The 117388-nt window shown below is 32.6% G+C and overlaps 5 protein-coding genes across 6 annotated transcripts; all 5 read left to right on the top strand.

Moving 5' to 3' along the window:
* The first annotated feature begins 2072 nt into the window (after nucleotides 1-2072).
* LOC139523202 (uncharacterized) lies at nucleotides 2073-19094 on the top strand. The gene is made up of 6 exons (XM_071317022.1): nucleotides 2073-2119; nucleotides 5684-6369; nucleotides 9829-9925; nucleotides 10395-10502; nucleotides 14788-15093; nucleotides 16540-19094. Exons 2-6 carry the CDS (start codon nucleotides 5686-5688, stop codon nucleotides 18099-18101), a joined length of 2757 nt encoding a protein of 918 aa, XP_071173123.1. The 5' UTR covers nucleotides 2073-2119; nucleotides 5684-5685; the 3' UTR covers nucleotides 18102-19094.
* Nucleotides 19095-20482: 1388 nt separating this feature from the next.
* Nucleotides 20483-44599, top strand: LOC139522331 (macrophage mannose receptor 1-like). Its single transcript, XM_071315866.1, has 9 exons — nucleotides 20483-20637; nucleotides 29846-29913; nucleotides 32322-32406; nucleotides 33188-33400; nucleotides 36787-36825; nucleotides 39283-39356; nucleotides 40150-40234; nucleotides 43449-43670; nucleotides 44531-44599. Exons 1-9 carry the CDS (start codon nucleotides 20556-20558, stop codon nucleotides 44545-44547), a joined length of 885 nt encoding a protein of 294 aa, XP_071171967.1. The 5' UTR covers nucleotides 20483-20555; the 3' UTR covers nucleotides 44548-44599.
* A 10254-nt stretch (nucleotides 44600-54853) lies between these two features.
* On the top strand, nucleotides 54854-61936 carry LOC139523201 (uncharacterized). 2 transcript variants are annotated; one of them, XM_071317020.1, is made up of 4 exons: nucleotides 54854-55012; nucleotides 58996-59081; nucleotides 60253-60507; nucleotides 61312-61936. In XM_071317020.1, exons 2-4 carry the CDS (start codon nucleotides 58997-58999, stop codon nucleotides 61575-61577), a joined length of 606 nt encoding a protein of 201 aa, XP_071173121.1. In that variant the 5' UTR covers nucleotides 54854-55012; nucleotide 58996; the 3' UTR covers nucleotides 61578-61936. The 2 variants fall into 2 exon arrangements, with proteins under 2 accessions (XP_071173121.1, XP_071173122.1); XM_071317021.1 differs by lacking the exon at nucleotides 54854-55012 and adding an exon at nucleotides 55194-55213.
* A 15725-nt stretch (nucleotides 61937-77661) lies between these two features.
* Nucleotides 77662-80764, top strand: LOC139522330 (uncharacterized). The gene is made up of 6 exons (XM_071315865.1): nucleotides 77662-77698; nucleotides 78249-78327; nucleotides 78640-78777; nucleotides 79413-79535; nucleotides 80009-80126; nucleotides 80383-80764. The coding sequence occupies exons 2-6, from the start codon at nucleotides 78264-78266 to the stop codon at nucleotides 80606-80608; spliced, it is 669 nt and encodes a 222-aa protein (XP_071171966.1). The 5' UTR covers nucleotides 77662-77698; nucleotides 78249-78263; the 3' UTR covers nucleotides 80609-80764.
* A 17700-nt stretch (nucleotides 80765-98464) lies between these two features.
* Nucleotides 98465-104218, top strand: LOC139522329 (uncharacterized). Its single transcript, XM_071315864.1, has 6 exons — nucleotides 98465-98485; nucleotides 100025-100103; nucleotides 100430-100567; nucleotides 101576-101698; nucleotides 103272-103389; nucleotides 103878-104218. Exons 1-6 carry the CDS (start codon nucleotides 98480-98482, stop codon nucleotides 104098-104100), a joined length of 687 nt encoding a protein of 228 aa, XP_071171965.1. The 5' UTR covers nucleotides 98465-98479; the 3' UTR covers nucleotides 104101-104218.
* The last annotated feature ends 13170 nt before the right edge of the window (nucleotides 104219-117388 follow it).

Raw genomic sequence — 117388 nt, 5'->3', positions numbered from 1 at the left:
ATGAAATTATACATGAACCTATGACAAAAGTGATGATTTCAAAATTCAAATTATAAACTTAAGTCTTTAGATTTCAATGTTGTGTTTTGTGTACTGTTGTTTTTATGTTGGTCTTTTTCTTTTCACGCCATAGGCTTGTCAGCTTTTGATTAAGATTTATGATTTTAATTTGCTCATTGGTATCTTTCGCCTTTCTTTCCCTTTTCTCAACAGGATCATGTTTTCTGTCTAATTGTATGACGTTTACCAATCTCAATATCTAATATGTTAAGTTTGTACATATTACACACAATACGGATACCACAACAAGATGTGCAGTCCTTCTACACAACTACTCCAACATAGTAATCAGGAAGGATGACAGAAATCGATAAAATTTTAGTTTTACGGTCATTATTATGAATTGGCTAACTGATTTGGTGTGCCTATGTATTAAATCAACTGAGATATGTGTTTTACTGTAACAGATCTATAGTTACCAGAAAAGTCGTTTTTTTTCTGTAAAATCGATTATGTCCTATTCCCGATTGTGAAAGGAGTAGGTTCAGTAAGACCCCTTTTTGGCCCCAAAATATAGCAGTTTTACAAAATTGTTAAAATGTAAACCTTTAGTTATTTATTGGACAGTAGAATGCTTCTGCTACATAAATATGGGCTGTTTTTGACAATACAATGCACATATATCCGGTACTAGCACCATTAAGTCATGCTAAATTACTGACATCCTCATAATTCTAGCATTTTAGTTAAATTTTAGACGATTTTCGTGTTAAACGAAAGTGGCCGCATTCGTGTTCATCCTTAATATTGAAATGTAAGTTGTATTTTATGATAATACATAACATATATAAAGGTTGCGGCCACTTTCATTTTTACCAAAAACCATCTGAAAAGTGACATTTTTCGGCATATTAGGTAGATTTTTCATATTTGAGCTTGAATCGGATCGTTTTTAATGACTAAATCTGTTAAAATCTTTCACATAAACTAATTAATTCAAATAAAATAGACACTTAAGTGTTTAAAAAGTGGTCAAATCTTTCGTCAGATGAACCTGAAATTTGAGGCAAAAATCGGTCCTTACCGGACCTACTCCTTTAGACTGCTTGTGTATTAGAGTGGCGGTAAATGCATCTATAGAACGAGATTCTTACGATATGTTTCGCTCCTCGAGTCGCTCTTTTTCTGAGATTGTGCGATTCTCTCAGTTGTCTTTGCTACTTTGTTATCTTGATTCTTTTTTATCGATTTATTAACATTTGAACTTCAGTTAACTTATGTCTCACAACAAGACAGTTGAATCATGACATAATCGTTAATTTTGTTCTCAACAGGTCGAACGAATATAATAATAAAAAAAAAAGAAATAAGTGCTAGTTAAAGGTCAATAAGATAGAGATCTATGTTGTGTATTAATTTGTTAAGCATCTAAAAAAATTTACAGATTTGAATTTTTAAAGGAAAAGAAGATATCAAATTCAAATTTGACGATTTGCTTCAATTTTTTATAACTAATATATGACATACCCAAATTATCAATATTTTAAAAAACCATGCATAATATATTGAATGCACCAGCATTACGTGCGTTCTTATATCACGACCCAATGGTTACAGTTCGGCTGTTATCTGCTCTTCGTCGGGTTTTTGTTGCTTTGGTTATTTCTTATTTCCATTGTTAATTTTATATCATATAATTAATCATCTAGATGACCTCCGGAAACTACATACTGTCATTTATCTATATATGAATAAATAGCGTGCAGTTTGTGTTGTTTGGGTCTGTTTGATGTTATACCGTATATTGAAGGTATGCTAATCTAAATAACAGAAACTTTGAATTTGATTTATGTATTAACTTACACTTGACTAATTAAAGATTGGAGCAAATTTCCCAATTCAAAGCAAAAGCAGTTCTTACTGATGAAATGCATTGTGTTGCAAAAAGTGTGGTTTAACTAAACCCTGTATAAAAATGTTTAATTCCGTTACGAAATGAAATATTTTACTTCGGATTAAATAACTTGCAAAGCACACCCTTAGATAGCAATCTTACATATAGATTTAATTAATCAACCGTTAAGTCATGTGACGCAGAAACCAGTAATAGAAGATTCGGGTATGTTATTTTTAATATGAAACTAGTTGAAAATATATTGTTTAATAATTCATATGCAAGTGTTTTGGTATCATAACTGATTTTAATACACACAAAAAATGTTCGATATTTTTGAAGCAGAAATTAATTATATAAAAATCAAATACTATTTCTTTGAACATTGAAAGCGTTCATCATACCAGTGCAACACATATACTTTTTAACAGAAAAACGTGAAAATGATTGTCCTAGCCCCAAATACAAACAGTCCTAACGTGTGTTTTGTGTTCGACGTAAAAGTACATACGATTACGGAAACAATACACGGACGCATTTTTTTTCGATTTTTTCCTAAAACACGGATGAATCATAAGCAAGGATGGCAAATAAGATTATGCACGACACTTATGTCAAAAAGACACCAATACGACAAAAAATTAGAAAACAGCCAAAAGTAATACCCTTCCTAAATGTCATTTAGTAGCTTTAATAAATCATTAGTTGTGTGTCCTGTATATTTAAAGCATTTGTACTAACATAACCTAGTAGGCAAAAACGTCCCCAAAAGTTTATTATGTATAAGCATAACCTTAAAGTATCAAATTTAAAATTTGACGTCGTGAACAAAAGTTTTCAAACTACTGAGCTGTAAAAAGGTTAGAAATTGTCTATGTCAACCATTTTTAGGATCACTACTTTTGAATCAGACTGTTTCGTGAGTTTAAATCAAAACAGTATTTTGAAATATAACATTTATATTATTCATTAAAACCTCCACAACTACACTGTATACCATATGCTCATAGGATTCTTGTATATGTTACAGTAAATAGGTGAAATTAGGAATGACATATTATTTCTGATGCACTCAGTAAATACAAGTTATCCCTAAAACTGCCAAGTTATTACTAATAATAACTTACTTTTTAATGAATTTTTACACCTATTTACTAACTATTAAAATAATGTTGAAATATGATCAAAAAGTTTAGTAAAAAGTAGTGTAAAACTGATTAGAAAATTATTGAATATTATTAAAAAGTGATCATCCTAAAATAAACTATTTTTTAAAGGAGCATAGCTATAAAATACAAAAAAAAAAATCATAATTCGTTTTCTGCATCCAATTTTGTTTAAAAAAAATCAAAATAAGCTAAGAAACATAGCTGACTTGCAAATGAATAATTTAACCTCATTGAATCCGTATTAGTGCGACCCTAAATTAAATGTAACTTTTTAGCAGGAAATGGGTTTTAAAAAGAAAATAATGCGAACATTGAAAGTAAAACAAAAGGGATGAACCATTTGGTTGACTAGTTCAATACACAAAAAAGATCATTCTACATGTACAGTTAAGCACGACGATAAACATACTTTTTAACTTTATATTTAAAATCAAACATACCTAGAAAAATCATATTGCATGTGAATGCTGTCTTTTTATATCAATATGTTTGTTTATAACTGTTTACTGGGATATAATCGTTGACAGTTTTCAGAGGTCGTATCGATGGTTAGTTATATGACGTTAAGACAAAATACACACACATTTTATACTCATTATTGCGTTTAATTGCGATTGTATATCGATTAATTTAGACGATTTGTAATTTAGTATATTATAAATCAAATATTAGAATTAGATTTCAATCAGTTAACGTGAATTTGACAACTAATGTCCCTTTAAACTGTCGTAAACATGTTTTTTTTTAAATGCACGAAGAGAAAGAAAAGATATCTACATATCAGTTGTTCAAATTGTACCATTAAGAAATATGACTGAGTCTTAATGCAAAGGGAAAAGCTAAACACTATAATTAGCAGATAACATTTCTCCTGTTCGAAGGGCTAATGCAGTAGTAAAAGTGGGGAAGGGTTTAATGGATACATGTGCACCCTTTGCTTTGCCAGCTCCTATCAGGCCCCTTTCATTGACCCAATTAAGGCCTTATATTAAACTTGGAACAGGCACCTGCATTATGTGGTGGAGTAAACTAGTTTTGTCGAATACATATACCCCCTCCGCATAATCTGTATTTGTGGTAAATGATGAATAAAATGCAGTTGTAAAAACAATGTAAAAATCCATCAAAAAAGCACCAAACCTATGCAAAAATATTAATGTCTGTCTGTGTCTGTCTGTTTGCAAATCAAGAACAGGTGCTTGTAAGGATAGGTGTTCTAGGATTTTTGGCGACACTATCATTATGTCAATAGCCAGTTAACATCGAATAAACTTGTACATGTATTTTAATTCTAAATGGGATATCTATTTTTGCTATCAAAAAGGTGGGGGAAACAGCAATATGAAATTTTGTTGCAGGTGTATAAGCTTTAGTTGGGAGGTCTTGAGAAATTCATCAAAAAGAGACACAAAAATATGGAGAAGTGACTCTTAACGCCATCATTTCGTATGTATTTTTTTGTATGAAGAATGTCAGCTTCATCGAAAAGTCTGACAGTAGAAGTCGTAGTTAAACCTATTTTGTCAAAGGAATTTAATCATTTCATATGTCAAGTTGATCTGATTGATATGCAAAGTATGCCTAATTGAGATTTTAATTCTATTATGAATTATCGAGGTCATTTAACCAAATTTAGCATGATCGAATGTCTATTAGCAAAAAGAACTGGTGAAGTTGAATATAAACTTTTCACCAATGTATTTCGCATACAGTATATGGATTTAAATCATTGTCTTGCATGTTCTAAATGATTTTTAGCGAGTTTCATTAATGATAAAAAAAACATTTGCTAGTTTCAATTCCAAACAAAACCAAAGAACATGCAGCCTAAAGGATTTTCGATTCCTTAACCCTTAAATACTCGCTTCAATCTCCTACAATCCCTACCTTGTTACTTTCTAATTTGGTATCTTGAATTATACATCAAATTTAATACAAAATATCAAGTTAGTAAATAGCTGTAAAAATGACTAAACAAATCGCCCAAGATGAACATTATGTTCTAAACGTACAGTACCCAGTATTTTTGTTTTATTTCTTGACGCAATATCTTTGATTCGTGTATATTTTTTTTTATACATGTCTGTTTTTCAGTTAGTTTCGTTCGTTCGATCAATGTGCTATCTACTTACCTTTATTTGCGAGTTTGGAATGCTCCCAATTTTACATTGCCTCTATTAATAATATCGAAATATTTCCTGGTTTAAGCTAATTGATAGCGAATTACTTATTAATAATTACATTAGATGTATGTTTCATTATAATACGATATTCTGATTGGCTACACTGCAATCTCACGTTATTCCTTAATCAATTGCATTACACAATAACACTTATCCTTCATGATGACACGAGGTCTCACAATAAATTACGCAGGTACTAGTATATCATTTAAAAATTTGGTAAAAATCGGGGTTTTTTTTCATGATCATAAAAAAAAAGTAATTATAAGTATAATGTGCTTCTTTTTTGTAACTTCATAGGGTTATAAAAGCGTTTTCCCGCTTCATACAACATGTACTTCGGTCAACACTTTTACACCCCAATAAAGTTACAAAAAAAGCATTCAATGATTAACTGAAATTTATATTTACCTTTAGTTATTTAAATTTCGTTAAAGATATGGCAGATACTGATGAAAAAGAAAAGGTATATTACATGAGGCTGTTGACCTTTTTACTTGGACCAGCTACAAAAACACTGCATCTTTATTTTAAAATGAAAGTGTTGGACTCTCTAGAATTTTACATGTTTTTGGACAAACATAAACACATTTTGTTTCATGAGTTATATCCAACTGTACCGTGCTGCTACTGCATAAAAAATTTCTCTGGATCTTCACAGAAACGAGGGCATCTTAATTTTACTCAATTCTGTTTATTATTTGAATTCATCGACGGACAAGAAATACAAGAACATAAAAAAAACCAAGGAGACCGTATAACACAGTACTGCCTTTGCAATGTGTCAGCAAGGCGATCGGTTAAAGAGGATGACATGGATATAACACTTTTGTATTCAGTTGTGAAATCGTGTTGTCAGCCTGGTACTGTTTCTGGAAATCCAAAATGGATTAAAAATATTAAAAAAGCAAGAAATCATATTGCTCATTGTTCTAATCCAAAAGTCTCAGAGTCTGATTTCGAGAAAATATTCGAAAACATTGAACAAAATGTCCTAAATATTGCTAGTGTAGTGGGTCGTCAAGTCTTGAAGATGATAAAAGATCAAATATCTTTTTTTAAAAGAAGTGATATATCAACTGTTCAAGAGTTTGTCACAAGCAGCAACGATACCTTCATACAGGTAATTTAGTTTGAATGAAAATATAAAAAAAATAAATTCAATAGTCATCAAAATACAAAATTAAAAGATTGATTATCGTAAACACAAAACCAAAATGTATACTTATTGGTTTCGGAAGGGTAAGAAGATATTGTTTCGCAGGTAATATTCGACGAGTTCTATTTTTGTTTTTGTACACTTAAATTGATACCTCAATTGGTCATTTGAATTGTTTTCAGTCGTGCCATGTTTCGAGTTTACGTAAGGAAAGAAAAAAGTTTCAGATAAAAGAAATGTGATCTATGTTAACTATGAAGTTAAAGAGAAGTTTTGAATTCCGAAATTACACCCTGTGTGTACTCTTTATGGAAAACAATCCTAAATGAATTTCCTCACTATTGGTGTTCATTTTTAAATGTATTGTTTTAAATCCGCATGTATTTTTTTCAGTGTAAGTCATGATTCTATTAGTTTGAAAAGTTACATATTAGTTGGCAATATCCTTCCTCTAGTAAAGGACACAGTACTACATTATTCGAGCGTCACTGATTTGCCATTTGTAGACGAAATGCGTGTCTGGCGTAAATACAAAACGTTATCCTGGTATCTATGATGAGTTTATTTATGTAAACATTTATTCCTTTGATTAAGCTTTATTGGTGGGTTTTGGTTTTTTTGCATCTTTTTCACAACGAGTGTGCAATCTGTTTGAAGCATTTAGTGGAATAGCAGAAAGTATTTTATTTCACAATTCAATATTATGACTTTATTCAATTTATCTTTCTTTTTTAAAATAAAATTATTTGAATGTCTGTTTTAGTTATTTTTAAGGACATAGTGTTTTTGAAAATGCCACTTTTATATGTTTGATAACAGCGCAAGTGTTATTTATATAATCCGGTACTATAGTATATTTATCACTGTTTCCCTGCCCTTGCGTTCATCATCGTGAAAATCTGGGGCCGTGTCAATAAAAGTACTCTAAGATATGTCCTAAGATAGGTCTTTGGATATGTTCTAAGATAGGTCTTAGAACATTATTTACGATGGTCTTAGGACGTGTCTGAGACATTTCTTAGGATGTAAAATAAAACTATCTTAGGACAGTCCTAACTACGATGGTCTTAAGGATGTACTTAGGTGAGGTTTTGGAATTTGTGTCAAATGTTCGGACTCCTTGGTGTTTTCCATACAATACAATGTAAAATATTTTGCCCCATAACACCCATTTATTTTTCCATATAAGACTTTATAGCTCATGAAAGGTTATTTACCAAAATTTTAGAAGATTCTTGATTTTCTTTCCTTTGTTTTGAGACCCAAATAATACCAATGCAAATATAAGGTAAAGGTCCGAGTCAGCCTTTTCCCGCCATATTTTAAATCTCAAATATCTTCAAAAGGAGGTTCATGACCTATCAATATTTTAAGCTTATCTTTATCCTTATTTGATGATCTACCAGCTTATAGTATCAATTTTAATTTATTAATGTTTACCTAACCTCACATAAGTACATCCTTAAGACCATCCAAACACATCAATTTAATTGAAAAATCTATGTTGAGAATTCAATGAAATATATTTTATTGTATTTCACTTTATGTGTAAAGAGAGGGAGAATGACTCTCTTGTGGAAAAGAAATACGTAAAATAAAACTTTTAATGGGATACTAGCAGATACGTTATTATATTTATACATGATAAAATAATATTAAATGAATTTTATACGACAACAAAACTGAATAGTCACACAACTTTGTTAAATGCAATATTCGTGATGCAATTGAATGTTATTATGTAAATTAGTTTTGTCTTTGGGTCCACTCGATTTCATTAGATGTATTGAATAAGGATTAATTATTGTCAACTTTTTCCACATTTAAATCAACATATCACCATTTCGTTAGGTTCAACAAATGTCACTCATGTTGATAGTATTGTGTAAGCAAATTAAAAGGACAGCACCACTTATTCTATATATACATGTAACTGTAACACTGACTTCGTCAATTATAAATTTTACGGACGCCATCACTAGTTGGTTGACCGTTGTGGAATAACCGTTTTACAAATGATATCGGATATGTTCCTTACGTCGTAACTACAATCCCCTTCCCTTTCATGAATATGACCTACCTAATTAGACTATTTACCGGATTTGTAATCACATAAGCAACACGACGGGTGCCACATGTGGAGCAGGATCTGCTTACCCTTCCGGAGCACCTGAGATCACCCCTAGTTTTTGGTGGGGTTCGTGTTGTTTATTCTTTAGTTTTCTATGTTGTGTCGTGTGTACTATTGTTTTTCTGTTTGTCTTTTTCATTTTTAGCCATGGCGTTGTCAGTTTGTTTTGGATTTATGAGTTTGACTGTCCCTTTGGTATCTTTCGTCCCTCTTTTTTATACTTTTTGGAGAGTAAATTTTGATGTCCATTTTATTTAAACTAATTATTTGTATATAGAAAATCAATTTTAGTTTATAGTAAAGCTATTCACCAAATGACTCCGCAATAGCTCAAGGTATTTAGATATGTGCTTCAAGTTAGTTCTAGCACACCAACACAAAGTTCTTGAAATATGTTTATAATTAGGATAACTTAACCTGAATATCAAAAACGCTTTTTGTTGATATCTGGAAGTATTTTGAAGATCAAATTTGTCAACGAATTGAAAGTAATATAACACAATCAAATTTTTAACATATATTGAAAAATGCTTTGTTTAATTGGGTTTATTTTTTATAACATTATAATAGTTTAATATTGTATTAGTATTTTCATCATTGAGTTTATGCCATATTTGTTGTTTTTATTTCGTTTTAGGATATCATAACTTTTAGGACTATCCTAAGACACCTATTTATATATCCTAACTTTAAGACCAAATTTAAGACATATCTTATTTTATGAGACTTTCGTTAGCCTGACTTAGGACTAAGACGTGTCCTAAGACCATCCTAAGACATGTCCAAGTCCTAGGACAGCTTCGATTACACGGCCTCTGATTTATCAAAGTTTCGAACTTAACAGATTTCATGATAATGTATTCGTGCTGAACTATGAAACATTAGTGGAATGAATTTTACTAAACTTGACCTGAAACAAATATTATAGTATTAGGTTTGATTAGCTGTAAAATCAGGTTAAATCCACCATTTTCAAAATAGGAAAATGCCATTCACAAATCAGGAATATAACAGTTGATATCCATTCGTTTAATGTGTTTGAGCTTTTGATTTTGCACTTTCATAATGAGCTTTCCGATTTAAAGTTCACTCAGAGTTCGGTATTTTTGTTCTTTTACTTTATACTAGTACATTTATGTTTTCTCTTTCCGTACCTAGGAGCCTTGATGAAATTGATTGAACAAATCATGGGACCGGAAAGATCATGAAGACTTGACATTTTTTAACCAGTTCACTCTTTGATCCACATTTTTGTTTTACCAAGCAAACTGATAATTTAATGTTTTTTGCAGATTCTTCAAAATATCACGAAGGATCAAACAAAAAAATTGACAGAAAATACCGACACAATAAAAAGTGAAATAACAGATCGGCTGGAAAAACATAAAGGTAAATCTGAAAAAAAAAATCTGTAAACAGGTCAATAAGACACAACCAAATGTCAAATTACAAATGATTTAAACAAAATTCACCATAAATCAGGCTTCAACAAAATTTCCTCACCATGAACTATCCGCAAAGTTCCTGAATTAACATAAGCACATTTCACTACCATAAACAGTATAACTAGACTGGTAAAATTGATATTTATACTGTCATTAAACATACTTGGCAGTTATCTGTATTTGATAATGATCATTTTTTTTTAAATGAACTGATTATCTAAATTTGAGGTGAATGATCAGCCTGGTATCTTTGACTTTCGACTTCTGTAAAAAAATACTTTGGATCTGATATATGCGTTTGAATATGGAGTTTTCGTCTTTAGCTTTAAATTTGTGCACTAGGAGGTGTTTTATAAAGATACTATTTCATTCAGATATTCATATAATTATCTTGAATTGCATTTGTCTTTTAGAAGAATTTTGTTTAGACATAAGGAATATCATATTTGAGGTCAAGACGGTAGTAAAGGGTGAATTAGCATCGGCTACAACATTGTCGTCTGAAATACAATCACCTCAAGGTAAGTTTAAATCTTTAAAGCTAAGTCATACCAATTTATCCACTAAATAAAACAAAGAAATAAAAATAGACATAATGGCAAGAGCGATTACTGGAAGTGAGCTTTGGTAGCTTTGACTATTAGTTTGATACTGTCGTACAAAACAAAAACACCAGAAACAATACTTCTGGCTAACTTCATGAAGTCTCTTATGGCAGTATGTGTAATAATTGTATATATCTAAAATCGTCAAGGAGTCAAGAGAAACAAATATTTATGGAGTGTCTATAGTTTAAAAAAATGTAAAACGCCCTAGAGATGTATTACTATGGATGCCTCTTAGCTTTAATATCAGCCCAAGAGCCGCATGGCTCGAGGGCTGATACTAACCGAGGGCTGATAACAAATGCGATATTGAAAATGGCATGTTATGATCTTTTTACCAAATGCTCCAACAAAAATAAAAGATTATTTCATTGATCCTTTACGTTGTTTTCAAATAGAAGTTCAAATTTAAGAGTGATAAGTTTACAAACATCGGACCCCAAATGTAGTAATTTCAATATGAAATCTTTCTAGCATATGCCAGAACAGAGAAGAAAAAACGGCACTATGATATATTTTGATATGGAAGATAAAAACAATAATTCAACAAATAACATAATGAACGCTGTTTTGAAAAGTCAACATTTTCTAAGTTCCTAAATTATATTTGATACTTTTAAAAATGCATTTTATTTTTTTTATTTTACACAATATACTTTCCAGTATCCAATTTTTTTTTGTACCCTACTTTGTAAAGTTTTTCACTGAAACGTAACATTGATGTGTATTTTTTTCCGGATTTGTCGAGTTTCGCCGGAATGCCATGTGCTAACGGTACGGAAATGCATGTGATAATAATCGAAGCTTGTGATAAAATTTCTTATCATATACTTCGACTAAATAACATTTGATTTTTACCGTATGATAATAACATTAAATGAAAGTATTTTCCATATTTTTCGAATTGGTGCTTAGCGGGCTGATATGAAAAGTTTATCACATGCTTCGATTGTTATCACATGCCTTTCCGTAACGTTATCACATGGCATTCCGGTGATACTCGGCAAATTCCGGAAAATACACCTCAATGCTACGTTTTCAGTGAAAAAACATTACAAAGTAGTGTACAAAACAATTATTTGAATACTGGAAAGTATATTGTGTATAAACAATTAAATTAAATTAATAAAAAAAAATATTAAATAAATGCATTTTTTGAGTTTTTCTGAAACATAATTTAGAAAGTTACCTTAAAAAAGTCGACTTTTCCAAACAATTTTCATTATGTATATTGTTGAATTATTTTTTTGTCGATTCGTCCATGTTAAAATGTTTTTTTTTTCTCTGTTGAGGCATATGATAGAATGATTTCATATTGAATGTATCAAATTTTGGGTCCGACGTCCGTGAACTTTTTACTCTTTCAACATCTTTTCGGGAACCACGTAGAAGGATCAATATATGAATCTATTATTTTTCTCTACTGTTGAAGCATATGATAAAAAGATCATAACATGTCATTTTTCATATCGCATGTATTATCAGCCCTCGGTCAATATCAGCCCTCGAGCCATGCGGCTCTTGGGCTGATATTGAACCTAGGGCTAATAATACATGCGATATGAAAAATGCCATGTAATAATCTGATAATATCAGCCCGCTCAACACCATATAGGGAAAATATGGAATTCACGTTAATTTAATGCTATTATCATACTGTTACAATTATATTTTATTTTCTCTAAGTGTATGATAAGATATAATCTCCTGCGTGTCGACACTATACGGACTTCATATACAGGAGTGTGTTTCTCGTGCAGGAACTGCTTCAACAGAGTTACATGGAAGATTAAAATGACACTCCATCACTTGGTTCATACATACGATATGTCTGTGTATAAACTAACTAAGGACATGTTTTCCACGTCTTACATTTTGTTTACCATTTACGTCTGGTCTTTTAAGTACCAAACATGACCTATTCCCGAATACGACCGTTTCACTGAGTGTAAATTCGCACTTCTATAAGAGGTGTCTGGTTATTTTTTTTTTTATCGTGCATGTATTTAGTTACGAAGTTTTATTTCTTATTCTGATCGGATATCATTTTTTGTCTTATCGCTTGTAGTTGTAATTCTATTTAAGAAAAAAATCATGGGGGCTTGAATATATCATGATTTTACCACGGGTTGGCCCTTTTTGCAAAATATTTTACCCTGAGCGATAGCGAGGGGTAAAATATCGGCATAAAGGGCCAACCCGTGGTAAAATCTAGATATATTCAAGCCCCCATGAATTATTTCGATTCTAATATGACTAAAACGGCAATTCTTTTGTATCGTATCGCTCTAGCTGGAGGTAATTATTTGCCGTTCCCATAAATAAATGCACTATTAAATTTGCGTAAAAAGAACGGAGCAAACAAAATCAGTGACATGCTCAAACTATTTACAATAAGCTTGTATTTTCCCTTAAAATGCTTACATTATAGATTACGTAAATGTTCAATGACGTCGGGTAACTCATTCATTAAAAAGCATATGACGTTGGAGTACGATCGGAACAGCACAGGCAATATATGCATATTTTACCACGGGTATGTACTCAAAGCGTTTGAAGGACTTCATGTTAGAATTTTTATTTTCTATTCGTATGTAAAAGTAAAAGTAAAGATAATTATTTATCCAGTGCATTTGTATGATTTTAGCTTATAGCAACTACTTGTACGTTCAGTCACAGGATTTATTTGTTTTACACAGTTTGATTTGGAAGAAAGGCCGACATGATTAGTTTCAATATCATTACACAATTCTATATTCATATTATTGTCATTATTATAAAAAATATCAAATAACATTATTAAAAACCTATCTTGATTTATGTCCAATTTTTTTAAAATTTACCTGTGACTTTACTTTTTGTGGCGTTGATCCATTCGTGCAACAGACAAACAGTTCGTAATTCTATTAAGCTGTTTTTGTGTTCTGTCCTAAATTATCTTTATTCATTCGTTGTTATTCTTTGACTAACATGTCAAAATGTACTATTATATTATTATTAATGTATTTTTCCGTCTTTGGTGTTTATCTTATTTTTTATGTTGGTTTTTTTTATTTATTCAAAGAGGCTTTCGCTAATCTACCCTAGGCCCTCACTAAGAAAAAACTGTATAAATATTACAAAGCTTACAATTTTGAACATATCATGCAGATGCAATATTTAAGCTAACTATACATTGTCTGTAGAACAAGAGAAAAACAAATTCATATATATTTATATATTGCATTTATATGTACCTTATTACTGGAAAAAAAATAAGGTTCAACCCACCATTTTTTTCTTAAAATGTCCTGTATCAAGTAAAGAATATCGCAGTTGTTATCTTTTAGTTCGTTTCTATGTATGTTACATTGCTGTTTGTTATTTTGTTGCACTTCAATGTTCTGTTGTTTCGTTGTTTTCCTCTTATGGTGTTTTCCTCGATTTTGGTTTGTTTTTGCCCCGGATTTTTTTCTCCCAAACGATTTGTGATTTTGCACAGCGGTATGCTTCAGTTGACTAACTTTTACGCGCGCACATCTATCAAAAGTTTTATTATAAATGACGATGAACTACTTGTCTTACTTCTTATATAAATACAAGTAACAGAAATTGGTTTGTATAATATAATTGATATAACAAAAAATAGAGAACAATGATTTTTTTTATTAAATTTATAGACCTGAGAAATAAATTATTATTTGTTTTGCTCATATAATTATTGTGAAAGAGTTCAATAGCTGTGCATTATAAATATTTGAAGGCTGATATGTAAATAATGTAATCAAATAAATTGAACTATTATGTAATATCAGGTTTCACAATAAAATAATGTATTTTCACAGGACTAATATGGGACTATGGGGTTGATTAAAAATTACACCACATTATCAATATTACAATAATAAATAGTCGAATTCCAAACCCATACCAATAGCTTGTGGTACATGTAGTTTCCAGTTGTAGTAAGATTTTTAAAGCAGAGGAACTGTGTACCTTATGATCAACATCATTGTATCAGATGATAATACGAATAATAAGAATAAGGTGTAGGTTCTTTAATTCAGTGACGGTCTCACGGACCTACAATATCGTGGTGCGTTCCAGTATAAAATTAATAAAAAGAAATATTATAAATAGACAACATATAACTGTATATTTACTTACAAAACAAGCTCTGTATCTAAAAATTAAAAAGTTTTGAATTTAATCTTATTTTCAGATGATGATGTATGTTATGTTGAATGGAAACTATCAACTCCAAGCAATTGGAACGTTGACGACATCAAAAAGACATTGGAAAATGTCTCGTCACTGATAGGACAGTGGTTTCGTATAGTGTTCGTCTATAAAGGATCATTGGTAATACAGACGTCAGCTTCAAAACAAATCATGCAAAATGATAAAGATTTCCGTTTAGCTGTAAAATCTTTCTTGAAAGATGTAGTTAAAAAATGTCAGCTCGAAACAGTGACCAACACAACAGTTAAGGTGGCACTTGTTGTAACCAATGAGATCTTCATCCGGCGTAAGTATAAATATTTGCAAAAGTATTAAATGCCTAAGTTTATACAAATTCCAAATGAATATAAGAAAGTACTCCGGGTAGTGCATCTTTTAGTCGGAATACACAAAAAAACGAGAATGAATATGAAAACATAACCTCGTCAACCAAATAAGATTAAAATTTACTCATGCCGTTTATTGATATTAATTCTAGTAATTGCATCACTTGGCTATCACGTCTTCAATGAACGGAACTTTTGATCTATTTATTCGAATGACCAATGTTGACGCCGTGTCATCTGTGACGTAACGCTCGAGACAATGACAATACGTTTGATTCATTCTAGTTTTTCTGTACCTTAATTAATAACGTCCTTATATACAGGGTTCTCCAAAAGTAGTACCCTACATATTCCCGTGACAAATTATTTAAAGGTTACGAAATTTGCATAGAGTGAGTGACCCATATTTGCCGCATAATTCGTTCATTTCCACTTACATCCGATCTACATTCGAATATTTGGAACTTTTTATGTAGGTTTCAGAAATTTTACTATATGAAAAAAATGTTTGATAAAAGAATTATTTTCAAAAACATTGGTTAATTATTCTCAAAATGAAGCGAACTCGAGAGTAAAACAAGTTGTTCGTGTACCATTGTAACGATATGACCATCCTCATTATCCTGGTATATTATAAAAATAAAAAAAGGAACGTTTGCTATTACATTGATAAGCTTGAGAGATCATTCCTATACGATTTTTCTCAGGAACTTTTACGTTAAGACTGCGTATGGCTCCCTTATAAATCTTACATAATAGTCAAAACTTGTTTAAAAACATCTGCATATTTCTTTATATGTGAGAATAACCTTGGAAATTGGGTAAAGAGTAAAATCAACTATCCAAACATTACGAACAGCCTTTACCATCTATTTAGGTAAGTACTGGGTAAAAGCAAAAACATTTCACAGGGAGAGAAAAAACGGCGAAAATATGTCCATGGCTACCCACTCTACATTTTTTGTAAAAAAATAAAACAAACGTTGTTCTTACGTTATAGATTTATTGTCCAAATTTCCGTAAATATTTCCCGATCCGGACTAAGACCGCGGATAAATTCTTTGAGCACGGATATGAACGTAGATGACTAATAAAAAGCACCTTTTCGAACTTTTAGTGTGCAAATTGAAGCAAAATGTATTCAATGCTCTTTAAAAATAGTCAATTTTTAAGCTTTTCCTTAGAATTTCACAACTGCGGCATTTCAGGAAATTAGGAATCATAGATCGGTGTCGTGTTCTCAGGTATTGTTTTCTTTATTTTGTACGCCGAACGCGCGTTTCGTCTACAAAATACTCATTAGTGGTGCTTGTTTCAAAACAGTTGGAAAGACAAAACCAAATACGAGGCTGACAAGGTTAATGACAATAAGTATTTCATAAACATTATTTTTTCATTAATTTTAGAGTTAAAAGATGAAGCAACAATTCTATGCGACGTCTGTACCAGTAGAAATATCAATACAGGAGCTGTTCTTTTCTGCAGTGAGTGTAAGGAAAATCTCTGCCAGCGATGTATTAGAGATCATAATTTGAAGAGGCTGTTTTCCGACCATTCCTTAAAAGCTTCACGAATATCAGATGTAGATACTTTCCAAACTACTTGTTCCATACACATTGACTGTGCCTTCGAATTGTTTTGTGTCGATCATGATTGTGTCATGTGTCGTTATTGCAAACTAGAGGAACATGTATCTTGTCTTAAATCTATTCCATTGAAAGTTGCAGCAAAAGACGTTATACAGTCACAAATGTTTCAAGACTTTTCCGATGCTTTATCCAACATTAAAACCACGTTAGGTGAAGCCATTACGGTTCAAAATGAAAATATCAAAAATATTGACGATGATGCCGAGATTATATTGACGCAGGTAACAAAACACAAAGCTAGAATCATTAAAAGATTGGATGGTCTCCAAAACGAAATTAGAGATAACATACATACCATTAGAAAAAAAGAAAAAACAGATTCAGAAACAAAGAAGAGCCAATTATTACAGATAGCAAGTCGGATACAAAACTTGTCAGTACAATGGAACCGAAACTCCAGGCATGGTTCAGATAAGCAAATATTTGTCTGGATGAATATATGCAAATGGAAGTTTATAGACTATGAATCCAACCTACACTACATCATGCCAATACTGGAAAAAAGGCGAATTACATATCGAACACCCGAGGATGTAAAAGTTCCATTAAGATATATAGGAAAGATTGATATTCAATCTACACAGTATCATCTGGATTATAAGCCACTAAAGATGCTTCAAGTGCAAGCCCCAGTACTAGATTCTCAAATGCCAACAAAATTTACGTTAGACCGTATAATAGTACTCGAAGGTTCAGATAACGTATTGAGTATTGGTATAACAGATGATAACCGTCTTCTTATTTGTAAAAAGAACACTAACTTCTTACTAGTTTACGATGAGTGTGGTGATTACTTACAGCGTAGTAAGTTGTTTGGTCAACCGAGATATGTAGCTGTTGTTCCTGGTGAACACAAAGCTATCGTAACTTTACCATATCACAATTCTATACAATTTATCAATATCAAAACAATGAAACCTGGTTCTATACATTCTTTACCCGATCATTGTTATAGTGTGACTATTGTCGACCAAAAAATTTGTCTGTGTGGTATTGATAGTAGGTGTCTTTATATTCTTGATAAGAAGGGGAACCACATAAGGACAGTGAAGATACCAGGGACTGGGTATATACATTATCTGCATCCCGGTCCTGCTAATAGTGTCTACTATATTGACTTCACTTATAATGTTATAGGTTGTGTAACCTTGGAAGGAAAAGAACGCTTTAGGTACACTTCAGACGATCTCATAGAGCCTCGGGATGTGATAACCGACAAGAAAGGTAACCTGTACGTGGCTTGTAAAGGTGCAAATAATATTCAACGAATTTCGTCAAACGCAGAGTTCATTGACGTCATCCTGGATGTGGGTAATTGAATAAATCATCCGTGTGGATTGGCATTCAGAAATGATCATCGAAAGCTTTTTGTACTCAATGAATTGGAAAACATATATTCTGTACTTGTGTTTTCATGTTCATCAAGAAAAAATGAAAAGTGCAAAATATAAATAACCTTCCTTTATAAAATCAAAGTGATCTAAAATCACTAATGGAAAGATTAAAAGACTCGTGTTTAAGAGACGACTTTAGCATAAATTGAGATGATGTAAAAACACCTAAAGAATTTGAAAAAAACAGACTTTTATTTGCAAGTAATTTCAAGTTGGGTGAAACAGTGGGAGGTGAACAAAGATCAGAAAACAAATTATTTGGGGAGATACACACATTAACCATGGCAACAAATATTGTTCTTTAATAACTGGGTAGCAAGTGGATTGATATATATCAATGACATACTTGATTGTGAAGGAAAGTTATCAGAGGTTTTTCGTTTAGAAAAAATAAGCAATAAGTTTATTTGGATTGCAGTAGAGTTTGATATATCAAAATCTGCCATCCCGAAAGGATGGCAGAAAGTTCTGATTAAAGAAAACTCTATAAAAAGAAAAATCAATATAAGTAAGGATAATTTGAGATGGGGAAAGAAACAAATAAATTATAAATATATCTATAATAAACAGTTTATGACGTCTTTACACTAAATCCATTGGATGTTGGATGTGTACGGGTTGATAGTTTAGTTTAGATTATGATATTTTTATTAGTTGTTTAGTGGCTTTAAACTAGCGTTCAGATAATTGCGAGTACTCTCAGATCTGTTCCTAGTGTCTTTTTATTGTCGGGATGTACAATTACCCGGCCACGTCCACTTGTATTTTTGTCCATCTTTGGTTTACATGGCTGTGATTAAACGAGAAAATTATCTCGAGAACAGACACACTATTTCAACTGATAACATGTCATGCCCTCGATATATAAAATCAACTGTATTTATGTTTCAGAAGTTACAAATTAAATGCAAAATCCAATTACGTTTTTTTATTCTTAAAACTTAAAATACATTTAAATTTTACATATCTAGGACATGCTATGCCTTATTCTTCTTGATGCACAGGTATGGCTTTACTCAGAGTACATTTTGTTAAGACAAAGAGTCCACGTGAACCTTAAAAAGACCAAAATATATTTTCTTTCTTGGAATTTGAATTTTTGATTTTGATATGAAGCCATAATGTATTAAAAGTTTAATAATTTGTGAACTGATGTTTCCCCTTAGTTTCAGTTCGTAACCCGGATTTTTTTTGTCAATCGATTTATAAAGTTCGATCAGCAGTATACTACTGTTGCCTTTATTTTTAATTCACCAAACATAATCCCTCCCCCCTGGAAAAAACCCAACAAATAAGCAGTCATTAAGATTATCTTGCGAGCTGTATTTGGCAAAACGTTCGGAAATTTTGACTCTCAATGATCGCCCACGTCGTAACTTTACATGGCGTTATTGAACATTTTTTATTCGAGCGTCAATTAATTCCAGTCTAGGTGATGAGTACTACCTTTATTGATACGGCCAATTCCCCAAAATTTATTTCAAACGAGGATTATTTTCCATTAGTATTTCATTCTTTACTCGAATTATTGTAAAATATAAAATGTATCGATGTATGAAATTGTAGGTTTAAACAACATCATTGATTGTTTCTGATTACACCAAATAATATATACTATTACAGCAACATTATATTATATTATATGCTTCTGATTTTAGTATTTATTTTGAAAATGTACTAAAGAACAAACTTAACAACGATCAAAATGGAACTGGAATACCTTATCTTATTTATTGTATTTCATTTGATTTATAGACGTCCTCCGATACACAATTTTACAAAAACATATGCTTTTGTTATTTCTGTATCAAAGTACAAGTATCTTCAACAGGAACCTTATGAAAATATCTAAATGGTAAAAAACTAGTAATGATTTTTCTTCTATCATGTTTTGATATTTCAATCGAACTTTAAACGTACAATAGAATGAAACAAATCCATTGAAGGCTGACACTATCAAACAAAGGCCTTACAAACAAACTTAATGTATGCCTTAAACATAATTTGGTGCAATCTGTTAATATGGCATTACAATAACTTTGTTATCAGAATTATCATCGAATCACAATAAATATAAAAAAGAATGGTATGATTGCTAATGGGACAACTCTCCACAAGAAACCAACTGACACAGAAACTAACAACTATAGTATGTTTTATTAAAACATGGTATTTATTTGGTTTCAAATAAGTGGACTGTACTTCACCGACAGTTGTTGAAAAGTAAATTCTACGTGTAATTTTAAAATTGTACAATCTAGGTATCAATCCAAAATGGAGAACAATCTAAGATAAGATTTACGTACATGTAAATACACATAATAGTTCTGTTGATACTATTTGGCTATTAAGTGTACATTTGGTACTGTTTTGGTCGATATGTTTGCACTTACTATTGCTTTATTAATTGTTTTTACGGCCGATGCGTCCAATGTGAAAAGCAGAAGTACAGCTGACGACGGTGAGTAATATTGTGATTTTAAAGAAAAATACAAAGCACAAGTCTCAAATATAATCATATCATATGTATATTGAAATCTGTATTTCAAGTGTCCATTTCTTCAACCAAATACTTTACAACAAATTCATTTGCGTCTTTACAATTCCAGTCATGCATACAACGGTGACAACATTAAATTTCAAAAGCTCAGAAAGATCCTGAAACAGACAAGCTTTAAAGTATTATTATCACAAGCATTTCATATTCCTTACTAAAAAAATACTGAAAAAGAAACGAGTTTAATTAATGATTATTTGTGGAATAAGGTTATATTATTCAAAATGGATGATTGGTGAGTAGATTAGAATATGGTTAAACAAATATAATAATAATTTTTGGATTTTAAACCTTTTGGTCTCGCGCGTCCCTTAATAGACATAATTTGTCAAAATGTGCATCTTGTGCCGTTAAATTGATACTGTTAATGTTATTTCTTCCACATGGATCTTGAGTGAATCATCAACCCAGTAGCCAGTACTTTGGGACTGACCTGAAAATTTGGATATTGATTTACCTAAATGTGCTGTTATACAATTTCAAAACCATTTTGAATTAAGGAACGTAGCACCCTCGTGCATAGTTTTGATTCTTTTTTCCAGATAAGTTGTACTTTCGGTCCAGGATGTGTTTATCAGCTCTTTAACGTTTGTATTAGGTTTTGGAATTTAGAAAAATATGCCTATGGCTTTACTAAAGAAATATCACTGGTTGAGATGCACATGTAGTGCAGAAAAATTGGTACTATTAATGTTATTACTAATAATTGGTCTGTACCTCTACTGTTGGATTATACGTCTCTGAGGGATTCCATAAGCATAGCAGTCAGTTAGTCGGTACTGGCTTGAAAAAAAGTAAATTGTTTCATACACATTTGCTGTTATAACATTTCAAAATCATTTTGATAAAAGAATGTATCTCCCTCGTTCATTACTTTGATGCCTTGTCCATGTAAGTAGTAATATTAATATTTTTGTGTTTTATCTACTCTTCTACGTTTGTAATTGTATAAGCTATTTGGGTATTTTCAAATTTATGCCATGATCGTCACTGAAGAGATATTATCTGTTAAAAAAAGAATATTGTACCGTTGATTTTATTAAAGACATTATTTGACCTATACTTTTACAAATTGTGACTTGGATGAAGAGTTGTCTCATTAGCACTTATGCAATATCTTCTTATATCTGTATATTGTAAAAGTTGATATCACTTAATTGTATGGTTGAATTATCCAACGAAAAACAATTTGATTTGATATTTCTCTACCGGTTTTAAGTTTTACCATGCACATTTACTCCCTTCGTATCGAAATTTTATCATTTCAACAAATATTAAAGTAGAACAACATAGTTGAGTTAATATATTCCAAAGCCCCATAAAAACACCCATCAAAGATAAACAATTCAAAATCTAGAACACCTGTACCAAAAACAGAATTATGGCAATTATTTTTCTTTTGTTCTGTTAATTAATACCGTTTGAATATGCCATGAAATAAACTCATCATAGATACCAGGATTTAAATTTTGTTTTTACGCCAGACGTCTACAAAAGACTCATCAGTGACGCTGGAATCCAAAAAAGTTGAAAAGGCCAAATAAAGTACGAAGCTGAAGAGCATTGGGGCCCAACTTCCTAAACGTTTTGCCAAATACAGCTTAGGTAATCTATTTCCGAGGAAGAAAAGCCTTAGTTTTTCAAACAATCAAAAGTTTTGTAAACAGTTAATTTATAAATATGACCATATCAATGATAATTTATGTCAGCACAGAAGTGCTGACTACTGGGAATTCCTCTTTTTGAATTTGTCTTGAAGTCAGGCATAAAGTAATCGTAATAAGTAATAATCATGAGCAGCAAAATCGGGATTACTGTTTTGTCACATTAAGATTACATTGATATAATATTAATAATTTGCTTACAAATTACAAATATTGTGTATGGAAATATTTTTTAAACTATTATCGACTTTATCACTTTTCAATATGATTGACCCTATCATCTATATAACAAATTTAGTTAAAAAAAGCTTTTGCATGTGGAGTGAAAATTTTAGATGTATTTTTCACTTTGCTGATTGACATATATAAGATCAAATAAGCCCGCTTAAATAATAATGGAATTTAGAACCGTATTCGATTTTTTTATAATTCAATTCAATTTAAAGTAATCTAATGTTATCGATAACCTTTGGATATAGACACGGTAGGTATAGTGTCCGGCTAGGATCATGGTTTCTCAAGTGATTTGATCGGGCTTTTTCGAGTGTGACCAGTTTTTTTCGAGTGATTATGATAAAAAATGTAAATAAACAGACTTCTTTTCTGACAAGGCGTGAGATAGACGCTTGAGTTTAACATACAAAGATATACAAGTTGTGTTGGAATTCAAGATAAAAATATATTATCAATCCAATTTAATTTTGGTTAAAAAAGTTGAATTTAGCCTAACAATGCTTCTTCTGATACATTTTATGATAGTATGATACTAAACCCCTAACGGGAGGGATTGTGCCTAATATTCATATGATGAAGATATAATCTTTCAATTAGTTTAATTGAGGTCTGAAGCTGGCATGTCAGTTTACTGCTAGTAGTCTGTTGTTATCTATGTATTATTGTCATTTTGTTTATTTTCTTTTGTTACATCTTCTGACATCGGACTCGGACTTCTCTTGAACTGAATTTTAATGTGCGTATTGTTATGCGTTTACTTTTTCTACATTGGCTAGAGGTATAGGGGGAGGGTTGAGATCTCATAAACATGTTTAACCCCGCCGCAATTTTGCGCCTGTCCCAAGTCAGGAGCCTCTGGCCTTTGTTAGTCTTGTATGATTTTTAATTTTAGTTTCTTGTGTATAATTCGGCGTATGACGTCCATTATCACTGAACTAGTATACATATTTTTAAGGGGCCAGCTGAAGGACGCCTCTGGGTGCGGGAGTTTCTCGCTACATTTAAGACCCATTGGTGGCCTTCGGCTGTTGTCTGCTCTTTGGTCGGGTTGTTGTCTCTTTAACAGATTCCTCATTTCCTTTCTCAATTCTATTTTATTCCAAAAAACAGAATAAAGCCAATTTTATACAAATACCAATGCAAATGTCGATGGAAATGCATACACGGAATCGTAATATCCCTTGATATGCATACACTTTACAAAAACTCTTGCTATTACATTTAAAACGGCATTTTGAGACTAAATTTATTTCTACGTGTTCGGGTTTTTTCGAGAGCAGTCCAAGCTTTTTCGAGAGCGTCCTTGTTTTATCGAGTGATTATACAAATTTCCGAAGCTTAAAATGTTTAATAAGCTGCATTAGAATTGAGATAACTGTTTTGTATTTTAAGCTTGGCCGTCGTTAAACTTAATTTTACTGTAGCAAATATCCGTTTACCTAGCGACACGTAGGTAAACTCAATTTGCGACAATAAAATCAACGTTTTACGAAGGCCAAGCTCAAAATACAATATAGTTATCTCCTAATTTTTATGGTTCTTCTCTGCTGTTCATTAGGTTTCTTACTGCGTTTTTGATAAAAAGCTGCGCCATGAGCGCTACGCCCGAAGCATTTTTCAAAGAATAAAGTTTGTTCTCTTATCATGCATATGGTTGTGGCTTATTATCTATATCTTGCATGAATAGACATTTCTCGTATCACACTGCACAGAGTGTGCTGCGAAAAAGTGATACGAAAATCTGCGTTACTTTGATTTGCATATCCAGAATCATAAGCATGATATAACGGCATCTCATTGGCTATTAGTTAGGTCATTGATGACATTCAAAGGTAACGACGCTGTACATTTCGTATGAAAAGTACTACACCAAGGATTTGCGTAATTATTGATTTAACATAATAGAGTATTGACCATATGAAGACAAATAGGTTTAAAAACTTGGGAAAATGGGATACCGTTTGATAATTAGTTAATTTGAATCATCTAAAGCTGTGACTTGATCTATTTGAAAAAGAAAAAAAAAAGAAAATGCATATTTGGACAGTGAAGATCATAATTATTAATTAGTCTGTATTTCTAATTAAAATCCTAAAAAAATAATACTAATACTAGTATGTGCCTAAAATAAGCATGCACAAGCCACATTTAAATCAGAACCTTTTCTAACTTGAAATATTTAAAAGACAACATACATGATGTATGCAACTAAAGGAGATACACTGTTGTTCAGTTGCATAGATTTCAACAAAATTAATTCATTTTTATGTCTTCTTCATAAATTTTTTTAAAGAAATAAACATACATGCATCAAATGTAAAATCATTACCATATATACTGTATATAATACAAACCTTATTTACATTAAGAAGTTTTAAATGTTGCACTGCTTTGTTTTGGCAATCTAGTAACCTTTGTCTACAGTCTCTGCAAACACATGTACCTGGAATTATAAAAGAATCATTAACTGTTTTACATAAACATTTTTATGGTCATATGTTTTTATAATTATTGTTTAATAATGATTTATTCAAAAAGCATATACAGTACTAGTATATAATTTAGCATGTCACTTAAATGTATGTGGTCACAACTTGACCTGGTCAGCACAGCATCTTAATTCAAATACACAAAAAGGAAGCATAACCTATTTGTGTCATTTTGGTCTCTTGTGGACAGTTGTCTCATTGGCAATCATACCACATCCTCTTTTTTTTTATTCAAACATGTACATATATTATTAAATGTGCTACATTTGTACATAGGTAGACAATTTTTTATATTTGCATTCTCAAAGAAAGTGACATAAAACCCATTATAAAGGTCCTTATCATGCTTATAGAATTTTAAACTTGTGGTTGTTAGATATTTTATATTTAATGAAGATAAAAATGTACTTCCCTGGCAAGGAACTGTATACAAAGCAAACATACACTTTGAATACAATAAATTTGGTCATCATGGTCATGGAAATAGATTGAAAAAGTCACTGAAAAAGTTGATCAGCATTTCCACCTGGAAAACAAGCTTTTTGCAACTTTCCTAGATCATGAGCAAGGCCTATACAATTTGGACAAAGAAATAACATGCACAGAAATGGGACAGCCCCTCTTAATGGCTTACGCCTAATGGAACACATGTCTTTGCAAAAAATAGAAATTTATAATTTAGTTAAAACTATGCTTACCTGTTTCAAGTTGAAGGACTAATCCATGAAGTATATTTATAGTTTCCACATTAGACAGTGACAGTTCTCTGTCACATCATTTTTTTAGCATCAGACGGTTCATGTCACAGGAGTTGATAAAAACGGAACTTCACTTAGTTTCCCCCTTTTTCTCTTTTTTATTATTTCCAAGAACATTGAACAATGGCTTGAACATATTTGTATATTTCATGCAGTGACGGGAGCAAATCACATGCTGTACAAACAGCATCTTGTTCATCATGGTCATCATCCAAATTTTCACATGTTCTCTCAAGTTTGTTATGACTTTCATGTCCTCTGAACATACATTGACATACCAAAGGCTTATCATTGTTATAAAACTGACCAGCCATTATGAAGCATGTATACAGATATATTTTAGAATTAGATGTAAAGTTTAAAATATGTTGATTTTTAAAAAAGAAGCACAACATGTTGCAGACGTCTGTCTCCATTTTTTGTGTAGATAAACAAATGACTTTTTCTATTTTAAAACTTTGGTGAGTTCTAAAAAGGGAAATAACTCTTGTAGATTTCAGGCAATTTTTGGCATTTTTATCCAATTTTTATAAAAAAAATCTAATGAGCTCCAAAATGTTTTTGCAGAAATGAGAACTATCAATCTTTTGGAATAAAAGCTATTTTTTTAGTTTATTCAGGAATGGATGCGTTTTTTCATAAATTAGGAAAAAAGTTGGTTCATAATTGCATTAGAATATGCTAAAATTCATACTACTTACCTACACTAAAAATGTCCATTTGAGTTTAATATCAGAAAAAGTGAAAAAAAGTCACTGAACAAGTATTTGAAGAAATTGATATGATATAAACTGCACCAAACATATTATTCTGTATATAAGTGACTGTAAGCCGATAATAGCAAAAATCAGCTATTTTCAACATTTTAAAGCCTGTTGCCATGGTAAGCATACATAATTCAGGGTGACATGTACAGATTTTTTTCATATTTTATATCAATGTTTGTTGTCAGAAAGTTTCAACAAAATCGGTGACCACCCGTGCCCAACTTTGGTTGACGGTTACAGAGAATGGGTGCTAAATATTTAATTCAAATAGAATAAACTCGCCGTATTCTATTGAAAATGAATAACTAGAGTTGATATAAAGCGTAATTACACCATATATAAGAATGCCAGATTTTGAATGGTTGATAGCCAGTGTATGTTTAGCAAATTCTAATATTTTTTCCTCATTTCAAACGAATTTGCCTGTTTTTCACCACTGCCGGTGAATTTGCCTCAAATACTATGGTATTAGCCATTTTGGATATGCCTTTTTTACACTCTCGAGCATCTTCCCACTAATTTTTTTCTTCCCGGTTATGATGTTACATAAAAAAGAGAGCTAACACGTATTAGTACATGTATTATTCCCGAGGTTCTATGATAATATCCTTTTATCCTCAAAATTATGCATAAACATATTAATGAATTACAGATTTCAAGTACAAAAAAAATATCTTTACCTGTACAGAAAGTTTCAATCCAAATCTATTCGGTGTAATTAAACAGATAAATCATGTTATGGCGGGGTATTTGCGAATAAATACCCGCGAGTCTAGGGACTGAATTTCCCTCGACTAGCGGATCGCAAATACCCCTCCATTACATAAAATATCTGTTCAATATCCGTTCTCACTTCTTATGAAACTTAAAAATAATTTCTCAATGTCATATAAAAAATTAATAAAAAAACTAAAAGGAGTTTACCTTAATCTATGTTAAGCAGTCACCAAAGTTTCGTGTAAACTTCTAAAAGCACTATACAAATATTGTCTGAAAACTGTAAAATCACCCCTTTTAAGCTCATCTGGCCCATAAAGGTCAAGTGAGAATATTCCCATCATTTGGCGTTCGTCGCTGTCCACTTTTGTCGTTCGTTAACTTTTACAATAATCATTTCCTCTGAAGATACTTGAACAAAGTTCATTACAGATAGAGATAAATGTAAACAGCAAAAATGTTCAGTAAAGTGAGAATTACAAGCAAGTCACCATCACCAATAACAGAGAATTTTGTCATGAATTATATTCTTATCTTCAATGTTGAAGAGTGTCCTTTGTTTTATATATACACTGCAGCACATAGACCAAGGTGAGCGACACATGTTAGCTCTTTAGGGGCTCTAGTTTGTTTTAAAAAAGCCAATTACTCATAAACATCAAATCTAAAATTTATAAAATCCGAAAGGGAGGATACCTCAATAGATATGAACAATTTCCCGAAGTTTCATGTACATTGGTTACAACGCTTTTGAAGTAATTTTCCGACTTGCTGACGACGGACGGACAACGGTATACTATACTGTCGGTATACTGTCGGTATACTATACTAGAGGTATAGGGGGAGGGTTGAGATCTCACAAACATGTTTAACCCCGCCGCATTTTTGCGCCTGTCCCAAGTCAGGAGCCTCTGGCCTTTGTTAGTCTTGTATTATTTTAATTTTAGTTTCTTGTGTACAATTTGGAAATTAGTTTGGCGTTCATTATCACTGGACTTGTATATATTTGTTTAGGGGGCCAGCTGAAGGACGCCTCCGGGTGCGGGAATTTCTCGCTACATTGAAGACCTGTTGGTGACCCTCTGCTGTTGTTTTTTATTTGGGCGGGTTGTTGTCTCTTTGACACATTCCCCATTTCCATTCTCAATTTGAATTTTATACTTAATAGTTATACGTCCCGTTTGAAAACTCTGGGGTTCACCACGAAAAGTATTAAAAGAACTCTGAAATGAAGTTGAATAGATTATGAGTCCCCTGCACTATGTTCTAAAGACCTCTTTATACAGGATCCAATTATTTCTCATTTAATTCTAGAAAGTTGTGGTAGAATTTTTTCGAACAGAATTAAATGAAAAAGGTTAATTTAGATCACCGTAGTAATATGATTTAGTGATTTGTTTGGAAGATGTGATATTGCCCTTACCTTGATTACAGTAATTAAATTGAAAAAGTTATTTTCTTTAGTTGAGAATACTTTTTTTTTTTATCACAATGTTGTTTGAAAAAACCCGGACCATTTGTTAAAAAACCCGGACGACAGATGCTCTCGAAAAAGCCCGGACCATAATAAACACTCATTTTTTTGGTTAGAAACTAGGAAAAAATATTCTTTGTTGATCAAATAATGTATAGTAATCAGTTGTGTAGTCATGAAATGAACCTATTATAATTACGAATTAGCAGTTAATTGACCTTATCTCATGTTTCGTCACTCGAAAAAGCCCGAACTACACTCGAAAAAAAAACCCCGGATGAATCACTCGAAAAACCACGATCCTAGCCGGACACTATATCTACCGTACCTACCGAACCTACCGTGATAGTTGTAATTGTAATGTATTCGTTGCATTAAATTATCATTTTGTTTTTAAACTTTTTTGCAAAACCGACTTTGTCTATATTTACTCACTTTATTCAAAACAAAACAAACATGTAACGGGTAATTAAAATCTGGTCTGAGTCTAGTTAATAACCACAGGAAAAAGGTTGTCGTAGACGAATAATTATCAAAAGTACCAGGATTATAATTTAGTACGCCAGACGCGCGTTTCGTCTACATAAGACTCATCAGTGATGCTCAAATCGAAATATTGATAAAGCCAAACATGTACAAAGTTGAAGAGCATTGAGGATCCAAAATTCCAAAAAGTTGTGCCAAATACGGCTAAGGTAATCTATGCCTGGAATAAGAAAATCCTTAGTTTTTCGAAAAATTCAAAGTTTTGTAAACAGGAAATTTATAAAAATTACCACATTATTGATATTCATGTCAACACCAAAATGTTGACTACTGGGCTGGTGATACCCTCGGGGACGAAACGAAAATAAGGCACAAATTCAAGATTTTTAGGCGTTTAATGTCTTACAGTCATTGATAAGGCTTATGAACGTTGGCTTCCGTTATCATCTGAGAAATGTTATTGTCGATATGTGGTCCAAACGTATCAATTTTGAATGTAAGAAATGTGATTTTAATACTGCAGGTTGGTTGCAATATGGAAACCAATGTTATTTCTTTGGGCTAAATGGAGCAACATGGTTTGACGCGGATGTAAGTAAAACAATACTTTGCTCTAATAGAATATCACTGAAATATATGCTGACATAAAGAGAAAACACGAACAAAAAGAGGTGACATAGTTTGTGTGGCTTACAATATGTCTTTTTAAAACACAAGTGATATCTGTATGAATTCTGTATCTTTTATATTATATCACAAGCATGTGCTGTCTTTACCACGGAACTAAATGGACTAGTCTTTGGCTTGTTCAAAATGTATGGTAAATGCTAACACCGATTAATTGTTATAAAAGTATAAGGAGATGTCTTTTGATGTCGATGAGACTAATATGTAGCAAGTACCAATAATGTGAACAACTCCAAATCCTTCATATATCGTTTTATTTGTTTATGCGTTCATGAACGTTTTATAAACGGCAAAGAGCTCATTAGAGCTGTCATGTTCACAAAGTTTGTAGAAGGTAAATTCAAACATGATTTCAATCTCTGCGTCTATGGTTATTCAAAAGGGATCATGCACATACTGAAATGTTTTACCAATTGCAGGAAAAAAAATTTGAATGTTTACCTTGTACAACACATGATGATACATAAACTCATCATAGAAACCAGGATTGAATTATTCGTATTTACGTCAGACCCATCAGTGACGCTCGCATAAAAGAATGTTAAAAAAAACCAAATGTCAGGTGACTATAATGTTCTTTAACATGCCTAACTCATGTTTAATAAAACAAATATATTATTCAATTTTGTATATTTCACGCTTTTTGTCTTCTTTTTTTTTTTCTTTTATATTTTTGACAACTTTGTGTTGTATATTCTGATGTTGTGTATAATCATGTTTACTTGAGTAGTTAGTATATTTTAGTCAAAACCACAGGCACCTATCTTAGAAAAAAAATATTACTATATACCTTAATATAACACTAAGGTATATAGATTTTGTTTTCTGAGACAAGTGCCTGTGGTCAAACTACACAAAATACCTCAATGTTCAAATAAGTACAAACTTTGCTTATGATTAAAAAATAAAGAAAATTATGGTCAACTTACCTTTAAAATAGACAAGTTGTCTTAATATTATATTCCGCCGATATTCAAATTCTAAATTAAATATATCCAAAACAAAGATGATGATGGCAAACACGATGCACATTTTACTAATATTAAAAACCATTATCGGATGAAAGTGAAATTCTCCGGTAAACATGCAATCATTTAAAATATTGTAATGTAATATCAATTTACTTTTATTAGAATTACCCAATAACTAATATATCAGGGATACTTAGTGCAATACTGTACACTAAGTAAATTGTTAACAGCAATAGTGTGCAAAAAAAAATATATTAGTCATTTAAAAAAAACAAAAAACAACAACAAATAAAGTACGAAATTGAAGAGCATTGGACCAAAAATTCCTAAACGTTATTTCAATTACAGCTCATGTGAAAGAGGGACGAAAGATACCGAAGAGACAGTCAAACTCATAAATCAAAATTAAACCGACAACGTCATGGCTATAAATGAAAAAGACAAACAGACAAACAATAGTACACATGACACAACATAGAAAACTAAAGAATAAACAACACGAACCCCACCAAAAAAAGGGGTGATCTCAGGTGCTAAGGAATGGTAAGAAGATCCTGCTCCAAATATGGCACCCGTCGTGCTGCTTATGTGATATCAACTCCGGTAAATAGTCTAATTCGGTAGGTCACATTCATGAAAGGGAAGGGGATTGTAGTTACGACGTAAGGAACATATCAGATACCATTTGTGAAATGGTTATTCCATAACGGTCAACCAACCCGTGATGGCGTCCGTAAAATTACGAAGGGATGATTTCAACTTCACCATTTGGAACTCTTGGATTAATAGCTTCCTTGTGAGCAGCATTCCTCTATCAAGAAAATCATGATAGGAAATGCATGCACGGGAATATCGTGTAAAATTGGGAGATATATACCCCGTATGCAGGTGCTGCTGGAATGTTGCTACTTAGAAATGGAAAGTTCACAATTGGAAAGCTGAAATCATGTCTTTTGTCGTAAAGTTTTGTTTTCAACCGACCGTTATTGTCAATTTCTAGATGTAAGTCAAGATATGAGGCCGACCTAACTGTACATGTAGTATCCTTTATCTTTAGTTCGTATGTAATCTATTCATGAGGTACAAAAGCCTTCGTATTTCTAAAATTCGTTTTTTTACAGTCAATTTATAATTACGAACATATCAATGATAATGCAAGTCAACACAGAAGTGCATCACGCATTATGAATTTAAAAAAAATGCTTTTACATTGAATGTGTGTATAAATTGAACAAACAAGGAAGATAATATAATATCTTTGTGTTACTATTTCTAGTAAGTAAATCATGGATCTTCAAATTAACAAACTGTTTAGATTATCAGAACTATTTGACTATTTAGGCAGCTTGCATGGGAATGGAAAGCCATTTAGTAAAAATCGAAAACAAATGGATAGACAATTGGTTATGGACGAAACGTCCATCAGGTAAACAATACATGTATTTCTTTTAACAAGGGTGTTTCCCCCTTCAATGTTAAATGACGATAGAAAGGTCTGTCCATGGCAAATCAACGAATGCGTTTTGTGATTTGTTACATATATGTGATCCCAAAACGATTTATGTATAGATACTCAAATATGACCAACACTTGTTACACAAGACAAATCTGTCTTTTAAAGACTATATTGTATCGATGTGTCATAAAGTATAACATCTAAGATATTGTTTTACGTACATCAGTAATAAACGTTTTTTTTCTCACTTTTGAAGCTAATCAATAATCTTTTCCAGAGGGTACCATTCGTGTTCCAAGAATAACAGAACAAAAAAAAACAAAATTAAAAAAATCTGACAAAAATTAATTAAAAAATCATTAATATAAAAACCAAAACTAAACAACAGATATGCTTCGAAGCATTTTACATTATTACATTTAATGAAAAAAAGAATGGAGTGATTTGTTTTTTTGCAACTATAGTCATGTATATCATGAAGGTTTAATAGGTAAATTATACATAAGCAAAACAAAAACAACACCCAAAACACGCAATGCGAAATACACAGAAACAATAGAACCCAGCACATTGTGTCTTGTTTGTGTAGCGCAATCGATAATTTGGTATACTATACATTATTAATTAGTATATTGTCACTCTGGTCATTCCGATACACTTTAATACTCGAGGTATCGAAGACAGTGTTCCAACATGTGCAAATACAGTCATACATATATACATGTTACCGGCCAAATACTTTTTTTTTCAGCACAAAGTTATTACTGGATAGGTTTGACAGATATAGAGAATGAAGGAAACTTTACATGGAACATCGACAATACTGTTGCCAGTTACACACAGTGGGCCTCCGGATATGGCAAAGTTGCAGAGACTTATGATGTGGTAGCTTGGGGATGGAAAGATGGATGGTTTGATTACCCCCCTTCGTATAAATATGGATATATATGTCAAAGAGATTTTTGTATGCTTTTCATATTTGATAAAATGCAGATATGAATTGAAATGTTAGAATTAGATTAATTGTTTTATCAATTTCAACCAAATTTTTCAAATCATTTATCACACAAATCCTGCGTAATAACATTATCTATATATGTAACACTCCCAAACGTGTCCTGTCCCCCAAACGTGTCCGATTCCCCCAAACGTGTCCGATTCCCCCAAACGTGTCTATTCTCCCGAAACGTGTCCGTAATATCCAATATTCCCCAAACGTGTCCGATTTTATAACCCCCAAACGTGTCCGATAATTGTTATTCGCCAAAACGTGTCCACTATTAAACGCCAGGACGTCTCACGTCTTTTAGCGCTAATACATGAATAAAATCAATAACGTTTACGGCAATTCTATAATGGGGGCACAGTTGATAAAGTGGTCATTTATTAGTTTTAGTTGGTTCAATGCCGGTTGTTATTGCAAATTTAACCTGTAACATCTAGATCAACTTTTGACTGAAATTGCTTATTGATATTCCAGTTGCAAGTATTATGCTCGTTTAGAGCGCACATACATGTACAAACAATTCTAGTTCAGTTGAATAAATCGTTTACTATTTAATTATTCTGTACTAATAAACTCCGATGATGCCTTTTATATTACAGCTAATTTCCTAATGCATGTAGAACAAAACTTTGGTTAGCTTGCTTGCTTGTATTTTATATTGTACAATCCATAGGATAACACCCAATTAAATTCAAATACAATATATTCAGATTGAACAATGCCTATATATATTGTTTAAAGATTCCAATCTTATTTACAAAGCTTGTATTATCAATTATACAAACAATGCAAGCAAGCCTAACAACGTTTTACTTTGCAAGCATTAGGAAATCAGCTGTAATCCGCGAATGCTGCACGGCGGGCTTTTAAAAGGATTGACTTCCTTTTTTTTTCAACAGTTCTGATATTTTATTATCATACCGGGGATTTAGGATTGGGCCTAAATTTGTTTACGATTATTCGGGATTAACATTAGTTAAACTTAAAAATCTTAAGAGCCAGTAAAGACCGAAATTTTATAACTTCACTAAGAAACTATTTGATTCTCTAATAAAATAGAAAAAAAACCTCTTAAAATTATAAACTGGTAGTAAGGTTTCACATTATGAACTTTTGGTTTCGAGCATCACTTAAATACACGCAAACAAGAGACATTACGTCCAGTGGCAAATATTTCATGCATGGACAGGACGACAACATACTTTGGATAAGTTATATTATGACATGTGGACGAATATTTGCCGGAATTTGGAATTAGGCCTGGATGTGTACAGTTATAAGAATTTACGCTTTACGGTTATTAGGAATTTACACTAATCGTAACTAGGAATTAAATTATATTTTTTTGGAGCGGAAAAGGACAGTTTTATTTTTACGGAATATCAGTACAACAATCTTTTATTTCCCTTTATATTATAGGACAAGTTTGGGGAATTGAGTACGTTTGAAGGATTGGGCACGTTTGGGTGTTATTAAAAAAAATGGACACGTTTAGGCGTTTGCATAATACAAATGACACGCTTTGGCGCCCTTTTTACAACTAGACATGTTTTGCATTTCAGTGACGTCGATGTGGACACGTTTGGGAGTATCGGACACGTTTCGGGGGAAGGACACGTTTCTGAGTGTTACATATATATTGTGAACAAATGATAATTCGCACATCGTTTTTGTACACGTTACAAGTATTTTGCTAGCTCCTTATCATACTTGGATATAGCAATCATAGCGATTTTAATTTGGCTAATATCATCACTGTAATATTTTCATTACAACATCAAACTGATTTCAATTTTATATGAACATTCAATTGATATTATTTATAAGATACTTTTGGAACCGGAAATCTGGTGCTAGCATATATACTACATTTAAGAAGATAGACACTAAAATCTTGTGTTGTTTTGATGCTTTCTGTCATATAGGAAAACGTTTAATATTTTATAAACATGTGTAATTAATACATCAAGCTGGTTAAGTATTTTAAGATGAATTAGTATAACCTGGGTCAATGAAGGTATGTTAAAGTGTTGACAACTTGAATAGAATTGTAAAAAACAACAAATTGTACACACCATATTCATCCATTCTTTCTTACGACCAGACGAACTTTTGAAAAATTGCCTCTGTGATTGTACATAATGAATGTAATTGGTATTAATATATTCAAGTTAAGTTGTCAGTTCAGTTGACTTGAAGTATCTTAAAAAGAACCTTTCTCCATTAATTCTAAATCTGGAAAGCTCAAATGAAACCTAGAAATTAAGTTCTGAAATGTCGTCTAATGAACTTACCCATTAACAACATTCTTTATTATTCCATATTCAATAGTTTCTCTCGCAAAATAGTGCAATACATTCTATTTTTATTGTTTCAATATTTACGTTTAAGCATACTCTTCTAAACGAGAATTGTATATACGATATTTACAAAATTGGTGGTAATTCGGGTCGTTATAAAAAGCTCTAATCTAAAACTTATACAACGATACAAATTGATGCTTATATAGACAATAACTGTTTAGTGTCTTTAAATATCAGCTGTATTTGTACGAGGCTAGGAAACAAGGTGTATGCGAGCTTTTAGCGAGCTACTACACCTGTTTTGAGCCGAGTACAAATACAGCTGATATTTAAAGACCCTAAACAGTTATTGTCTTTATCCTGCAATTAGTTCTGTATATTGTTTGTGTTTTGAAAGACACAAAAACTAGCATATTTAGAATTTATTTTCGATTTGTAATCCCTTGAGGCCCGCGTAGTAATATCAAAATCACACATTACGCTGAAGACGGGTTCGCAAAAAAGAATCTTGAATGGTCAACAATAATTTATCGCTCAAGGTGAATAATTGTCTATTTTAACATAACAACTAATTTCAACAGTAAAAACAAATAATAAAACATTGTCAAATTTGAAACAGAAGTGTACGAGTTGTCCTACGCTTCAGACTTGACATTCACTAAACATGCATGCTGAAATTGACATGGTTAATTTTGTAACACAATCATACACATTCAAGTTTTGAAATCGACAATTGTCATCGTCATTGGAATGCAACTGGAATACACATTCTGAGGTCACACAGGTTCAAACAATACTCAGTCCGGCAGTGGGCGGAGCTTTATAGCGATATCTGTATAGTATACAGATACAGCATAGCGATATCTGTAGGGCTGTATCTGTATAGTAGGACACCCAACTGCAGGATAAAAACAAATATTTGCTTTCATGGATGCTTTGGATTACATTTGTTGGTCCAGTGAACTTTTCAAAACAACACATTATTGGTGTTCATCATTCATCTATTAAACAGTAGCTATACTAAAATCATATTCTTTACAGGTCAGAGAAAAAATCAAGACAACATCGTCACGACAAACAGTATGTAGTAAATACTGATACATGTATTAATTGTAATTTTAATTTTATCAAACATCTACAATTTAATATTTGCTGTCAAAAATGTAGAAGATTTTAACTTTAAAACTTTGTTTAGAAATTCATGTGAATGATATCTACATGTAAGTTTATAAAGAACCCTTTCTATCATTTTCTATAAGTAAATGAAAATAAAACTTTATAAATCTCGAAGAACTATTTTGAATATTCCTTCACAAAGATTTTTTTCTGTTGTTTCAATCATACATCATGCTAAATAATATGTAATTCTTGAAATGCAATATTTTCCATCGAATATTTAGTTGCAAGGTATTTCATTTTCTAAGATTATTTGTAAAAAAAAGTAAAATCGCAAAAATACTGAGCTCCGAGGAAAATTAAAAATAGAAAGTCCCTTATCAAATGATCAAAAGCTCAAACACATCAAACGAATGGACAACAACTGTCATATTCCTGACTTGGTAGAGGCATTTTATTATGTAGAAAATGGTAGATTAAACCGATTAAACCTGATTTTATAGCTAGTTTAACTTCTCACTTGTGTGACAGTCGTATAAAATTCCATTACATTGACAACGATGTGTGGACAAAACAAGTAGACATAATAGGTGAAAGTTTCAAAAAAAAAGGTCACAGCAATATCGATGTATTGATTTCATCATGTTAGGCTATTTGAATTTAGATAAATACAAGATTGTATACCGAAATAAGAATTTTATTGTATTCAAAGATATTCGTTTTTCCTGATTTTATTTTTTGAGCTTTAAAAAAGACATTTCTATTTCCATTTGTCTGTGCAAGAAATGATTCATTGGTTTTTGCTTACCAAGGCAAGTACTGTGGATACATTATTATTTGTTGAGTACAGAAGAGCCACACATTTAAATGTTCAACGAATAACAGGCTTGCATAAAACACCGAAAGCAAATGTCGAAGAAAATACAAGTTTTCGTCAGTCCACGAAAACGAATGAATCCACAATATTACATGCATATCCAGTACGAAAAAACATTTACAATTTCAATCAGTACAATATATAGGTTCTGGATAGTAGGTCAACTTTGAGTAATGACAGGGAATTTGGATTGCAATTGGAAATATGGCTATATTACATACCTTAGCTGTATTTAGCAAAACTTTTAGGAATTTTGGTCCGTACTGCTCTTCAACTTCGTACTTTATTTTGCCCTTTTAACTTTTTGGATTCTAGCGTCACTGATGAGTCTTTTGTAGACGAAACGCGCGTCTGGCGTATATACAAAATTTAGTCCTGGTATCTATGATGAGTTTATTTAGATAGGGCAAACATTTTTATTGCTACATGTCACATTTTAGATGAGTCCTCAGAGAGTTGTTACAATGTTTCTTAAACGTGCATCGAGCGTAATAATCAACCTATAGATGTATGTGGTTGTGTACATGTGTTTATATGTCATGCACTTTTAATCAGATACTCAACATTACCATTTGATTACGGACTTTCCGTTTTTGATTTTCCTCGGAGTTCTGTATTTTTGTTATTTTACTCTTTATGTATAAGTATGGTTTAAATGCAACACTTGAGAAGTCAATGAATGACCCTATTTCTATATCACAATCAACCTTTTGAAATTCCATGGAGAGGAATTTTGCCTTTGATTTGATTGTGTATCTGTCGTTTTAATGCATCTAAGACGTTTTTTTGTTATATTGTACAGTCATTACGGTTTAGATATTATTGCAAAATTGGAAATGATTATGATTAAAGTACATTACAATTGATATGAATTCATATTTGATTGACACCACTGGTGGAAGTACCTCTATTTGAATCTTGCTCGGAGTTCAGTATTTTTGAGATTTTAATTTTTCATCACCATATTTTTTTAGGCCATCTTTTAGTGTAACAAGAATGGAAGTAACAAGTTTGGAAAGATGTTAAGTCGAACATAAAGACGACCGATCAGTTTATATTTGATTCATGATAATGATTTCAAGTTTGTTTAAGTGGTTCCAAATATTGATTCTTTTGTCCCCCCCCCCCCCCCCCAAAAAAAAAAAAAAAAAACAACACCAAAACAAACTGTAATGATTAAGTTTTTTTTTCTGCTAAAAACGTGCATATTTGTAGTATAGAGAGAATACAGATTCGAGAAGGTTATTAAAATATGATAACCATACAGATAACCGTAATTCTTTCACGTTACAACTACATTGTAGTAGGTTGGATATTATTTGAATCGAGGATTTGTATAGTTGCTAATGTTCTTTATTAAATCCTTAATCATAACATTTTTTAATTCTTTTACAATTATGTCTGGCGCTTTTTTTTATACGCAAATCTTCCTAGTCGTATTGATTAGTGTCAGAACGTCAGAACATATATTTACACTAACATTCATATGAAGGCATCTGATTTTAGTTTTGAGCGTCAAAAAGCTTCTCGATTCATTATTGCAGGAACCGGATGGTTGAGATTTGGCAATGACTGTTATTTCTTTGGAACCAATGGGGTAGACTGGTTTACGGCAAACGTAAGTTAAGTAGATATTTGATTGATATTCGTAAGTTCATATAATACTACATAGAACAATAAAAACCAGAACAACACGAACCCTGCCAAAACCTGTGATGGCCTTGGATACTCAATAAGTGTGAGAAGACACTTCATTATTAGTGGTATCCATGGTACAAGTGTTATATATGGTAAGCTCAACTTTTACGACGAGTCTCATTCAGAACCATTCTAAAATCATCTCCCAATCATGACTATGTGCTGTTCTGAGAATCATATCACAATGCGAAAGAAATTTTAACTCTGAATCTAAAGCGTCTCTTATACTGACAAAAGAATGTCCAGATTAAATAGTATTTTCCGTGAAAAAGAAATAAAGATTGTACCCTGCTTTTTAAAAATCTCTGTAACTCTGCATTTTTCGTATAGCTCCATAACGAAGGAGGTGTATGCCTGCTTAAGGTTTGAAAATTCTTTTGCATTCATTCGCTAAATTTATGACTTTGTCTAGGATTATATACCTTGTAATGATTTTGAACATTAAGTCCTTCTCCTGTGTCGGAATTTTATAAAAAAGCAGGAAAAATACTTCTACAGTTTCACAAAGTATTGCACCGATACAAATTCGTTATATACACCCAATGAAAGCTTTGGCGAAAAAGATATTCCGCGACAATATATGAAAAGAAACTGCTTGATTTGCAAACGGAATGTGCGTTAATCAATAAACATTGTTTACTCTATGTCATTCCTCTAGAAATAATTTGTCTTTAAGCATAACAGAAAGTTGATTCCGGTATTTTCTTCGACAGGATGATTGCAAACAAAGAGGAAGTCATTTAGCAAAGATGTACAACAATACCTTAGATGAATGGCTGATGACGAAAAAACCAACAGGTAAAACGGAAATTATATAAATATTTTTTTTTAATTAACTTCTTAAAAGTTATAAAAATTAAACGAAAAGTGATTAGAAAAAAGATCGATATGAAATAAAAAGAAGATGAAAATCAATATACACTATTTATATTTAGACTAAAATTCTTATAAACATAAAAGAAGGACGAAAGATACCAAAGGGACAGTCAAACTCATATATCCAAAACAAACTGACAACACCATGGCCAAAAATAAAAAGACAAACAGAAAAACAATAGTACACATGACACAACATAGAAAACTAAAGAATAAACAACACGAACCCCTCCAAAAACTAGGGGTGATCTCAGGTGCTCCGGAAGGGTAAGCAGATCCTGCTCCACATGTGGCACCCGTCGTGTTGCTTATGTGATTACAAATCCGGTAAATAGTCTAATTCGGTAGGTCACATTCATGAAAGGGAAGGGGATTGTAGTTACGACGTAAGGAACATATCCGATATCATTTGTGAAACGGTTATTCCATAACGGTCAACCAACTCGTGATGGCGTCCGTAAAATTTACGAAGGGATGATTTCAACTTCACCATTTAAAACTCTTGGTTTAATAGCTTCCTTGTGAGCAGTAACCCTCTATCATGAAAATCATGATAGGAAATGCAAGCACGGGAATATCGTATCAATTGGGAGATATATATCCCGTATGCAGGTGCTGCTGGAATGTTGCTACTTAAAAATGGAAAGTTCACAATTGGAAAGCTGAAATCATCTCTTTTGTCGTAAAGTTTTGTTTTCAACCGACACTCATTGTCAATTTCTAGATGTAAGTCAAGATATGAATAAAATTGAGAAAGGAAATGGTGAATATGTCAAAGCGACAACCACCCGACCATAGAGCAAACAACAGCCGAAGGCAACCAATGGGTCTTCAATGTAGCGAGAATTCCCGCACCCGTAGGTGTCCTTCAGCTGGCCCCTAAAATATGCATAATAGTACAGTGATAATGGACGTCATACTTAACTTCGAATTATACACAAGAAACTAAAATTTAAAATCATACAAGACTAACAAAGGCCAGAGGCTCCTGACTTGGGACAGGCGCAAAATTGCGGCGGGGTTAAACATGTTTATGAGATCTCAACCCTCCCCCTATACCTCTAGCCAATGTAGAAAAGTAAAAGAATAACAATACGCACATTAAAATTCAGTTCAAGAGAAGTCCGAGTCTGATGTCAAAAGATGTAACAAAAGAAAATAAATAAAATGACAATAATACATAAATAACAACAGACTACTAGCAGTTAACTGACATGCCAGCTCCAGACCTCAATTAAACTGATTGAAAGATTATGTCTTCATCATATGAATATCAGGTACAATCCCTCCCGTTAGGGGTTTAGTATCATACTATCATAAAATATATGAGAAGAACATAACCCGTGTCATGCCAACAACTGTTTTTTTTTAGAAATAAATGTGTTTAGTTCCGATGCAAAGACCCTATCAGTGAATCAATGTTAAAGCCAAAATATGCAATCTTTAATGACCTGACAACAGTATCGTAACTATATCCCCTTTTAATAAGTCTATTTAAAGGTTTTGTTAGTTTCTGAGGAGAATACTGACATTTTTGTGCTTTATAAAGAATATTTCCATAAAATTTTTGATGTGAAATACCTGAACGTATAAGATGTCTGCATGTTGAGTTATATTTACGAATTATTTCCTTATACCGGTGATAAAATTTAGTAAATGTTTTGACCAGTTTGTGATATCGAAAACCCTGGTGTAATAATTTTTCAGTAATACATAAATTTCTCTCGCTAAAATCTAATACATTGTTACATACACGAGCGAATCGTACAAGTTGAGATATATAAACACCATAAGATGGTCACAAGGGAACGTCACCATCTAAAAATGGATAATTAACAATAGGAAATGAAAAATCATCTCTTTTATCATAAATTTTTGTATTAAGCTTCCCGTTTATGATATAGATATCAAGATCGAGGAAAGGGCAGTGGTCATTGTTATCATTAGCTTTATTTAAAGTAAGTTCTACAGGATAAATTTCTTTAGTATACATACTGAAGTCGTCATTATTTAGAGCCAATATATCATCCATGAAGCCGACTTAACTGTATCTGTAGTATCCTTTATCTCCAATTCGATGGGATAGATGCGTTCCACATAGTCACCAAATTTTGAATTGTTTAGTGAAAGAACGTCATCTATATAGCGGAAAGTAGAGTTAAAGGATATTGCTAACTTCTTATCTTTCTTCCGAAGAAGTTCCTGCATGAAGTCAGCCTCATAATAATAAAGAAACAAGTCGGCAAGTAGAGTGGCACAGTTTGTTCCCATTGGGATGCCGACAGTCTGTTGAAAAACACGTCCTCCGAACGATACAAATATGTTGTCAATCAAAAAATCAAGCATCTTGATAATATCGGTTTCAGAGAATTTTTTGTTTGAATCAGAGTGATTCTTTACAAAGTATGATTTATCCCTCCCTAAGACAAGATACTTGTATCTACGTTGGCCATTCTTTTCTATGAAGCAAAGTAATACCAACTCTTTCAATTTGTCTTTAGATACCTATTTTAGTGCGCATGAAATGTTTTTTCCAAAAAAGATACATTATCGGGTGCGCATGTCGAAAAAAAAAAGAGAAAGCCAAAACCTAAGCTTATTTGTCTTCTTAAATTTAGCCCCGTAAATGTGTATGTTTCACTCAGGATTCGGCAAACTGCTTCTTTGATATTGCGACAACACCGTATATACAGTGTCTAACTTACATGTAGCTTTATAAAAATACAGTTTAGATAAAGGCAACAGTAGTATACCGCTGTTCAAAACTCATAAATCCAGGGACAAAAAACAAAATCGGGGTAACAAACTAAAACCGAGGGAAACGCATTAAATATAAGAGGAGAACAACGACATATCACCGAAACGTAACACACACAGAAACGGACCAAGCATCAGACAAAACACCACGAGAATAACAAATATAACATGAAAACCAAATACATGAATTTGGGATAGACAAGTACCGTGCCACGTCTGATCTCAATATCTCAAAAATAAGAGAAAACACAAACGACTCAACGTCAAAATGCAACACACACAGGTTACTCGAGTTATGCCTTCCTTGTCGGCTTTATCTTGAGCTGTAACAAAGCAATAACTGTTATGTAAACCGTTTTCAACTTCAATTTATTTACAGCTCAATCATATTACTGGATTGGACTAACAGACATGACAAATGAAGGACAATTTAGATGGACTATCGATAATACTACCCTTACATTTTCAAACTGGGCGTCAACTTATGGCACAGCAAAGGGATCTCCAGACAGATCTGACGTTGTAGCATGGGGTTGGAGTTCTGGTTGGTTCGATTATCCAGCTACAGATAAATATGGATATGTTTGCCAAAGCAGGTCATGTAAGTAATTTAATCTCTCATATATACCAGTACTGACACAAGGGTCCATTCTTCAGATGTTTTATTTCCTGTTGATCAACAACACTATCAATTAGAATTCATGCATTTCTTATGTAATTTCCTTTAAACGGGCATACCATCAGCAAAGCTTTGGTATGTTAACAATTCTTTTTTTTTCTGCTGGGTGAAGTTAATGACAGAACTATGTTAAAATTGATAAATTTTGATGTCAGTGGTCTTTCCAGTTCAAAATGATCCTTCACTCATGAAAGCTTCACATGTCGATGATATCACGATTAGACACATTGATCAAACTTCTGCAGAAAGCTATGACGTTTGAAATAATACAAAGTACACAATCTGGAAAAAAGTTAAACAGAAAGCATTCAAACCAGTTTATGTACTTTGATGTACGGTTATTGGGACTTCAATGTGTTCTGATGCAGTTATTAAATGTGATAAAAGGACAGATTACTCACATTTTTAACTACTCTGATCTGATAGAATTATATTCAAAAGATTAAACAACTCACAACCAAAAAGGAGATTTTTAAACACCAAGTACTTTATGTTAATAAACCAATTAATGAAAATACTATTAAGATTTCGTATTTATTAGGCTGTACATGTCATGATTTTTATCAACCATAGTTTCTTCATTTTGTTAAGTTGAATACACATTTTGATTTCTTATAACACATCATTTCGTTTCACAGTAGGAATTATAACAATCACGTCGTCAATTCATTTCTGAACATTTATTTTGTGCCGCCTTGTATCTACTTATTTCATTTATTTAAGATCCACATACTTAAGTTTAACCACTGTATTTTTTTATTTTTTTATTTTCATGTTTTCAGGTAATGGAGCAATCTGACAAAGATCGAATAAGATAACCGAATTACAATAATTACAATTGTGTTGTTGAGTATAGTTGGTTGAAAATAGTACATGTTTTTACCAGGTGCACAATATAATACAAACAAATCGCAGAAAAGCAAATGCCGAAACATCAAATCAAGTAGGACCTAAGTAGAACCACCTTAACCGTTTAATGTTATCGTTTTCTACGTTTTATCACATCTTTTTGTCATGGCTATTACCAACTTTGGTTGGTGGACTCCCAAGTTTTTTTTCTCGTACACAAAAGATTTTTCTGGATACTATAGTAACAAAAACAGAAATGCGAATAACACGCAACCCATAGGACAAAGAAAACAAATACAAATGTAAAGTCACAATCAAAATTAAGTCTTCAACAAAACAGCAAAACAAGCACTTAATCAGCACGGGTCGAACGAAAAATGTGAATGTATTAGACAGACTTAAAAAAGAGGGACACAAGATACCAAAGGGACAGCCAAACTCATAAATCGAAAATAAACTGACAACGCTATGGCTAAAAATGAAAAGACAAACAGACAAACAATAGTACACATGACACAACATAGAAAACTAAAGAATAAACAATACGAACCCCACCAAAAACTAGGGGTGATCTCAGGTGCTCCGGAAGGGTAAGCAGATCCTGCTCCACTTGTGGCGCCCGTCGTGTTGCTTATGTGATAAAAAATCCGGTAAATAGTCTAATTCGGTAGGTCACATTCATGAAAGGGAAGGGGATTGTACTTACGACGTAAGGAACATATCCGATATCATTTGTGAAACGGTTATTCCATGACGGTCAACCAACTCGTGATGGCGTCCGTAAAACTTACGAATGGATGATTTTAACTTCACCATTTGGAACTCTTGGTTTAATAGCTTCCTTGTGAGCAGCAGCCCTCTATCAAGAAAATCATGATAGGAAATGCAAGCACGGGAATATCGTATCAAATGGGAGATATATACCCCGTATGCAGGTGCTGCTGGAATGTTGCTACTTAGAAATGGAAAGTTCACAATTGGAAAGCTGAAATCATCTCTTTTGTCGTAAAGTTTTGTTTTCAACCGACCTTCATTGTCAATTTCTAGATGTAAGTCAAGATATGAGGCCAACTTAACTGTATCTGCAGTACCCTTTATCTCTAGTAACATAATCTGTCATCAGAACCTGATTATTTGAGTGACGATCATATTAAGAAATGCCATGATACATCAAATGAAGTGAAATTTTTGACTCGGCCAGGTACATACATATTAGGCGGACTAAACTAGTTTCTTATGATCACACACCTATTCAATTTAGTCTCGATCAGAAAACTAACTAAATGTACGCAAAAAAAAAGGTGTAAAAGACATGATAGAACAACTGTTGTGATCCGAGCATATAATTAATAATATAAAACAATATAAATGAAACTCACCAGGGTTTATTCAGGTGATACAACAATAATACATAAAATACAGTAATAATGGAAATAAGCAATATGTCAATACATGTGGTAAGGTGAAGAGTTCAGAATCGTGTGTTCTGTGTACTACGTCACGGATACCTGATGAGGAATATGTAAAACATGGACTGGTTCAGTACTATATATTGGTGTTCAGCACCACAATCGACCCATTTCAGTAGAACCAGACCAGGGGTAAATAAAACGACTGTGAAAAGTAATCCATATACATGAAGTAATGTCGGAATAAACGAGGTTTCATATTACACACATTTTCACGCATAATTAGATATAGGAAGATGTGGTGTGAGTGCCAATGAGACAACTCTCCATACAAATAACAATTTAAAAAGTAAACCATTATAGGTTAAAGTACGGCCTTCAACACGGAGCCTTAGCTCACACCGAACAACAAGCTATAAAGGGCCCCAAAATTACTAGTGTAAAACCATTCAAACGGGAAAACCAACGGTCTAATCTATATAAACAAAACGAGAAACGAGAAACACGTATATATTACATAAACAAACGACAACTACTGTACATCAGATTCCTGACTTAGGACAGGTGCAAACATTTGCAGCGGGATTAAACGTTTTAATGGATCCAAACCTTCTCCCTTTTTCTGAAACAATAGCATAACATCACAACAAAGAAAAACATACGATAAAATATCAATTGGCAGACTTAACTCAATCAAAAAACGTATGATTAAACAATGAACGAATAAACTTGATCTGCGATATCTGAATACAAATGCACAGTTAATTAAATATTAGAGACAAACATTCATGACCAAAAAGCTAACAAACAAATTCAAAAACAGGACATGACTGAGAAATATTTAACCAATCAATGTTAAATCCACTTAAAAGTTCTATATTCCTTCTAAATACAATTTAAGTAATTGAGTTCATGAAATACGCAAACTTAACAGTCTCATTCATAATCCAATACGATAGGATATATACAGTGAAAATACGCAAAATAAACGGTCATAAGAATAAAACATGTCTCTTCCTCTTCGGAAACATAATCCAATTCGAAATAATAGATAGTTTCTATTCGACACTATTCTCTTTGATTAGGCGATTGGACGATTTTCAAAGCATTGTCATTTACGGTCCACATAGAATACAGTTCACGGTATAATCTTAAAACTCGCACTTCAAACCACGGATAGTTTACTGGACAGCATTCGAACGGAAGTTCTTGATGCTACAATTGGTTTAAAACCAAAGTGTAAAGTTTTTCCTACAAAATGTACATTGTAATCCATTGTAATTCCCATTGTATGTCGGTGCGCCAAAGAACCTACCAAAGCCTCTTGAACTTCACAGCTCCCGCAGGTCGTTTCCAAATACGCTTGCAAATGCTTCTTTAAGTCATGGCGCTTCATCTTGACCTGTGTTACTAATCCACACACAAATCTCTGATGTGGTCGACTTCTATATGAAGTGATGAATTAAAGGTCAATTGCTGCTGAAAAAATACAGTAACAGAGGATTCTGTGGGACCTGGGGTCCCTGAAGATCTCTGTTGGAAGACTTCCTTTCCATGTATCTTACGGTTATCAGATGTGTGCACCAAGTCCAATACTGCAGTGCACGCTTTCAAAATATTAAGTCTAGTTTCGGTCATAGATATCATACACACATCTAAATGCGTAGTGATATGTCCTATTCGAATGGTAGTGTTTGTGACAAAGTTGCAACTAACTGGTTGAGGTCGAATTCCCTTGAAAGGTACATGTTCACGGTTTACAGGAGTGTTTAAAATACATGATCTGCTTAGTAAAGATATAGCAACAGTGTCAATTATATTCTGGGATATATAATTTACTGCAAATATCAGACCACATATACCTACAGTCTTAACAACGAGCTCTTGTAGGCTCTCTTTCTCGAGGGTCAGAAGTGAGCCTAATGACCTGACCCTGTCTTGTTTAAATATTGATCTTCTGGTGTATGCGAGGACGAGGTCCTCTGGAAAGATGGTGATATGTTGGGCTGCTCTTCATAAGGATTAGGTCTTCTTTGTGGTGACGGAAAATTCCGACGGTGATTTCTGAGGACTCCGGAAATTTGATTGTGACAATGGTTGGGTTGTAGATATGTTACTCCTTCTATCTTTTAATAGCTGACCAATTATAGACACTAAGTCTTCAATATTAGATTTTAAAGATCCATCTTCTTTATCAAACCTCTGATTGTATTGCAAGGCCGAGGGCCTCTGCGGAGAATGATCAGAATTACCAACATCAGAAAAGGTAACTTGTCGTTGGGTATATAACTGAGAATAAGACTTCCGGGCCCCATAAATGGCTTTCTGATTAGCTAATGAAGACTTGATCCATTTTAGTGATTCGTTTATAGTCCTTGGATTTTTCTCTATAACGATCCGGGCTGCCTCCTTCTCCTGACATCCACGCAGGAATGCTTCAGTACCTATTTGATCAATGATGTCATTGTCGCTTCGGTAATACCCATCCATTGTCAAGAAATGAACTCGCTCTGCATATTCCTCTATTGTCTCTCCGTCCAACTGCCTGATGTACTGTAGCTGTCTTCTTGCTGCAGACGCTTCCTCCTTCTTACTAAATCGCCTTTTCATATATTTCCGCAAATCGTCATATCTTGATATATGCGATCGTCGGGCATATTCAAGTGCAACTTCAGACAAACAATCTAGAAAACGGCACGTTTTCTTTGTGTCATCCCAGTTACGGCGATTTGCAGTTCTTTCAAACTGGTAGACAAAAGCTTCCCAAGATAGATTACCAGAACCAGTAAAGACTGGCATCTTCGGCAGTTGTGGACTTTTGCTTCGTTCTCTAGCATGAAACTCCTTCCAACGGGATGATTCCCTGTCTATCGATTCATCACTTGATGAAGAGGATTCCCTCTGGCAGCGCTTTCTGCCCCTGCCTCTGTGCCTTTCATGTGTAGCTTCACTTTTGGTCTGATCAGAAGTGTTGTTCACAGACTGTACATGGGAAGGCATAACTACTGGAGTATTCCAATGTACTGGGATTAAGGAAATGTTTGAAGTGTCTTTATTTGATCCTGGATGGAAAACTGCAGTAGACGGTATAGTCGATCCATTATTTTGTTGTACTCCCGGTGGTGGAACATTGTAAGACCAAAATGGTGGATTGTTAGGTATCGCGGAACCTTGAACCATGATTGGGTTATAAAATGACGATAGGGCCAAAGTCCCTTGTCCAAAGTAACCCTGCGATACATTTGTATGTATTTCATTAGGTGAAGTATTCGAAGTGGAGACCAAAGGCCCCTGTCCATCTTTAGACTGATTGTCCAATTGTCCATGCTGAATGAAGCTTGGTTCAGACTTCACTTCCAAAGTTGACTGAACGGGCACCATGTTAGAAGTAACAAAAGGGGGAGCCGAGGGCCCCTGTTCAACATTGATTTCAGTGTTGGGTTTCACATGGTTTTGGTAAGCCGCTTCAGTTGCAGTACTTACTTTCAGAGTGGACGCTGCAGATGCATACATATCGTCCTGTAGACTTGTGTTGGTAGTGAATGACTCACCTAAACTGGAAAGTCCAGTTGGTTTACTAATTGGTGACACCTTGGAAAAGTCTGGATATGTTGCTGAACTAGCTGGGGTACTAAATGTTTTGGGTTTAGTTCCAAATTTTTTCTCAGCCTGCTGGTTTTTCTGGGCCATCAAAGTATCAATTGTCGCGCCAAAAACACCAAATTTCTTCTCTGATCGTTCAGCCTGTTCATGATGATCATCCTGCAATAATGGCAGTGGGTTTTTAAACTGAATGGTTGACCCCATTAATTGAGTTTGCTCCATTTTAGTCATGCGAGCACATAAATCATCAAACTTCTCCGTCATGTTGTCAATTTGGGAGGCTTTCTTGTCTACCTCATGGAGTCCTGATGTGACATTAGCAATATCCTGCTTGAGTTCCTGTCTACTTTCTGCTATCTCATTGTGCAGTTTCTGGTATAAGAATAACATGCCAGGTTCAATAAAATATTTCTTTAAAGTTGATTTTGGCACACCAGTAATGCCGGACACTGCATTAAAGTCTATCAAATGTGAGGCATCTCTAACCTCAAGTATCTGTATGGCCATTTCATTGTCTATACCCTCAACTGATTGAAGTTGATCCAAGGTGGCATCCATAAGTAAAATAAGTTTTGACATTCTAAAAATTTGGTTAAATTGTGTGGTTTGTTATGGTTGTTATTTCAAACTACTAGTAAACTGTTTCGTGAGTATTTTGTCTATGCCTGTACTTTATTTGTGCACGAAACGGTGCTTGTCATCAACCACGATGCCTGTACTGTATTTGTGCACGAAACGGAGTTTGTTACCAACCACGATGCCTGTACTGTAGTTGTGCACGAAACGGTGTTTGTAGTAAATCACGATGTCAGTACTGTAGTTGTGCACGAAACGGTGTTTGTAGTAAACCACGATGCCTGTACTGAAGTTCTGTCAGAGCATGCGCAGAAGTCCAACTTCCAATGGCTATTCAAAATGGCGACTCACTAAAACGAGAAACTAGACAAGCATAAATTTCAAACAGTGAATATGATGTGTAGTACTGCCTGAAAAAGTACTAAAACTTCCCAAAATTGATGGAAGTTTTAATTTAAAATATAGCCTTGCTATAATTTGCAATAATTGAAAGCAAATGGTGTGAAACGTACCGTGCAGAGCGGTAGTTTCAAATCAACAGATTCGAGATGTCGACGACGCCAATGTTGTGATCCGAGCATATAATCAATAATATAAAACAATATAAATGAAACTCACCAGGGTTTATTCAGGTGATACAACAATAATACATAAAATACAGTAATAATGGAAATAAGCAATATGTAAATACTTGTGGTAAGGTGAAGAGTTCGGAATCGTGTGTTCTGTGTACTACGTCACGGATACCTGATGAGGAATATGTAAAACATGGACTGGTTCAGTACTATATATTGGTGTTCAGCACCACACAACTATACTGCAATGATCGTTTTTTTTTTAATTCTTTCATGATGAACGCTAATGTCAGTAAAAATGGGAAGTCGTAGCAGGTTGAATACTTGACATGAAGATAACCCACCAAGGATCTCTACGGGATACTCAAACTATCTTTCTTCCTTAGCTTAACTTGTACCCGACGTATAGTAATAGTGTAATAGTGTTTCAAACATGACAATACGGTGGGCGTGGACTTAAATATTTTACCGTTACCATAAGAAACACTTTGTTTCAATAGCTTCCATTTAAGCAGCAACCCTCTTTCAAGGAAATTGTGACCGAATACGCAAGCCTTCATTCATATATTGGGCATCGATACGCCATAAACAGATCACGATGGTATATTGCTTCAAAGAAACGGAAACTTCACAATAAGAAATGAGAATCAATCCAATTTTTTTTACTTAAATTAGAATTCAGCGCGTTTGATGAATACAAAAAGAATATGACGAATTAAAAATATAAATAGTCATCAATTGTGGCACCGTTAAAGTCCAAAATTCCTCTAAAGTCCACAACACCGCTAAAGTTCACAACAAATCTCCGCTAAAGTCCAGAACGCCGCTAAAGTCCACAACTACGCTAAAGTCCACAAAAAGACCTCCGCTAAAGTCCACAAGAAAATTTCCACTTTGGTTTCCGGAAGAATGGTGTAAATATGTATTACATTTATTGCTGAGTTGCTGTCTCATTGAAATTTACTAAATCAGGTTGTATCATGACATTTTGGTAGACACCCATTTAACGCATCGATATCCGATACTAATCGATACAAATGTAATTTAAAGTATAGAATATTTTCTTTTTCATTTAGAATTTATCATAGATATAGGAAGATGTGGTGTGAGTTCATTTTTCAGTTCTGAAAATCATAACACATCATTTTTCGTTGTTTTCTGTGACCAACACCGAATTAATAACGTCGTAAAACGTCATATAAAAGTTTTGTGACAGGACCCCTTTGAGGATTCATAAACTTAGTGTTTTTTTGTTTAATAATATAATCAAGATTGTCCGAATGAATGCCGTTCAAATGTTTCAGATTAGGAGGCATGTTTGCTTTGTACATTAGTTACGTCAAAAAGTGATTATTTGCAAAGAATAAGAAAAAAAAACCCAGAACTTGAAGAATGCAGTTATAATGTAACAAGTTTTATAAATAAAATAACCAACGAATTTACGAACTTTTTAGGAAATGATGTCCAAATTGTCCACCATCATCATAATACAAAGATCAAAATTATTTTCATTTATCAAACTGATAAACAAATAACTACCGAGAAGAAAGGCCCATGGTTTGTATTATTCTAACAAGATAAAAAAAACACCTAATCGATTTGATGTTTTTAATAATAAAAAAATATGTGTGGACTTTAACGGTGCTTTTTTTGTGGACTTTGGCGGAACTTGTTATTTTGGACTTTAACGGCGTTTTCTTGTGGACTTTAGAGGAGGTCATTTTGTGGACTTTAGAGGAGGTCATTTTGTGGACTTTAGCGGAAAGTTTGTGGACTTTAGCGGCGTTGTGGACTTTAGCGGAGATTTGTTGTGGACTTTAGCGGTGTTGTGGACTTTAGAGGAATTTTGGACTTTAACGGTGCCACAATCAATCATTGATAGTTCATTGGCTTGCTATACGTCTGTTTGATTTTGACAAACCCTCACATGACATATATTACAAATTCGAGTTTCATGTAAGAAAAAAAAATCAAAAAAAAAAATCATATAAGTGATACTGTATATAGTAGGTAATTCTGTATCTTTTCTTTTTCTTTGAATTAATACAATAATACAAACTCTGATATTTTTCGTAAGATTGCTTTGTCAATCGTTAAAAAGATTCAAATTGGGCCTATAATAATACACTGGTATACACATTGTTATACAAAATCAATTCTATACAAGAGATGGGTCATACTATTCTATTATATCGTCCCTTTCTGTACCCAACGATCAAGATAAACTACTCTGTCATTTAATTTTTATTTGTGTAGAATTGGGAAGAGAACACCAGAGGCTGTTACGGTCAATTTATTCACTCCATTACCTTTTATTAACATTGTTGATAAATCGTTATGTTTAATGTCCGACATGGTGGCCATGGACAACACTTAAATAACTTAGAAAACATTCACAAATAGATTGCAATTCTCTAACATACACACAGACTCACTCCAAAATAAACCATGTATCAGTAGTTCCTTCATAATATAAGATCCAAAAGAAAAAAAAAAATCCTGGAATATTATTTCACAGGAATAAATATTACAGTATATGTTCCTAACGAAATAAATGGTATGGAATATTTGTTCCAAGATGAATAGATAATATGACAATGTTTATAACAAAGTTTTCATTGGAACTTCTGTTAGTCGGAACAAATATACGTTGACAGTTCCAATTAAATTTAAAAATGAATAGATATCTATGGAATTTTTAAAGTCTCAATCTTGTAACAGTATCCCCCTTTTTTGCAAAAGGTAGTAAAAGTAAAACACATAGTAACAAACTTGCAACTGCTATATTTGATTTTTATCTTCACGAAGAAAATAAAAGGCAGCTAAGGGATTTACAAATTTAAACCATTGCCGTAAACCTTTAAAAAAAGCAAGCATATGATAACAACCGTATAGTCCTTGCTACTGATAGATGCAAGAATAAAATATATCGTTTCTCAATTTTTAGTTTTAGTTACATAACAATCGAAGGTACATGTAGTCTCATTGCGGTCTAATATCATATTTTTAAGAGAAAAATTTATAATTCACAGACAAGATGTTCATTTTGTTGACCTAACATATTTAGATAGATATAGTGGCTTGTTAATTGTATCAAACTACTGCCGAAATTCAAAATAACCGGACAATATAAAAAAGAAGATTTTGTAGGATTGGCAATGAGACAACTCTTCATGAGTGACCAAATGACACAGAAATTAACAATTATTGGTCATCGTACGGACCTCAACAATGAGCAAAGCCCATATCACTTAATTAATCAGCTATAAAAAGACCCGAAATGACAAATGTAAAACCATATCTGCTATTTTGATTCCATGCAAACTGACGAAGAAATATCAGAGAAGTGGTTTATTAAATTATGTGAAGGTAAAGTAAAAGAATATTCATCTAATATCACATCCTCACATTCAAGCTGGATATCGTGGTGTACAATTCCCGTAATGGTTAATGGTTCAACGGAAATTACAGGAGACGTTTTTCTGTCTCCGCTTGTGTAAAAAAATGATGGTATAGAATAGAGAATGGAAACGAGAGATGTGTCAATGAGACTACAACCTGACCAAATAGCAAACAATGCTACCGATGGGTCTTCGAGCGGAGGCTGGCTCCACCTAAGGATCGACATTTCAACTTTAGAATGGGGGTTGCGTATGTTTTTCTGCACATTTTGTTTTGTTATTCTGATCCCATATTTGATGAATAGAAATATTGTGGTCAAGCTGATGACACAATAAAAAATCTGAATCCAGATTTTCATTATTCCGCTTTATCTAAAAAAAATATTTGATTAATAGCGTCGACAAAAAAAAATCAAAAAATCTGACTCCGACAAAAAATCATAACCCCCTTTGAAGTTAAATGTTCAGAGAAACCAACCGATGTCTTGTTACATGCAGCAAGTGACACTTGCAAGTGAAAACGTAATGTTGCTGAAAAATAAATTGAAACTTTTTAATCCTCGATTTACTATGTAACTGTGTCATGAGTTACTGCAATTTAAAGTGTTGTATATGAGAATATTCGTGTTATGCAAATGGATATCTCTGACTCGTATTCCTTTAAAAGAAAATCTCTTGGCCAATTAATCTTTCGATCAACAGTATATGAATACCCAGGTAAATACCTTTTGTTTGGTTTGAATCATGCGCTTTTGACGAAAATAAACACCACGGATCACGTCATAGTAGTTAAAACCTCGATAGAAGTCAAAGGGTACGGTACTAACCCGATATTACAGACGAAGCGACGGGTAAGTTTTTTTTTTATCTTACAGGGTGGTGTTGAATTTATTTATTCATATATATATATACAAATTCTTACAAATATTTTTTATCAATGTTATCTTTGTATTAAATTCTAATTTTCATTTCTTTAAGAAAGTTGAGTTACGATACAGCATTAAAATTTGAAGTAGCAATTAGGTATATGTACATTCATAGTCAACTTCAAGGTAAGTAGAAGGAAAGAGATTTTATATTTGATCTAACCTATCTTACAAAAAATTTTCCTTGTCGAGTCGAAATAAAGTCCGTTTAAACTGGTTGTAATTTGATTTGTACATTAATTACTAAAGGGGGGGGGGGGGGGGGGGGGGGGGGGGGGCACTTCCTCTCCCTGTTCTTATATTTTGAATATTACAAAACAAAAAAAAATCATACTCATTCATATCATATTTTAACAAATATAAACAGTCGCTATTTCATGGAAAGTAAACATGATAGATTAGTAAAACATCTGATACATTTATTTTAAATAGCATCTATAATTATTATAATAAATACTTAAACATTTCAGATACGTATTCTATGTATAATCATCAACCTTATCATATATTTAATCAAAATTTCTTGAAACCTTGTCATGTACTATATATATAGCATTTGGAATTATTTACCTATTTCAGCGTTTTATAACATATTATCGTTAGACTTGTTTATGAACTTAACACAATTATGATGACATGAGGGTCAAGGCAATCCCTCTAGCTGTATTTTTAACAGCTATTTTTATAAGCTAGTTAATTGTAAGTCCCTCGCTCTGTATTTTTAACACTTAAAAGTTAAGTTCCTCTGTACAAGGAGGTTACATATTATGAGTATCTCGTATAACCTCCCTGCTCCATATTTTTATCAGTTTATCTACAAAAAAACTTTGTAAATGTTAAGTGCTAAATCAAGAAATCAAAATAAAGACAAATTCAGAAAGGCAAATGCTCTTAAAGTACAGCAAATATCAAATATACTATATGTCTTGATAAGCTCTATTGTTTCGCCTAAATTAGTCTCTTTATTGCCATATTGCATACAAGTATGACATAATAATAGTTTATAAACGATCACCACTGCTGTATATATGCAGACGGAAATCCTTTCAGTCTATTGAATCTATATATATTAAGAGAAGTCCTACAAGTTTAAAACCTGCACAAGGATACATGTTTGTACACAGGTGATTATTTAGAACTTTCTTTGACCATGTGTAAACAGTTGTTCATATTTATCAATATAAATATTTCCGATTAAACTTTCAAATACCGGCAGTGACTGGCCCTAAATCTTGACAGATAAACAAATATATTACATCATATTCTGAAAATAATCAGGTTTATTCTTAGTCACCTGACTAATTTATGATAAGGGAAAATTATATAATCGAAAATCGTTTAACAATGTTTAAAAATAAGTGCAAAACAATGGTACAAGATTAATTTAAGTTAATAAGAAGATTAGAGTCTTTGTATTTGTTTTATTTTTTTACAATTTGTTGACTTATTTAATATATTAAATACACACTCCTTGAAAGGTCAAGCTTTCACAATAGAATAGTGTGACCTTTGTTCGTGTGCATATGGAACTTGTTATTGTCCGTTTGGGTTCCATAAACAAATATTGATGGCCTTGAAGCTATTATCTGCTCTTTGGTCGGGTTATTGTCTCTTTGTTAAAATTGAAAATTGAAATGGGGAATGTGTCAAAGAGACAACTACCCGACCATAGAAAAAACAACAGCAGAAGGTCACCAACAGGTCTTCAATTTAGCGAGAAATTCCCGCACCCGGAGGCGTCCTTCAGCTGGCCCCTAAACAAATATATACTAGTTCAGTGATAATGAACGCCATACTAATTTCCAAAATGTACACAAGAAACTAAAATTAAAATAATGCAAGACTAACAAAGGCCAGAGGCTCCTGACTTGGGACAGGCGCAAAAATGCGGCGGGGTGCATGCATGTTTATGAGATCTCAACCCTCCCCCTTTACCTTTAGCCAATGTAGAAAAGTAAACGCATAACAATACGCACATTTAAAATTCAGTTCAAGAGAAGTCCGAGTCTGATGTCAGAAGATATAACCAAAGAAAATAAACAAAATGACAATAGTACATACATAACAACAGACTACTAGCAGTTAACTGACATGTTACATTTCTTATTTACATTCTCAATCTTATTAAATTCTCCAAATTATCTATTGGGTATTTGAATTTTTCTACCATTTTCTACTATAGTTATGCCAACCCTGACATATCTTGCAGGAATTTATTATATATATTATCAATCAATAATAAAGTTTTCCATTAGATAGATCAACTTAAGTATACATATTTTTCATTATTTTAATTTTCAGTCGACTTTTATATATATATATCTACACACTCATTGAAAAGTAGAACTATCACACAATTGGATCTTTGGCTGTGTACCATGCACCTTGTTTTTATAGTCCGTTTGGGTGTTAAAAATTTTCAATGATACGAATTTTATACTTGAATCTTCTCTATCTTGTCTCTTTTCTTATCATTTGACGAGTTCTGACATTTCTTGCTAGAATTTTTTATCAATGAATAATAAAGTTTTCCATTCAGTATCTTCAATAAACATATATTTAACAATGAAGCCTATACAAAGAGCAGTACATTTTATGACTATGACAACAATAGTAATTTAATGGTCACTACCAGTTACCATTCAATCCACTACAAATAAATGACCCTGACCATATTCATATTTAAATTATGTTGTTTACTACAGAACATCTGACCTGTTGCTATCACGGTCATTTCATCCCTCTACCTTGTTTGAAATATGTATCAACCTTGAATATTTACAAATGTTTAACTGCTAGTAATAAAGCATACGATCTGAAATAAATAAATAATATAGTACACTGCAAAACAAGCAACATAACATAAACGTTGGATTTTTAATGATTTAGTTTTACGGAAGCCCTGGAGTGCCATGCAAAAAAAATATTTCAACTTGCGCGCACAAGTTACTATCTTGCGCGCACAAGTTACACAACTTGTGCGCACGAGTTATACAACTTGTGCGCACGAGTTATTAACTTGTGCGCACAAGTTGTACAACTCGTGCGCACAAATTAATAACTCGTGCGCACAAGTTGTATAACTCGTGCGCACAAGTTGTATAACTCGTGCGCACAAGTTGTGTAACTTGTGCGCGCAAGATAGTAACTTGTGCGCGCAAGTTGGTAACTTGTGCGCACAAGTTGAAATATTTTTTTTGCATGGCACTCCAGGGCTTCCGTAAGTTTTGAAGAAAAAGATCTTGACGTATATAAAATCTATGAAGCTATAATCTTTCAAGGGACAACACAATTCAAAATCTGTTTGGTTGTTAAGTTGATACAATCAAATTACTCTAATGCAGTAATATAAAAACCATAAAAACTTTTCCACCAAAGTAAACGAGTATACACCTTTCTAACCTATAATGATGTCCTTTCGATGAATTAGTTAAAGTTAGATAATTATGAAGGATTATTTTGTTAAATATTTGCACATTAAGATGCAACGTCATGGATCATAAATAATTGCTAGACTATAATAAAAAAAAAATATATCGTGTTTTCGGTGCATTGGTATCGAAGTATATTAGCTGAAAGCCATCATGTGAACCTTTTTGGCGTTCTACATGTATATAAAAGTAAGAAGACGTTGTATAATAACCTATAAGACAACTCTCCACCAAAGACATAATGACAATTACAACTATAGGTCACCGTGCGGCCTTCAACAATGAAAAAACCCCACACCGCATAGTCAGCCTTTTAAAGGCACAGAAAGAACAAATTTAAAACAATTTTAGATAAAACGAAAAAACCCATGGCCAGATCATGTTAATATTAATTACACATTTTACCTTTTAAAAAGACAGCACTTAGTGTTTACGTAATTTTTAATTTGATTAATAAGCTGGTTTTATTACTTGCAGGATGAAGCTACAGATTGCTGTGTTATGTTTGGTCTTCCTAGCGCTTGCCTCCGCTAAAAGACATAGGAGGGGCAAAGACAAGATGAGTAAGTAAACCAATTATCACACACTCTACATTAATTTGGAGATGTCATGCTTTCAAAAAATTGAGAATGGAAATGGGGAATGTGTCAAAGAGACAACAAATCGACCATAGAGCAGACAGCAGCCGAAGGCCAACAATTGGTCGAGAAATTTCCGCACCCGAACCCGGAGGAGTCCTTCAGCTGGCTAGTGATAATGGATGTCATACTAAACTCCGAATTATACACAAGAAACTAAAATTAAGAATCATACAAGACTAACAAAGGCCAGAGGCTTCTGACTTGGAGAGGCGCAAACATGCGACGGGGTTAAACATGTTTTTTTTTAGATCTCAACCCTACCCCTATACCTCTAGCCAATGTAGAAAAAATAAACGCTCAACAATACGTATAGTAAAACTCAGTTTAAGAGAAATCCGAGTCTAATGTCAGAAAAGGTAACAAAAGAAACTTAACAAAATGACAATAATACATATATACATTGGTTGAAACAGTACATTTGATATTATTTCCTCTTTCTTGTTTCGTATTTTTTTCATATCCGGTGTCTTTTAAACCCGTCTATATGGTATCTATTTTGTTCATTGTTGAAGGCCGTATGGTAACTTATAAGGATTAACTTACATATCATTTGATTTTTGACGGAGAGTTGTATCATTATCAATATTACAACACCTTATTTTTAGATATTCATTGAGCAATGACTAAAATAAATGGTGGTATTTGCCAAGGGCGAATTTAAAAGCATACATTCCAGAATGACCGTTTAGACATTTCTCTAAATTAAATGCTCCCTCATGCAAAGATCTAATACATCTTTTTAATAAGCTTTTGATTTTCAAATATTTTGGCCCGAGCATCACTGAAGAGACCTTTATTGTCGAAATGCGCATCTATAAAAGAAACATTGTTACCGTAAATATGTATCAATATAAGACTTTATCTTGCAGAATTTTTGTAATAAATTATGCCGTTAGTTTTTTTCTGAATTGAGGAGTTGCATATTTTTCATCTCGGGACTTTTTTTAACCGACCATATAATATGTTTTTTTCATTGTTGAAGACCGTACGGTTGCCTATAATTGCTTACACCCACTTCATTTGAACTTTGGTGGAAAGTTGTTTCCTTGGAAATTATACCACATCTCCTTATTTTCTTAAATTTATTTTGTAGGATGCCGATACGAGCGTGGAGATTGGGGAGATTGTGATTTAACATCAAACACTGTATCTATGACATTGAACCTGAAACAGGGGTCACCTTCAGACTGTGTTCCTACTCAAACAAAGTCTATCCCATGTGAACATTTGGAACAAATCAAAGCATGGAAAGCAAAGAAGTTTGAACGAAAAGCAAAGTTTGCTGAACACAGGGAACATAAAAACAGACTGAAGAAACACAAGAAAGGCTTGAAGGAGAAATTCGGAAGTAAGTGAACATCTTTTTATCACATTAATTTTACAACATATAAAAGAAAGGATGAAATAAATGCCAAAAGAAAGGTTGACATTATTATAGTCTAGTAAATATAGTTAAGACACTGTGTTTATTCAAAGCTAACGTTATAAAATGAAAAGTAATCTCCTTAAAAATAAAATCTGTACAACTTGCATATGCATATCAATACTTTCTAGTATTTAAAACAAGGTATTGCATGTTTTTAAAGGTTTTGTCTGATGCTTCGAGTTACCCCAAGAGGTTAATAATGGTTATTCGACCTATATTATCGAAAGTGTTATATCCCGTAATAGAAATGTAATGTTAAACGGTAAAATATTGAAGAAAGAGTAGTTGCGCTTTAATTGTGATAAAAAAGTATCAACATAACAATGTTCGCAATGGATATAAAAATTGTAGTAAGAGTTGTTTTTCTTTCATTAGTTTCAGAAAAGCTACATATATCTTTTTCTGTATGAATGAATGACTGCGTTTTAACAGAAAAAAACAGTTATCACGCTCTAGCTTCAGAAATAGAAAATAACCACTACATTACTGACGTTTCAATTAAATCAAAAACAAAAACAAAACTATTTACCGATTTTAAGATTGCATTTTTTTAATACTGAAATATTTGGGTTCACGCAATGCATTCCAACATACATGTCTTAATGTACTACATAGTGGCTACATTTATTGGATGCCATATGCAAGTGCACTATCAAATATTTGTTTCATGAAGAACATACTATTATTACCTGGAAATATCTTTATTGGTATTTTGTATGTTTACAGTGGGCTGCAGATTCGATGTGTCTGTTAGTGAATGCAACCAGGAAACAAATATGGTGACCAAGACATTTACCGTTACTGGAGGAGATCCAGCGACATGTCAACCAGAATCTATCGCTTATTCATGTGAACTTCACGAGAAACTCATGAGATGGAAACAGAAAAGACAAGACAAAAGGAAAAATAAGAACCATAAAAGGAAGGAATGGAAAAATAAGAGACACGAAAGACGACAGAACAGACGTGAAAGACTATCAAATTCAAATTAACCAATTAACAAATAGGCTATAATTACTATCATTAAGAGTGAAAAAACAAATTATCACAAATTTAGTTAGATTTTACCTTTTTTTTTTTTTTTTTTACCGAAAACCATTTTTTTTTCTCATATTTTTTGTAAATGTTTTGTTCTATATTACATTATAGGTTATACTTGAGACAACGAAAATGTAAACTGCTAAAAAGTTTAATCCTGCTTTTAATCTAAATTAAATGTCAAAGATGTATTTGTCTGTGCATCATAATCACGTTACGTATTTTGTCAAGTTTTTATTGTCTGTGACATTTATGTTTTAACATTGACTGTAAATGTTTTAAAGTGTATTTCCAATAAAATATTTTTTAACTTCTTGACATTATGAAAATACCCTAAACAGCGACTTAGTTATTAAATCACGAGTCTGAGTGATATTGTGGGATTAATGGAAGTAAATATTGTCGGAACCTTACACTTTGTCAAACTACTTAGACGAAAGGAACTATTACAGTGCATTCTTATTTTCAATCTTCTATGTTTTTTACTAAATATAAGTACATATTGCTTCATGAAATAAGTAAAAAGTACATGAAACATTATCAAAACAATAATGTATACCTTGATTTCATTATCATTACACGTTAAAAAAAGTTACAGTCAATTTCTCCTGTATTTGTACTTCTACTTCTAAGAGGGTCAGTATCTTAAACCCCCAAAAGTAAGTTCACCACAGGTCCACAGACCACGTGAGGTCAGAATCGGAACGTTAAATCCGATGCCTGATTTAGAGAGATTACCATGCTCCATCCACGTTAAAAACCCTTGCAACTAGAATAAGAGAGTAGCGAAGATAGCCTATCCAATTTAGCCTCATTTTCCAGTGGCAGTCCAAATTTCCCCGTCATTCATCCCGTTTGGCATCCACTAATGGACCTACCGGTTGTATGTATTGATTTGTTATCGCCATGAACATGCATGAAATATTAGCCATTGAACTTTATGTCAGAGACACTCAATATCTATAAAAAAAATATGTACATTAAAGTTGATGCATCGTTCTTAACCAAAATAAAATAATCTTTCACAAACATTGTTTGGATACTTGCTCAAAACTTGCAAACGTTTGTAATATTTTCATGCATTAAAAGCATGATACTCTGATTGAAGTAAATATAAATAAGAAGATCTGGTATGAGAGGTATAATGTGTAAAAAAACCCCAATTATAGGCCGAAGAACGACCTTCAGCAATTAGCCTTAGTTCCACCTAGCAACAAGATATAATAGACCCCAAATGGTTAGTGTAAAACAATTCAAACAGGAAACCCAACAATGTAGAAACGAAGATTGAAAGACTTTTCGAAAATGGCCTATTGCGATATCATAACTTCAGAGGAAGTCGGTCCTACCTTTCTGATGTTGCCGTAAGTAATCACCAGAGAATGGAATATGGAAGTCCTCTATTCATCCAGAATTTATCGGTACACGAGCGTTAGAGAGGCGAAAAATACAATGCTTAACCATGTTAAAGTGAGCATAAAACACGACATGAAATTGTTATTTTGATTATAACAGGAAAATATAGGAATGTTTTAGACGTATAGAATACGCTCGAAAGGTATTCATTTTGATTTGATAACGCAAAAACTGACGGGAATGCAAACAATAGAGAATAAAAAAAATGCATGAAGCCATTCAGCTTGCAATTAAAGTCCGTTAGCTTAAATTTAGCATATTTTATTAGTGCTGTAATATTGGCAGCTGTACTTTTTGATAAGATTATTTGTTTATGTATATATTGATAAATACAATCATATGCGATTTGAAAGTAAACTTCTACACAGGCTGTACTATAGTTGTTTTATAAAATTTCTGTGTCATTTGATCTCTTGTGGAGAGTTGTCTCATTGGCAATCATACCACATCATTTTAATACTGTACAAGAAGATCAATTTATTAGCGATTTAATACTCTTCAGTAAAATTAATCTACAAAATGTACTGTGATAATACATATCGTACAGTATCATATCGTATTAAATTAGACTCTGGCGAATATAGTTAACAAGTCTATTTACAGAATGTCCGAAAATATATTTCTCATACTAATCTAAAGTGTGTCCCAGTAATATTGAACTCAGAAATCAATTTATTTGGTTTCAAAAGGCCACATCATCATTATTAGTCGAAGAAAATCACAGTCCAGCTGGTAATTGATAGAAAATTACATCATTTATGGATATAAATATCTTAAATATTTTAGGTAGACCGCCATTCTAATCACAGGATCCTATTCATATTAATCACAATAAAATAAAATGTCATTTTCTTGTGAATATTAGAGTTTAGAGTCTAGTCGTGCTATTTTTGTACCAAATGTCTGTGATATCCCTCTCATGCGCTTGCACAGTATGAATTTATTAAATTATCAAAATCATCTTTGTATTGATTCCTAAATATTAAAGAATCTTGGCTCATAAATCCTTTTCCTCTTTTCTCTATGTTGTTTCGGGATCTCTTTTTATCTTAGTACATGTACTTTCTTTGGTTCAAGCAAATAAAGTGGAGGCACACATTTTGCTACCGCTACTCAAATCAACCAATTACCAACAAATTAATATTTTTGTGTTACGATGTCGAGTTATCACGCTTTTCCTACCAACAAATATTCATCTTAGTACGTACATATAATTGTTTTGGGGTAAAAAAAAATCATTAATTTTAGCCAATCGAAATAAGGCGTTTTTGATAACAAACATATCCATATCTAACGTAATAACCTTCGTACTTTGTAAATGTACCTTGATGAGGAGTGATTGAATCATTTTTTTTCTTTCAATTGATTATTCATCCTTGTTTATTGAGGCATTTAAATCTTATATATGAGATAGAAAAAGCCAGAAAGATTAGAGTTTAACATTCAGACAAATTGTACTTTCCATAAACATCTACGTTAATTGTAACACTTAAGTAAAGGTACTATGGCGAATTAAAGTTACGGAAAACCAATTAAATTAAAACATTTATAATTATTAAAGCATTCAGGTCTATGTTGTATTTTATTTGCCTATTTTTAACTTTTTGATAAGAGCAACACAATATTAAACCTTGTATCTCAGATAAGGTTGATACCTATTTTAAAATGGTCAAAAACCGCTGCATTTGTTTACACCTGTCCTTAGTCAGGAACCAAATGTTCAGTGGTTATCGTTTGATGATGTGGTTCATCAACATTTGTCGTTTTTCTTATTGCTTATGGAATAGACCGTTGGTTTTCCCGTTTGAATGGTTTTACACTAGTCTCTTTTGGGCCCTTTTTAGCTTGCTGTTCGGTGAGAACTAAGGCTCCGTGTTGAAGACCGTACTCTGACCTATAATTGTTAATTTTTACAAACAACGACTTGTATGGAGGGTTGTCTCATTGGCATTCGTACCACGTCCTCTTACAATGTATATCTATCTATGATGTTTTTATATCTAAAAGACCATATTTGAAATCTATGCATGCGAATTAGAAATAATACCCACCCAATTGTGTCAACATTTAAGTAATTGTTTGGCGTTAAATGCATTTCCATTTATTATGGCGGGAACATCGACTCATACTGTTAAAGATAATGCACCCTTCTGATGTTTCAATACTAAACATATGGAAAATCCACAGTATTAACCATTTTACCCGGGACTGTCCTTTAAACATGGTGATGAGCCACCATACCTGAGGATATTTACATGACATTGGGGGTCTTTATGTCATATTTGGTATCCCTGAAGAAACAAATAAACCATAAGTCATCTGACGAAAAGATGCCAGGTCCTACTGACGAAGCCATCCGAACATGTACCACACGTACTGCTTGTGAAAAGTAATGGCGTCGTAATTGGAGAGGAAACAACTAATAAGGAACTTGGTTGGATTCCTAACTAAAGGAATCACTGGGCTTGATGTCACATCTGCGGGATAACACACACAGAGGAAGTCACTGTCAATGCCTGGTGTAAATGAACCACTTCTATATCGAAATCACTCTCTGGCAATGTAATGACAAATTTGTGATGCTTCCTTTTCTTGTGTCTCCTCAGGTATATTTTCAAAAGTGTCTGTATATGTACTTGTGCAAGTTGGCTTTTTGCACATAAACGAGGTTAAAACCCTCTTCTCCTCACAACATTTCACTATTGGGTAACTCCACTCATCACCTTTCTTTATGAATTTCTGGTTCTAACTCACCTGTTTTCTAAGGACTTTGTTTGTTAACAAGATTTTCAACCATTAGTATCTGTTTTGGACAAAGGCGCATTTTTGACTTGATTGTTATCTGGTCTCTGGTCGGGTTGTTGACTCCTTGACATATTCCCTATTTCCATTCTAAATTTTATTTTATACACTTGATTGTAACAGGGTTGGTGGTAACGCCCGATTCCGATATATTATGTATAGCATAGGTAACCTCCTTGGAAAGGAAATAGCAACATTGGATTTGAGGTTTAGCTCTGCATTTATACAAAAACAAAAACCTTGTGTAAAGGATATATCTTTTCATAAAAAGTCTTAAGTCTTAACTATGCTATTGTTTAAATATATGAGAGAAATGTCCAATTGGAGCGCAGCCATAACATGTCCCATTAATCGCTAAATGTTGCTTGGGATTTGCAAGATCTAATAACATATAGAGAAACTGATAAAGACCATCATTGTCGCAAAGCCCGTTTACGCGCGAGCAATATGATTGCTCCACTTCAGCCTGCCAATATCTAGAACATAAAAGCAAGGGGAAAATTGCTTGTTCCATGACAACCATTCTAGATATTCACCAATTATGGGTAAATACACTCAATATAGATATCATGATTTTAATTTTATACGTCAAATGCGCGTTAAGTCTACAAAAATTCACCAATGAAGCTCGAATCAAAAGAGTTTAAAAGGCAAATGAACTACGAAGCTGAGAGCACGGAGGACCCAAGATTTGGAAAGGTTTTGTCATCAACAGCTAAGGTTATCTTTTCCTTGGGTAACAAATCCACAATTTTCAGAAAAATAAAACGTTTTGTTGATAGTTAATTTATAATTATGACCAAATCAAAAATAATTCATGTCAGTATAGAAACGCAGAATCATGCTGGAAGAAACCTCCACCAGCAAATTTATATATGCCATCGACAAAGGATCAGCATCTTTGATAGTACATCAGTTAAATGTCTATAGTCGACACATGATATAATGGTTACATCATTCTGTCTTTTCAACATATTAGTATTACGTTGATCGTCTTCGTATTGGAGTGTGCTAGGGTGGGTGATTTATCGGCATTGTAGCGCCACAATATTTGTCAACGATCTGAATTCGAAACTGCATAGATATCTTTACGCATACTTGCAAATTGGTCATTAAAATACATCAAAATGCTCTTGATTTAATTTGACAACCTACCATGAGACGCAGACTCTCTGAACCCCTAGTCAATGCTGGCAACAATTCTCAAATGGGATTCTCCTACTTTAAATACTGCTAAACAAATTGCTGAAGAAAGTTCAGGAGGCTGTGATTGTTTGGTTTTTATCAACATTTCGGTGGAAATAAATGGTTCTATGAAGTGTTCTCTCGCCAACGTTAATCTTACTTTTCATGGAAAAGAAGGACACACCTTATTCAGCAGCCGACGTATTGTTTGTCGTAACTCAGGTAGCGATTAGAAACCATAGGTTTTCTTTCTTTTAACAATATCCTATACATTGATAACTGATTCTATGGAGCAAACATCACTTCTAGATATCAAACTGACCGGTAAAAATGCCTTTTATTGTCATGTCATAAATCACTAGAAACACATTCAGCCTAACCCCTCAATGAGTCGCTTTGTTTTAACCTTTTTGTTTATTATCCCAACTGTTTACAGTCTTTAGTTGTGTCTTCTGTACTATTATTTGTCTATCTTTATATTTTTAGCTATGGCGTTGTCAGTTAATTTTCGATCTATGAGTTTAACTGTTCCTTTGGTATCTTTCGTCCCTCTTTTATACAGTAACGTGCCTCATAATGTGACTTGAAGTATTTCCAAACCCCTGACCCATCGTACGATTTCTTATCGGAGGAGCTGTCGGGTATTTCCTTAACAAATTCAAAATCCAAGGGTTTCAAATGATTCGAGGCTTCTACATCAGGAATAATCAGGAAAGACTGCATCAATACCTATATAATGTGAACCAAATTGGGTACTAAGGGATATATTTTAACAGTTAACAGAGCGCTAATAATTACTGAGTCACTTTCAAACTCAGAAACGGTTGTCGATTGTTAGTAGCGTCTCCTTGACAGGGTGCTCTGAAGTACCATTTTCAAGACTTGATATTGGCATAAAATTGCTCGCGTATGTATATTTCTGTTTAAAAGTCTGATCCGGTAGGTCATATTCTGGGAAAGATGAAGGGGATCGTAGTTACGACTGTAGAAACATATTATTCGTAATCTGTGACACAAATTTTCCTCACGGCTAAAAATCGTGATGGGTCCATCGAATTTACAAAGGGACCGTCACCACTTAGAACTATGGGTTTTATTACTTCTTTGTAATCAGCAACCCTCTATCAAGGATATCAAGATAGAAGTGAACGAATAATGTTGACTTCTTTCTGTCTTCGTAAGAAGCTAATATGCACTAAGTTTTCAACTGAATTTAAGTTTTTTTGTGTAAAAGCAATGATTAGAAATCACGCAATGAGTATTGCTCTAAATATAGCTTTGGAGTTACTCGATCACTAAAACATGTCTGCCTGTTTCATCTATATATAATAAAATAAATTGCTACAACTGACAGAAACCTTTGGGGGGGGGGGGGTGTAAATATGGAATTTTACTATTGTACCAAAGAACAACAAACACCATCCGGAACTCAAAGTTGACCTAACGGAAATTCTAAGCCAAGGGCTATCCTGTCCATCAAGTATTTATATATTATCCAAAAAAATACTCTGTAAAGTAAAATAGATACAAAGAAACATGTTCTATATTGGCAATATGATAATGGCATTTTTAATTTCAAATTTTCTGTTCAAACAGCTCATAATCGAAAATTCACCTCTATATGTTTTATACTACTTCTATTTATGTCGATTATATTTGAATCTCCGAAACTTTTAATATTGTGAAAAGTATATTTTGCCACACATGTTCTTCCCCTTTTATCCTGTCATGTGAAATACGACATGCAATCAATGGATTGGGCGAGACATAATCATTACACGATGTGCCAATTCAAGACATAGTATTCATATGATAATAGTGTCGAGGTTATAATAATTACAATTGCAGATGATGGTTATTACTTTTACTAGGTTTCGAGACCAGAAGTATTTACTGGGATGATGAATATGATAAAAACGAAAACACACCAGACGGCGTACTTCCAAGTGGAATATATGGTGACAACACGTTTATAGACTATTGTTGCAGGTATTAATTTTGAAAATCAAAAAAGCAATCACTAATTAGGTTTAACTTTACATGGAAGCGATAAACGGTAAAGTAAGGACGGACAATTTATCTGCACACTGTCTTACGACACTCAATAGACGAAAAGGGCTTGTCATTTAAGCTTTTTTCCATCCATTTCGTAAATAAATCCAACATAGATGGCTTGAGATTAATATCATCAGCACATTATTTTATCATCTATATAAAATAGATAAAACAAAAATAATGAATACTTGCGAGAGATGCAGAGAATTATTTAAATGTTGAATTTTTTTAATTTACAAATGTTCAAATCTCATAGATGCATTGTTTCATTATTTACAGATCTGACGGGGATTATTCTTCCAACAAGTCAGTCATTTATTTTTTACGCTACACATCACAATGTCAACAGGTACAGGGTATGTTTGTTAGAGAGGAGTTCGTAGAGACAGATGACGAGGACACAAAAAACGAAAACAGTGTAAGCGGAAGTCACCCTCTGAATGATGGTGGCACTAGCAATACGCTCATCTACTGTTATTATTATACATAACTTAAACATAAAATATAAAACACGAAACATATAATGACACGAAACACAAAGCGTTATAGTATTTAGTTGTTGTATACTTTTTATTCTGCCTATAATTTTTGTTTCATTGTACTTAGTTTTATTACGCTGGGCTGTGTGTTCATGTTATTTTATTTTGTTATTTTATCTAATAACTGCAGGGCAAAACAACGTAAAGACTGGCAGTTTCGGTGGTCTTATACTGGTTTCAGATTTTCCATCGCCTTGACAAATTGGACGCATATGCAATATGAAATATTATCATGTTAATTTCCAATAATGTTAGAAAAACAAATAAAATCGCAAAATGATAACCCCAACAGTAAAGAGACACTTAGAAAAAAAATCATTCTGCCACTGAGAATCCGTCATAATGTACATACTGAATTATTCCTAAATTTCCTCAAAATTAGCTTCATAGCGTTTCATGTTTTGAATAAGAAATATATAACAATATCTACAACGTTTAAATCTTAAAAGTTACCGATTTGCACATATAACGATGGAAAATTAATAATTTACAATATAACTTTATCGTAATATCCAGAATTTATGAGAACCTCTCCTTTAGTTATTATAACTTTTATGTCATCTTTAACATCCTTAATGAACATCAACCGACTTTTCTAATACATATAATATTTTGTTTCTTCGACATATCTGAGGTTAATTTTGTTTTATCTCTCATATGCAAATTATAAAGGAATTAATAACAGCTTAGCAAAAATACAATGGTAAGAATCAGTTTGAAAAAGGTAGTTTTATGCAACTTTCATACAAGAGAGAGGTTTAGTTAGCTATAAAATAGGGTTCAATCCACCATTTTCTACATAAGAAAATGCCTGTATCAAGTCAGGAATATGACAGTTGCTATCCATTCGTATGATGTATTTGAGCTTTCGATTTTGCCATTTGGTTAGGAACATTCCTTTTTCGATTTTCCTCGGAGTTCAGTATTTGTGTAAAAAATATCAATAAGGGCTTATTTGCACCTAAAAATAAACACTTCTATGTCTGTTTTACCCTCCACCTTTTCCACATACACACACATTAGCTCGTTTGAAATGTTTTACATTTGTGATTTCGATATGGGTTTTACTCATTGACGAAGTCCTCATTGAGACATTGTTTAGTTGTTGACGTCTATGTTATATAGTCTCTGGTGGAAAGTTATCTATTTGGCAATCGTGCTACATATTCGTTTTTTTTTTGTATACATTAAAAAATTTGGGATTTAATCAACATAAGTTTTTGTTTCAGTGTGTTGTCATATGGACGAAGCGATAGATACATAAATATGGTATCACAACTATAATAAGGTTATTAGCCTTTAAAAATTACAAGGTTGTAGTCCTTTACATCACATTACTTAGATAATACTGAAAAGTACTACATGAAAATAAACTCATCATAGGAACGAGGATTGAATTTTATATTTACGCTAGACGCGCGTTTCTTCTTAAAAAGACTCATCAGTGACGCTCGAATTAAAAAAAGTTAAAAAGGGCCAATTAAGTACAAAGTTGAAGAGCATTGAGGACTAAAAGTACTAAAAGCTTTACCAAATACAGCGAAGTTAATGAAAACAATAGATAAGACCACAATTTCTTTCAATTTCAGAAAAGAAATGTCATCATTTCTGTGTTGACAAGAATATTATTGATAATTTTCAGTCAGATTCCAACATGCTAGTTCGTTCAAAAGGCAACAGTCAATAGGAAGACGTGCTACCTTACTACGACACAATATTCTGATTCCCGAGCAGACCAGTCTTTGCTCGTATTCCTTTATGCTACGTGAAAGGCTAGAAATATAGTACAGTATAGTCCCCTTTCGTCAATGAACCATATACAAGTTTTGTTATTTTAAGACATGCACCCCGATTTGTTTAAAGAAACATGTATCATAATGAATTGTGGGTCATGCGTTTTATTGAGATTCGGAGCCATTGGTATCCTTGTGATTTAACATTTACATAATAAGATAATAAGATGTAGCAAGATTAAATCAAATAAGCACACTTAAGTCAATAATGATGTCAACAAATTTCATTTTTGTGCTTTTATCAAATTTTCATCAATTTTACAAATGGATTTCGTGACTAAAATAAAAAATTGTTGAAACTTGTACAAAAGAAACATGTTTGAACTTCAGCATAAGTATGTTTTTGTTTACGTTAACATAATAACATAAGTCAGTTGTACTCTAAGGTATTTACAAAAGAATGTAGCAATTGGCTGTACTATTATTCCGTTCTGTCCTATTTGTCATTGTAAAATTGTATATTTGTTGTATTTGCCGCTTGCTATAACGTTTTGTGGTTTTCAGATTATTTAATAAAATATTGAAATCATCAACTGAAAGTGTAAAACTAAAAGAAAATAATGATTTCAAATGATATATACCGTTTCGATCCCTAACATCACTGAAGAGACATTAATTGTAGAAATCCGGATATGGTGTACCAATATTTGCACCTCATGTTTGTGGTATTCCAACTTTGCTGCAAGATTATTGTTTTTTGTTGGGTATTAATATATATGTAAAGATCCATTTGGTTCCATCTTGTGATCAATTTATTTGTCAATCAGCAGGGTTTAGAACATCAGTATTTCGATCTGTTAATCAAATGCATTTTGTTAAAATATACTTTTTACTTTTTTGGTCTTTTCGAAAATGTTGTTTGTGCTGTATTTAGACCACTCTACCACGAAATTTGTTTTCACATGCACATGTTTAAAAATTGCGGTTTTTATCCAACGCAATCATATCGAGTATGGTTCAGACTAGGTCGAGTATGGTTCAGACTAGGTCGATCATGGTTCAGACTTAGTCAAGAATGGTTAAAACTATGTCGAGTACGATTCAGACTTATATAAGATGGTTAAGTACTGGTCAAGTAAAGAAAGAGTACAAATTCAGACTGTTTATTATGGTTCAGACTACAGTCGAGTAGTATCAAGTAAATTTCAGACCAATTGAGACCGGTCGAGAAAAAAAAAATACTTCAGTCGAGTACAGATGTAGGCCATTTTAGACTTTTACTGGTGTTTAGTGTATATTTATATGAAAACGTTTTTAGTCTTTTAAATTCATTAATTCAAGTCTTTGGTCTAATCCAGACGATTTTGATTGTAAATTGTCGATTATACATTTACGATTCCATAGATGTCTATTTGAGACATATGGATGGAGTTGAAAGAATTGTATAATAGTAATTCGAAAACGGTTCGCTGGCAAAATAAGGTAATTTGTAGGTATTACTATTTAAAATCTAAAAACTAGTAATTGATATGTCAATGAGGATACTGTTACAAATTCTGTTTTGTTACGGGGATACATAAAGGACATGATGAACTGCTCTTTTGATACATATCTATTTACTATTGTTTCGCTTTTTTACCTTGTATTTCTGACAATGCGCACATCGATTTAATCATAAAATGTTGAGATGCACGGGAAATGCAAATGAGACAAATGAAAAAAGATACGTAGATTTGACAAGACTATAACAAAAGAGAAACATACCAACTAAACCATAAAAAGACTAATATAAAAGGACACAACATGTTATTTAAGAAAAAGGCGATTAAATTTACGAAAAAAAACCAACTAAATTATTTAAAGAAAAGCAAAAGTATCATGACCCCATTTTGTTGAATAAAACACAGGTTATTTAGAGGAGTAAGCTGTAGAGTCTCACTGATTATCAGTCATGAGATCATTCACAGTCATTTGGGTTGATAGCAATGCATGTAGTAATTAAATTTGATATTTCCTTTTTTGTGCTTCTTTGTTATATATTTGTTTGTTTTTGTTGTGACACGGTGATAATATGGCTGTATCCCTATTTGGACAATTTTACATGTTATTTAAGTTTTGTTCACGCATCGTTATAAATATAATGGAATTTGATGCGACTGTCATACAAGTGAGAGGTTCATCGCTATAAAACCAGGTTCAATCCACCCTTTCTACATTTCAGAATGCCTGTACCAAGTCAGGAATATGACAGTTTTTGTCCATTCGTTTCATGTGTTTTGTTGTTTGATTTTGTCATTTGATTAGGAAAATTTCCGTTTTGAATGAGTTCTGTATTTTTGTGATTTTACTTTTTGCAAGTTAAATATCGATAAAAAAACACAGTCGTTGATTTTATAATTATGAAATGAAAGTTTTACATCGATAAATTACTGTTAATTTTTCTTTAGTCCACTGTATATGAAACATATTGTTCCAAGTAAAAATCCGGTTAAGTTGTTGTCTTGTGTCATTAAGTGGCGAATTAAATTCTTGCGGCAAATAATTGAAAGTCTATATTTCATTGATTCATTGAATTATAATTGATACATTGAATTATAATTGATACATTGAATTATAATTGATATCGCGGTACATTAATGATTGTGTAGTCATCTTTTCCCCTGGGTGGTAGCTATATTTAGATCAGTACTGCATTATTATACAAAATTAATTTGTAAAAACGTATTTTTTGACGATGCAATCTCTATTCCTTTGGATAACTAATTACAAAATAAATTGTCTCCATAGAAAGTGAAGAAACGTATTGATTTTCTTTGTACTAACTCATTCGAATACATTATACGTAGATTACTGCGTACAATTTGTTTTTAAAATATCAAGGTAATGGAAAATATGTTTAATATGATGTTAAAATATGTAAAAGATAAATTTGAAGGACGATTCTATTTTGAGAGAGTCTTGTTTATGCTAGTTGTGAAAGCCACATTCAAATAATTTAGAATTAATATCTTAAATCTAACATTTTCAATTAGCTACTCCTTTTATGTATATAACATGTCCCGCTTCATACGCTTATTATTTTAGAGTGATATTGTAATGGTGGTTAAAGATGCTATCACGTAATATATATATATTAAAAGGGGTACTTTATTGAAAAAAGTAGAGACAATTTCAATTCAAAACGATGAAAATGGTACTTAAATATCAAAGTAAACATGTCCTCCTGAATATAGGGTCTTCTGTAGCACACCTTAAACCGCTTTTATTTTAGTATAATATCCATTGCCATGATAATCACTAACAATTGTCTAAACGCTTTTCATATTACTTTGTAAAACAATTTCTGCATTATTCTAAATATAGTAACTATATTGGTCAAGTGACGAGTTTATTTCTTGGAATAATTACTGGAACATGCATTAGCCTTGTATGAGATGCGAAGCAACTCATGTGAACTGATACCCAAATCTTATAAATCTAAGTACATACTAATTAAGTTAACAAAAACAAAAAAAGTCAGGAAATCGCATTATTCCAAAAACATCGAGACTGGATTTCTTTTGTACTTAAGGTGGTACCCAACTCCTTGACTAATATTAATTTGGCTCGTTTAATTTTATCAAATTTAGAAAAAGTGTTCACTTTGACGCTTTGACTAAAATATGAGAATTTCAAAAAATTTTAACCAACTAAATTTGATCATTGAGAAGCTTAATATTTTCTTAACAATACACCATGATTAAAACATTCAACTGATATTAACAGAGTTGTATCCCTGTCATGTCATACCTGTAGTGTTAGGTACCTTAATGCATCAACCGTCGTACAAATACACATGTAGTCAAAATGTAACATTTGGGAATAAGAATACGAGTATAGTGTGTCGGGAAACAGAAGTCACGTTTTTGGTAAACTTATTTGTGATAGTGACTGCAACACTCATATTGGCTCGCTTTAAGTAGTCTACCCTCACCATTTGTTTTTGGAGCGTAGCTGTTTAGTTTTTTTTATCTTGGATATTGCAGATGTAAACACTCATTGAAATATGGTTTATTGAGGGACAGAACATAATCAATATATCTTAAAATGAAATTAATGAACTTTGCGAATGCTTTTTTCTTTTTGTTACTGAGAAAGTTGTGCGGGAGTTGTACCTCACATGGCTTCAACGGTCGTTCAGTATGTGACACTATTTGTACACATGAGAATACAAAAGGCTGTTGAAATATCAACCGATCAAGCTCAACAAAAACAAATATGTTATCGATCTAAAAGTCATGTCCTTTTTGGTTTACCTTTTGTTTGAATCAGTGTAAATGTTCTTAACGGATTTTTTTTTCATGACAGATATCTAAGATTCTCCTTTATTTAGAATATACTTTTACGAGACAACTAAGTAATGTAGCATCAAAAATATCGTATAACGGATTTATTTTTTGCGGTTGTCAAATCTTTAGGACAACAATGTAAACGAAACATTTTAGGCGGTTCTAATTTTGGCAGATAATTAAATCGCAATAAAATATTTTAGGTGACACTGAAATACTGTAAAATATTTATAGAATCATGGCGATTCGTAATAAATGAAATTAAGTTATGTATCGCTATTAGGCTTAGGTCTTATTCTTTACGTAAGGTCTTTTTGTTTGTCTGCTCTTTTCTATAGGTGCATTTCCGCAACGATAAAAAAAGTATAACTGTACAGTCTTTATGAATAAGGATGATGAATTAGAGCAATGAGGAGATTTAGATTTTTAGATCATTCAAAGTGAAGTCTTTCAACTAAGTCCTTGGATTGTAAACCATCACCTGTTGATCATGACCATTAAACCTGAAAACTACCAATTTAAAGTGAAATTCCAAAAATGTAAAATAAAAAAAAAAAAAAAAAAAAACTACGAGGAAAATTCAAAACGGAAATTTCTTATTCAAATTGGATAAATCAAAAGCTCAAAACCTTCAAACAAATGGGTAACAACTCTCATATTTCTGACTTGGTACAGACATATTCTTAGGTATTAACTGGTGGATTAAACCTGGTTTTATAGCTAGTCACACATTTCACCTGTGTGAAAGAGGGACGAAAGATACCAAAGGGACAGTCAAACTCATAAATCGAAAATAAACTGACAACGCCATGGCTAAAAATGAAAAAGACAAACAGACAAACAATAGTACACATGACACAACATAGAAAACTAGAGAATAAACAACACGAACCCCACCAAAAACTAGGGGTGATATCAGGTGCTCCGGAAGGGTAAGCAGATCCTGCTCCACATGTGACATCCGTCGTGTTGCTTATGAGATAACAAATCCGGTAAATAGTCTAATTCGGTAGGTCACATTCATAAAAGGGTCAAAATTGTGTTAAAATCTAAATCTCAATAAAAATATACAAATATGTTAAAAGAAAAACAAAAAGGCATATAAACAAACCACATTACCAAACATGAAAAACAAGAATACAAAAATGAACCATAATACAATAACACAATGAAGGGATGTATAAGTACCGAGCCACATGATATGAATACCAAAAAGAGTAAACAGTAAAAGTATTATTCACAAAAACAAATAAAAGAATCCAATAACACATTATTAAGATGATTATAGCAAGTCGAAAAATAGAAAATTCACGAAAAGAAAACAAATTAATAGTACAAAAAGCTAAATACAGACGTTTAAAGAATAATAAACAGGACCCTCACCCCCCGAACAATGAATTGGGAGTGATCTCAGGTTTTTGCGAAAAAAAAAACGTCGTTTTGCTCGTGTAAGTATAAAGCCGATGATAACTCCAATTCCATTCGGGAGAAAGAAGACTGGAATTGTGGTTTAATAAAAGAACGCACAATAACACCAGAACAAGACACACTTTTCTGTTAAAAAAATGGGAACATAATAAGTGTAAAATGTTCACAAATATCTAAAGCAATCAGAGTTCATAAACAGCTAATCTGACATCGTATTGACGTTAGCTGTCCTTCATATGATCTATTTAACTATATTACTATATCAGATTACACCTGCAAACCAATGCTATAGAAAGACACGGTCATGTGCAATTTCAAAAATAAAATCGTGAATTTCAGCACATAAACAAAATAATGAATTTTTTGTTACGCTTCATGCAATGGATATTTATAATTTATGTATTTCAATTCATTTAAGCACTCTTCTTCTTTTTAAGGCTTGTTATTTTGCATATACTTAATAATAAAAATCGTGATATGCCCTAAGCCATGGGATGCTTAAATTCTATTGGATAAAGCTCTTATATTTCTCGTATATATTTCAGCAATTATAATAATCCCATCACAGTCGACAGATTGATATCCAAAAGTAAGTAAGACCTTTATTACTTTTTAACTTCATGGCTTTTAGATAAATATTATATTTTCTTCATAATAGTATTTTTTTAAGAAGTTTATCGAAATATTTAAAAAAGAAATCTAGGATGATTTGATTATTTCATATACGTATCGAAATCACAATAATCATTTTCTTTTGAATATTTTGCATAATCAATTAACCTTTTATGAACGAATTGTAACTAAATGATAGCTGAGAGGAATATTCGATGTAAGCTGATGCCAGATAATATCATATCAGACGAATATAAAAAAAATGTTTTAGTATTCGTAGAGGAAGACAAAAATCGAAACTTTGAGATTGGAAACGGGGAATGTGGAAAAGAGTCAATAACAACATTACATTGCAAATTACAGCCATATGCCTTTAAAGATCTTAAACACAGCAAGAAATGGAAGCTGTTGCAAATATGTGGTAAAGTTGCTATGAACCATTTATGCATTTTATTAAGTTTCAGAGCTTAAGCTGTAGATATATTTTGAAATACCAGAGATATTTAATGTGTATTCAATTATTACAGCTCCTTGATACTGACATGCATTTCGTAAACATGCTGGCCATATTGACAACGATCCTCATGGTTTCTTCTGCATATGCTGGTAACTAACATTAAACTGAACATACTTTTGCAAATTATTATCATTTTCGGCGATTGTGAACACGTTTTTAAATTTTATAATAATGAATTTAAAACGTATTATATAATTCATTAAATCGTTTTGTATTAAATGGAAAATATCAGGGAAAATATTCTAAACATTTTTTTTTATTCCTAAACTTAAAAAACAATAGCAATAAAGACAGACAGATATAGTCAAGCTATCTCAAACTTGTTTGTTTTTATTTTAATCTTGTAAGGAATCCAATGAATTATCAACGCTTACTTAGTTTAAAAAAAAATAATTATTCAGTGCAATGGCCAGCAGGAAGCTATACACTAGTGAAAGCAAAAACCGGATGTCCTACTGGTTGGCATGAAGGATGGAGAAAACAAGATAATGAAGACAACAACAATAAAAACGAACTTACAACTGGACATCATTTCTACGGTATTAGTTATTACAAATTTTTATTGTTGTCAAGTTACATTTAGATCACTGTTTTAGTGTTTAAAAATAAGATATTTATGAATAATTGTTATATGATGAGTATACTAGTATTTATAAATGCATGAAGTGGATTGGTCAATTAGACCTTTTTATCTTAGTTTACACTTAGATAAACCATGTTTCCGAAACTATTGCGAGGTTTTTATTATTGCGAATAATACGACTGAGTTGTAAACGCAATAATTAAAACTCGCATTTTGTAATATTTTAACTGAATTAAGCATGACTTTTCTCAAAATCGTAAAAATTAGAATCGCATTCAAGTGTAAAATGAGAAAATCGCAATAATAAATGCACGCAATAATTTCTGAATTTACAGTAAACCATGTTTCCAAACTATTTTCGTAATTTTCAATGTGGTCTGTTCATGCCCGATACACATGCATGCAGGGATTTAGGGATTTTCAGCAAATTGAGATTGAAAAACCTATTTACAACAGTTGTGTCTTTTCAAATGCATATTTAACAAAAAAGAAATAATACATTAATGCTTCAAATATGACTCGAGAATTACCATTTAATAACTGCAACATGTGACATGTTTAATTTATGTCTAGCAAAACAATAACTTACAGGTACCTTTGGATCGAACATGAAGTTTTATTATTGTACCAAAGACCAACAAACAACCTCTGGAACTCAAAGTTGGCCAAACGGAAATTACTGTATTCTAAGACAAGGGATATCATGTCCACCAGGTATATATGAACCTTAAGAATACCTAGTAAAAATGTATACAAATGAACAAAAGTCAATCTTTTGATTTAAATGTGAAACATTTTAATATTCTCTTTTGATTGCAAATTATCAATAAGATACCAAAATTAAAAAAAAATAACACAATATTGTAATTAATTAGAGAAAAAACCATAACTATTTCAGAGAAGAACTGAGCTGTTTTAGAATATTCAAACGTATTTTTATTCTGAATGTCCAAAAAGTAAAATCACAAAAATACTAAACTCCGAAACATTCTATGTAATTGAATTAAAAAATGTGAATATCCCATCAAGGTAAATTTTTTTTTTATTTGACTCAAATATAAAATCAATGAATTTTTCTACAACCTATTGTTAAATTAATTTTTTAACATATGACTACAATGGTTACTTTATATAAGATCTAAAGATCAGTTGATTATTAGAATATGATGTGTCGTTTTATTTGTTAGGTTTCCAGACCGGTAGTATCTATTGGGATGACGAAGATAAGAATAATAGCAATGATAAGGACGGGATACTACCTAGTGGCGAATTCGACAAAAATACGCTCATAAACTACTGTTGCAGGTAATAAATTTTGAAATTAAATCAATTTGGTTGGATAAAAATGTCAATTAACATGCAAGATGCATATACAACTATTATAAATGACCAAATGTATGATATCAACACAAATGCATCATGTGCTTAATATTTTTTTAGAGAAGATAACAGATGAAAAGTCTCAGGAGAGGGAGGGAGGTGTGATTAATTATTCTTCATATGTCATTCCAATATCTGTATATTGCATATAATCATAATTAATTATTCCATTCTTTAATAGATCTGATGGATCCTATAGCACTAAGATTCTCCTTCCAACAGAGAAACCATTCTATCTGCTACGCTTTACATCATCACCATGCCAACAGATAAAAGGGATGATTGCTAGTGAGGAGATCATCAAAACAGATGACGAGGACAATAACAACAACAACAGCAACAGTGGAAGTCACCCATTAAATGATGGAGGCAGAAATAACAGGCTCTTTTACTGCTATTATCACTGATCTATTTCACTAAACATAGTATAGAATTTGTAGAATTTAGTCTTGTTTTTCCTTGATATCTTGTATATGTTTTAAGTACAAAAGATTTCATTTCTGTAAAGAAAATTATATTAATTTCTACATAAATAATACTCTTATAAAATACAAATGCTGTTATTGTTTTTTTGTCTCTTTATATATTATGACAGTGTAAAAGAGTATGGATCCAAGACTGTTAATGAAGTCTTGACGCCGTTTTTGTGCATTGATGGATATTTTATCGGAGGGGATGTTTCATCATGTAGTTGAAATTGACTTTCAGAATAGTTTTTATTTACTGTGAGTTCTCGAAGATTTGTTATTTTCGTCTTTTGCTTTTGTTGTTAGTTATATTTGTGTTTTTGTTAATTAACAATTGACAGTATTTCTTCTTTGTGATGCTTTACTTATTGCCTGATTTTTATGAACGGATGAAGATCTAAAAACGTGTTAACAAAGAAACATTCTACCTGTGCTGTTGGTTTTAAAGTTTGTGTTGGTTGGTGTCATTTTGAGGCTTTTTATATCCTTTAACTTCACTTCATTGATGGTGTCTGTCCTCTCAATAAATTATTTAAAGTTTGGAGACTATGTTTTTTCCATCTATTCAATCAAACGGTAAGATGTAAAGGATAAGGATAATAAATATATAGTTAAACATATCTCATTTCTTGATTTACATCAAAACATTGTATTTGGAGTCGATTGAGAACATAATATCCCACAGAAGAGATGATTGATAGAAGGGGTTCGTGTTGTGTATTCTTTAGTTTTCTATGTTGTGTCATGTGTGCTGTTGTTTGTTTGTCTTTTTCATTTTTAGCCATGGCGTTGTCAGTTTGTTTTAGATTTGTGAGTTTGACTGTCCCTTTGGTATCTTTCGTCCCTCTTTTGCAGCTCACACAGAAACTATCAAATTAAGTGTTTAAAGTTCGGAAGTGGAAATCATCTTTTCGAAAAATTTAACGGACGCCATCTGGACTAGGTTGACTGTCATGGAAGATCTGTCCCACAGATGACGACGAATATGTTCCAATCGTAATTACCGGAACCTGTCCCCCTTTTCCTAAATCTACCGAATTAGACTTATCATCGGGTTGTGATTTTTTATTTGTTTGCATTGGCGTTGTGAGTAAACTTTGACTCATGAGTTTGAATGTTCCATTGGTATCTTTCACCTCTGATTTATAGATAATTTTTTGATATAGATTTTAGTTCATTGCTCTAGCCGCACAGTTACCAGTATACAGATAAAAGAATATGTGGTATGAGTGCCACCTATATAACTTTCTATCTAAGTCACAATTTTGTAAAAGTAAAACATTATAGGTCAATGTACGGCTTCAACACAGGTCTACTCTCACACTGACCAGCATCGGGTGATACTTTGTCTCATTGAAAGTTATAATCTCATCTCTATTTATACTTTGTCGCATTGAAAGTTATAATCTCATCTCTATTTTTAAGAAAAGAAAATGATTAATCAAGTAATAACTAAAAAAAAAACACCACCTAAATTCCGAGAAAGTTGAAACTGAAAGTATCTAATCAAATGGCAAAATCAAAAGATCAAACACGTCAAACGAATGGATAACAATAGTCATATTCCTGTCTTGGTAAAGACATTTTCCTATGTAACAAATGGTGGATTGAACATGGTCTTATAGCTAGCTAAACCTCTCACTTGTATGACAGTCGCATCAAATATTGATATTTGATTTTATTGCCTTCAAAACAAAGCAGAAAATAAACAAAATTAAGTTGAAGAAAAAATGAAACCAAAAAAGTACCCAGGAATGTTTCTGGCTTGGTACAGGCATGTCCTTACATAGAAAATTAAAGATTGTACATGATTTATTGCTAGCTCAGCCTCTCACTTGTCATTGGCATGAAATTGCATCGTACCGACAACAATGTTTGTAAAAAAAATCAATAATGGGTAAAAATATAAAAAAATTAGAGTGCAGCAGAAAGAAACATCATTTGCATAAGAATAGAAGAATTGCTTAACTTGTGTTTATAGCCACTTTCAGCCCTATTGGCTATTCCGGTCTGCTTATTATGTTTGAAAAAGCTGCAATGCTCGTAGAGAACAACATACATTTGATAGAATTCACCTACCATGTGCGGGGTTAAAACTCACAACCTCAGAGTTAAAATACTAGTGATATATTAGTTGAATTACTTATACCAAATGGCCACCTTGGTCCAATCATAAGAAAAACCCAAACAAACAACGAACGAAAAGACTCCCCCCTAAAAAAAAACACCAAAATATTTAACAAAATAATGTACAGCAATTAGAATGAAGTTTAGCAAACCTTTCCAAAATACAGGTTTATCTAAGGCTTCATGAAATGATGAGCAGTTCATTTTTCAAAAGGGACACATTGGTACACACTTGTCCGTTTATCTATACTACTAAAGGAAGAGACTGATTTCATTCAGCCGTAAATCCTCTGAAATCATACAAAGTCGAAAACATTTGTGAAATGACATATAAAGGTAGTGATTCTTACATCCTAAATTTGTCTTTGGGAACAATCTTTGTTCAATCGAATTTTTTTGAGAATATATCTCAATTCGGAGACCAATATTGATCCGTTTCACATATGCTCTCACGCATGTTCAAAATGACGGTCCAGGTCATATAGGTATAGATATCTAAAGAATTATATCACGGTATTGTTTATAATTATAAATTATATAATATATAACTATAAATTATATAATATTATAAATTATAATCCTGGTACCTTTGATAACTATTTACACCACTGGGACACTGCCACTGCTGGTGGACGTTTCGTCCCCGAAGGTATCACCTGCCCTGTAGTCAACACTTCGGTATTTTGTTGCGGTTTTGTTGTGGAGAAAGCCGAAATGCTCATAGAGAAACATCGACCTTCGGTTGGAAAGCATAAATACAAATCAGAGTAAATTAAGAAGGTAGTCAAAAGCATTTGCCGCTAGCGGAATAGGAATTCACAATCCTAAAGTTTGACTACTTAGCCTCAAGGCCACTGAGACCCAATTAGTCAACGAACCAGAGACAAATTTTGTTATTTTAAGACATGCACCAGATTTTTTTATTGAAATATGTATCGTTATGAATGGAGGGTCATGCGTTTTATTGAAATTTTGAGTCATTGGTATCATTGCACTTTAGTATCTAAAATATATGATAGAAAGATGGAGTATGATCAAACCAAACAAGCATACTTAAGAGAAGAGACATGTATTGTCGAAATGCTCATCTGGTGCAAGAAAAGTGGTAACGCTAATTTTTTTTTAAGAATGTTTGCTTGTCATGTTTTGGAATTTTTGGCAGATTTTCGAAATCTTCTGGTTTTTTCCATTTTAATGCCTTGAAAAAATGCCCATGAACCCCCATTTTTCTTTTTATAAATCTTTTACATGTATATTTATAAGCCATTTGTAAAAATCTTATACAATCTTATTTATTTCTTAATAGTTTTTGAAAAGTTTAACTGTTCAATGATAAAGCTATGAAAAATCAAGAGAGAACATTTTCCCGCCAAAATTCCAATGGCTTATATTTCGAAAACAAGCACATTGGCCCCTATATTTTTTTTGCTTTTTTTTTATTCCTCAATTTATCTCCTATCAATATATTCTAGTGTTATAAAAAACTTCTTATTTTGAAACTGAGTAGCGAACCTCCTTAAGTCAATAATGATGTCAAGGAATTTTATTTTTGTAACAGATGACGCTTTTAACAAATTTTCATCAAATTTACAAATGGATATCGTGACTGAAATAGAAAATTGATAAAAATTGTTAAAACGAATGTTTTCATTTCATTTTTATTATGTTTTTGTTTACGTTTACATAATTATATAAGTCAGATGTACTTTCAGGTATGAAAAAAAGTAAATGTAAATTAACTGAACTATTATTCAATTAACTCCTGTTTGTCAATGGAATATTGAATATATATTGCCTTAATTTGTCGATTGGTACAGCGAATCTTGGCTGTCAGATTGATTTATACAATATTGAAATCTTGAAGTGAACAGTTTAATGAATAAATGATTTCAAATTTTATATATAAATAAATAAAAGACAAAAGATACAACAATTTAAGAAAAAGATAAAACAAAAAATTCTTAAATTTAAATGCAAAACGCACCAAATTAGCATAATAAAGGGCAAAGAAAAGATTAAAAAATAAGAACAGAGAAAATTAGTCATAAAAAAATAAAAAAACATAATAATAGGATGTAGAACTATACAAAAATTGAGAAAAATGCCAAAAAATATAAATAATAGTAAAAGTGGCAAACAGTAACAATAATGTAGTAAATTATCTACAGGAATGCAGAAATTCATGGCCCCATGGTAAAACTTCATACAGAATAAGCGTTAATTGAAAGATTGTTATGACCATATGGATCATCGAATATGGCTAACAAACAAACACAAACATCAAATAGAAAATATGTATAAATCATCTAATTATTCATTCATGTTACTTTTGTAAAGTTCAAATAAATATGTTTGTTAATCGTAAATAAAATCGTGTTTAAAGAAACAAATAAAATATTTTGAAAAATGAAAATATTTAATAAAGAATAAGGTTATCTTTAATTTGACAAACACTCAGAAATCATGAAGTGTGTATGATATTATATCTTAATCTATATTTAAAAAAAAATCTATACATCGTTCATTTAGAAAATGTTGTAACAGTTAAAACATACTTTGTATTTTAATACGCTTTCTTTACTTTCCATGTCAAAGAAATGTTTAAGATATCATAGAGGCTTTGAAACACATTAGTCGAAGTCAAAATAAAAACCAATAGTTCCAATAACAAATCACATGTCAACACTCTAAATTGTAGCAAGAACACACCTGTTATATGAATAGCACTTACATGACAACCTTCCAAAGCCTTCAATGTACGTATGTACGTATGTGTGATTAGGATTTTTCTCTGAAGGTAACGTCTTAGTCGAGACACTTCAATATATTCCAAAATTATTGATAAGAAATTTAGATACTTACATGTACGATAGGTTTTACCGACGACACCGAAAAACATAACACATATCATAGTAAGCCATATCTTTGTCACTATATATCTTTTTTTACATTTCATCATTAGATTTTCAGTTTTGTGGTTACCACTAGCTACATTATTTTTAATCTTAAACGATCATTTCGATCTTCACAACATCTGAAAATTATGAAAATAAAAATACTATTTTTTTAGGTTTTATTATAGTATTAGATTTGATTTTCAGATATTATCAGATATTTAATTTCCTAGTTGGAAATTCAAATATAAGACATACAGTCAATCGAGAACTTTTAAGTAACTGTTCCGACAATCCAGTTAGTGTTGTTTTGCTATTGTAATTATCAAATATTGAACAGTCTGAAGAATTCGTAACTGCTTGCTATAGAGAACTGTCTGAAGTGTTCTTCAGTTTAAACATTGTTTAAGTCTGACGGTTAAGCGAAAGACTAAAAATTACGTAATAATTCATTGTTGTTTCTTTTAAGAGCTGTTGATATCAAGTGTGGTTTACTATGGAATGGGAAACAAAGTGGGTTGTTGCCATTTCTGACCTTGACATGTTCTTCATATACCTAGCCTTCAAACAATCTAAACAGATAAACCTTGCAAAAATGAATGGTTGTACCTCCTTGAATGATATTTAATGAACAGCTTCCGTTGTTTCTTTTGTCCCTTTTGTTTTGCTTTCCCATTGTCCAATATCATATAAATATCTACACGTATTTTGACAACTGCTGTTGAATGTGTCTTTGCATGCAAAAATATGCGAAATTCTTACGACCTTCAGAGCTGACATCCTTCAAACAAAATCGATGATCTATGAATATTTAGTCTTCAAATATAATGGCTGGAATGGTACATAAAGAAACTATTCAGAATTTAAACACACTATATCCTAAGCTATAATATGGAATATCGAAATATCACAAATAGAAAGACAGGATGGTATTTTCATTCAGAAAACGTATCTTAATATATTTTATCATCAATTTTTCATCTATAATCAGCTAAAATATGATAACGATTACTTTTACATGTAACAGTTGTCTACATCTTGTACCGGATCATATTGAGGCAAATGTAGTTTATTGACGTTCAAATCCCGCAAATATTTTAGGAATAGACAAATCAAGGAAAAAGTAAAATTCCAATAATTCTGAACTCCGATGAAAATTCATTACGGAATGTCCTAACAAATGTCATGTTCCTGACTTGGTACAGGAACTTTATGTAGAAAATGGTGGATTTAACTTGTATGGTAGTCGCATGCATTATAATAGATTGACAACGATGTGTGAACAACACAAACAGACAATATAGGTAAAAATGTCAAAAAAAAGTGATACAACAGTCAATATTGTTTTAAAATCTTAATCACTTTTAAAAACAATAAATGTAACACAGAAGCACAAAAGGCATATAGACAAAGCACATTAGCAACAATTACATACAAGCATACACAAATTTACCATGGTCTTATAACACAATGATGAAATGTATAGGTCCAGAGCTACGTCACATTTAACAAAGAAACACAAAAAGGCACAAAGACAAAGCGTATTGATAAAAATAAAAGACAAGAATACAAAAAGTATCATACAACAATGACACAGCGACGGGATGTATAAGTACAAAGCCACGAGAAATAAATACCACCAAACAAAACCCAGACTAAGCAGTTAAAGTATCTAGAAATTCTTGTTTTGGCATTTTTTATTCTGGCGGCAAATATTTGATAGTTTATATTTAATTGATTCATTGATTCATAATATTATAAATAGTGACATTGAAGATGTCTAGAAGTCAATTTTGTCATTGGCTGGTTGCTATATTTAGAGCAATAGAAAAATAACCAAACAAAATAACATTTTTACGATGCCATTTCAATTCCTTGGGATTATAATTTACACAATAAATTGTCTCCGTTGAAAAGTGTAGACATATAATAATAAACTCTCTTAAGTTAAATCCAACTATTTTTTAGTTTATCTTTGTAAGGAAACTGAGAAAAATGTGAAGGGCAATTCTATTGTTAGAAACCCTTGTATACGTTTGATGCAACATGAACATTTTCATCATTTTGTATTGAGATGTTTCGATTAGTTGCTCTTATCGTATATATAACAGGTCTTGCGTTATACTATTACAAATTATCGGTTGTTAATGAAATGGTTATTACAGATGTTATCACATGTACAATACATTTAAGGAGAAATTTATTGAAAATTATAGATACAATTTTAACTTAAAACGATAAAAATAGTGTTTTATTTAATATTAATAGAAAACAAGGTCTTATGAAAACAGAATTGTCCGTAGCACTAGTTTCCCAATATTTAATTATACTACTGTGTATACTCTCCATTGATATGATAATCACGATAAAATAGTCAAAATGATTTTTGTTTTATTTCCTTGAAAAACAATGCAGCCCTATACGTATGCACATATCAAACACACAATTATTGATGGATAAAATATGAACTATCAAATAATGCTTGCCAACAAAAAAACCTTATTTTGATGCATGCTTTTTTATAAGTTTGTATTGGCTTTGAACTAGCTATTAGTAACAGGGAGCACTCTCAGCAGATCTGTACTTAGGGTATTTTTGTTGTTGAGAGGTACAATTACCCGCCCTTGTCTATTCTGTGTTTTGTTAGATGTATTTCTATTTCTTTCCATCCCATGAGCTGAGCCTTTTTCAACTGATTTTTATAGTTCGTTCTTATGTTATGAGTTACACCACTGTCCAAAATCTGGAAACCTTTACTATCAGACAGTGTGCTAAAGTACATGAAAACAATAAATCTACAAATACTTAACACCCTTGACCATAGCAAATTAATGTGGAAAATTAAATACCGACCTGAGACAAGAAAAAAATGTGCAAGTTTCACCCCATGACAAATGTACCAATCAATGTACAGTTAACATAACGCTTTTACACTGACAGTAGAATTATCAGGCATGACACAGGGTTCAATAGAATCTTTAAGGAATTTATCATGATACTGCTTTCATTTGAGATCTATAAGAAAAAAAAACGGCAGGACCAAGAGGTTCGGGGATATTCTCCTTATTGTGTCCCAATTACTGTTAATATTTTAGTACATTTTTCTACTTTTTGTCTGACGTTCCCCTTTTATTCGTTCAACAACTTAAACTTTAATTTGAATTTAACTTAATGGATAGCAGTACTCATCCATAGCGCATTACACAAACGACATATGAAAATCGGACATATTTTTTTTCCAAAATGGTCACGTGGTTTTAACCCATCAAGTAATGGGATAACCATATCATAGAATGACAAGACACATTAAATACTGAAACAAACACATCATGTAGTGTAAAATCGTCACATTTTGAAACATTATTACGTTAAATGTTAAAGCCATATACAAAATTGGCAAATCATCATTACGAAATAACAAAACCACATCATTTAATGAAACAACTACATTACGTTAAGTCACATACACATCAAGTAATGATTAAACCACATTACATAATGTCACAATCACATTTAATAACGGTGAAACCACATCGAGTAATGACAAAACAATATTAAAGCCCCATTCCCACTAGACCACGATCGCACTACGCACACCGCGATCTAACGCTCTACGCTTCTACAACGATTTATACCACGTTCTCACCGCACTTATTCTGGACCTCAGTATGCTTATCAAGATCTTTTTACGCTCATCACGTTCTTACTACGACCATACCACGAGTTATCCGATTGCAACACGATCTTACTGCGATTATAGCACGTTCTTACCACGATTATACTACGTTCATACCGCTATCTTACTACGTTCTCAGCAATACCGTCAATATCGTGTTTCATATCAATATAGTTCCATTCCTTCTGTTTCTGATTAAAACGAAGATTTCTCGGAAACAATACAGTCATGCCACCAAAATCTACTAGAACACGTGGGCGTGGTGGTAGGGGTTGATGTAGAGGCAGAGGGAGCAAAGTATGAACGCCATACTAAACTCCAAATAGTACACAAGAAACTAAAATTAAAAATGGTACAAGAGTAACAAAGGCCAGAGGCTCCTGACTTGGGACAGGCGCAAAAATAGTGGGATTAAACATGTTTGTGAGATCTCAACCCTACTCCTATACTTCTAGCCAATAAAGAAAAGTAAACGCATAACAATACGCACATCAAAATTCAGTTCAAGAAAAGTCCGAGTCTGATGTCAGAAGATGTGACTAAAGAAAATAAACAAAACGACAATAATACATAAATAACAAGAGACTTCTAGCAGTTAACTGTCATGCCAACTCCAAACTTCAATTAAACTGATACTATACACATACGTAGTATAATACTTGTCATCAAGAGATGTCGGAACGGCCAAACAAACCTATATTACAACCTATTGCTGGTCCATAAAGCTCAAATGACGATAGTTAAGTGAACGATAGCAGAGATGACACAGATATGTTAATATATATAGGAATATGTGGTATGAGTGCCAATGAGACAACTCTCCATCAACGTAAAAATCTATAAAAGTCAACCATTAAAGGCGAAGGTAGGGCCTTTAATACGGAGCCTTGGCTCACACCGAACAGCATGCTATTTTATAAAGGGCCCTAAAAAATACTAATGTTAAACCATTTAAACGGGAAAAACCAACGGTCTAATCTATATAAAAACGAGAAGCATGGTTGAGCCGTTAGAGCAAATGGATAAATACATTCAGATAAACAGAATCTAGGGAGTTTTTTTATATATTTTATGTGAAAATGACAATAAAAATGATGGTTGCAGTGTGAACGTAGTAAGGTCGTGAGAAGAGCGTGATGAGACGGCAAGGGCGTGCTAGAATCGTACTATGGTCGTGAACAGCGTGGTAAAGTCGTAATGGAAGCGTAGTTGGGTCGCGGTGAAAACGTGATGGTCGTAGTAAGGTCGTGATAACGTCGCTGTGAGATCGTAGCGCAATCTCTCCGAATAGAATCACGCTTTCGCTACGCTCTCGTTACGATTGTACAGCGACCTTTGCGATCTTACTACGATCTTAGTGCGCTCTCACTACGCTTCTACTACGACCTTATTTCGCCACGACCGCACCACGATTGTTTTGAACATGTTCAAAGTTGGCCACGCTCTTCACGATCTTGAAGACCTCACCACGACCGTGGTACGACCTTACTGCGACCTACACGATCATCAAAATTTGCATTTTTTTTCACAGATCGTAGTGCGATCGTGGCCTAGTGGGACTAGGGTATTACCACGATTATACTACATTCATACCGCAATATCTTACTACGTAATCAGTAATAACGTCAACATCGTGTTCCATATCAATACAATTCCATTCCTTCTATTTCTGATTACTACATAGATTTTTCTGATATAATACAGTCATGCCACCAAAATCTTCTACAACACGTGGGCGTGGTGGTAGGGATTGATGTAGAGGCAGAGGGAGCTCTGATATCAACGAATCCTGATCAAGCAGAGATTTCGGACCAACCAACCCAACCTAAATTACAACCTTTTGCTTGTCCATAAAGCTCAAATGACGATATTTTAGTTAACGATAGCAGAGATGATTCAGATGTGTCAATAGATATAGGAAGATGTGGTATGAGTTCCAATGAGACAACTCTCCATCCAAGTAACAATTTATAAAGTAAACCATTTTAGGCCAAAATACGGCCTTCAACACGGAGCCTTGGCTCACGCCGAACAGCAAGCTATAAAGGGACCCAACAATTACTAGTGTAAAACCATTCAAACGGGAAAACCAACGGTCTAATCTATATAAACGAGAAGCATGGTTGAGCCGTTAGAGGAAATGGACAAGGACTACATACAGACAAATAAAACCTGGAGATATATAATATATTTTATGTGAAAATGAAATGAGAATGATGAACGTAGTCAGGTCGTAAGAAGAGCGTGATGAGGACGGCAATGGCGTACTAGCATCGTACTATGGTCTTGAACAGCGTTGTGTAAACGTGGTATAGTCGTAGCTGAAGCGTAGTTGAGTCGCGTTGAGAACGTGATGGTCGTAGTGAGGTCGTTATAACGTCGCTTGGAGATCGTAGTGCAGTCTCTCGGAATAGAATCACGCTTTCGCTACGCTCTCGCTACGATGGTAAAGCGACCTTTGCGATCTTACTACAACCATAGTGCGCTCTCACTACGCTTCTACTACACCTGATTTCGCCACGACCGCACCACGATTGTTTTGAACATGTTGAAAGCTGGCCACGCTTATCACGATCTTGAAGACCTCACAACGACTACGATCATCAAAATTTTCATTTTTTTCACAGATCGTAGTGCAATCGTGGCCTAGTGGGACTGCGGTATTAAGTAATGACAAAATTATATTAAGTCAATACGAAACCATATGATGTAATATCGAAATTTATCGTTTACTTAGCATTGATATGATGGCTTTTGCAAATGTGTAATGAACGGAAGTACACAAGCCATAATTTCCCACCCGGGCTGATTACCTATATCAGGGGCATCTCGTGCACAAAACCCATAATAGTGCCTCTCATGCAACTTACTTCCGGTATTTTCATTGCGTCGTCAGATTTTTTTTATTAGGACGTCAACGTTTACGGGAACTTTTGTGAAGTTCATTTATGGCGGACAAATAGCGATAAGGTGTATTGGATCCAGTGGTAAATTTGTTTGTGCAGAACCAGCTGTTGTTGAAAAAACCCCAGATGTAAACATGGCTAAATTCAATGATATAGATTTTCAAAATGATGGAAGTCTATCAAGGATTTACAGGATCTACAGGATCTCTGTTACCATAATAATATATGGAGGAAGTGATGTTATTGTTGGACATTTATAGTGTATATTATGTTGGATGCATAAATTGACTTCTTTGTTTTTGATTGTTTACGTTATTCCATTTTGTTTATTTGCTTACATAAAACAATTGTTGGAAGTATATGATAAAGAGATTATTACATGGCCTTTTCCATATCGGCTTGGGTATCATCCCGAGACGAAGGCTGATATGGGGGTCTCGGGATGCTACCCGGGCCGATATGGAAAAGACCATGTATTAATCTTTATATCAACAAGTAATGACTATTTCATATTGAGTTATATCTAAACATCCTTACGTAATGTCAAAACCATATAATGTAAAGACAAACTATCATCAAGTAATAATAAACTAAAATAACGTTATATCAGTGTTCCTCATAAGACAGATGTGACGTTCCATACAGAATGGTTAACAGTCCATTACATCGGTGTAGTTACCAGTTGAAGGTAATAAATATGTGAAGAAGTACATTTAGTGATTCCATGATTGAAAAAATGTGGACGAATCAGGGAATTAAATCGTAATCGTCTTTGACACAAATGTCATAACGGTTAAAACATAAAAGTTTACTACACGATTGCAGTATATATTCTAGGTATGCACGTTGTTTTTCTTAAATATTTACATACATGGACGACTTCATAAAAAATCTATGAACAACTGGGTGATTTCAGCAGTAACATATTCTCTGCTTTGTCTAATGGTATTTACTAATCTCAATTCATGCGTTGTGCTCGTGCATTTTTTCACTTTACGGACCTCATATACAAGAGCATGCTCCTTACGCAGAAACAGCTCTAATAAGAGCTATGAGGAGGGAAGATGAAACTCCGTTAATTTTTTGAACAACTTTACGATTGGTTGATCTATACGATGTGTCTGTGTTTAAACTAGCTTATGACAATTTTAAATACATCTTAGAATATGGTTTAACATCTACGTAGTCTGTCTGTAAAGTACCGAACTATTCACGGATATGTCCGAGTGTAAATTTGCATTGTCTCGGTATTGTGTTTCTGCTACGGTATCGGTTGGATAATGTGTTAGTTATTATCGTGTGTAGTCCAATTATTTACAAAACAGCCTTTCAATAGTGTCATTGTCATAATAAATGTTTTGACTGGTATTGTGAAAATAATTGTATATATTTCAGGATTACATATTCGTTTCATAAGTGCGACACTGTATGTACTGTGTGTCGTTGACAGGATATATTCGTTGTTAGTATATTTTCACTTTTAAATGCCATGTTTTTATTGGCTAATACGAGGGTGTTAATTTATCCTATCACATGACTGAGCGGGTGACAATTTATTTGAATGTCACACTCTCGTTCAGACCAATCAAAAATATATAATTTAAGGGACAATGAATTAAAATTATATCAAGCAATTAAATACAATGCTTCAGTTCTACGTTTTGGTTCAGATTTTATATTTGCCTAACTTTTTTAACTAATACCCGTAACGTTGTTATGAACATGACGTCATTGAAAATACTTAGTCAATACCAATGTCCTTTTATGCAGTCAATAAATCACAATATAATGACCAGTTTTTCAATAACTATTATGTATGTCTATTTATGGTAATTATAAAAAAGAAGATATGGTATAATTTCCAATGAGACAATTCTCCATAAGAGACTACATAACATAGAAATTAACAGCTATAGGTCACCGTACGGTATTCAACAAAAAGCAGAGCCCATACCTCACAGTCAGCTATTTAAGGTCCCGAAATCACAAATGTAAAACAATTAAAATGAGAAAACTAACGGTCAAATTAATGGACGAAAAAATGAACGAAAAACAAATATGTAACGCAGCAACAATCGACAACCACTGAATTACAGTCTCTGGACTTTGGACAGCCCAATCTTCATACAGAATGTGACGGGGTTAAACATGTTAGCTGGATCCTAACAATCCTATAACATAGGACAGTAGTATAACAGTTCAACATAAGAAGGAACTAAAAAATCAGTTGTTAAAGGATTAATTCATCAGATGGATACAAAGAGAAATAAATATAACTAAAGCACGTGGACGTGACTAGGTACTTAAACATCCTTACATCAAACGAAACTAAGTAAAGATCGGCGAGTACTGACAGCTAGTTCAAATCCAATAACAACGAATAAAAAAAAATGCATCTAACTAAATTATTAATCAGTACACATCCAACGTACTATGGATTAAGTTTAAAGACGTCATAAACAGTCAGAGAACACCATGACTATGTCCAAAGCCAAGATACAGGAGTCGGCAGATTAAAGATCCATGATAGTACATATATGAATAACAATAATATTAAGTTTGCTTTTAATTTACTGATAACGAAACCAATAAAACAATATTCAACGATATAATGATAGCGTTGAATTTCTAACCGTATCGAATAAGTTTATATAAAGGATCGATAAATTTAACAGATCGTTTTTAAATTTCCGGGCAACATAAACAACATCTCCGCATAAATGAGGATGTACTATCCCGTTTGAACCAAGTTTTCTAAATGTTCAACCAAACTTCAAAACCAAATCAAGAATTTAGTAAAAGTTTTAAATTATTTGTGGTTCAAAACCTTTCATAGATTACGTTCGATAAAATCTGAAACGTCGCAACAGTCACGGGGCTACCGAACGAGTTGTCTGTTTGTTTTGTTACTACATTGTTGTAAAACCTAATGGAATTTTGTGCTTGTGAGAAGTTAAGCTAATTAGAAAACCTAGTTTAATTCGCCAATATCTACATAAAAAAACACCTATATACCAAGCCAGGAATACGACAGTTGTTATCCATTCATTTGTTGTGTTAACATATATTTTGCCATTTGATTAAGGACTTTCCGTTTTGAATTTTTTTTGGAGTTCGGTAATTCTTTTTTTTGTTGCTGTTTTTTTAATTTATGATGAAAGGAAGGAAGATTTGCCATAAACCATACTTTGCAAGAAAACAATCAGATAACAATGAGACTTTAATGACACTTGTCCTTCATTTATATATCAATATGCGCATATTGTGTGGTAAAACTAAAATAATTACGTTCCGATTAATAAAACCTGTTATTACTTATCTTATATAATTTGTATGTACAACAAAGCAACAAAAAAATCATTTACATGAACGGAAATTTCCCTTTTGCTTCCCGTCATATCTCCGGATGGATGATGTTGTGCGACCACACTTGTCCGTAAATGTTTTCATACATCGCATAAAATGTACTTTATATTAAACTTTTTAAACTAAAAAAAAATTACTGTGCATTCATTTATTTTCGTGGGTATCAATTTTGGATGATTGAAGAAAACTTACATATTCGTGGATTTTTAATTTCGTTGTTTTGTCAATCTCTGCATACAAAGCCTATAGAAAATTTATAAATCGTTGAACATGTAAATTCGTGGTTCACATGTAGCCTTCAAACCCACGAAAATTGGTATCCAACTAATAATAATGAAACCACAGTATTCATTATTATTTAATATTAAAACGAGTTATGGTGCAACTTAATTCTATATCATTTTAATGATTTATTTTGCAACTGATTTTGTATATTATATCTTTTAGTCCACGTTGACATTACAATCTAGGTAAACATGTTATATACAAGACAATAATTATTGACTTATTCGTGGCCTCAATCACTGATTAAGTATTTATATACCAATTATAACATATAGCAATAGGAAACAGCTCACTAAGGCAATTTCAGCATATTGTTTTTCATATAACAAATGCAACTGTCCTCAAGTCACTGCGTTAACACAGTCTGAACCTGCATCAAATATTTCTTACAACATATCTACAAAGACAGAAGAAAGAAAAAGGAACTCGTGCATATGTTTCTATAAAACAATATGTGATTTTAAGATCTCTTTAACACATTATGCGTTACAAAAATAAAATAAATAGGTAAAGAAATTCCACATGGAAATTTCACTGCATTTGGACTGTAATTCGGATGGTGAAATATGACAATAATTTTCAATATAAAATTCTACCGCGAATGACAAGTTACTGCTATCAGAACTATTTTTTTTACTATGATTAGGGGACTTATTGTGATTCTAAAATAGTTTGAAATTCACGATAAACCTCAACACATGGTTACTGTCTACCAGAAACTTTAAAACCATCTACTACTGATAGTTTATACATACATTTACCTACTCGTAAAGCAAATCATTAATAAGTATAATTTCTCACGTTTCGTAGTATAGGGAGAAATTATTGTATATACGGTACTGGCGTAGTAGTTTTATAAGTTTACGTCACTAGGTATAAGACACGTGACTTATTTTATGGCGGGAAATTTTTTCCCTGATATTATCACTTTCTAGCCCGCCGCAGACAGGGCAACATTCAAGTTCCATTTATATTATGAATATATTTTATACATGCATTTATATATACTTTTCAAAACAATATATACGTCCAAGTATGTCTCGTGAGATGACTTGTCGCATGGGGTCGGACCCACGTTTCCAGTTTATCCCATAAATGGGTTTTGTTTGGTTGTTCCTGGCTGGCGAGGTCGTTGATGATCGAGTTATGTATTTAATTACATGTTTACATTCATGTCGGCTATATTTTAGCTCTTGTTGGTACAAGGTTTACTTTTTCTAGCTAAGTTGTACCTAACAGTATATTTCAAGGTTATATTATTAGGAGTAATTGTGTTGATTGCTTTTTTCATATGTTTATATATATATATAGATTTAAGATACATGTATGTAAATAAATTAATAAATTCCGTTGTCTACTATGCTTGTTGGGCTATCGGCAACACTATATATAGTATATTCATTCTTGCCTTATAATAGATATAAGCGTATAGGTTATACAATGTGACAAACGTTTACTTTATCATCAAACGTAAATAAGGCCTTATTAACGATCGTTTTAGTTTCCTTAGGCGGTAATATTTTGTTGATGTAAGACTTATTAAAACGCTATACACCATATAGTATATAGTAATATAACATAATTTTCAATATCGCAACAATCAAAGAACACAAATACGTAAAAGAAATCTAAATTGCCCTGTCGTATAGCTAAAACGTTATGAATGTATAAATATAAAACAATCAAATGTTTACCGCCAAAACAAAAGTCATCAAGAGAGAGGCTAAAGATATCAAAGAGTCAAAACAACAAGATATACATTTGATAATTTTAAAAAGGAGAACAAAACGACAGGTTGAATGTTCAAAAATACAGAAAACTACTATTATGAAGATAAGCTATTTAATCACATAACAAAATGAGAAAAAAAAAATATTCATCGTTAAACAAGCTGATTAAAATTAAGAATGGAAATGGGGAATGTGACAAAAAAGACAACAACCCGACCAAACTGGAAAAAACTACCGAAATCCACCAATAGGTCTTCAACACAACAAGAATATCCCGGTGGCGGACTTTAGCTGGCCCCTTAACAAAAATGTGATCCAGTTCATTGAAAAGGAACTTCAAAGCATATTAACGAATTGAAATAAAAAAAAGCATACAAGACTTACAAGGTCAAAGGCTCCTGACTTTGGACAAGCGCAAAATTGTGACAGGTTTAAACATGTTTAATGAGATCTCACACCTCCCTATACACCTCTAGGCAATGTAGAAAAGAAAACACACAGCAATATGCACAGTAAATTTCAGATAAAAAGAAGTCTGAATCTAATGTGAGAAAAATAATCTTTGCAAAAATGATACATGTGATAATTATTCATAAATAAAAAAAGAACTACAAGCAGTAACTGACATGCCAGCTCCAGACCTGAATTATACCCTGATTGAAAGATTATAGAAACATGATGAAAAACAAGCACAATCCCTCCCATTATATAATAATATGATAAATGCACGTAATCAGCAGACAGGCTACGTGATACTTAATTTTTATTGGATGAAGATATTATACATAAATAATTTTTTTATATTATAATGACATATCAGTACGCAGATGTATGTAAGTAAGATGTACATTTCTTTTAATTTATATATTTCTTTTTACAGAATTTATTTTCATGGCAACAGTTGACATGCTACTAATCGGATCATATATAACGTTGCGAACGAAACAGTATTAACACAAGAGATTCATTTTGAATGTTTTTATAGGGTAGCATTATATTTGAATTTGAATTAATATTGGATATTCTTTTTTTCTTAATTTTTGCAATACAAACTGATGCTAGATTTGGATGAACAAGAGTGATCTATTAAAACGTTTTCCTTTTTCAGAGAGTAGCCCTACATCTACAATTGGACTTCTATGATTGTTATCATATTTATGCAATGCAACTGATTTTTATTTTTATTTCAAATATGTTTCGTGTCACATAAACTCAAATGAATATAAGAAGAGTAGAACTTGATGATAATATATGTTTCTATGACTTGTTTTTCATAACCCGTTTTGCGGAAGACCATTATACCTCTTCATTTATCTATTATAACTTTTACCGTTTCGTTAATTGTAAATACTAAGAATAGTATGACGTCGAAAAATATTATTAATAATAATAAAATATGCAATCAGTAGACATCTGACTGTAGTTTTGGAGTACATGATAGCTGTGTCGAGATATTTGATGTATTAAACAATATAAAAATATTTTGACAAACAATACAAAAATAAGGAGATATGCTTTGATTGCAAATAAGACAACCAGGTTCAAATGAAGTTGATGTAAAAATTAAAGACAACAGTATCGAAACAATGAGAAAATCCCTTACCTTTAAAATTGGCTATAAAACGCCGCGGCATTAACATGTAAAACAATTCAATCTAGCTGAAGACTAACAATCTAATTTATAACAAAACAATTTATGAATAGTATGACGTCGAAAATTCCAAACAAAACGTCTCGGTTGTCTGTACAACTATGTGGTTCTGTCATTAGCCATATCTTGCAGTTCAAATAGTCAAGGGAACAGCGTCTTTATTTCATATTGTATAATATTGTATAATCAAGAGACGACACATTAAGAAGCTAACAATTAATGATATTGTATTTTTGCACGTTTAAGAAGCTTAATGGTCTTTATTTAAAAAAAAAATGTTTACTGTTCCATATGTTTGTGACGTCATCACGACCGAATATGCACAGATGATAGCGGATATGATCTTCATGTCATTACCACAATCCCGCTCCCTTTTCTCGAATGTGACCTACCGAATTAGACTAGCATGTATAACCGGGTTTGACATATCAACACGACGAATGCAACATGAGGAGCATGATTTACGTACCCTTCTGGAGTACATGAAATCACCCCAAGTGTTTTGCAGGGTTTGTCTTTTTTTTCTCCTTAACAATATTTTTCTAAGTTGTTTTTTGTGAACGTATGTTTTTCTTTTTTCTTATATAGTCATGTTGGTGTCAGTTTATTTTCGATTTATTTTGAATGTACCTCTGATTTCTAACCAAAGACCGTTTAGTTCAATTGCAAGGAAATATCGATTAATTAGTAGTTGTAGTAAGCTTGTCTTTAATCCTTCCAGCTCCTCGACAATAGTTTTTATTGCTTAAAGATGCTGTCCATACTGACATTGATCCTCATTGTGGCCACAGCATATGCTGGTAACTATATATATATATATATATACCGAAACCTACTTCAGGGATATTTTCAAATTTAATTAAGCAATAAAGTATGCAATAAAATGTTAGCAAAAGCTTCTGAAAAATGAAAAAAAATAAATAAAATATCACCTTTAAATTTACTATATATGATTCTAGTAACTGTAAAAAGGAATGAAAGATCAACTGATAAAGTTTTACAATCATCAAACAAAATTTAAAAAATGTGAGAAATCACAAATATTGTTAAATTCGATATTTTAAATCAGTATAAGAGGATATCAATAAGATATATAACACTAACTTAGTTTTTGTGAATTATGTAGTACAATGGCCAAAAGGAACCTACACACTTGTCAAAGCGAAAGCAGGATGCCCGACTGGTTGGAAGGAAGGATGGCGTCAACATGATAATGAAGACAGCGGCAATAAAAACTACATAACACCTGGACATCATTTCTACGGTATAACATATTATCAGGAATATGCATATTATATAAACCTTAAATCTAAATCTGTTCAAGTATAAAACCGATTATAATAATAAAATATGCAATCAGTAGACATCTGACTGTAGTTTTGGAGTACATGATAACTGCATTATGTCGATATATTTGATGTATTAAACAATATAAAATATTTTGATAAACAATACAAAAATAAGGAGATGTGCTATGATTGCAAATAAGACAACCAGGTTCAAATGACGTTGATGTAAAAATTAAAGACAACAGTATCGAAACAATGAGAAAATCCCTAACCTTTAAAATTGGCTATAAAACGCCGCGGCATTAAAAGAGGGACGAAAGATACCAAAGGGATAGTCAAACTCATAAATCTAAAACAAACTGACAACGCCATGGCTAAAAATAAAAAAGACAAACAGAAAAACAATAGTACACACGACACAACATAGAAAACTAAAGAATAAACAACACGAACCCCACCAAAAACTAGGGGTGATCTCAGGTGTTCCTGAAGGGTAAGCAGATCTTGCTCCACATGTGGCACCCGTCGTGTTGCTTAAGTGATTACAAATCCGGTAAATAGTCTAATTCGGTAGGTCATATTCATGAAATTAACATGTGAAACAATTCAATCTAGCTGAAGACTAACAATCTAATTTATAACAAAACAATTTACAAAAAACCATAAATGACAGATTTAAACCATAGACAAACACAGAAGTACTCTCTCCTGACTTTTGATACGCACATGCAGCATGAAGCGGGGTAAAACAAAATTAATGGTTGAGCCGCCGCTTATCTGAGACAGTGGAGTTACAGCCGTACATAATAAGAAACTTAAAAAATCAGTTGGAATATCCTTATTATACAAAAAGCAATTCGGTATAATGCATAGTAATTGCTAACGTAAAAGCAACGGTTAGAACGCAACTATTAAAAGTACTCGCAGCTATGAATGCTTCATTTTGGAAATAAATATATAAATTATTTTTCCCTGAACTAAAGGTTCATTCGGAGGAAATATGGTTTTTCATTATTGTACCAAAGACGAACATATTATATCAGGAACTCAACCTTGGCCAAAAGGGAACTACTGTATTCTAAGACAATGTATATCCTGTCCTCCAGGTATATTATATTTATATATATAATATAATGTATATATATTATTATATTATTCTCTAAACATCAGCCCAACAATGTTAAATCTGTAAATTTTCTATTTATATATATATATATACTAGAACACATTCGTGATATCGCGGGTCCGTGACTGAATTAAAGTATATAACTATGCGTAAGCCTTATTTTAGTATTTGTATTGTCATCTGATTAAGTCATTAAGATGCACAGTTATCTCTGCTTTCAATATCTTTCTGTTTGAACCTGGAACTTATAAATTATTGGTAATATTAATTATTTGGAAAACAAAAGGGCATGAAATGAAGTATTTTTTAAAATCAACAGAATTGTCCTATATTAGTTATAAATAAAGTTGGATCCTTTAATTCGCTGTTTTACGTCATGCCAGCTAACAAATTGAAAACTGTACCTATACGACTTATTTTAAGTCCACATTTTTAGTATTCGTATTTTCATCTTAGAAATTCATACTGATTAAAATACTACAATAGGCAATATTAATTATGTGGAAAACAAAAGGGTCTGGAGTGGTGTAATTTTTAATCAACAACTTTGTCCTATATTAGCTATATATAAAGTTGAATTTTTTTATTTGTCTTTTTTACCCCATTACGGCTGACAAATTGGACCTCGTTATTTTAGTATTATAGATATACAAGACAATTAATGTCTCTTCAGTGATGATAGGGATCGAAAAAGTGCTTGGAAGGCCATATAATTTACCTCAATATAGAATAGACTCTTGAATTTAAAAGTGTCGAAGTAGGATGAACGGATTATATAAACCGGAATGAAAATATATTACATGCCTAATCGCAAAAAAAAATAAACAAGTCCAAATTGATAACGACGTTCAAACCTATAATTGCATATATAATATACTCAGTTAATGAACTCATCATAGATACCAGGATTGAAAGTTTGTATTGGGCCAGACAAGCGTTTTGTCTACCAAAGACTCGAATAACAAATTTGTTAAAAGGCCAAATAAAGTACAAAGTTGAAGATCATTAGGGACCAAAACTTCTAAACCGTTTTGCCAAATAAAGCTAAGGTAATCTATTCATTAGGAAGAAAAGCCAAAGTATTCAAAAATTCAAAGTTTGTAAGCAGTTAATAGTTTATAATGATGATCATAGCAATGATAATTCATGTAGATACATAAGTTTGACTACTAGGCTGCGTGAAATAGATGCGTATAAACATATCCTCTTTTCTGAGCCACAAATGTTTTTGCCAAAGTTGGTAATTTAATAATTGATTCTGAATTTATGTGAATCTCCGAAACATTTTATATATTCTGAATAACAATATCGAAAATATTTGATTAATGCATATTGTCTTGCACAAATGGTTTCCTTTGATGTGAAAAACGAAATAAGCTGTACAGCAAAAAGCTTTGTTAGACTTATGGTGTCAAAGAAGGATCATTCACTGTGTCAATATAATAGTAAGGTAAATGTTTTTTATGTTTTATAATGACAAATTTCTATATGACCAGATGATATTGACATAGTTATGAATCTTTATGGTGCAGTTAATGTAATTACTTTTTTAGGCTTCCAGATGGGTAGTATTTTTTGGGACGATGAAGATAGTAGAAATATAAATAAACAGGGGGGTGTACTTCCTAGTGGAGAATATGGAAGAAACACACTCATAAACTACTGTTGCAGGTATTGAATTCTAAATATATACTGAAGATCCTAAAATTGAAAATTTAACTCTTCAAGTACCGAGAAAAGATTATCCATGATAGACAATTAATACATAATTACGCATATACCCCAATATGTGTTTATTACCATAAAATAGAAATGAGAAAAAAGCAAATACACGATATGAACAGCATGAACAAAACACGGTAGAGGTGACAATAAATTACCGGCTGCCTATTATTACGAGAGAGCGAGAGAGAGCGAAAGAGAGAGAGAGAGAGAGAGAGAGAGAGAGAGAGAGAGAGAGAGAGAGAGAGAGAGAGAGAGAGAGAGAGAGAGAGAGAGAGAGAGAGAGAGAGAGTTAAAATGATTGTTGTCCTGATTCATTTTATAATTTACATTGTTTACAGATCTGACGGTTCGTTCCTATTATTACGCGAAAGAGAGAGAGAGAGAGTAAAAATGATTGTTGTCCAGATTCATTTTATTATTTACATTATTTACAGATCTGACGGTTCGTTCAGAACTCAGATTAGTCTTCCAAGAAGTAAACCATTCTATCTTTTACGCTTCAAATCACCATGCCAACAGGTACAGGGGATGGTTGTTAGAGAGGAGATTGTCAAATCAGATGACGAGGACAAACGTAACAAAAACGACATCAAAGGAAGCCACCCATTAAATGATGGAGGAGGAAACAACAGGCTCTACTACTGTTATTATCACTGAAATATATCTCTCTATACAGTATAAAATATTGTATAATTATATCTGAAACGATACCTATTTGGATTTTGTTTTATTTTGTTCAGTGCATTTAATCACATAAAAGCTTTTTGTCATTGTTGTTTTGTATTTTGTGTTTGTTTTCGTTGACAGTTAAACATACATAAAAGAAAGGACAGTCGCTCAAAAGAAAGGACAGTCGCTCAAAAGGAAGGACAGTCGTTCAAATCTAAAGCCCCAGTCCCACTAGACCACGATTGCACCACGCTCACCGCGATCTAAAAAAAATTTAGATCGTGGTGAGATCGTGGTATGAGCGGCATAAAAATGTAACTTTTTGTTGCTTTCTAGATGCTACTACGTCCTCTTACGCTTCTACATCGATCCTGCTACGATTATACCACGTTCTCACCGCGCTTATTCTGCGACCTCAGTACGCGTATCAAAATCTGTCTACGCTCATCACGTTCTCACTACGACTATACCACGAGTTATACACGATCTTACCACGCCTCTACTGCGATTATAGCACGTTCTTACCACGATTATACTACGTTCATACCGCGATCTTACTACGTTCTCAGCAATAACGTCAACATCGTGTTCCATATCAATACAGTCCCACTGCTTCTATTTCTGATTAATACGTAGATTTCACGGAAACAATACAGTCTTGCCACCAAAATCTACTAGAACACGTGGTCGTGGTGGTAGGGATTGATGTAGAGGCAGAGGTAGCTCTGATAGTAACGAATCCTGATCAAGCAGAGATGTCGGACCGACCAATCAAACCGAATTTACAACCAATTGCTGGTCCATAAAGCTCAAATGACGATGTTTTAGTGAATGATAGCAGAGATGACACAGATGTGTCAATAAATATAGGAAGATGTGGTATGACTGCCAATGAGAAAAATCTCCATCCAAATAACATTTTATAAAAGTTACTCATTATTGGCCAAGGTACGGCCTTCAACACGGAGACTTGGCTCCCACCGAACAGCAATCTATAAGGGTCCAAAAATTACTAGTTTTTTAAAACCATTCAAACTGGAAAACCAACGGTCTAATCTTTATAAATACGAGAAGCATGGTTGAGCCGTTAGAGAAAATGGACAAGAAGTCCTAATTACATACAGACAAACAAAACCTAGAGAGAATTACTATTTTTTTTGGTGAAAATGACAATGAGAATGATGGTCGTAGAATGAACGTAGTCAGGTTGTAAGAAGAGCGTGACGAGGACTGCAAGGGCGTGCTAGAATCGAACTATGGTCGTGAACAGCGTGGTATAGTCGTAGTGGAAGCGTAGTTGGGTCGCTGTGAGAACGTGATGGTCGTAGTGAGGTCGTAATAACGTCGCTGTGAGATCGTAGCGCAGTATCTCTGAAAAGAATCACGCTTTCGCTACGCTCTCGCTACGCTCTCGCTAGCGACCTTTGCGACCTTACTACGATCCTAGTGTGCTCTCACTACGCTTCTACTACGACCTGATTTCACCATGACTGCACCATGATTGTTTTGAACATTTTTGAAGTTGGCCACCTCACCATGACCGTGACACGACCTTACTGCGATCTATGCGATAGTACTACGATCATCAAAATTTTCATTTTTTTCACAGATCGTAGTGCGATCGTGGCCTAGTTGGACTGTTACATTGTTTAACAAATTCCCCACTACTAACAAAACATTTATGGAAAGTAAATTTTTGAGAAAAAAAGAAAATGTAACTGAAGTTTGCAACAAATCAAAAGATACATATCAAATTAGTCCATATTAAATACCGGCTACTCGGGTTCAAAACATTGTCATGTACCTCATGTTGAACTCATTAGAGATGCCTGACAGATTAGCTGATACGCCAGACTCGTGTCTCATCTACACAGCTCCCAACAGCGGCGTTCTGAACTTAATTTATAATCACAAAATACCAAATTATATCCCTCGCCCTTACATTTGCCATGGCATTATCCTTTTACTATTTTATTTGAATATGCCGCAAAACTCTTGGACATGAGACCACCAGTATTGACACCAAATGATTTTACTTATACTTTGTCATTTAGAAACTGCATACAACAGGAATGTGTGTTTTAATGTCACCTTCCATATTAATAACACAATTCAAATGTTCATATTAAGTAAACCATGATGTGTTAGCTTCACAAACCACGCCACTTTTAGAGAGATATCTAATATCTAAAAATATTTTGTTCTGTTAACTATCTTATTCTCAAATAAGATGTATATTTTTCATCTCATAGAGACACAACTCTGAATGTTACCAGTATAAGTATACATGGAAGCGGCGTAAATTGAATACGTAGGAAGACCATAAGTGTAGGAAAAGGCATAACAGATTTTATTCTAAGTTTAAACTCTTAATAGTTCGGGTTATATATATGATGAAAATATGCCGCACAACCCGATCTTTTGACCTTTGATTAAAATAGTAGTGCACATAAACCTTCCCTTCAATGATATATTTTGCACAAACTGTATGTATGCCACAAAATCACCCCTAGTTTTTGGTGGGGTTCGTTTTGTTTGTTCTTTAGTTCTCTATGTTGTGTCATATGTACTATTGTTTGTCTATCTGTCTTTTTAATTTTTAGCCATGGCGTTGTCAGTTTATTTTCGATTTATGAGTTTGACTGTCCCTCTGGTATCTTTCGTCCCTCATTTATAGTAAACATGGAACATATTTAGACGTAAATGGAGTTCCTATTGGAAACTGCATTGTCGATATTTACAGAAGTGCAACCTATAAGTCATACAATTTCATACACATGTATGTTTCATAAAATGTAATTTTCATTAGGGAAATAACAGTAAACAAATTTTGTTATGTTCTTTGTTTGGTGTAGTCAAACATGTTTGATATAGTAACCTTTCTGTTTATATCTGCTAACTTCGAACAAAAAAGAAAGACAACATTAAGTTAACTTTGTAATTTACTTACATTTGAGTTCTAGATTCAACCCACCTTTTTTCTCGTAAAATGTCCTGTACCAAGTCAGGAAAATGGCTATTGTTATATTATAGTTCGTTGTGTATGTTACATTTTAATGTTGTTTTTATGTTGTATCGTAGTTCCCCTCTTATATTTGATGCGTTTCCCTCATTTTTAGTTTGTAACCAGGACTAAGTTTTTCTCAATCGATTTATAAATTTCGAACAGCGGTTTACTACTGTTGCCATTATTTAGGATGGGATATCGATCTTGTTTTCTGAAATTATAATGCTAAAAGCTCTCTGAACATTTGGCTGTAATTCACTTCATTTTTGTTGATTTCATGTCACAACTTAAAAAGTCGTCATATGTAAAGAAATATATAATTATGTGATGACAATCAATAAAAATTACCAAAACGACGCCATATTGAGAATACAATAGGAACGTTGAAATCAACGCAGGAATGTCTAAAACATATTGCGTGACATACATTTGATAAAAAAAGGAGATGTGGTATGATTGCCAATGAGAAAACTCATCACAAGAGACCAAAATGACATAGAAATTAACAATAATAGGTCACCATACGGCCTTCAACAATGAGCAAAGCCCATACCGCATAGTCAGCTATAAAAGGCCCCGAAAATGACAATGTAAAACAATTCAAGCGAGAAAACTTACGATCTCATTTACTAGTACACTGTATGTACACAAAATGAACGAAAAACAAATATTTAACAAATAAACAAACGACAACCACTGAATTGCAGAGCTCCTGACTTGGGACAGGCACATACATTCATAATGTTTTCTAGGATACCATCACAATACTTTAATACATGGTAATATTTGGTTTCAGGACATTGGGGTGTTGCAATGTGAAACTTCTATCATGTATATCAACCACATGCACTTAATTTGTTCTCTCTATGTGTTCAATATAAGACATTGTTTACACAAAAATATAGTGTGTTATGGCAATAAAGTTTATACGGAAACAATAAACATTTTTTCAGGTGGAATCGAACCTTTATTTAGGTTTAATTTTAAAAGTATGTATCAATGAATAATCACAACAATTAAGTATTACAATACGCCCGTCTCCGTTATGCAGGTTTAGGACAAGATTTTTTTTTTTTTGTATCGTACATCGTTGTAACTTCAATCTATTGAAGCGATATCCATATTCAATCCATGATCAGAGCCCCAATTAAATATCTTATTTTCAAATTAATTGATGCAGACTGTTTTTATTAACCTATGTACTAATTCTGCAAAACTACTGGTCGACCTGTTTTGTCCTCATACAAAGAATAATGCACACAGAACATTATATAAAATTTACCAATAAGGGTGTGATTCTACGCATAAACTGCCGAATGTTTAAAATTGGCGCTACATTTAATTACGTTCGGTCATATCACAATATGGTCGACCAATACGATATACAATGCTACAGTGTCAGAACTGACTAGCGATATTTTTTGCAGTTTTGTTCCTGTAGGCTAGAGAAAAGTATCTGAAACTTTCTTGGTATGTATAACGAATTTTGTAATCCAAACGGGTGTCTTTATTGTAGATTTTGAAATTTAAAAGAAATATGAGCAATGATTGATCCGATGTGTGGAGCATGTCAGATCTGTATATCTTTGGAAGGGTTAGTGTTGCTAAGAGTTTAGTTTTTATGTTGTGTTTTGTGAACTCTTCTTCGTTTTTGTTTTATGCCATGTTGTTGACAGTTTGTCGTTGATTTTGAGTTTGAATATTCCTTTAGCATCTCCCGACTTTCTTCTTTCATTCCTTGATTACAACTTGGGACATAAAGAATAGTGAACCAGATTTATAGGAAAAGAAATTTAAATACTGCTTGTTTGATAAATAAACCACAAACAGTTCAATTTGTTAAAAGAAAGGCCTAACAAGAATTGAAAAATAGTGATATTTAACATGTTTAACATATTTTTATGTTAAAAGGACACATATGATGTAATATTTATTTAGTCGTCCGTGATAAAATCTGGAACTTTTAGATTTCACATTCAACATAAAGAGAACAGAAAATTATTATTTTTGACAATAATCGAATAAAGATATGAATTTTTCTAAATATAAATAGCGCGTCCGTAGACCCAAACATTAAGTTTTGTAAGGTGCATAGTACTGACAAGTGCGTCAAATAAACTCGTCATAGATACCAGGATTAAATTTAGTATATACGCCAGACGCGCGTTTCGTCTTCAAAAGACTCATCAGTGACGCTCGAATCCAAAAAAGTTAAAAAGGCCAAATAAAGTACAAAGTTGACGAGCATTGAGAACAAAAATTCCTCAAAGGTTTGCCAAATACTTTTTTACAAAAAGCTTGTTTGATACATGTTTGTGGTATATTAATTATTTGTGCGTAAATGTCTTGAATATCTAACCAACAAAATCTGAAAACGTGTTCAATATAAGACGAGTGTCAGTTTAAGATGCCTAGCTCTTCCCAACTGCGGGTCAAGTAAAAGGTGTTTAAAATGTGCATACAACAGAGCTGATAAACATCAATAAAAAAAAACGACGAAAAGGCAAATAATATCACAAAACACTGTGCAGACAACTTACGACAAACAACTCAAAATAACTTAAATTCTATAACCCTTTTAATAAACAAATTGTAAAACATTGCAATGTACATATAATTTGTTGGATGAATGCAATTTTTTGATTGACTGATATGTGTTCAACATCTCTTTCAATACTATTTCGTGGCAGTCAGATTTTATTGGTGGCGAAACCGGAGTGCCGGAAGAGATCAACCGACCTTCAGTTGGAAAACTTACAATAATAGTCAAGTGAGGTTATACCAATGGGATTCTAAATTAAATTCAGTGTCGACAAGATCCACGATCTCCTATCATATAAAACTAGCACTGAAAACATATGAAACAGAGCTGTTCAATTAGTTGCGCCCTTGTATATTCCACATTAAGAGTAATAAAAGTGTTACCAAAAAAACATTTATTGATGCCATGAGTGTGAAATGAGGATGTAGACATCTCTATGCTTGTCACAGATATAGTTAAGTCGGCCTCATATCTTAACGTTCATCTAGAAATTGACAATGAGGGTCGGTTGAAAACAAAACTTTACGACAAAAGAGATGAATTCAGCTTTCCAATTATGAACGTTCCATTTCAAAGTAGCAACATTCCAGCAGCACCTGCATACGGGGTATATATCTCTCAATTGATACGATGTTCATATGCTTGTATTTCCTATCATGATTTTCTTGATAAAGGATTGCTGGTCACAAGGAAGCTATTAAAACAAGAGTTGCAAATGTGAAGTCCCTTCGTAATTTTACGAATGCCATCACGAGTTATTCGACCGTTATTGAATAACCGTTTCACAAATGATATCGGATATGTTCCTTACGTCGTAACTACAATCCCTTTCCCTTTCATGAATGTGACCTACCGAATTAGACTATTTACCAGATTTGTTATAACATGAGGAACACGACCGGTGCCACATGTGGAGCAGGATCTGCTTACCCTTCCGGAGCACCTGAGATTACCCCACGCTTTTGGTGGGGTTCGTGTTGCTTATTCTTTAGTTTTCTATGTTGTGTCATGTGTACTATTTATTGTTTGTCTTTTTCGTTTTTACCCATGGCGTTGTCAGTTTTTTTTCCGAATTATGAGTTGACTGTCCCTCTGGTATCTTATGTCCTTTTTTATCATAGCCATCTAACAAATATAAAAGTGACCGTAACAATTTCTACAATATCGGTGAACGTAATACTTGCCATGTAAACATTCATGATTGCATGTTGTGGGGTCAAACTGAACCAATGACGCTTTAATATCAAACTTGTTACTCACAGTCATCTAATATGTACAGTATAAGCATATTCATTAAGTTATCTACATTTTCAAATGAAGGTTTTTGTCCGGATGAAAAATATTGTAACGACTACACTTGCCGGTTTATGTTTTTATACATCGCAAAAATGTAATTATACATTGAACTTTTCAAACTTTAATACACATACTTGCATTCAGTATTATCAATTATTGAAGTTTGCTGCCTTTTATGTTCACTAGTTATTGTATATATATATATATATATATATACACACACACATAGATTGAAAGGGGGGCCTAGATAAGATGTAAGTGTACTTGTATTGTTTAAATCTGTATTCTCATTGTTTGACCTCATGATGTAATTATTGAATCCAACGAATAAACTATAAATCAAAATCACTAAAGAAATTATGTTTTATTTGGCTGTAAATTTGTCATGGCATTTATTGCAAGAAAGAAACACAATCAACTTGTCAATCAAAACTTGATGACGATTGAATTACTGAAGGGCGATCCAGCAGTAACAAAGTTATATCAGGAGCCACTGGGTAGTCCATAGCAGCTTAAAGTAAATTCCGCCTGTCCATTCACAATACAAAAAAGCTCCAAACTCAGTCTGTTATATATGCCATGACGCTGGTTCTATAATCATTCTTCCAAAACTGAAACGATAAATGAAAAGCAGCAGAAAATATTCATAATGGGGAAAGGGAGGGCGGGTAAATTCTATAGCTTTGGTCAAGCTCCGTGTAAGGTTTGATTTCAAATGACCAAACCACACGAGGTAAATTGCACGGACTAACATTTCGCGGTCTAAACTAATTAGCATATTAAAGTGACCAGTATAAAATGAATCGAACACACCGTCAATTTAAATCAATAATAGGCATACTAAGTTATATAATTACAATAACTGAATTTAATTATTATTGAATTAAATTCTATTATTGTATATATATATATATATATACACACACACATAGATTGAAAGGGGGGCCTAGATAAGATGTAAGTGTACTTGTATTGTTTAAATCTGTATTCTCATTGTTTGACCTCATGATGTAATTATTGAATCCAACGAATAAACTATAAATCAAAATCACTAAAGAAATTATGTTTTATTTGGCTGTAAATTTGTCATGGCATTTATTGCAAGAAAGAAACACAATCAACTTGTCAATCAAAACTTGATGACGATTGAATTACTGAAGGGCGATCCAGCAGTAACAAAGTTATATCAGGAGCCACTGGGTAGTCCATAGCAGCTTAAAGTAAATTCCGCCAAAATTACAAGTTGAGAAACTAGTTGCACAACTTGTAATCCGCCATAAAATTTACCGCATGACAAATTTAACAGCAAGAATCAACATCAATCAACTTCAACATCATTATCAACTTCGATGTCATTATCAACTTCAACATCATTATCAACTTCGATGTCATTATCAACTTCAACATCATAATCAATTTCAACATTAACAATATTAACAACATTATCAACTCAACATCATTATCAACTTCAACATTATTATCAACTTAAATATTACCAACTTCAACATTATTATCAACTTCAATATTATCAACTTCAATATTATTATCAACTACAACATTATTATCAACTACAACATTATTATCAACTTCAATATTATCAACTTCAACATTATTATCAACTTCAACACAAACATCAAAAACTTCAACATCAACTTAAATTAAATACTTTGAACTTCATTAAATTGATATTCATGTGGCAACATCAACATAAACTTCAGCTAAAGCAATACTGTCAACATCTAAGCTATGTTATTCATTGTAAGGGAAAACCAAACAATGAGGAAATTTAAAGAAAATATATACATAACATTTTCAGAGCTCCTTGAATCTGATTTAGGAATACACCCAACTATCTCTAATCCGAACGATGCACCTATAAGCTTAATATGACAGCTCCTATGACAATAAAAGAGCCAATTACCCAAATATCTTTCAGGTACCCTGAAATTAAGTGTTTCAACTATACAAGGTTTGTTCTTACATAACCTTTTTTAAAGTGTTTGAAAATGTCCATCGTCTTTGTGTCTCAGCAATGTAGTCCGACATCAACCGGACAGGACAAATTGAAGTAGTTTATTCTTTTCCAGAATTGTCGTTACTGAATTACCCAGCTGATCTGTTTTCTAAGAAGGAACTTTTATAATAAGTGACCCTGAATAAGCATCAAATTATATCTTGGATCGTTTTACAATAAGATTTTCATTAAAACTTGAATTTGCAATTTCTCCAAAACTAAGAAACCCAAAATTCTAGCTGAAAATGAAGCTTTAGATAAACATGTTTCATATACTGAATAACAAACTAAATTAAGCGCATCTAAAAGTCTAGTTAATATACCAATAGTAATAGACTTACGACAGACGTGTCGCTTATGTCACTGAGCATCTTTTGAACAATAAAAGAATGAGTGTTGTCCAATAAACCATTGATCTTATGATTAAACCTAATGCCTGAAAGGTACGCATTCCCGATGGAATAAGAATATTCATCCTTAAACATGTCAGCTACTATTAACTAAATGTGAAACGGGGCATGGCCATACGTCATACAGGTTTAGTTTATGTTTAAAGTTTTGAAATTAATTTAGTCCATTTGATACGTAAGCCAAGTATTTGAATAACTCTTGCACTACCGATAAAGAGATTTAAAACAGAACTCGACAACCACTTGTCACCCAAAATATAAGAAATGCCATTATAATTTCTAAAATTATTTTCCAAACACGTAGATTAGAAATAGGTCGATAATAAAAAGGCCCCGCAATTCTACCATTTTTCAATTCACTCATGATTTTTCCAAGCTAAATTTGGATCATGTAAAACAGACTTTAATGTTTTGCTTGTATGATGTGCTCGAAAACCATATTTAAAACCATTATATAATAAATTTGCCAATATTTTAACGGGGTAGTCAGTCAACATATTCCCTTAAACCGTAGTATTAACAGGGGTACAACCAAAAATACCAAAAATCATACTGTGATTGCAAGCTGTAAACAAAATTATAAAATTTGAAATGATTAAATTGCATCCGTGGAACATTAGCCTGCTGACAGGGAAATCTTTTAAAATTATTTATCGAAAAACGAGTATTTGGGTTAAAATTTCCATGTGTATCCAAAAACCTGTGTGACTGCTCTAGCACTGGACTGATACCTTGGTGCAAAATTGTTTGCATCAGGTGCCCTAGGGTAGTTTTGATACCTAAGAGCAGAATAGTCCGAAGTTACAGAACTTCGAGGATTATTCTTGTTATATGAATAATTTGTACAGTACATCGAAGGATGGAACTGGCTACATCTTATACATGAATTCATGGCTGTATACACAATTCATACGAGTACAAACGGCCTTAAAATTATAATCGTAGCAAGGACTAATAACTGTGTGAGAAGTATAAGAAGATGTCTGTGGAACATGATTTATGCCTACTGCAATAAACTGAAGCCATAGCTGCCCATCAATGACGTCCCATGCACGCATATGATCACGAGCTTTTCTAAATCGAAATTGCATGTCATTTATAAACGTTCTCAAAAGGTACACCCCCTTATAATCGTCATGTATAGCTAATCAATGCATTTGCCAATTCCGGGAATCTTTGCAATAAAATTTTCATATAATTTAAAAACCCTTCAGTCCACTCACCTAAGTTAGATAATGATTTACTTTTGAATATTTGTTTCTGTCAATTAAAATGTCTCCATCTTCATCAAAACCGAGCACTTTTTTCGGTTGATCAATATTTGAAACAAAATGTTTTTGTAAAGTAATTGTGCCAAATCAACATATTCTAAATTCCATATTTGGTTTATAATTTTTTGTGGTACAAACACATCAACATCATTACTAGTAGGTATAACTAAAATCTCACCGTTTTGTACAGAATTACGAGCTGTGGGCTGCCCTGGGTGTACACATCCCTGATCAGGAACTTGTTGTTCAGCGGGTTGCTGAGGAAGTTTGAAGTTCAAATGAGTTGTGGTTGTAGAATTGGCTGTAGTGGTACAAACGGCTGTTGTGGTAATAACTGCTGTTGTGGTTATAACTGATGTGGTGGCAATAACTGATGTGGTGGCATTAATGGCTGTTGTGGTGGCATTCATGGCTGTTGTGGTGGCTTAATGGCTGTTGTGGTGGCATTAATGGCTGTTGTGGTGGCATTAATGGCCGTTGTGGTGGTATTAATGGCTGTTGTGGTGGTATTAACGGCGGTTGTGGAATGGCTATATTTTGTCTTACAATTTCAGCTCTCTTTGGGCGAAGCCTTCTGTTTACCGGTAGCTGTATTTGATTTTGCCTACGTACAGCACGGTTTGGCAGCACCCTCTCCCCTTTTCCTCTCGGCATACTGGCTTAAACAAATAATTACAATGTTAGTCAATGCATTAGTAAAATAGTATATCATTTGTCAATGTTACATCCCTTAATCAAACAATTGAATCAATATTGAAATACAAATATTTCAATTTTTACCATTGACTAATTAGTATTAAGATACAATGGCAATAACCAAAGTAGAAAAAACCGCAAATGCTTGATTGTGGCTGTCTATGTCCAGTGGCAGATATTCTAAGTATATTCATAATGATAATATCATATTGATAACGAAAGTCATTAAAGAAAATAATTATTGTATCTACCGAATATCAATTGAAGTGGCCTTCGTTAATGAGAGATATTCCTATCCTATAATCGACTATAATACATGAAAACTATGAAACAATTAAATCGGAAAGTATATATATTTAAATAGTCAACTAACATCCTTGATGGCTCGCAAAAGTTTACAAAAAGAAATGATTCATTAGGTACGGAAAGTGATTTTTTTTTTTTTTTTTTTTTAAAATCAACTGATCTAAGAAAACTTGACCTCATTTTAAAGGCATTGTGAAGACATTTTCAAAACAGTTTCACTTTTATCAATACACATAATTACAACGAAGAAATAGCAAATTTTCAAAATGGTAATTTTTCACTACTCTGGAAAAACTGTTGCCTCTCTTTAAAAATTAATAAAATACATATATATTTTTTTTTTTTTTTTTTTTTTTTTTTCATTTGGTTATAGCTTTTGTTTATTTTGCTTCTTTTACATCTTGTTAGTCAATTTCAATCCTCCATATTAAGTTTTTTTTTTTTTGGGTCAAAATAGAAGCTTAAAGCATGAAAATGTCAACCACTCTCATGAAATTCTATCGTCCAAAGTCACATAACAAGACGATTTTTGTTTATTCCTTTTTTCAGAGCATCAGTTGGTATATTGAAAATGTAAAGTAAAACTTTATTAACATTTGAATGTAAAGAAACAAAATATGAAATATTACTCTTTATATACAAATGTATATGTTTGTGTGTGTGTATAAAAAAGATGTGGTATGATTGCCAATGAGACAACTCTCCACAAAAGACCAAATGATACAGAAATTAACAACTATAGGTCACCGTATAGCCTTCAACAATGGGCAAAACCCATACCGCATAGTCAGCTATAAAAGGCCCCGAAATGACAAATGTAAAACAATTCAAACGAGAAAACTAACGGCCTAATTTATGTACAAAAAATGAACGAAAAACAAATATTTAACACATCTACAAACGAAAACCACTGAATTACAGGCTCCTGACTTTGGACAGGCACATACATACAGAATGTGGTGGGGTTAAACATGTTAGCAGGCGCCCAATCCCCCCCTGACCTGTGACAGTACAACATAACAAACTATAAAAATCAGTTGTACATGAGAGACAAGAAAAGTTTTGAAATATGTCATCGGTCTTTGTATTGTCATGATAGTTTAGAATGTTCCCTTTTCATTAACATTTAATGAAATATTTTTATTCTTATATAGCATGTATAGTGAATGCTTATAAATAAAGATAAACAACCTTTTAACAATTATTCTACTGGACTAAAATACCTGTTGCACTGAAAAACAATGAAAATAATATAACATTATTCTTATTCTAGAAATTTCAAACAAATAATTATATCAGATCACAATTAAAATACTTGTATGTATAAAAGTAAAGTAAATTCATATCTGTATATCAGTTACAATATTTATACAGTGAAATCTGTAAACCATCTCATTCAGGACTGAGTTCAAAATGCATTGAATGTGAATAGCATTCGTTGCCATACCTGGATTCATAGATTGTTTTCTTTATGTCCAGTGGCACCTATTTCATGCATATTTAGGACTAAAAAGAATTTATATATACATTTATGTTGAAATTAATATGTGGCTTACTCACCGGTTACTTCGCGCTGCAAGATTTGGATTTGGATTAAGAATAAATAACATGGTAAATGTTCATTAGCGTATTAAGACAGTTAAACAATTAGATATAACAACTCGCACAATAAGTATAACCATCTACTCAATTTACAAATATAAATATAAAATATCTATCAAGAAGTTGCGTAAA

This window comes from Mytilus edulis, chromosome 5 (genome assembly GCF_963676685.1).
Source record: "Mytilus edulis chromosome 5, xbMytEdul2.2, whole genome shotgun sequence".
Classification (NCBI taxonomy): domain Eukaryota; kingdom Metazoa; phylum Mollusca; class Bivalvia; order Mytilida; family Mytilidae; genus Mytilus; species Mytilus edulis.
Note: the sequence above shows the minus strand (reverse complement) of the source record. Positions and strands in the feature narration are given on the sequence as shown.

Coding starts and splice junctions, on each gene's coding strand:
- LOC139522330 (XM_071315865.1), top strand. CDS start 78,264: ATGCATTTCGTAAACATGCTGGCCATATTGACAACGATCCTCATGGTT. Junction 78,328..78,639: donor GGTTTCTTCTGCATATGCTG/GTAACTAACATT, acceptor ATAATTATTCAG/TGCAATGGCCAGCAGGAAGC. Junction 80,127..80,382: donor CTCATAAACTACTGTTGCAG/GTAATAAATTTT, acceptor ATTCTTTAATAG/ATCTGATGGATCCTATAGCA.
- LOC139522329 (XM_071315864.1), top strand. Junction 100,568..101,575: donor ACCTGGACATCATTTCTACG/GTATAACATATT, acceptor CCTGAACTAAAG/GTTCATTCGGAGGAAATATG. Junction 101,699..103,271: donor ATGTATATCCTGTCCTCCAG/GTATATTATATT, acceptor TTACTTTTTTAG/GCTTCCAGATGGGTAGTATT.
- LOC139523202 (XM_071317022.1), top strand. CDS start 5,686: ATGGCAGATACTGATGAAAAAGAAAAGGTATATTACATGAGGCTGTTG. Junction 9,926..10,394: donor TCGGCTGGAAAAACATAAAG/GTAAATCTGAAA, acceptor TTTGTCTTTTAG/AAGAATTTTGTTTAGACATA. Junction 15,094..16,539: donor CAATGAGATCTTCATCCGGC/GTAAGTATAAAT, acceptor CATTAATTTTAG/AGTTAAAAGATGAAGCAACA.
- LOC139523201 (XM_071317020.1), top strand. CDS start 58,997: ATGAAGCTACAGATTGCTGTGTTATGTTTGGTCTTCCTAGCGCTTGCC. Junction 59,082..60,252: donor GAGGGGCAAAGACAAGATGA/GTAAGTAAACCA, acceptor TTTATTTTGTAG/GATGCCGATACGAGCGTGGA. Junction 60,508..61,311: donor CTTGAAGGAGAAATTCGGAA/GTAAGTGAACAT, acceptor GTATGTTTACAG/TGGGCTGCAGATTCGATGTG.
- LOC139522331 (XM_071315866.1), top strand. CDS start 20,556: ATGTTTGCACTTACTATTGCTTTATTAATTGTTTTTACGGCCGATGCG. Junction 29,914..32,321: donor CAACATGGTTTGACGCGGAT/GTAAGTAAAACA, acceptor TTGACTATTTAG/GCAGCTTGCATGGGAATGGA. Junction 32,407..33,187: donor ATGGACGAAACGTCCATCAG/GTAAACAATACA, acceptor TTTTTTTTTCAG/CACAAAGTTATTACTGGATA.